This window comes from Pelodiscus sinensis, chromosome 18 (genome assembly GCF_052426305.1).
Source record: "Pelodiscus sinensis isolate ZL-2025 chromosome 18, ASM5242630v1, whole genome shotgun sequence".
Lineage (NCBI taxonomy): Eukaryota > Metazoa > Chordata > Testudines > Trionychidae > Pelodiscus > Pelodiscus sinensis.
The window spans coordinates 34539927-34673434 of NC_143069.1; the positions used below are offsets into that span (position 1 = coordinate 34539927).

At 70.6% G+C, this 133508-nt stretch overlaps 7 protein-coding genes across 17 annotated transcripts; 3 read left to right on the top strand and 4 right to left on the bottom strand.

Annotated features, from left to right (window-relative positions):
- The first annotated feature begins 202 nt into the window (after positions 1-202).
- GNL3L (G protein nucleolar 3 like) lies at positions 203-10803 on the top strand. Of its 2 annotated transcripts, XM_075918456.2 has the most exons (16): positions 203-337; positions 1017-1062; positions 1139-1173; positions 1462-1566; positions 2106-2222; positions 2318-2401; positions 3997-4132; positions 6234-6337; positions 6422-6566; positions 7199-7286; positions 7354-7531; positions 9140-9282; positions 9358-9494; positions 9654-9784; positions 9957-10128; positions 10437-10803. In XM_075918456.2, exons 2-16 carry the CDS (start codon positions 1050-1052, stop codon positions 10502-10504), a joined length of 1656 nt encoding a protein of 551 aa, XP_075774571.2. In that variant the 5' UTR covers positions 203-337; positions 1017-1049; the 3' UTR covers positions 10505-10803. The 2 variants fall into 2 exon arrangements, with proteins under 2 accessions (XP_075774571.2, XP_089626345.1); XM_089770219.1 differs by lacking the exon at positions 1462-1566 and having other exon boundaries at positions 204-337.
- LOC142826075 (uncharacterized) lies at positions 10728-22957 on the bottom strand. Its single transcript, XM_089770220.1, has 9 exons — positions 22696-22957; positions 19085-19258; positions 16756-16913; positions 14360-14558; positions 14152-14248; positions 12573-12744; positions 12213-12320; positions 11061-11194; positions 10728-10976 (listed from the first exon to the last, which is right to left on the bottom strand). The coding sequence occupies exons 1-9, from the start codon at positions 22941-22943 to the stop codon at positions 10923-10925; spliced, it is 1344 nt and encodes a 447-aa protein (XP_089626346.1). The 5' UTR covers positions 22944-22957; the 3' UTR covers positions 10728-10922.
- Positions 22958-24038: 1081 nt separating this feature from the next.
- ITIH6 (inter-alpha-trypsin inhibitor heavy chain family member 6) lies at positions 24039-74996 on the bottom strand. The gene is made up of 14 exons (XM_075918466.2): positions 74764-74996; positions 72704-72858; positions 70133-70243; positions 69459-69706; positions 67869-68038; positions 64352-64468; positions 56791-56962; positions 52583-53992; positions 51521-51547; positions 50862-50891; positions 50703-50753; positions 50509-50622; positions 25572-25952; positions 24039-25483 (listed from the first exon to the last, which is right to left on the bottom strand). The coding sequence occupies exons 1-14, from the start codon at positions 74854-74856 to the stop codon at positions 25254-25256; spliced, it is 3309 nt and encodes a 1102-aa protein (XP_075774581.2). The 5' UTR covers positions 74857-74996; the 3' UTR covers positions 24039-25253.
- Positions 74997-86301: 11305 nt separating this feature from the next.
- On the top strand, positions 86302-99181 carry LOC102459787 (non-structural maintenance of chromosomes element 3 homolog). 2 transcript variants are annotated; one of them, XM_089770229.1, is made up of 11 exons: positions 86302-86414; positions 88998-89061; positions 89235-89348; positions 89436-89499; positions 90337-90416; positions 91736-91830; positions 92276-92355; positions 92435-92477; positions 92568-92630; positions 93247-93361; positions 98955-99181. In XM_089770229.1, the coding sequence occupies exons 2-11, from the start codon at positions 89020-89022 to the stop codon at positions 99018-99020; spliced, it is 762 nt and encodes a 253-aa protein (XP_089626355.1). In that variant the 5' UTR covers positions 86302-86414; positions 88998-89019; the 3' UTR covers positions 99021-99181. The 2 variants fall into 2 exon arrangements, with proteins under 2 accessions (XP_089626355.1, XP_089626354.1); XM_089770228.1 differs by lacking the exon at positions 98955-99181 and adding an exon at positions 93506-93875 and having other exon boundaries at positions 86312-86414.
- Positions 94245-108011, bottom strand: PFKFB1 (6-phosphofructo-2-kinase/fructose-2,6-biphosphatase 1). 5 transcript variants are annotated; one of them, XM_075918472.2, is made up of 15 exons: positions 107799-108011; positions 106797-106922; positions 106517-106613; positions 106024-106090; positions 105870-105944; positions 100894-100950; positions 100057-100178; positions 99725-99932; positions 99390-99536; positions 99175-99279; positions 98687-98816; positions 95257-95319; positions 95015-95079; positions 94666-94809; positions 94245-94342 (listed from the first exon to the last, which is right to left on the bottom strand). In XM_075918472.2, the coding sequence occupies exons 1-15, from the start codon at positions 107971-107973 to the stop codon at positions 94283-94285; spliced, it is 1641 nt and encodes a 546-aa protein (XP_075774587.2). In that variant the 5' UTR covers positions 107974-108011; the 3' UTR covers positions 94245-94282. The 5 variants fall into 5 exon arrangements, with proteins under 5 accessions (XP_075774587.2, XP_075774588.1, XP_075774589.2 ...); XM_075918473.2 differs by lacking the exon at positions 107799-108011 and adding an exon at positions 107080-107235; XM_075918474.2 differs by lacking the exon at positions 94666-94809 and having other exon boundaries at positions 107799-108008.
- WDR45 (WD repeat domain 45) lies at positions 105933-114617 on the top strand. 5 transcript variants are annotated; one of them, XM_075918478.2, is made up of 11 exons: positions 108501-108632; positions 109375-109475; positions 110374-110448; positions 110672-110776; positions 110859-110964; positions 111523-111617; positions 111695-111774; positions 111937-112145; positions 113763-113864; positions 113967-114112; positions 114192-114617. In XM_075918478.2, the coding sequence occupies exons 2-11, from the start codon at positions 109427-109429 to the stop codon at positions 114299-114301; spliced, it is 1077 nt and encodes a 358-aa protein (XP_075774593.1). In that variant the 5' UTR covers positions 108501-108632; positions 109375-109426; the 3' UTR covers positions 114302-114617. The 5 variants fall into 5 exon arrangements, with proteins under 5 accessions (XP_089626351.1, XP_075774592.1, XP_075774591.1 ...); XM_089770225.1 differs by lacking the exons at positions 108501-108632; positions 109375-109475 and adding an exon at positions 105933-106050; XM_075918476.2 differs by lacking the exon at positions 109375-109475 and having other exon boundaries at positions 108281-108632.
- Positions 114618-115027: 410 nt separating this feature from the next.
- Positions 115028-133462, bottom strand: HDAC6 (histone deacetylase 6). Its single transcript, XM_089770454.1, is given in 27 exon segments — positions 115028-115674; positions 117065-117193; positions 118041-118187; positions 118741-118827; positions 118965-119197; positions 119270-119444; positions 119756-119905; positions 122010-122202; positions 123173-123241; positions 123321-123454; positions 123764-123932; positions 124024-124152; positions 124690-124834; positions 124943-125010; positions 125086-125192; positions 125968-126057; positions 126839-127136; positions 127421-127489; positions 127576-127680; positions 128138-128235; positions 128485-128581; positions 128702-128742; positions 128858-128942; positions 131721-131809; positions 131943-132068; positions 133303-133330; positions 133437-133462. Coding segments are annotated over 27 exon segments (3156 nt in total). The 3' UTR covers positions 115028-115605.
- Between the last annotated feature and the right edge of the window lie 46 nt (positions 133463-133508).

Sequence of the window (133508 nt, forward strand, 5' to 3'; positions counted from 1 at the left end):
TGGAGAGCGGCGTCTAGCGGGGTTCACTCCCGGGGGCGGGGGCCCCTGCGCAGCTCAGCCGGGTCCCCGGGGCTCGGCCCCGCCACGCCGGCCGGATTCGCAGCCGGCCCGTTTGCACGCCCCGCACACCAGGGCTGCAGGGGCCGGGCACGCCGTGTGCACGAGGAACGCGTGTGAGTTCACCAGGGCCGCGCGGGGGCTGCCTGGCTGCAGGACTCGCCCGGCCTGGCCCCGCCCCCTGCGCGCGCGCCCGGGGAGCGCCCAGTGTCGGGAGCGCGCCACGTGGGTTACAGCTGGTGCCCTGGAAGTGAAACTGCGAGAGCCGGGCCGAGGAGAGGTGGGATGCAGGGGCCGGAGCTGGGGGGTGCAGAGTGGGGAGGGGCCGGAGCTGGGGGGTGCAGAGTGGGGAGGGGCCGGAGCTGGGGGGTGCAAGGGGGGAGGGGCCGGTGCTGGGGGGTGCAAGGGGGGCAGGGGCCGGAGCTGGGGGGTGCAGAGTGGGGAGGGGCCGGTGCTGGGGGGTGCAGGGGGGAGGGGCCGGGGCTGGGGGGTGCAGAGTGGGGAGGGGCCGGGGCTGGGGGGTGCAGGGGGGGAGGGGCCGGAGCTGGGGGGTGCAGAGTGGGGAGGGGCCGGAGCTGGGGGGTGCAAGGGGGGAGGGGCCGGTGCTGGGGGGTGCAAGGGGGGCAGGGGCCGGAGCTGGGGGGTGCAGAGTGGGGAGGGGCCGGAGCTGGGGGGTGCAGAGTGGGGAGGGGCCGGGGCTGGGGGATGCAGGGGGGAGGGGCCGGGGCTGGGGGGTGCAGGGGGGAGGGGCCGGTGCTGGGGGGTGCAGGGGGGGAGGGGCCGGGGCTGGGGGGTGCAGAGTGGGGAGGGGCCGGTGCTGGGGGGTGCAGGGGGGGAGGGGCCGGTGCTGGGGGGCGGGGGTAGGATTTCGGGGTGGCGTGGGAGGGCAGGCGGTGTGGGGTGATCGCTCCAGCCCCCCAGCTGCTCTCACACGGGGTCTAACGGCCATTTCTTCCCAGGCGCAGAGAGGCCCCGCAGCCCCCCTGGGAACCATGACACGGCCCAGTAAGTCTTGGGCCCCGGCGCCAGCCCCGAGCCCCCTTGCTGTGACCCCCCCTTAACTCTGTCCCCTTCTCCGCAGAGCACGCGCCCGCCGCAAAGAAACAGGCCCACAAGGTGAGCACAGGACCCTGGGCTCCTGCCCAGCCTTCGGGGGGGGGACCGGGCCTAGTGGTTAGAGAAGGGGGGAGGCTGGAAGGAAGGGCCCTGGGTTCCTGCCCAGAGCTGGGGGGGAGAGGAGAAGGGCCTAGTGGTTGGAGTGGGGGAGGCTGGAAGGAAGGACCCAGGGCTCCTGCCCAGCGCTGGGGGAGCGGGGGCTAGTGGTTAGGGCGGGGACGGGGAGGCAGGAGAAGGGGGAGCAGGTGGCTGCCCGTTGGGAGGCTCCTAGCAGACTCTCCCTTGCAGAGGAAGGATGCAAAGGCTCATGGGAGAAAGGCCCGGGGCCGGGGGCTGCCTCAGCTGCTGCACGTCAAGGAATATGCCAAGAAGGAAGAATTAAAGAAAAAAAGGGTGGGGGAGCCTGGATACCCGGTGGGGGGAGCCCAGGCGCCTGAGTTCCCAGCTCGGGGGAGGGGTGGGGTGGGGGTGCCCAGGAGCCCTGCAGGGGGGAGGGGAGCCCTGGGGGTGCCCAGGAGCCCGTGGGGGGGGGGGAGGGGAGGGATGGAAGCCCAGCGGGGGAGGGGAGGAGCGCCCGCCATGGGGAGGGGGGGCACCCAGGAGCCCAGCGGGGGGGGAGGGATGGGGATGCCCAAGAGCCCCGTTGGGGGGGAGGGGAGGGATGGAAGCCCAGTGGGGGAGGGGAGGGGCGCCCGCCGAGGGGAGGGGGGCACCCAGGAGCCCGGCGGGGGGGAGAGATGGGGGTGCCCAGGAGCACCGTGGGGGGGGAGAGGAGGGATGGAAGCCCAGCGGGGGAGGGGAGGGGCGCCTGCCGAGGGGAGGGGGGCACCCAGGAGCCCGGCGGGGGAGGGGAGGGGCGCCCGCCGAGGGGGAGGGAGGGGAGGGGGGGCGCCCGGGAGCCTGGCGGGGGCTCACCCTGGCTGTGCCCGCAGGTGGCAGAGCTGAGGGCCCAGCAGCAGGAGGCCCGGGCCAAGGCGATGGGGCAGCGCCGCAGCCTGGAGGCCCTGCAGCAGGAGGCCCTGTGCAAGCAGCAGGCTTTCGAGCAGAAGGTACCGGCCCCGCGGTCTGGCCCGAGGGGGGCGGGGGCCCGAGGGCCCAGCAGGGCTGGGGGGGGTCCATGCTCTTCCCTCTCCTCTCTCCACAGGAGGCCGGGCTGCAGCAGCTGCCGGAGCCCCCGCGGCTGGAGAAGGAGGGCTCCCGCCGGGCCTACTCCCGGGAGTTCTGGAAGGTGGGTGAGAGCCATGGGGAAGGGCGCCCCAACCCCCCCCCCCCCCCGGGCAGCGCTCAGTGGGCCGGGCCAGGCTGCAGAGGGGGCGTCCCCAACCCCCCCCCCGGGCAGCGCTCAGTGGGCCGGGCCAGGCTGCAGAGGGGGCGCCCCAACCCCCCCCCCGGGCAGCGCTCAGTGGGCCGGGCCAGGCTGCAGAGGGGGCGCCCCAACCCCCCCCCCGGGCAGCGCTCAGTGGGCCGGGCCAGGCTGCAGAGGGGGCGCCCCAACCCCCCCCCCGGGCAGCGCTCAGTGGGCCGGTCCAGGCTGCAGAGGGGGCGTCCCAACCCCCCCCGGGCAGCGCTCAGTGGGCCGGGCCGGGCTGCAGAGGGGGCGTCCCAACCCCCCCCCGGGCAGCGCTCAGTGGGCCGGGCCGGGCTGCAGAGGGGGCGTCCCAACCCCCCCCCCCCGGGCAGCGCTCAGTGGGCCGGGCCGGGCTGCAGAGGGGGCGTCCCAACCCCCCTCCCCGGGCAGCGCTCAGTGGGCCGGGCCGGGCTGCAGAGGGGGCGTCCCAACCCCCCCCCGGGCAGCGCTCAGTGGGCCGGGCCGGGCTGCAGAGGGGGCGTCCCAACCCCCCCCCCCCGGGCAGCGCTCAGTGGGCCGGGCCGGGCTGCAGAGGGGGCGTCCCAACCCCCCCCCCCCGGGCAGCGCTCAGTGGGCCGGGCCGGGCTGCAGAGGGGGCGTCCCAACCCCCCCCCGGGCAGCGCTCAGTGGGCCGGGCCGGGCTGCAGAGGGGGCGTCCCAACCCCCCCCCGGGCAGCGCTCAGTGGGCCGGGCCGGGCTGCAGAGGGGGCTCCCCAACCCCCCCCCGGGCAGCGCTCAGTGGGCCGGGCCGGGCTGCAGAGGGGGCGCCCCAACCCCCCCCCCCCGGGCAGCGCTCAGTGGGCCGGGCCGGGCTGCAGAGGGGGCGTCCCAACCCCCCCCCCGGGCAGCGCTCAGTGGGCCGGGCCGGGCTGCAGAGGGGGCTCCCCAACCCCCCCCCGGGCAGCGCTCAGTGGGCCGGGCCGGGCTGCAGAGGGGGCGTCCCAACCCCCCCCCCGGGCAGCGCTCAGTGGGCCGGGCCGGGCTGCAGAGGGGGCGTCCCAACCCCCCCCCCGGGCAGCGCTCAGTGGGCCGGGCCGGGCTGCAGAGGGGGCGTCCCAACCCCCCCCCCGGGCAGCGCTCAGTGGGCCGGGCCGGGCTGCAGAGGGGGCGTCCCAACCCCCCCCCCGGGCAGCGCTCAGTGGGCCGGGCCGGGCTGCAGAGGGGGCGCCCCAACCCCCCCCCGGGCAGCGCTCAGTGGGCCGGGCCGGGCTGCAGAGGGGGCGTCCCAACCCCCCCCGGGCAGCGCTCAGTGGGCCGGGCCGGGCTGCAGAGGGGGCGCCCCAACCCCCCCCCGGGCAGCGCTCAGTGGGCCGGGCCGGGCTGCAGAGGGGGCGTCCCAACCCCCCCCCGGGCAGCGCTCAGTGGGCCGGGCCGGGCTGCAGAGGGGGCGTCCCAACCCCCCCCCGGGCAGCGCTCAGTGGGCCGGGCCGGGCTGCAGAGGGGGCGTCCCACTCACCCCGTCTCTGCCCCCCCAGGTGATCCAGGCGGCCGACGTTGTGCTCGAGGTGCTGGACGCCCGAGACCCCCTGGGCTGCCGCTGCCCCCTGGTGGAGGAGGCCGTGCTGCAGGCCGGGGGCAGCAAGAAGCTGGTGCTGGTATTGAACAAAATCGGTGGGTGCGTGGCAGGGGCCAGACTCCCCCCCGGGGGGCGGCGCTGGTGGGGTGGAGCGGGGGGCCCGGACTCCCCCGGGGGGGCGGCGCTGGTGGGGTGGAGCGGGGGGCCCGGACTCCCCCCCGGGGGCGGCGCTGGTGGGGTGGAGCGGGGGCCCGGACTCCCCCCGGGGGGGGGGCGCCATGGTAACCCCTGTGCTCCTGCCCCAGACCTGGCCCCGGGGGGGGGGGGCGCCACGGTAACCCCTGTGCTCCTGCCCCCAGACCTGGCCCCGGGGGGGGGGGCGCCCTGGTAACCCCTGTGCTCCTGCCCTCAGACCTGGCCCTGGGCGGGGGGGCGCCACGGTAACCCCTGTGCTCCTGCCCCAGACGTGGCCCGGGGGGGGCGGGCGCCACGGTAACCCCTGTGCTCCTGCCCCACACCTGGCCCCGGGGGGGGGGGCCACGGTAACCCCTGTGCTCCTGCCCCCAGACCTGGCCCCGGGGGGGGGGCCACGGTAACCCCTGTGCTCCTGCCCCCAGACCTGGCCCCGGGGGGGGGGGCCACGGTAACCCCTGTGCTCCTGCCCCCAGACCTGGCCCCGGGGGGGGGGCCACGGTAACCCCTGTGCTCCTGCCCCCAGACCTGGCCCTGGGGGGGGGGGCGCCCTGGTAACCCCTGTGCTCCTGCCCCCAGACCTGGCCCCGGGGGGGGGGCCACGGTAACCCCTGTGCTCCTGCCCCCAGACCTGGCCCCGGGGGGGGGGGGGCCACGGTAACCCCTGTGCTCCTGCCCCCAGACCTGGCCCCGGGGGGGGCGCCACGGTAACCCCTGTGCTCCTGCCCCCAGACCTGGCCCGGGGGGGGGGGCGCCACGGTAACCCCTGTGCTCCTGCCCCAGACCTGGCCCGGGGGGGGGGGCGCCACGGTAACCCCTGTGCTCCTGCCCCCAGACCTGGCCCCGGGGGGGGGGGGGGCGCCATGGTAACCCCTGTGCTCCTGCCCCCAGACCTGGCCCGGGGGGGGGGGGCGCCACGGTAACCCCTGTGCTCCTGCCCCCAGACCTGGCCCGGGGGGGGGGCGCCACGGTAACCCCTGTGCTCCTGCCCCCAGACCTGGCCCCGGGGGGGGGGGCGCCATGGTAACCCCTGTGCTCCTGCCCCCAGACCTGGCCCCGGGGGGGGGCGCCACGGTAACCCCTGTGCTCCTGCCCCCAGACCTGGCCACGGGGGGGGGGCGTCACGGTAACCCCTGTGCTCCTGCCCCAGACCTGGCCCCGGGGAGGGGGGGGGGCGCCACGGTAACCCCTGTGCTCCTGCCCCCAGACCTGGCCCGGGGGGGGGGGGGGGCGCCCTGGTAACCCCTGTGCTCCTGCCCCAGACCTGGCCCCGGGGGGGGGGGCGCCACGGTAACCCCTGTGCTCCTGCCCCCAGACCTGGCCCGGGGGGGGGGGGCGCCCTGGTAACCCCTGTGCTCCTGCCCCAGACCTGGCCCCGGGGGGGGGGGGGGGCGCCCTGGTAACCCCTGTGCTCCTGCCCCAGACCTGGCCCCGGGGGGGGGGGGGCGCCCTGGTAACCCCTGTGCTCCTGCCCCAGACCTGGCCCCGGGGGGGGGGGGGGGCGCCACGGTAACCCCTGTGCTCCTGCCCCAGACCTGGCCCCGGGGGGGGGGGGGTGCCACGGTAACCCCTGTGCTCCTGCCCCAGACCTGGCCCGGGGGGGGGGGCGCCCTGGTAACCCCTGTGCTCCTGCCCCAGACCTGGCCCGGGGGGGGGGGGCGCCCTGGTAACCCCTGTGCTCCTGCCCCAGACCTGGCCCGGGGGGGGGGGGCGCCCTGGTAACCCCTGTGCTCCTGCCCCAGACCTGGCCCCGGGGAGGGGGGGGGCGCCACGGTAACCCCTGTGCTCCTGCCCCCAGACCTGGCCACGGGGGGGGGCGCCACGGTAACCCCTGTGCTCCTGCCCCCAGACCTGGCCACGGGGGGGGGGGCGCCACGGTAACCCCTGTGCTCCTGCCCCCAGACCTGGCCACGGGGGGGGCGCCACGGTAACCCCTGTGCTCCTGCCCCAGACCTGGCCCCGGGGGGGGGGGGCGCCCTGGTAACCCCTGTGCTCCTGCCCCAGACCTGGTGCCCCGGGAGGTGGTGGCCGGGTGGCTGAAGTACCTGAGGAATGAGCTGCCGGCCGTGGCCTTCAAAGCCTGCACCCAGCAGCAGAGCCAGCACCTGGTAAGGGGGCCGGCGGGGGTGGGGCCGGGCCCGGGGTGGGGGGGGCACTGCCCTGCCTCCTGCTGCAGCCGCTCTCTCCCCCAGCAACAGAGCAAGGTGCCTGCGGCCACGGCCCCCAGCGAGCTGCTGAGCAGCGGGGCCTGCGTGGGAGCCGCCTGCCTGCTCACCGTGCTGGCCAACTACAGCCGCAGCCAGGACCTCAAGATGGCCATCAGTGTGGGGGTGGTAGGTAAGAGAGGGGGTCCTCCCCCTGGCTCTGGGGGAAAGTGGGGGCTAGTGGTTAGAGCAGGGGGGTGTGGGGATGGGAGCTTGGCCTCTCTCCAGCTGGCTCTGGGGGGAGTGGGGACTAGTGGTTAGAGTGGGGTGGGGGTGGGAGCCCGGCCGCCTGGCCTCTCTCCAGCTGGCTCTGGGGGGAGTGGGGGCTAGTGGTTAGAGTGGGGGGGGGAGCGCGGCCGCCTGGCTTCTCTCCAGCTGGCTCGGGGGGGGGGGGGAGTGTGGGCTAGTGGTTAGAGTGGGGGGGAGCGTGGGAGCCCGGCTGCCTGGCTTCTCTCCAGCTGGCTCTGGGGGGAGTGGGGGCTAGTGGTTAGAGTGGGGGGGGGAGCCCAGCCGCCTGGCTTCTCTCCAGCTGGCTCTGGGGGGAGCGGGGGCTAGTGGTTAGAGTGGGGGGGGAGCCCGGACGCCTGGCTTCTCTCCAGCTGGCTCTGGGGGGAGCGGGGGCTAGTGGTTAGAGTGGGGGGGGGAGCCCAGCCGCCTGGCTTCTCTCCAGCTGGCTCTGGGGGGGAGCGGGGGCTAGTGGTTAGAGTGGGGGGGGAGCCCGGCCGCCTGGCCTCTCTCCAGCTGGCTCCCTTTGCCCCGTTCCAGGCTACCCCAACGTGGGCAAGAGCAGCCTGATCAACAGCCTGAAGCGGAGCCGGGCCTGCGGGGTGGGGGCCACACCCGGCGTGACCAGGTGAGGTCCTGCCCGGGGGCGGGGGGGATGGGCCAGGGCTGCCCCGCTGACCCCCCCCCCCCCCCAGGTGCCTGCAGGAGGTGCAGCTGGACCGGCACATCAAGCTCCTGGACTGCCCCGGCCTTGTGCTGGCGCCCGCGGCCTCCGACGCTGCCCTGGTGCTGCGCAGCTGCCTCAAGGTGGAGCAGGTGGCCGACCCGGTGGCGCCCGTGGATGCCATCCTGCGCCGCTGCGCCAAGGAGCAGGTGGGTAGGGACGGGGGGGTCACTGGGGCGGGGCAGCCGTGGGGTGGGGGGGCAGTCGCGGCGCGTGGGGTGGGGGGGCAGTCGCGGCGCGTGAGGTGGGGGGAGCCGCGGCGCGTGGGGGGGGGGAGCCGCGGTGGCATGGCCCTGTTGCTGGCCTCTCTCGCGGAGCTGGGGGGGGAGCCGCGGTGGCATGGCCCTGTTGCTGGCCTCTCTCGCGGGGCGGGGGGGGGAGCCGCGGTGGCATGGCCCTGTTGCTGGCCTCTCTCGCGGGGCGGGGGGGGAGCCGCGGTGGCATGGCCCTGTTGCTGGCCTCTCTCGCGGGGCGGGGGGGGGGAGCCGCGGTGGCTTGGCCCTGTTGCTGGCCTCTCTCGCGGGGCGGGGGGGGGAGCCGCGGTGGCTTGGCCCTGTTGCTGGCCTCTCTCGCGGGGCGGGGTGGGGAGCCGCGGTGGCATGGCCCTGTTGCTGGCCTCTCGCGGGGCGGGGGGGGAGCCGCGGTGGCATGGCCCTGTTGCTGGCCTCTCGCGGGGCGGGGGGGGGAGCCGCGGTGGCATGGCCCTGTTGCTGGCCTCTCTCGCGGGGCGGGGGGGGAGCCGCGGTGGCTTGGCCCTGTTGCTGGCCTCTCTCGCGGGGCGGGGGGGGGAGCCGCGGTGGCTTGGCCCTGTTGCTGGCCTCTCTCGCGGGGCGGGGGGGGGAGCCGCGGTGGCTTGGCCCTGTTGCTGGCCTCTCGCGGGGCGGGGGGGGGAGCCGCGGTGGCTTGGCCCTGTTGCTGGCCTCTCGCGGAGCTGGGGGGGGAGCCGCGGTGGCTTGGCCCTGTTGCTGGCCTCTCTCGCGGGGCGGGGGGGGGAGCCGCGGTGGCTTGGCCCTGTTGCTGGCCTCTCTCGCGGGGCGGGGGGGGAGCTGTGGCGGCATGGCCCTGTTGCTGGCCTCTCTCGCGGGGCGGGGGGGGGAGCCGCGGTGGCTTGGCCCTGTTGCTGGCCTCTCTCGCGGAGCTGGGGGGGGAGCCGCGGTGGCTTGGCCCTGTTGCTGGCCTCTCGCGGAGCTGGGGGGGGAGCCGCGGTGGCTTGGCCCTGTTGCTGGCCTCTCTCGCGGGGCGAGGGCGCCTGTGACGGCAGCTCCCCTGGGTCCCGCCGTGGCCCCGCGCTAAGGGCGACCGTCCCCGGACCACGTCCACGCCTAGCCCGGCCGGCGCTCCCCAGGGCATCTGCCCGGCCCAAGCCGAGAGCTCTGGGGCAGCTGGCAAGGCTGGGGGGGGGGCGCCCTGCTGGCCCCTGGCCTGGGCTTCCGCACTCACCTCCTTGCGGGGTCCCGCGCCCCCGGTCTCCCCTCCGCGCACGGGGCGGCCAGTTCCTAGGGACACTCCGGCTCTGGGGCTCGGCGCTGCGCGGCGGCAGGAGCGGTGCCCGTGGGGCCGGGCTGTCCCCGCCTTGGTCCCTAGCATTGGCGCCGCCCCACAGCCTCTGGCCAGAGGACCGCTGCCGCCGAGTGCCGGGGGGCTGGCCTGCCGCTGGCAATCTGGGCCTAGACTCGCCCCTCGGCTCTGAGGCCAGGCTGGGGGGAGGGAGGAGGCGGGTGCAGGCTGACGGGCGTGTCCGGCCGCTCCCGCCCCAGCTCATGCAGCACTACGGCGTGCCGGCCTACCGGGACGTGGCGGAGTTCCTAGCGCACCTCGCCCGGAGAACGGGGAAACTGAGGAAGGGGGGCGTGCCCGACCACGAGAAGGCGGCCAGAGCGGTGCTGAGCGACTGGATGAGGTGGGTGGGGCGCGGGACGGGTTCCTGGGGGGTGGCGGGGGGAGCTGGTAAGAGCCCCTTTCCTGTCCTCCCCAGCGGGAAGATCAGCTACTTCACGCACCCCCCCGAGAGCCACACGCTGCCGACCCACCTCAGCGCCCAGATCGTCTCGCAGATGGGCCAGGCCTTCGACTTCGAGGCGCTGGAGCAGGGCAACCAGGAGACTTTGGCCAGTGAGTAGTGAACGTGGCTGGGAACCGGCCAGGCCCCCTCCCCCAGCTCTAACCGCTAGGCCTCACTCCCCGGAGCCAGGGCACAGAGGATATCGCTTTCTCGGGGGCGCGGCAGAGCATCGGCTCACGGGGCTCTCCCTGTGCCCACTCCCTGCCCAGGCCTCTCGTCGCTTCCCGCGGGCACCGGCCTCGCGCCCACCGGCCTGGCTGGCGGGGCAGGCACAGAGATGGAGGAAGAGGCGGCGGCAGGCCAGGAAGAAAGCGCCATGGAGGAAGACCGAGATCTGGAGGTATGGAAAGGGCGGGGGGAGGAGCATGTCCCATAAGCCCCACCCCCTGCACAGGCTCCGCCCACACATTCCCTAGAGGTGGAGGCTTTGGCCCCCTCACCCAGCCCCCCGTTCTTGGTGCCCACGGGAGAGTCGATATCCTGGCCCCCCCTCAGGCCTCCCTCTCCCCCAGCTCGGGCCTGTGACCGTGGCACTGAAGGCTAAGACCAGAGCGGCTCCGGCGGCGGAGAGGCCTGGCCCCCGCGCCCCCTGCCTGGAGGAGGTGGCCGCCCTGGACCCCCTGCACCAAGGGCAGGGCCTGCGGGCAGCCAGCAAGCGGCGGAAGAAGCGGCAGAAGAGAGCAGGTTGGTGGAGGGCGGAGCGGGGCAGCAGGGGGGAACTGAGGCACAGAGCAGTGGCTTGGCTGAGGTCCCTGGTGGCTCCCAGGCCTCCCCCACCCAAGCCTGACCCGCCGGGGCCGGGAGAGAACCCTGGAGGCCTGTGGCAGGAGCCAGGGCGGGGGAGCGCTCACTCTGCACGGCCGGCTCCCGCGCCCACGGCTCTGCTGGCCGGAGGGCTCGCGGGGGGGGGGTGTCATATGCCAGCGGGGGGGGTGCACAGCTTGCTGGGGGGGGTCGCTGGGCGGATCTCACGGCTCACTTGCCTCCTGCAGAGAAAATCGCCAGCAAGCTCTCCGCCACGCTGACAGCTGCCATGAACTTCGGCGCCGCAGGCGACTAGGCGCCACGCCGGCCGCCCGGGGACCCCGCTCCCCCGGAGCCCTGCCCGCCAGCCTGGGGACCCCGCCCCCCCGGAGCCCTGCCCGCCAGCCTGGGGACTCTGCCCGCCCAGGGACCCCGCTCCCCCGGAGCCCTGCCCGTCAGCCTGGGGACCCTGCCCCCCTGGAGCTCTGCCCGCCCGGGGACCCCGCCTGCCCGCGACAAGCACAGAGCCACCTCTCCGGAAACGTCAGGCTCCCTTTATTACAAGCTAAAAAGCTGGGGCATGGGCAGCCCCCAATAAAACACCATGTGCTGCTCCCCCCGTCCCCTTGGTCTCATTCACTGCAGGCTGGGGAGGGAACCCAGCCCCCCCCCCCCCACGCTGCTGCAGGAGCCGGGGGAGAAGCCAGGGGCTGGGCCGGGCATCCCAGGCGGGCTCAGCGGGGCGGCAGCTGGAGGGAGGGCCGGCGACGGAGGTCGTAGCGGCAGAGCTGGAGGAGACACGTTCAGAGCAGTCAAAGGCCTGGCCCTGGGAGGGGAGTGGGGTCCAGTGGTTAGAGCAGGGCTCGGCTCACCCTGTCCCACGGTGGGGGGTTGTCGTGTGGCTCCGAGTCCCGGCGGCTGGGGCGTCTCTGCAGCCGGGCGCGCTGGCGGGCCGGGGAGCCGCTCCTGGGCTTGGGGCTGCTGGTCCTGCCTTCCGCCCCTGGCCCTACGCAGAGAGGGCTGGGTTAGCGGGGAGCTCCCTCCGGCACCGCCCAGACCCCCCCGGCGTCCTGCCCTCCTTCCGCCTGCTCTGCCCACTAGACCCCGCTCCCCTCCCAGAGCCTGCAGAGAACCCAGGCCTCCTGCCCCCCTTCCGCTCTACCCACTAGACCCCGCTCCCCTACCCACTAGACCCCACTCCCCTCCCCCCTTCCACCTGCTCTGCCCACTAGACCCCGCTCCCCTCCCCCCTTCCGCCTGCTCTGCCCACTAGACCCCGCTCCCCTCCCCCCTTCCGCCTGCTCTGCCCACTAGACCCCGCTCCCCTCCCCCCTTCCGCCTGCTCTGCCCACTAGACCCCGCTCCCCTCCCCCCTTCCGCCTGCTCTGCCCACTAGACCCCGCTCCCCTCCCAGAGCCTGCAGAGAACCCAGGCCTCCTGCCCCCCTTCCGCTCTACCCACTAGACCCCGCTCCCCTACCCACTAGACCCCACTCCCCTCCCCCCTTCCACCTGCTCTGCCCACTAGACCCCGCTCCCCTCCCCCCTTCCGCCTGCTCTGCCCACTAGACCCCGCTCCCCTCCCCCCTTCCGCCTGCTCTGTCCACTAGACCCTGCTCCCCTGCCCCCTTCTCTACCCACTAGACCCCACTCCCCTCCCCCTTCCGCCTGCTCTACCCACTAGACCCTGCTCCCCTCCCCCCTTCCGCCTGCTCTACCCACTAGACCCCGCTCCCCTCCCAGAGCCTGCAGAGAACCCAGGCCTCCTGCCCCCCTTCCGCTCTACCCACTAGACCCTGCTCCCCTACCCACTAGACCCCACTCCCCTCCCCCCTTCCACCTGCTCTGCCCACTAGACCCCGCTCCCCTCCCCCCTTCCGCCTGCTCTGCCCACTAGACCCTGCTCCCCTGCCCCCTTCTCTACCCACTAGACCCCACTCCCCTCCCCCTTCCGCCTGCTCTACCCACTAGACCCCGCTCCCCCTCCCTGACCCAGGGGAGACCCTGGCGTGGGGGGCCGCTCACCCCAGGGCGCCCCTCGCTCTGGCTGGGAGAGGGGCTCCGGGAAGCCCGAATCCACAAACTCCATGCTGTCCTGGCTGGGCTTCTGGCCCCGCTGAGCCAGCAGGCGCTCTGAGTGGGGGAGGGGAGAGGGGTTAGCCCGCCCACATGACCCCACCTCTTCCTAGCCCCGCCCAGACAGAGATGCTCCACCCTCTTATCCCCTCCCCCTGAGGTTTAGCTCCACCCATTCTGTGATGCCCTGACCATAATCCCCGCTAGCTCCGCCCCAGCCATGCCCATGCAAATGATCAGTCCACTAGCCCCTCCCCCTGCCTTGACCCAGGACCTCCCCCCCCCCCCCCGCCCGGCCCTGCCCCCTACCGGTCTCCTGCAGGATGTCCTGCATCTGGGCCCGGGTCTCCTGCAGCCCCCGCAGCAGCTCCCGGCTCTGCTGGGCCACGTCGCGGTAGGTGAGGGTGCAGTAGGCCAGGACGGCCAGCCCGGCGCCCGCGCACAGCCTGCGGCACAGCCCCACCCAGCGGGCCAGGGCCTCCTGAGAGAGGGCACCGTCAGGGCAAGGACCCCCACGGCCCGCCCGGCACCCAGCCCTGCCCCCGCCCCCACCTGGGTCAGATCAAGGGTCTATCTTGGCCAGCGCCAGGTGCCCCAGAGGGGGTGGACCGAAGACAACGATCAAGCGATTTGTCTCCTGCCATCCCTCACCAGCCTCTGACAAACAGAGGCCAAGGACACCATTTCTACCCCCTGGCTAGTAGCCTTTTATGGACCTAACCTCCATGAAATTATCTAGCTTCTCTTTAAACTCTGTTCTAGTCCTGCCTTCACAGCCTCCTCTGGCAAGGAGTTCCACAGGTTGACTACACGCTGTGTGAAGAACTTTTTAGTTTTAAACCTGCTCCCCATTAACTTCATTTGGTGTCCTCTAATCCTCCTATTATGGGAACTAATAAATAACTTTTCTTTATCGGCCCTCTCCACACCACCCAGGATTTTCTAGACCTCTATCATATCCCCCTCAGTCTCCTCTTTTCTAAACTGAAAAGTCCCAGTCGCTTTAACCTCTCCTCATATGGGACCTGTTCCAAACCCCTAATCATTTTAGTTGCCCTTTTCTGACCCCATTCCAAGGCCAAAATATCTTCTTTGAGGTGAGGATGGGGGGGGGCGCAGTATTCAAGATGTGCGTGTACTATAGTTTTATACAGGGGCAGTAAGATATTCTGGGTCTTATTTTCTATCCCTTTCCTAATAATTCCTAGCATCCTATTTGCCTTTTTGACCGCCGCTGCACACTGTGTGGGAGTTTTCAGAGAACTGTCCACGATAACTCCAAGATCTTTCCTGATTTGTCGTAGCCAGATTAGCCCCCATCATACTGTACGTATAGTTGGGGTTATTTTTCCCGATGTGCATTACTTTACACTTAGCCACATTAAATTTCATTTGCCATTTTGTTGCCCAATCACTCAATTTGGTGAGATCTTTTTGGAGTCCCTCACAGTCTGCTTCTGTCTTGACTATCCTAAACAGTTTGGTATCATCTGCAAACTTTACCACCTCACTGCTTACCCCTTTCTCCAGATCATTTATGAATAAGTTGAAAAGGACTCGTCCCAGGACTGACCCTTGGGGGACACCTCTAGTTACCCCTCTCCAGTCTGAACATTTACCATCTATTCCTACCCTTTGTTTCCTGTCTTTTAACCTCAGCCCGCTCTAACCACTACACCCCACTCCTCTGAGCCACAGAGCACCCAGGAGGCCTGGTCCTGCACACCCCCAATCTCAGATGCCCAAGGAGCAAAAATGCAAGTTCCCCCACCCTGGCTGGACCCAGTGTCTGCTGACCTGAGAGGGGAACGGGGGGGGGGGGGGGGGGGATGAAGGGAATGCCCTGGGGGGGAATGCAGGGCAGGGGGCTCCGGGGACTGGTCAGTACCGTCGGGTCAGAACTGGCCTCAGCGTTTTCCAGGACCAGGCCGCTGAGCGTGCGCTCCAGGTAGACATTGACGGCCACCAGGGCCAGCAGGATCAGCCTGGGACAAAAGAGAAAGGGGCCCGTGGGCAGGGAAAGGGGGGTCCTGACCCACGCCCTGCCCCCTGGGCCAGCGCGGGTCCGGCCCTGGGCAGGGTGCAGGCGGCCCTACCTGGCCCCAGCGGTGCGCGGGCTGGAGGTGAGCAGCAGGGCGGCGCTGCCGGTCAGCAGGTGGTAGAAGACGGAGCCCAGAGCCTGCGACTCCCCCACCAGGAAGTGGTGCAGGTAGCTGAGGCGGTTCACGATCTCGGCGAAGGCCAGGCGCTGCCGGCCGGCCACCTCCTGCATCTCCCGGAAAGCCTCCCGCACGCCTGCCGGGAGCCGGGTCAGCAGTCACGCCCCCCCCCGGCGCTACCCACTAGCCCCCACTGCCCTGCCAGAGCCAGGCAGAGAGCCCAGGAGTCCTGGCCCCCACCCTCCACCCACCCCGCGCTACCCAGTAGTCCCCACTGCCCTCCCAGAGCCAGGCAGAGAGTCCAGGACGCCTGGCCCCCACCCTCCACCCACCCCGTGCTACCCACTAGCCCCCACTGCCCTGCCAGAGCCAGGCAGAGAGCCCAGGAGTCCTGGCCCCCACCCTCCACCCACCCCGCGCTACCCACTAGCCCCCACTGCCCTCCCAGAGCCAGGCAGAGAGCCCAGGAGTCCTGGCCCCCACCCTCCACCCACCCCGCGCTACCCACTAGCCCCCACTGCCCTCCCAGAGCCAGGCAGAGAGCCCAGGAGTCCTGGCTCCCATCCTCCACCCACCCCGCGCTACCCACTAGCCCTCACTGCCCTGCCAGAGCCAGGCAGAGAGCCCAGGAGTCCTGGCCCCCACCCTCCACCCACCCCGCGCTACCCACTAGCCCCCACTGCCCTGCCAGAGCCAGGCAGAGAGCCCAGGAGTCCTGGCCCCCACCCTCCACCCACCCCGCGCTACCCACTAGCCCCCACTGCCCTCCCAGAGCCAGGCAGAGAGCCCAGGAGTCCTGGCCCCCACCCTCCACCCACCCCGCGCTACCCACTAGCCCCCACTGCCCTCCCAGAGCCAGGCAGAGAGCCCAGGAGTCCTGGCTCCCATCCTCCACCCACCCCGCGCTACCCACTAGCCCTCACTGCCCTGCCAGAGCCAGGCAGAGAGCCCAGGAGTCCTGGCCCCCACCCTCCACCCACCCCGCGCTACCCACTAGCCCCCACTGCCCTGCCAGAGCCAGGCAGAGAGCCCAGGAGTCCTGGCCCCCACCCTCCACCCACCCCGCGCTACCCACTAGCCCCCACTGCCCTGCCAGAGCCAGGCAGAGAGCCCAGGAGTCCTGGCCCCCACCCTCCACCCACCCCGCGCTACCCACTAGCCCCCACTGCCCTGCCAGAGCCAGGCAGAGAGCCCAGGAGTCCTGGCCCCCACCCTCCACCCACCCTGCGCTACCCACTAGCCCCCACTGCCCTCCCAGAGCCAGGCAGAGCGCCCAGGAGTCCTGGCCCCCACCCTCCACCCACCCCGCGCTACCCACTAGCCCCCACTGCCCTGCCAGAGCCAGGCAGAGAGCCCAGGAGTCCTGGCCCCCACCCTCCACCCACCCCGCGCTACCCACTAGCCCCCACTGCCCTCCCAGAGCCAGGCAGAGAGCCCAGGACTCCTGGCCCCGACCCTCCACCCACCCCGCGCTACCCACTAGCCCCCACTGCTCTGCCAGAGCCAGGCAGAGAGCCCAGGACTCCTGGCCCCCACTCTCCATCCATCCCGCGCTACCCACTAGCCCCCACTGCTCTGCCAGAGCCAGGCAGAGAGCTCAGGACTCCTGGCCCCCACCCTCCACCCACCCCGCGCTACCCACTAGCCCCCACTGCTCTGCCAGAGCCAGGCAGAGAGCTCAGGACTCCTGGCCCCCAATCTCCATCCATCCTGCGCTACCCACTAGCCCCCACTGCTCTGCCAGAGCCAGGCAGAGAGCTCAGGACTCCTGGCCCCCACTCTCCATCCATCCCGCGCTACCCACTAGCCCCCACTGCTCTGCCAGAGCCAGGCAGAGAGCTCAGGACTCCTGGCCCCCACTCTCCATCCATCCCGCGCTACCCACTAGCCCCCACTGCCCTGCCAGAGCCAGGCAGAGAGCTCAGGACTCCTGGCCCCCAATCTCCATCCATCCTGCGCTACCCACTAGCCCCCACTGCTCTGCCAGAGCCAGGCAGAGAGCTCAGGACTCCTGGCCCCCAATCTCCATCCATCCTGCGCTACCCACTAGCCCCCACTGCTCTGCCAGAGCCAGGCAGAGCGCCCAGGACTCCTGGCCCCCACTCTCCATCCATCCTGCGCTACCCACTAGCCCCCACTGCTCTGCCAGAGCCAGGCAGAGAGCTCAGGACTCCTGGCCCCCACTCTCCATCCATCCCGCGCTACCCACTAGCCCCCACTGCTCTGCCAGAGCCAGGCAGAGCGCCCAGGACTCCTGGCCCCCACTCTCCATCCATCCTGCGCTACCCACTAGCCCCCACTGCCCTGCCAGCACAGGAGGACTCAGGCGGTACCCGTGGAGGAGTCCTGCAGCGTCTGTCTGAGCAGCTCCCCGTGGCGGAGAATCTCCTCCTGGGAGCGCAGGGTGGCCTCCTGCGCGCGCGCCGCCTGCTCCGCCAGCCGCTTGGTCTCCTCCAGCCGCGCGGAGACGCCCTCCGAACTGGCCACCAGCCTGGGGGGAGCGCCAGGTAGCGGAGCCGCCGCTCGGACACCCCGGGGGAGGGGCGCCCCACTGCCACCCCCGGCCTGCCACGCACCCCCCCCAGGCCTGCCTCAGGCGTGGCCAGTGCGCCCCCCCCATCCTGCAGGGGCCCCCCGCAGGCCTCCCCCCCGCACCCCGCCAAACCCTGCCCTCTCCCCACAGACCTCCCTCCGCACCCCGCCAAACCCTGCCCTCTCCCCCACAGACCTCCCCCCGCACCCCGCCAAACCCTGCCCTCTCCCCCACAGACCTCCCCCCGCATCCCGCCAAACCCTGCCCTCCCCCCACAGACCTCCCCCCGCACCCCGCCAAACCCTGCCCTCTCCCCCACAGACCTCCCCCCGCATCCCGCCAAACCCTGCCCCCCCCCCCACAGACCTCCCTCCGCACCCCGCCAAACCCTGCCCTCTCCCCCACAGACCTCCCTCCGCACCCCGCCAAACCCTGCCCTCTCCCCCACAGACCTCCCCCCGCATCCCGCCAAACCCTGCCCTCCCCCCACAGACCTCCCCCCGCACCCCGCCAAACCCTGCCCTCCCCCCACAGACCTCCCCCCGCACCCCGCCAAACCCTGCCCTCTCCCCACAGACCTCCCTCCGCACCCCGCCAAACCCTGCCCTCTCCCCCACAGACCTCCCCCCGCACCCCGCCAAACCCTGCCCTCCCCCCCACAGACCTCCCCCCGCACTCCGCCAAACCCTGCCCTCCCCCCACAGACCTCCCCCCGCACTCCGCCAAACCCTGCCCTCCCCCCACAGACCTCCCCCCGCACCCCGCCAAACCCTGCCCTCTCCCCACAGACCTCCCTCCGCACCCCGCCAAACCCTGCCCTCTCCCCCACAGACCTCCCCCCGCACCCCGCCAAACCCTGCCCTCTCCCCACAGACCTCCCCCCCGCACCCCGCCAAACCCTGCCCTCCCCCCCACAGACCTCCCCCCGCACTCCGCCAAACCCTGCCCTCCCCCCCACAGACCTCCCCCCGCACTCCGCCAAACCCTGCCCTCCCCCCCACAGACCTCCCCCCGCACTCCGCCAAACCCTGCCCTCCCCCCACAGACCTCCCCCCGCACTCCGCCAAACCCTGCCCTCCCCCCACAGACCTCCCCCCGCACCCCGCCAAACCCTGCCCTCCCCCCACAGACCTCCCCCCGCACCCCGCCAAACCCTGCCCTCTCCCCACAGACCTCCCTCCGCACCCCGCCAAACCCTGCCCTCTCCCCCACAGACCTCCCCCCGCACCCCGCCAAACCCTGCCCTCTCCCCACAGACCTCCCCCCGCACTCCGCCAAACCCTGCCCTCCCCCCACAGACCTCCCCCCGCACTCCGCCAAACCCTGCCCTCCCCCCCACAGACCTCCCCCCGCACTCCGCCAAACCCTGCCCTCCCCCCACAGACCTCCCCCCGCACTCCGCCAAACCCTGCCCTCCCCCCCACAGACCTCCCCCCGCACTCCGCCAAACCCTGCCCTCTCCCCACAGACCTCCCCCCGCACCCCGCCAAACCCTGCCCTCCCCCCACAGACCTCCCCCCACACTCCGCCAAACCCTGCCCTCTCCCCACAGACCTCCCCCCGCACCCCGCCAAACCCTGCCCTCTCCCCCACAGACCTCCCCCCGCACCTCGCCAAACCCTGCCCTCTCCCCACCCCTCCACAGGTCTCCCCCCCACACCCCAACCCTCTCTCACAGCTACACCCCCATAGCAGCCTGCACCCCCCCCTTGGCCCGTTACACGTTGGCACACACGTAACAATTCATTCCACACAAGGGTGGGGACACGAGAAGGAATCGTGTCAATGGGGGGGGGAAGGCTGGATCCTGGCACCTGCCCCCCACCCAGGCAGCGCTGCCTCCTGGCTCCCCCTCTGTGAGCCACGGGCGCAGGCTGGCAGACGGGCGGGGCGGTTCACACCCTGCGGGCGGTGGCAGGTGGCACCTGTCCCTGCTTCTGTCCCCGAGCGCGAGGGCTCCCCTGGCCGCCTGCACCCGTGAGCCCCCCCGCTCTGGCCTGTGGGGCAGGGACCAGCCCCCAGCCAGCGCTGGCGGGGCTGAGCGCCGACAAACTCGGCTCAGGGGCGGAGCTGCTGCCCCCAGAGCTGGGGGCCTGCCCACGATCCCCTGCCCCCGAACCCCGGCTCACCGGTGCGCGGTGCGTTGGGCTCGCCGCCGCCAGGCCTCGCCGCGCAGGAGGTAGCAGAGGCTGTGGGCGTGGGTGAAGAACTCCGTGTAGACCCCGAAGGCCACCGGGTCCATGTGCTGGGTGCAGGCGCGGACGGAGCTGCCGGCCTCGCAGGGAGGGAAGGGCCGGCCCGACCTGGCCAAGCGACAGCCAGGGGCTCAGCCGGGACCCCCCGCCTGCTCCCCGCCCTAACCCCAGGGGCTGCCTCTCCCCTCCCCCCACGGGGAGTGACCCCGGGTGCCCCCGCCCCACCCACGGGCTGCCCTCTACGGGGAGTGACCCCGCGTGCCCCCGCCCCACCCACGGGCTGCCCTCTACGGGGAGTGACCCCGGGTGCCCCCGCCCCACCCACGGGCTGCCCTCTATGGGGCGTGACCCCGCGTGCCCCCGCCCCACCCACGGGCTGCCCTCTATGGGGAGTGACCCCGGGTGCCCCCGCCCCACCCACGGGCTGCCCTCTATGGGGAGTGACCCCGGGTGCCCCCGCCCCACCCACGGGCTGCCCTCTATGGGGAGTGACCCCGGGTGCCCCCGCCCCACCCACGGGCTGCCCTCTATGGGGAGTGACCCCGGGTGCCCCCGCCCCACCCACGGGCTGCCCTCTATGGGGAGTGACCCCGGGTGCCCCCGCCCCACCCACGGGCTGCCCTCTATGGGGAGTGACCCCGCGTGCCCCCGCCCCACCCACGGGCTGCCCTCTATGGGGAGTGACCCCGGGTGCCCCCGCCCCACCCACGGGCTGCCCTCTACGGGGACCCACCCCGGGTGCCCCCGCCCCACCCACAGGCTGCCCTCTATGGGGAGTGACCCCGGGTGCCCCCGCCCCACCCACGGGCTGCCCTCTATGGGGAGTGACCCCGGGTGCCCCCGCCCCACCCACGGGCTGCCCTCTATGGGGAGTGACCCCGCGTGCCCCCGCCCCACCCACGGGCTGCCCTCTATGGGGAGTGACCCCGCGTGCCCCCGCCCCACCCACGGGCTGCCCTCTATGGGGAGTGACCCCGGGTGCCCCCGCCCCACCCACGGGCTGCCCTCTATGGGGAGTGACCCCGCGTGCCCCCGCCCCACCCACGGGCTGCCCTCTATGGGGCGTGACCCCGCGTGCCCCCGCCCCACCCACGGGCTGCCCTCTATGGGGAGTGACCCCGGGTGCCCCCGCCCCACCCACGGGCTGCCCTCTATGGGGAGTGACCCCGGGTGCCCCCGCCCCACCCACGGGCTGCCCTCTATGGGGAGTGACCCCGGGTGCCCCCGCCCCACCCACGGGCTGCCCTCTACGGGGAGTGACCCCGGGTGCCCCTGCCCCACCCACGGGCTGCCCTCTACGGGGACTGACCCCGCGTGCCCCCGCCCCACCCACGGGCTGCCCTCTATGGGGAGTGACCCCGCGTGCCCCCGCCCCACCCACGGGCTGCCCTCTATGGGGAGTGACCCCGCGTGCCCCCGCCCCACCCACAGGCTGCCCTCTATGGGGAGTGACCCCGCGTGCCCCCGCCCCACCCACGGGCTGCCCTCTATGGGGAGTGACCCCGGGTGCCCCCGCCCCACCCACGGGCTGCCCTCTATGGGGAGTGACCCCGGGTGCCCCCACCCCACCCACGGGCTGCCCTCTACGGGGACCCACCCCGGGTGCCCCCGCCCCACCCACGGGCTGCCCTCTATGGGGAGTGACCCCGCGTGCCCCCGCCCCACCCACGGGCTGCCCTCTATGGGGAGTGACCCCGGGTGCCCCCGCCCCACCCACGGGCTGCCCTCTACGGGGAGTGACCCCGGGTGCCCCCGCCCCACCCACGGGCTGCCCTCTATGGGGAGTGACCCCGGGTGCCCCCGCCCCACCCACGGGCTGCCCTCTATGGGGAGTGACCCCGGGTGCCCCCGCCCCACCCACGGGCTGCCCTCTACGGGGAGTGACCCCGCGTGCTCCCGCCCCACCCACGGGCTGCCCTCTATGGGGAGTGACCCCGGGTGCTCCCGCCCCACCCACGGGCTGCCCTCTACGGGGAGTGACCCCGGGTGCCCCCGCCCCACCCACGGGCTGCCCTCTACGGGGAGTGACCCCGGGTGCCCCCGCCCCACCCACGGGCTGCCCTCTATGGGGAGTGACCCCGGGTGCCCCCGCCCCACCCACGGGCTGCCCTCTACGGGGAGTGACCCCGCGTGCTCCCGCCCCACCCACGGGCTGCCCTCTATGGGGAGTGACCCCGGGTGCTCCCGCCCCACCCACGGGCTGCCCTCTACGGGGAGTGACCCCGGGTGCCCCCGCCCCACCCACGGGCTGCCCTCTACGGGGAGTGACCCCGGGTGCCCCTGCCCCACCCACGGGCTGCCCTCTACGGGGAGTGACCCCGCGTGCCCCCGCCCCACCCACGGGCTGCCCTCTATGGGGACCCACCCCGGGTGCCCCCGCCCCACCCACGGGCTGCCCTCTATGGGGAGTGACCCCGCGTGCCCCCACCCCACCCACGGGCTGCCCTCTACGGGGACCCACCCCGGGTGCCCCCGCCCCACCCATGGGCTGCCCTCTATGGGGAGTGACCCCGCGTGCCCCCGCCCCACCCACGGGCTGCCCTCTATGGGGACCCACCCCGGGTGCCCCCGCCCCACCCACGGGCTGCCCTCTATGGGGAGTGACCCCGGGTGCCCCCGCCCCACCCACAGGCTGCCCTCTACGGGGACCCACCCTGGGTGTCCCCGCCCCACCCACGGGCTGCCCTCTATGGGGAGTGACCCCGGGTGCTCCCGCCCCACCCACGGGCTGCCCTCTACGGGGAGTGACCCCGGGTGCCCCCGCCCCACCCACGGGCTGCCCTCTATGGGGAGTGACCCCGGGTGCCCCCGCCCCACCCACGGGCTGCCCTCTACGGGGAGTGACCCCGGGTGCCCCCGCCCCACCCACGGGCTGCCCTCTACGGGGAGTGACCCCGGGTGCCCCCGCCCCACCCACGGGCTGCCCTCTATGGGGACCCACCCCGCGTGCCCCCGCCCCACCCACGGGCTGCCCTCTATGGGGAGTGACCCCGGGTGCCCCCGCCCCACCCACAGGCTGCCCTCTACGGGGACCCACCCCGGGTGCCCCCGCCCCACCCACGGGCTGCCCTCTACGGGGACCCACCCTGGGTGTCCCCGCCCCACCCACGGGCTGCCCTCTACGGGGACCCACCCTGGGTGTCCCCGCCCCACCCACGGGCTGCCCTCTACGGGGACCCACCCCGGGTGCCCCCACCCCACCCACGGGCTGCCCTCTACGGGGACCCACCCCGGGTGCCCCCGCCCCACCCACGGGCTGCCCTCTACGGGGACCCACCCCGGGTGCCCCCGCCCCACCCACGGGCTGCCCTCTATGGGGGCTGCCCTCTATGGGGAGTGACCCCAGGTGCCCCCGCCCCACCCACGGGCTGCCCTCTATGGGGAGTGACCCCAGGTGCCCCCGCCCCACCCACGGGCTGCCCTCTACGGGGACTGACCCCGGGTGCCCCCGCCCCACCCACGGGCTGCCCTCTACGGGGACTGACCCCGGGTGCCCCCGCCCCACCCACGGGCTGCCCTCTCCCGGGCCAGGCCCTGGGCATCACCTCTGCAGGTGGCAGTGGGCGAAGGCCAGGGCAATGCGGCTCTGCTGCTCCTCGCCCAGCTCCTGGCAGCCCACGTCCAGCCTGCCCAGGGCCCCCGCCCAGCAGGCCCCGAGCTGCGGGTGCTGGGCCAGCAGCTGGGCCTCCTGCAGCCGGGCACGGCCCTGGGCCAGCAGCCCCGGGTCCAGGGGGTCCAGGCCCTGGGGCCCAGGGCAGAGCCACAACACAAGCAGAAGAGCCAGGGGGGCCATGGGGGAGTAGGTCAGCAGGGGGCGGGGCCACTGGGGGTTAAATAGCTTATGGGGGCGGGGCCACTGGGGGTTACACCCCTTTGCATTGGGGCGGGGCCACTGGAATCAAGCACCTCCCATCGGGGGCGGGGCCACTGGGGTTATACCATTTCTGGGGTGGGGCGTTATGTCCCTCCCCTTGGGGCGGGGTCACTGGTTGCGCCCTGAGCGTGGGGAGAGGCTGCGGAAGGGAGTTCTCTGCTATCCAGCCCCTGGGATGCGCTGAGACACCGACCCCCCTTTCTTAGCGGAGATGGTACGTTCCATCTCCGCTTTTCCCCTTCTCCCGCCGGCCCCGCCCTGCGCGGGAGGCGGGGCGGGAGATCACAAAGCCGATTGGCTCCTATGTCAGCCACGCGCTCGCTGCGTGACCAGTGGCGCTTTAGTGCCACCTGGTGGCAAAGATGCCGCGTTTGCTGCCGAGGCGGGGCCATGAAGCTAAGCAGGGCCAGGCGCGTTCAGGACGTGGAGGGGAGACATATGCCCTCCTCCCTGCCGGGGTGTGGGTGCACTGCCCCACAACAGTACGCGCCTGGACCCACGTGCACAGGGCAGCTACTATCCAGCCTCGCCTGCGTGCAGCAGCCTGGCTGGGGATGGCAAAGAGTCTACATGAGCCAGCTGCATGCTGGGGCCACTGTTGCTCTGGGAGGACAGTCTAGTGGTTAGAGCAGGGAGGCTGGGAGCCATTTCTTTGCTCTCACCTGGACCTTCTAGCTTCATTGAATCTGTCTTCTAGCCTTCCTGGGGCCTCCACCCCAAAGTGCAGGCTGGCCAGCTGCGCCTGCCCTCTGGGGACATACCCCCAGCTGCGTATGAGCTCCCCCTTTGGACGGTGTCACCTTACCTACGGGATCCCATCTCAAATCAGTGTGCTGCCTGCCGGGGGATGGGATCCACCTGAAATCCAAGGTTCTCCTATAACTGCAGGTAGAGCTGGCAAGTGGTCAGGTAGCACTAACTCAGCTACCCCCTGAAGGGGCCAGGGTAAGTTTCCTGCGGGGGGGGGGCGAATCCTTGCTGAACAAATGATTCACACACAAGCACACGGAGAAAAATCCACCTTAAATCAATAACCCGTATCCATTCCACCAAATCGCCAAATTGCACTTGGAAAGGAAATCCCACTTAAATTAAGGACCTGTGGTTTGGAGGGGAGAGGACTTGGGGGAGGTGTGGGGGGGGCGGTTTTCAGGTATCTAAAAGGGTGTTACAAGGAGGAGGGAGAAAAATTGTTCCCCTTGACCTCTGAGCACAGGCCAAGAAGCAAGGGGCTTAAACTGCAGCAAGGGAGGTTTAGGTTGGACCTTAGGAAACACGTCCTGGCCACTGGGTGGTGACACACTGGGATAAGTTGCCTGGGGGGGTTGTGGAATCTCCGTCCCTGGAGATATTGAAGAGCGGGTCAAACAGACCCCTGCCAGGGACGGGCTAGACCAGGGCTAATCAACACACGGCCCGTGGGCCAGATGTGGCCCCCCGGTGGGAGCCAAAACAAAAAAGTGGTCCCTGTAATGGCCTTCTGTTGAGAGGCGTTTTAGAAGGTCCATTCCTGGACTGTCATTGCTCCGGCATTGTCAAGTGCTGTCCTACGGGGCAGGTGGAAATCGGGTCAATGTTGCGTTGTATTAATATCTGCAGAACTGACTTCAATGTTCTGCCAGTTGTCGTCTGGCCTGCACCTTGGCATTCACGCCTGTCAGTGTGAAAGACGCTATTTGCATATAGATTTGCATGAGTTGCGGGCCTCGGCGTGTGCTGTGAGCATCACTGTGGCCCCCGGGGCTTCCAAAGCTGAGTAGCCCTGGTCTAGAAGTGAGGGCAGGGGTGGGCCGGCCACGATGCCTCTCGTGGTTCCTCCCGGTTCTAGTGTGCTACCATTCGAGGATTCTGCATCTGCTCATGGGGGGGGGGGTCTACCTTGATTCAGAACTTGTGTGGCCAGGGGAAAGCGAGTCCGCCTAATTCAGGGTCCCTGCTGGGAAGGAAGAATTCCACTTGAAATCTGGTCTGTGAGGGACCCTGGGGAGGGAGGATTCTGCTTTAAATCCATGATCCCTGGGGAAAGGGAGCGTTCCACCTTAAATCCATGATTGGAAGGGGGAGAGGAACGATTCCACCTTAAATCCAGGCTCTGAGGGCCATTGCACCTGGAATCCGTGAATGGGGAGGGGGATGTGGGCTGCCCCACTGCGGGAATGGGGGGGCCAGTCTCAGGGGCGGGCTACAGGAGCCCCACCCAGCCCAGTGGCTGGGCCACGCCCTCCGGCCTCACATCTCTGGCGGGCTGGGGACCACAAACGCGCCATAGGCCCCGCCCAGCAGGGCCTCCAGGGCGGCGCCCTTCACCAGCCAGCAGGGGCCCTGGTGGGCCGGCAGGGGCGAGTCCTTCAGCAGCCTGGTCACCCGCAGGGCCGGCACCACGGCGCCCCCTCTCTGCAGCCGCGGGGGCTGCTCCCCGCTGCCCGGCCACAGCTGGATGTCAGCGGCCTGGAACTGACCTGCAGGGGCGAGAGGGGGCAGGGGTGACTGGCGGGAACCCCCCTCCAGAGGGCAGCGGGGGAGGGGAGGGGGCCCCGATGCCCTTACCCAGCAGCCCATGGGCCTGGGCCGAGAGCCCGCGGCCGTCCAGCACGTAGAAGCCCAGGTGGTCTCTCTGCAGGGTGCTGGGGTGGCTGTACCGATGGCGCTGGACCACGAACTCCAGCCCGGCGCCCAGCCGCAGGGTCACGCTGGCGCCCGGCCCCACCCGCACGCCCAGCCCCGGGCGGCTGGTCCAGGCCGGGCGGCCGAAGGGCAGATCCAGGGCCCCCTCTCCCCGCAGGGCCATGCCCTGCAGTGTCACGTTGATGGCGTAGCGCAGCCGGGGGGCCCCCGTCAGCACCGTGATGGCGTCCAGGTAGGTGCGGGGCCGGCCCTCCGAGCCCGGCCGGGGGGGGGCGCCAACGAGGTGTCCGTGGACAGCCAGGCCTGGGGGAGAGAGCACAGGTCACGCTGCGTCCACTGCGCTGTCAGGGTATGTCTACACTACCGCCCTAGTTCGAACCAGGAGCAAGGGGCGGGCACGGAGTCCGAACTAGCGGACATTTCAAAATGGCGGCGCCCGGCTATATGCAAATGAAGCCCGGGAAATTCAAATCCCGGGCTTCATTTGCAACTCCGGTTGCCTACATTACCAGCCTAGTTCGAACTAGTGTAGTGTAGACAGACCCCAAGGGACCCCCTCTTTTCCCCATGGTGCACCCCCACCTGGACCTCCCCCCGGACCCCAGAGCCCAGGAGAGACCCCAGGGGACTGGGCCCCCTGCTCTGACCACCAGGCGCCACTCCCCGCCCAGAGCCCAGGAGAGACCCCAGGGGACCGGCCCCCTGCTCTAACCACCAGGCACCACTCCCCACCCAGAGCCCAGGAGAGACCCCAGGGGACCGGGCCCCCTGCTCTGACCACCAGGCCCCACTCCCCACCCAGAGCCCAGGAGAGACCCCAGGGGACCGGCCCCCTGCTCTAACCACCAGGCACCACTCCCCACCCAGAGCCCAGGAGAGACCCCAGGGGACCGGGCCCCCTGCTCTAACCACCAGGCCCCACTCCCCACCCAGAGCCCAGGAGAGACCCCAGGGGACCGGGCCCCCTGCTCTAACCACCAGGCACCACTCCCCACCCAGAGCCCGGGAGAGACCCCAGGGGACCGGCCCCCTGCTCTAACCACCAGGCCCCACTCCCCACCCAGAGCCCAGGAGAGACCCCAGGGGACCGGCCCCCTGCTCTAACCACCAGGCACCACTCCCCACCCAGAGCCCGGGAGAGACCCCAGGGGACCGGCCCCCTGCTCTAACCACCAGGCCCCACTCCCCACCCAGAGCCCGGGAGAGACCCCAGGGGACCGGGCCCCTGCTCTGACCACCAGGCGCCACTCCCCACCCAGAGCCCGGGAGAGACCCCAGGGGACCGGGCCCCCTGCTCTGACCACCAGGCCCCACTCCCCACCCAGAGCCCAGGAGAGACCCCAGGGGACCGGCCCCTGCTCTAACCACCAGGCCCCACTCCCCGCCCAGAGCCCAGGAGAGACCCCAGGGGACCGGGCCCCCTGCTCTGACCACCAGGCCCCACTCCCCACCCAGAGCCCAGGAGAGACCCCAGGGGACCGGCCCCCTGCTCTAACCACCAGGCCCCACTCCCCGCCCAGAGCCCAGGAGAGACCCCAGGGGACCGGGCCCCTGCTCTAACCACCAGGCCCCACTCCCCGCCCAGAGCCCAGGAGAGACCCCAGGGGACCGGCCCCCTGCTCTGACCACCAGGCACCACTCCCCACCCAGAGCCCAGGAGAGACCCCAGGGGACCGGCCCCCTGCTCTAACCACCAGGCCCCACTCCCCACCCAGAGCCCAGGAGAGACCCCAGGGGATCGGGCCCCCTGCTCTGACCACCAGGCCCCACTCCCCGCCCAGAGCCCAGGAGAGACCCCAGGGGATCGGGCCCCCTGCTCTGACCACCAGGCCCCACTCCCCGCCCAGAGCCCAGGAGAGACCCCAGGGGACCGGGCCCCCTGCTCTAACCACCAGGCCCCACTCCCCACCCAGAGCCCAGGAGAGACCCCAGGGGACCGGGCCCCTGCTCTAACCACCAGGCCCCACTCCCCACCCAGAGCCCAGGAGAGACCCCAGGGGACCGGGCCCCTGCTCTAACCACCAGGCGCCACTCCCCACCCAGGGCCCAGGAGAGACCCCAGGGGACCGGCCCCCTGCTCTAACCACCAGGCGCCACTCCCCACCCAGGGCCCAGGAGAGACCCCAGGGGACCGGCCCCCTGCTCTAACCACCAGGCACCACTCCCCACCCAGGGCCCAGGAGAGACCCCAGGGGACCGGCCCCCTGCTCTAACCACCAGGCACCACTCCCCACCCAGAGCCCAGGACAGACCCCAGGGGACCGGGCCCCCTGCTCTAACCACCAGGCCCCACTCCCCACCCAGGGCCCGGGAGAGACCCCAGGGGACCGGGCCCCTGCTCTAACCACCAGGCACCACTCCCCGCCCAGAGCCCAGGAGAGACCCCAGGGGACCGGGCCCCTGCTCTAACCACCAGGCACCACTCCCCACCCAGAGCCCAGGAGAGACCCCAGGGGACCGGGCCCCTGCTCTAACCACCAGGCCCCACTCCCCACCCAGAGCCCGGGAGAGACCCCAGGGGACCGGGCCCCCTGCTCTAACCACCAGGCACCACTCCCCACCCAGAGCCCAGGAGAGACCCCAGGGGACCGGGCCCCTGCTCTAACCACCAGGCGCCACTCCCCACCCAGAGCCCAGGAGAGACCCCAGGGGACCGGGCCCCCTGCTCTAACCACCAGGCCCCACTCCCCACCCAGAGCCCGGGAGAGACCCCAGGGGACCGGGCCCCCTGCTCTAACCACCAGGCCCCACTCCCCGCCCAGAGCCCGGGAGAGACCCCAGGGGACCGGGCCCCCTGCTCTAACCACCAGGCCCCACTCCCCGCCCAGAGCCCGGGAGAGACCCCAGGGGACCGGCCCCCTGCTCTGACCACCAGGCCCCACTCCCCACCCAGAGCCCAGGAGAGACCCCAGGGGACCGGGCCCCCTGCTCTAACCACCAGGCCCCACTCCCCGCCCAGAGCCCAGGAGAGACCCCAGGGGACCGGGCCCCTGCTCTAACCACCAGGCCCCACTCCCCACCCAGAGCCCGGGAGAGACCCCAGGGGACCGGGCCCCTGCTCTAACCACCAGGCCCCACTCCCCGCCCAGAGCCCAGGAGAGACCCCAGGGGACCGGGCCCCTGCTCTAACCACCAGGCCCCACTCCCCGCCCAGAGCCCAGGAGAGACCCCAGGGGACCGGGCCCCTGCTCTAACCACCAGGCACCACTCCCCACCCAGAGCCCAGGAGAGACCCCAGGGGACCGGGCCCCCTGCTCTAACCACCAGGCCCCACTCCCCACCCAGAGCCCAGGAGAGACCCCAGGGGACCGGGCCCCTGCTCTAACCACCAGGCCCCACTCCCCACCCAGAGCCCGGGAGAGACCCCAGGGGACCGGCCCCCTGCTCTAACCACCAGGCACCACTCCCCACCCAGAGCCCAGGAGAGACCCCAGGGGACTGGGCCCCCTGCTCTGACCACCAGGCCCCACTCCCCACCCAGAGCCCGGGAGAGACCCCAGGGGACCGGCCCCCTGCTCTAACCACCAGGCACCACTCCCCACCCAGAGCCCAGGAGAGACCCCAGGGGACTGGGCCCCCTCCTCTGACCACCAGGCCCCACTCCCCACCCAGAGCCCAGGAGAGACCCCAGGGGACTGGGCCCCCTGCTCTAACCACCAGGCACCACTCCCCGCCCAGAGCCCAGGAGAGACCCCAGGGGACCGGGCCCCTGCTCTAACCACCAGGCACCACTCCCCGCCCAGAGCCCAGGAGAGACCCCAGGGGACCGGGCCCCCTGCTCTGACCACCAGGCACCACTCCCCGCCCAGAGCCCAGGAGAGACCCCAGGGGACCGGCCCCCTGCTCTAACCACCAGGCACCACTCCCCGCCCAGAGCTCAGGAGAGACCCCAGGGGACCGGGCCCCCTGCTCTAACCACCAGGCCCCACTCCCCACCCAGAGCCCGGGAGAGACCCCAGGGGACCGGCCCCCTGCTCTAACCACCAGGCCCCACTCCCCGCCCAGAGCCCAGGAGAGACCCCAGGGGACCGGCCCCCTGCTCTAACCACCAGGCACCACTCCCCACCCAGAGCCCAGGAGAGACCCCAGGGGACCGGCCCCCTGCTCTAACCACCAGGCACCACTCCCCGCCCAGAGCCCAGGAGAGACCCCAGGGGACCGGCCCCCTGCTCTAACCACCAGGCCCCACTCCCCGCCCAGAGCCCAGGAGAGACCCCAGGGGACCGGCCCCCTGCTCTAACCACCAGGCCCCACTCCCCACCCAGAGCCCAGGAGAGACCCCAGGGGACCGGCCCCCTGCTCTAACCACCAGGCACCACTCCCCACCCAGAGCCCGGGAGAGACCCCAGGGGACCGGGCCCCCTGCTCTAACCACCAGGCCCCACTCCCCGCCCAGAGCCCAGGAGAGACCCCAGGGGACCGGCCCCCTGCTCTAACCACCAGGCACCACTCCCCGCCCAGAGCCCAGGAGAGACCCCAGGGGACCGGCCCCCTGCTCTAACCACCAGGCACCACTCCCCACCCAGAGCCCGGGAGAGACCCCAGGGGACCGGGCCCCCTGCTCTAACCACCAGGCCCCACTCCCCGCCCAGAGCCCAGGAGAGACCCCAGGGGACCGGCCCCCTGCTCTGACCACCAGGCCCCACTCCCCACCCAGAGCCCAGGAGAGACCCCAGGGGACTGGGCCCCCTGCTCTAACCACCAGGCACCACTCCCCACCCAGAGCCCGGGAGAGACCCCAGGGGACTGGGCCCCCTGCTCTGACCACCAGGCACCACTCCCCACCCAGAGCCCAGGAGAGACCCCAGGGGACCGGCCCCCTGCTCTAACCACCAGGCCCCACTCCCCACCCAGAGCCCGGGAGAGACCCCAGGGGACCGGGCCCCCTGCTCTAACCACCAGGCCCCACTCCCCGCCCAGAGCCCAGGAGAGACCCCAGGGGACCGGGCCCCCTGCTCTGACCACCAGGCACCACTCCCCACCCAGAGCCCAGGAGAGACCCCAGGGGACCGGCCCCCTGCTCTAACCACCAGGCACCACTCCCCACCCAGAGCCCGGGAGAGACCCCAGGGGACCGGGCCCCCTGCTCTGACCACCAGGCCCCACTCCCCGCCCAGAGCCCGGGAGAGACCCCAGGGGACCGGGCCCCCTGCTCTAACCACCAGGCCCCACTCCCCGCCCAGAGCCCGGGAGAGACCCCAGGGGACCGGCCCCCTGCTCTAACCACCAGGCACCACTCCCCGCCCAGAGCCCAGGAGAGACCCCAGGGGACCGGCCCCCTGCTCTAACCACCAGGCCCCACTCCCCGCCCAGAGCCCGGGAGAGACCCCAGGGGACCGGCCCCCTGCTCTAACCACCAGGCACCACTCCCCGCCCAGAGCCCAGGAGAGACCCCAGGGGACCGGCCCCCTGCTCTAACCACCAGGCACCACTCCCCGCCCAGAGCCCAGGAGAGACCCCAGGGGACCGGGCCCCCTGCTCTAACCACCAGGCACCACTCCCCACCCAGAGCCCAGGAGAGACCCCAGGGGACCGGGCCCCCTGCTCTGACCACCAGGCACCACTCCCCACCCAGAGCCCAGGAGAGACCCCAGGGGACCGGGCCCCTGCTCTAACCACCAGGCCCCACTCCCCACCCAGAGCCCGGGAGAGACCCCAGGGGACCGGGCCCCCTGCTCTAACCACCAGGCACCACTCCCCGCCCAGAGCCCAGGAGAGACCCCAGGGGACCGGGCCCCTGCTCTAACCACCAGGCCCCACTCCCCACCCAGAGCCCGGGAGAGACCCCAGGGGACCGGGCCCCCTGCTCTAACCACCAGGCCCCACTCCCCACCCAGAGCCCGGGAGAGACCCCAGGGGACCGGGCCCCTGCTCTAACCACCAGGCACCACTCCCCGCCCAGAGCCCGGGAGAGACCCCAGGGGACCGGGCCCCCTGCTCTAACCACCAGGCACCACTCCCCACCCAGAGCCCAGGAGAGACCCCAGGGGACCGGGCCCCCTGCTCTAACCACCAGGCACCACTCCCCGCCCAGAGCCCGGGAGAGACCCCAGGGGACCGGGCCCCCTGCTCTAACCACCAGGCCCCACTCCCCACCCAGAGCCCGGGAGAGACCCCAGGGGACTGGGCCCCCTGCTCTGACCACCAGGCACCACTCCCCACCCAGAGCGCGGGAGAGACCCCAGGGGACCGGGCCCCCTGCTCTAACCACCAGGCACCACTCCCCACCCAGAGCCCAGGAGAGACCCCAGGGGACCGGGCCCCCTGCTCTGACCACCAGGCACCACTCCCCACCCAGAGCCCAGGAGAGACCCCAGGGGACCGGGCCCCCTGCTCTGACCACCAGGCACCACTCCCCGCCCAGAGCCCGGGAGAGACCCCAGGGGACCGGGCCCCCTGCTCTGACCACCAGGCCCCACTCCCCGCCCAGAGCCCAGGAGAGACCCCAGGGGACCGGGCCCCCTGCTCTAACCACCAGGCACCACTCCCCGCCCAGAGCCCAGGAGAGACCCCAGGGGACCGGGCCCCCTGCTCTAACCACCAGGCCCCACTCCCCACCCAGAGCCCAGGAGAGACCCCAGGGGACCGGGCCCCCTGCTCTAACCACCAGGCCCCACTCCCCACCCAGAGCCCAGGAGAGACCCCAAGGGACCGGGCCCCTGCTCTGACCACCAGGCACCACTCCCCACCCAGAGCCCAGGAGAGACCCCAGGGGACCGGGCCCCCTGCTCTAACCACCAGGCCCCACTCCCCACCCAGAGCCCAGGAGAGACCCCAGGGGACCGGGCCCCCTGCTCTAACCACCAGGCCCCACTCCCCACCCAGGGCCCGGGAGAGACCCCAGGGGATCGGGCCCCTGCTCTGACCACCAGGCCCCACTCCCCGCCCAGAGCCCAGGAGAGACCCCAGGGGACCGGCCCCCTGCTCTAACCACCAGGCCCCACTCCCCACCCAGAGCCCAGGAGAGACCCCAGGGGACCGGCCCCCTGCTCTAACCACCAGGCCCCACTCCCCACCCAGAGCCCAGGAGAGACCCCAGGGGACCGGGCCCCCTGCTCTAACCACCAGGCACCACTCCCCACCCAGAGCCCGGGAGAGACCCCAGGGGACCGGCCCCCTGCTCTAACCACCAGGCCCCACTCCCCGCCCAGAGCCCAGGAGAGACCCCAGGGGACCGGGCCCCCTGCTCTGACCACCAGGCACCACTCCCCACCCAGAGCCCAGGAGAGACCCCAGGGGACCGGGCCCCTGCTCTAACCACCAGGCCCCACTCCCCACCCAGAGCCCGGGAGAGACCCCAGGGGACCGGGCCCCCTGCTCTGACCACCAGGCCCCACTCCCCACCCAGAGCCCAGGAGAGACCCCAGGGGACCGGGCCCCTGCTCTAACCACCAGGCCCCACTCCCCACCCAGAGCCCGGGAGAGACCCCAGGGGACCGGGCCCCCTGCTCTGACCACCAGGCCCCACTCCCCACCCAGAGCCCAGGAGAGACCCCAGGGGACCGGGCCCCTGCTCTAACCACCAGGCACCACTCCCCACCCAGAGCCCAGGAGAGACCCCAGGGGACCGGCCCCCTGCTCTAACCACCAGGCACCACTCCCCACCCAGAGCCCAGGAGAGACCCCAGGGGACCGGCCCCCTGCTCTGACCACCAGGCCCCACTCCCCACCCAGAGCCCAGGAGAGACCCCAGGGGACCGGGCCCCTGCTCTAACCACCAGGCACCACTCCCCACCCAGAGCCCAGGAGAGACCCCAGGGGACCGGCCCCCTGCTCTGACCACCAGGCCCCACTCCCCACCCAGAGCCCAGGAGAGACCCCAGGGGACCGGCCCCCTGCTCTAACCACCAGGCACCACTCCCCACCCAGAGCCCAGGAGAGACCCCAGGGGACCGGCCCCCTGCTCTAACCACCAGGCCCCACTCCCCACCCAGAGCCCAGGAGAGACCCCAGGGGACCGGCCCCCTGCTCTAACCACCAGGCCCCACTCCCCACCCAGAGCCCAGGAGAGACCCCAGGGGACCGGGCCCCCTGCTCTGACCACCAGGCACCACTCCCCGCCCAGAGCCCAGGAGAGACCCCAGGGGACCGGGCCCCCTGCTCTGACCACCAGGCCCCACTCCCCGCCCAGAGCCCAGGAGAGACCCCAGGGGACCGGGCCCCCTGCTCTAACCACCAGGCCCCACTCCCCGCCCAGAGCCCAGGAGAGACCCCAGGGGACCGGGCCCCCTGCTCTAACCACCAGGCCCCACTCCCCACCCAGAGCCCAGGAGAGACCCCAGGGGACCGGCCCCCTGCTCTAACCACCAGGCCCCACTCCCCACCCAGAGCCCAGGAGAGACCCCAGGGGACCGGGGCCCCTGCTCTAACCACCAGGCACCACTCCCCACCCAGAGCCCAGGAGAGACCCCAGGGGACCGGGCCCCCTGCTCTAACCACCAGGCCCCACTCCCCACCCAGAGCCCGGGAGAGACCCCAGGGGACCGGGCCCCCTGCTCTAACCACCAGGCCCCACTCCCCACCCAGAGCCCAGGAGAGACCCCAGGGGACCGGGCCCCCTGCTCTAACCACCAGGCCCCACTCCCCACCCAGAGCCCAGGAGAGACCCCAGGGGACCGGGCCCCTGCTCTGACCACCAGGCCCCACTCCCCACCCAGAGCCCAGGAGAGACCCCAGGGGACCGGGCCCCCTGCTCTGACCACCAGGCCCCACTCCCCGCCCAGAGCCCAGGAGAGACCCCAGGGGACCGGGCCCCCTGCTCTGACCACCAGGCACCACTCCCCACCCAGAGCCCAGGAGAGACCCCAGGGGACCGGGCCCCTGCTCTAACCACCAGGCACCACTCCCCACCCAGAGCCCAGGAGAGACCCCAGGGGACCGGCCCCCTGCTCTAACCACCAGGCACCACTCCCCGCCCAGAGCCCAGGAGAGACCCCAGGGGACCGGCCCCCTGCTCTAACCACCAGGCACCACTCCCCGCCCAGAGCCCAGGAGAGACCCCAGGGGACCGGGCCCCTGCTCTAACCACCAGGCACCACTCCCCACCCAGAGCCCGGGAGAGACCCCAGGGGACCGGGCCCCTGCTCTAACCACCAGGCCCCACTCCCCACCCAGAGCCCAGGAGAGACCCCAGGGGACCGGCCCCCTGCTCTAACCACCAGGCACCACTCCCCACCCAGAGCCCAGGAGAGACCCCAGGGGACCGGGCCCCCTGCTCTAACCACCAGGCACCACTCCCCACCCAGAGCCCAGGAGAGACCCCAGGGGACCGGCCCCCTGCTCTGACCACCAGGCCCCACTCCCCACCCAGAGCCCAGGAGAGACCCCAGGGGACCGGGCCCCTGCTCTGACCACCAGGCGCCACTCCCCACCCAGGGCCCGGGAGAGACCCCAGGGGACCGGGCCCCTGCTCTGACCACCAGGCCCCACTCCCCGCCCAGAGCCCAGGAGAGACCCCAGGGGACCGGGCCCCCTGCTCTAACCACCAGGCACCACTCCCCACCCAGAGCCCGGGAGAGACCCCAGGGGACCGGCCCCCTGCTCTAACCACCAGGCCCCACTCCCCACCCAGAGCCCAGGAGAGACCCCAGGGGACCGGGCCCCCTGCTCTAACCACCAGGCCCCACTCCCCACCCAGAGCCCAGGAGAGACCCCAGGGGACCGGGCCCCTGCTCTGACCACCAGGCACCACTCCCCACCCAGAGCCCAGGAGAGACCCCAGGGGACCGGCCCCCTGCTCTGACCACCAGGCCCCACTCCCCACCCAGAGCCCAGGAGAGACCCCAGGGGACCGGCCCCCTGCTCTGACCACCAGGCCCCACTCCCCACCCAGAGCCCAGGAGAGACCCCAGGGGACCGGGCCCCCTGCTCTAACCACCAGGCACCACTCCCCACCCAGAGCCCAGGAGAGACCCCAGGGGACCGGGCCCCCTGCTCTAACCACCAGGCCCCACTCCCCACCCAGAGCCCAGGAGAGACCCCAGGGGACCGGGCCCCTGCTCTAACCACCAGGCACCACTCCCCACCCAGAGCCCAGGAGAGACCCCAGGGGACCGGGCCCCCTGCTCTGACCACCAGGCCCCACTCCCCGCCCAGAGCCCAGGAGAGACCCCAGGGGACCGGGCCCCTGCTCTAACCACCAGGCCCCACTCCCCACCCAGAGCCCAGGAGAGACCCCAGGGGACCGGGCCCCTGCTCTAACCACCAGGCCCCACTCCCCGCCCAGAGCCCAGGAGAGACCCCAGGGGACCGGGCCCCTGCTCTAACCACCAGGCCCCACTCCCCACCCAGAGCCCAGGAGAGACCCCAGGGGACCGGGCCCCTGCTCTAACCACCAGGCCCCACTCCCCACCCAGAGCCCAGGAGAGACCCCAGGGGACCGGGCCCCTGCTCTAACCACCAGGCCCCACTCCCCACCCAGAGCCCAGGAGAGACCCCAGGGGACCGGGCCCCCTGCTCTGACCACCAGGCCCCACTCCCCGCCCAGAGCCCAGGAGAGACCCCAGGGGACCGGGCCCCCTGCTCTGACCACCAGGCACCACTCCCCACCCAGAGCCCAGGAGAGACCCCAGGGGACCGGGCCCCTGCTCTAACCACCAGGCACCACTCCCCACCCAGAGCCCAGGAGAGACCCCAGGGGACCGGCCCCCTGCTCTAACCACCAGGCACCACTCCCCGCCCAGAGCCCAGGAGAGACCCCAGGGGACCGGCCCCCTGCTCTAACCACCAGGCACCACTCCCCACCCAGAGCCCAGGAGAGACCCCAGGGGACCGGCCCCCTGCTCTGACCACCAGGCCCCACTCCCCACCCAGAGCCCAGGAGAGACCCCAGGGGACCGGGCCCCTGCTCTGACCACCAGGCGCCACTCCCCACCCAGGGCCCGGGAGAGACCCCAGGGGACCGGGCCCCTGCTCTGACCACCAGGCCCCACTCCCCGCCCAGAGCCCAGGAGAGACCCCAGGGGACCGGGCCCCCTGCTCTAACCACCAGGCACCACTCCCCACCCAGAGCCCGGGAGAGACCCCAGGGGACCGGCCCCCTGCTCTAACCACCAGGCCCCACTCCCCACCCAGAGCCCAGGAGAGACCCCAGGGGACCGGGCCCCCTGCTCTAACCACCAGGCCCCACTCCCCACCCAGAGCCCAGGAGAGACCCCAGGGGACCGGGCCCCCTGCTCTAACCACCAGGCCCCACTCCCCGCCCAGAGCCCAGGAGAGACCCCAGGGGACCGGCCCCCTGCTCTAACCACCAGGCCCCACTCCCCACCCAGAGCCCAGGAGAGACCCCAGGGGACCGGGCCCCCTGCTCTAACCACCAGGCCCCACTCCCCACCCAGAGCCCAGGAGAGACCCCAGGGGACCGGGCCCCCTGCTCTAACCACCAGGCACCACTCCCCACCCAGAGCCCGGGAGAGACCCCAGGGGACCGGGCCCCCTGCTCTAACCACCAGGCCCCACTCCCCGCCCAGAGCCCAGGAGAGACCCCAGGGGACCGGCCCCCTGCTCTGACCACCAGGCCCCACTCCCCGCCCAGAGCCCGGGAGAGACCCCAGGGGACCGGGCCCCTGCTCTAACCACCAGGCCCCACTCCCCACCCAGAGCCCAGGAGAGACCCCAGGGGACCGGGCCCCCTGCTCTAACCACCAGGCCCCACTCCCCGCCCAGAGCCCAGGAGAGACCCCAGGGGACCGGGCCCCCTGCTCTAACCACCAGGCCCCACTCCCCACCCAGAGCCCAGGAGAGACCCCAGGGGACCGGCCCCCTGCTCTGACCACCAGGCCCCACTCCCCACCCAGAGCCCAGGAGAGACCCCAGGGGACCGGCCCCCTGCTCTGACCACCAGGCCCCACTCCCCACCCAGAGCCCAGGAGAGACCCCAGGGGACCGGGCCCCCTGCTCTAACCACCAGGCCCCACTCCCCGCCCAGAGCCCAGGAGAGACCCCAGGGGACCGGCCCCCTGCTCTGACCACCAGGCACCACTCCCCGCCCAGAGCCCAGGAGAGACCCCAGGGGACCGGCCCCTGCTCTAACCACCAGGCCCCACTCCCCGCCCAGAGCCCGGGAGAGACCCCAGGGGACCGGCCCCCTGCTCTAACCACCAGGCACCACTCCCCACCCAGAGCCCAGGAGAGACCCCAGGGGACCGGGCCCCCTGCTCTAACCACCAGGCACCACTCCCCGCCCAGAGCCCAGGAGAGACCCCAGGGGACCGGGCCCCCTGCTCTAACCACCAGGCACCACTCCCCACCCAGAGCCCAGGAGAGACCCCAGGGGACCGGCCCCCTGCTCTAACCACCAGGCCCCACTCCCCACCCAGAGCCCAGGAGAGACCCCAGGGGACCGGGCCCCTGCTCTAACCACCAGGCACCACTCCCCACCCAGAGCCCAGGAGAGACCCCAGGGGACCGGGCCCCCTGCTCTGACCACCAGGCACCACTCCCCGCCCAGAGCCCAGGAGAGACCCCAGGGGACCGGGCCCCTGCTCTAACCACCAGGCACCACTCCCCTCCCAGAGCCCAGGAGAGACCCCAGGGGACCGGGCCCTGCTCTGACCACCAGGCCCCACTCCCCACCCAGAGCCCAGGAGAGACCCCAGGGGACCGGGCCCCCTGCTCTGACCACCAGGCACCACTCCCCACCCAGAGCCCAGGAGAGACCCCAGGGGACCGGGCCCCTGCTCTAACCACCAGGCACCACTCCCCACCCAGAGCCCAGGAGAGACCCCAGGGGACCGGGCCCCCTGCTCTGACCACCAGGCCCCACTCCCCACCCAGAGCCCAGGAGAGACCCCAGGGGACCGGGCCCCCTGCTCTAACCACCAGGCCCCACTCCCCACCCAGAGCCCAGGAGAGACCCCAGGGGACCGGGCCCCCTGCTCTGACCACCAGGCCCCACTCCCCACCCAGAGCCCAGGAGAGACCCCAGGGGACCGGCCCCCTGCTCTAACCACCAGGCACCACTCCCCGCCCAGAGCCCAGGAGAGACCCCAGGGGACCGGGCCCCCTGCTCTAACCACCAGGCCCCACTCCCCACCCAGAGCCCAGGAGAGACCCCAGGGGACCGGGCCCCCTGCTCTGACCACCAGGCACCACTCCCCACCCAGAGCCCAGGAGAGACCCCAGGGGACCGGGCCCCTGCTCTAACCACCAGGCCCCACTCCCCACCCAGAGCCCGGGAGAGACCCCAGGGGACCGGCCCCCTGCTCTGACCACCAGGCACCACTCCCCACCCAGAGCCCGGGAGAGACCCCAGGGGACCGGCCCCCTGCTCTAACCACCAGGCCCCACTCCCCGCCCAGAGCCCGGGAGAGACCCCAGGGGACCGGGCCCCCTGCTCTAACCACCAGGCCCCACTCCCCACCCAGAGCCCAGGAGAGACCCCAGGGGACCGGGCCCCCTGCTCTGACCACCAGGCACCACTCCCCGCCCAGAGCCCAGGAGAGACCCCAGGGGACCGGCCCCCTGCTCTAACCACCAGGCCCCACTCCCCACCCAGAGCCCAGGAGAGACCCCAGGGGACCGGGCCCCCTGCTCTGACCACCAGGCACCACTCCCCGCCCAGAGCCCAGGAGAGACCCCAGGGGACCGGGCCCCCTGCTCTAACCACCAGGCCCCACTCCCCACCCAGAGCCCAGGAGAGACCCCAGGGGACCGGGCCCCCTGCTCTAACCACCAGGCACCACTCCCCACCCAGAGCCCAGGAGAGACCCCAGGGGACCGGCCCCCTGCTCTAACCACCAGGCCCCACTCCCCACCCAGAGCCCAGGAGAGACCCCAGGGGACTGGGCCCCCTGCTCTAACCACCAGGCACCACTCCCCACCCAGAGCCCAGGAGAGACCCCAGGGGACCGGCCCCCTGCTCTAACCACCAGGCCCCACTCCCCACCCAGAGCCCAGGAGAGACCCCAGGGGACCGGGCCCCCTGCTCTAACCACCAGGCACCACTCCCCACCCAGAGCCCGGGAGAGACCCCAGGGGACCGGGCCCCCTGCTCTAACCACCAGGCCCCACTCCCCACCCAGAGCCCAGGAGAGACCCCAGGGGACCGGGCCCCCTGCTCTGACCACCAGGCGCCACTCCCCACCCAGAGCCCAGGAGAGACCCCAGGGGACCGGGCCCCCTGCTCTAACCACCAGGCACCACTCCCCACCCAGAGCCCAGGAGAGACCCCAGGGGACCGGCCCCCTGCTCTGACCACCAGGCGCCACTCCCCACCCAGAGCCCAGGAGAGACCCCAGGGGACCGGCCCCCTGCTCTAACCACCAGGCACCACTCCCCACCCAGAGCCCAGGAGAGACCCCAGGGGACCGGCCCCCTGCTCTAACCACCAGGCACCACTCCCCACCCAGAGCCCGGGAGAGACCCCAGGGGACCGGCCCCCTGCTCTAACCACCAGGCCCCACTCCCCGCCCAGAGCCCAGGAGAGACCCCAGGGGACCGGGCCCCCTGCTCTAACCACCAGGCCCCACTCCCCACCCAGAGCCCGGGAGAGACCCCAGGGGACCGGGCCCCCTGCTCTAACCACCAGGCCCCACTCCCCACCCAGAGCCCAGGAGAGACCCCAGGGGACCGGGCCCCCTGCTCTAACCACCAGGCCCCACTCCCCACCCAGAGCCCAGGAGAGACCCCAGGGGACCGGGCCCCCTGCTCTGACCACCAGGCCCCACTCCCCACCCAGAGCCCAGGAGAGACCCCAGGGGATCGGGCCCCCTGCTCTAACCACCAGGCCCCACTCCCCACCCAGAGCCCAGGAGAGACCCCAGGGGACCGGCCCCCTGCTCTGACCACCAGGCCCCACTCCCCACCCAGAGCCCGGGAGAGACCCCAGGGGACCGGCCCCCTGCTCTGACCACCAGGCACCACTCCCCACCCAGAGCCCAGGAGAGACCCCAGGGGACCGGGCCCCCTGCTCTAACCACCAGGCACCACTCCCCACCCAGAGCCCAGGAGAGACCCCAGGGGACCGGGCCCCCTGCTCTGACCACCAGGCCCCACTCCCCACCCAGAGCCCAGGAGAGACCCCAGGGGACCGGGCCCCTGCTCTGACCACCAGGCACCACTCCCCACCCAGAGCCCAGGAGAGACCCCAGGGGACCGGCCCCCTGCTCTGACCACCAGGCCCCACTCCCCACCCAGAGCCCAGGAGAGACCCCAGGGGACCGGCCCCCTGCTCTGACCACCAGGCACCACTCCCCACCCAGAGCCCGGGAGAGACCCCAGGGGACCGGGCCCCCTGCTCTGACCACCAGGCACCACTCCCCACCCAGAGCCCAGGAGAGACCCCAGGGGACTGGGCCCCCTGCTCTAACCACCAGGCCCCACTCCCCACCCAGAGCCCAGGAGAGACCCCAGGGGACTGGGCCCCCTGCTCTAACCACCAGGCACCACTCCCCACCCAGAGCCCAGGAGAGACCCCAGGGGACCGGGCCCCTGCTCTAACCACCAGGCCCCACTCCCCACCCAGAGCCCAGGAGAGACCCCAGGGGACCGGGCCCCCTGCTCTAACCACCAGGCCCCACTCCCCACCCAGAGCCCAGGAGAGACCCCAGGGGACCGGGCCCCCTGCTCTGACCACCAGGCCCCACTCCCCACCCAGAGCCCAGGAGAGACCCCAGGGGACCGGGCCCCCTGCTCTGACCACCAGGCACCACTCCCCGCCCAGAGCCCAGGAGAGACCCCAGGGGACCGGGCCCCTGCTCTAACCACCAGGCCCCACTCCCCGCCCAGAGCCCAGGAGAGACCCCAGGGGACCGGGCCCCTGCTCTAACCACCAGGCCCCACTCCCCGCCCAGAGCCCAGGAGAGACCCCAGGGGACCGGGCCCCCTGCTCTAACCACCAGGCCCCACTCCCCACCCAGAGCCCAGGAGAGACCCCAGGGGACCGGGCCCCCTGCTCTAACCACCAGGCCCCACTCCCCACCCAGAGCCCGGGAGAGACCCCAGGGGACCGGGCCCCCTGCTCTAACCACCAGGCACCACTCCCCACCCAGAGCCCGGGAGAGACCCCAGGGGACCGGGCCCCCTGCTCTGACCACCAGGCCCCACTCCCCACCCAGAGCCCGGGAGAGACCCCAGGGGACCGGGCCCCCTGCTCTAACCACCAGGCCCCACTCCCCACCCAGAGCCCAGGAGAGACCCCAGGGGACCGGGCCCCCTGCTCTAACCACCAGGCACCACTCCCCACCCAGAGCCCGGGAGAGACCCCAGGGGACCGGGCCCCCTGCTCTAACCACCAGGCACCACTCCCCACCCAGAGCCCGGGAGAGACCCCAGGGGACCGGGCCCCTGCTCTGACCACCAGGCACCACTCCCCACCCAGAGCCCAGGAGAGACCCCAGGGGACCGGGCCCCCTGCTCTAACCACCAGGCCCCACTCCCCACCCAGAGCCCAGGAGAGACCCCAGGGGACCGGGCCCCTGCTCTAACCACCAGGCCCCACTCCCCACCCAGAGCCCAGGAGAGACCCCAGGGGACCGGGCCCCTGCTCTAACCACCAGGCACCACTCCCCGCCCAGAGCCCGGGAGAGACCCCAGGGGACCGGGCCCCTGCTCTGACCACCAGGCACCACTCCCCACCCAGAGCCCAGGAGAGACCCCAGGGGACCGGGCCCCCTGCTCTAACCACCAGGCCCCACTCCCCACCCAGAGCCCGGGAGAGACCCCAGGGGACCGGGCCCCCTGCTCTAACCACCAGGCCCCACTCCCCACCCAGAGCCCAGGAGAGACCCCAGGGGACCGGGCCCCCTGCTCTAACCACCAGGCACCACTCCCCACCCAGAGCCCAGGAGAGACCCCAGGGGACCGGGCCCCCTGCTCTAACCACCAGGCCCCACTCCCCACCCAGAGCCCAGGAGAGACCCCAGGGGACCGGGCCCCTGCTCTAACCACCAGGCACCACTCCCCACCCAGAGCCCAGGAGAGACCCCAGGGGACCGGGCCCCCTGCTCTAACCACCAGGCCCCACTCCCCACCCAGAGCCCAGGAGAGACCCCAGGGGACCGGCCCCCTGCTCTGACCACCAGGCCCCACTCCCCACCCAGAGCCCGGGAGAGACCCCAGGGGACCGGGCCCCCTGCTCTAACCACCAGGCACCACTCCCCACCCAGAGCCCAGGAGAGACCCCAGGGGACCGGGCCCCCTGCTCTGACCACCAGGCCCCACTCCCCACCCAGAGCCCGGGAGAGACCCCAGGGGATCGGGCCCCCTGCTCTAACCACCAGGCCCCACTCCCCACCCAGAGCCCAGGAGAGACCCCAGGGGATCGGGCCCCCTGCTCTAACCACCAGGCCCCACTCCCCACCCAGGGCCCGGGAGAGACCCCAGGGGACCGGGCCCCCTGCTCTAACCACCAGGCCCCACTCCCCACCCAGAGCCCAGGAGAGACCCCAAGGGACCGGCCCCCTGCTCTAACCACCAGGCACCACTCCCCACCCAGAGCCCAGGAGAGACCCCAGGGGACCGGGCCCCTGCTCTAACCACCAGGCACCACTCCCCGCCCAGAGCCCGGGAGAGACCCCAGGGGACCGGCCCCCTGCTCTAACCACCAGGCACCACTCCCCGCCCAGAGCCCAGGAGAGACCCCAGGGGACCGGGCCCCCTGCTCTAACCACCAGGCCCCACTCCCCACCCAGAGCCCAGGAGAGACCCCAGGGGACCGGGCCCCCTGCTCTGACCACCAGGCCCCACTCCCCACCCAGAGCCCAGGAGAGACCCCAGGGGACCGGCCCCCTGCTCTGACCACCAGGCCCCACTCCCCACCCAGAGCCCAGGAGAGACCCCAGGGGACCGGGCCCCCTGCTCTAACCACCAGGCCCCACTCCCCGCCCAGAGCCCGGGAGAGACCCCAGGGGACCGGGCCCCCTGCTCTAACCACCAGGCGCCACTCCCCACCCAGAGCCCAGGAGAGACCCCAGGGGACTGGGCCCCCTGCTCTAACCACCAGGCACCACTCCCCACCCAGAGCCCAGGAGAGACCCCAGGGGACCGGGCCCCCTGCTCTAACCACCAGGCCCCACTCCCCACCCAGAGCCCGGGAGAGACCCCAGGGGACCGGGCCCCTGCTCTAACCACCAGGCCCCACTCCCCACCCAGAGCCCAGGAGAGACCCCAGGGGACCGGGCCCCTGCTCTAACCACCAGGCACCACTCCCCACCCAGAGCCCAGGAGAGACCCCAGGGGACCGGGCCCCTGCTCTGACCACCAGGCACCACTCCCCGCCCAGAGCCCAGGAGAGACCCCAGGGGACCGGGCCCCCTGCTCTGACCACCAGGCCCCACTCCCCACCCAGAGCCCGGGAGAGACCCCAGGGGACCGGCCCCCTGCTCTAACCACCAGGCACCACTCCCCACCCAGAGCCCAGGAGAGACCCCAGGGGACCGGCCCCCTGCTCTAACCACCAGGCCCCACTCCCCACCCAGAGCCCAGGAGAGACCCCAGGGGACCGGCCCCCTGCTCTGACCACCAGGCACCACTCCCCGCCCAGAGCCCAGGAGAGACCCCAGGGGACCGGCCCCCTGCTCTGACCACCAGGCACCACTCCCCGCCCAGAGCCCAGGAGAGACCCCAGGGGACCGGCCCCCTGCTCTAACCACCAGGCCCCACTCCCCACCCAGAGCCCAGGAGAGACCCCAGGGGACCGGCCCCCTGCTCTGACCACCAGGCACCACTCCCCACCCAGAGCCCAGGAGAGACCCCAGGGGACTGGGCCCCCTGCTCTAACCACCAGGCACCACTCCCCACCCAGAGCCCAGGAGAGACCCCAGGGGACCGGGCCCCTGCTCTAACCACCAGGCCCCACTCCCCACCCAGAGCCCAGGAGAGACCCCAGGGGACCGGCCCCCTGCTCTAACCACCAGGCCCCACTCCCCGCCCAGAGCCCAGGAGAGACCCCAGGGGACCGGGCCCCCTGCTCTAACCACCAGGCCCCACTCCCCGCCCAGAGCCCGGGAGAGACCCCAGGGGACCGGGCCCCCTGCTCTGACCACCAGGCACCACTCCCCACCCAGAGCCCGGGAGAGACCCCAGGGGACTGGGCCCCCTGCTCTGACCACCAGGCACCACTCCCCGCCCAGAGCCCAGGAGAGACCCCAGGGGACCGGGCCCCCTGCTCTAACCACCAGGCCCCACTCCCCACCCAGAGCCCAGGAGAGACCCCAGGGGACCGGGCCCCCCTGCTCTGACCACCAGGCCCCACTCCCCACCCAGAGCCCAGGAGAGACCCCAGGGGACCGGGCCCCCTGCTCTAACCACCAGGCCCCACTCCCCACCCAGAGCCCAGGAGAGACCCCAGGGGACCGGGCCCCCTGCTCTAACCACCAGGCCCCACTCCCCACCCAGAGCCCGGGAGAGACCCCAGGGGACCGGGCCCCCTGCTCTAACCACCAGGCACCACTCCCCGCCCAGAGCCCAGGAGAGACCCCAGGGGACCGGGCCCCTGCTCTAACCACCAGGCCCCACTCCCCGCCCAGAGCCCAGGAGAGACCCCAGGGGACCGGGCCCCCTGCTCTAACCACCAGGCCCCACTCCCCACCCAGAGCCCAGGAGAGACCCCAGGGGACCGGGCCCCTGCTCTAACCACCAGGCCCCACTCCCCACCCAGAGCCCAGGAGAGACCCCAGGGGACCGGGCCCCTGCTCTAACCACCAGGCCCCACTCCCCACCCAGAGCCCAGGAGAGACCCCAGGGGACCGGCCCCCTGCTCTAACCACCAGGCCCCACTCCCCACCCAGAGCCCAGGAGAGACCCCAGGGGACCGGGCCCCTGCTCTAACCACCAGGCCCCACTCCCCACCCAGAGCCCGGGAGAGACCCCAGGGGACCGGGCCCCCTGCTCTAACCACCAGGCCCCACTCCCCACCCAGAGCCCAGGAGAGACCCCAGGGGACCGGGCCCCTGCTCTAACCACCAGGCCCCACTCCCCACCCAGAGCCCGGGAGAGACCCCAGGGGACCGGGCCCCTGCTCTAACCACCAGGCACCACTCCCCACCCAGAGCCCAGGAGAGACCCCAGGGGACCGGGCCCCCTGCTCTGACCACCAGGCACCACTCCCCACCCAGAGCCCGGGAGAGACCCCAGGGGACCGGGCCCCCTGCTCTAACCACCAGGCCCCACTCCCCACCCAGAGCCCAGGAGAGACCCCAGGGGACCGGGCCCCCTGCTCTGACCACCAGGCCCCACTCCCCGCCCAGAGCCCGGGAGAGACCCCAGGGGACCGGGCCCCCTGCTCTGACCACCAGGCCCCACTCCCCGCCCAGAGCCCAGGAGAGACCCCAGGGGACCGGGCCCCTGCTCTGACCACCAGGCCCCACTCCCCGCCCAGAGCCCAGGAGAGACCCCAGGGGACCGGGCCCCTGCTCTGACCACCAGGCACCACTCCCCGCCCAGAGCCCAGGAGAGACCCCAGGGGACCGGCCCCCTGCTCTAACCACCAGGCCCCACTCCCCGCCCAGAGCCCAGGAGAGACCCCAGGGGACCGGCCCCCTGCTCTAACCACCAGGCCCCACTCCCCACCCAGAGCCCAGGAGAGACCCCAGGGGACCGGGCCCCCTGCTCTGACCACCAGGCCCCACTCCCCGCCCAGAGCCCGGGAGAGACCCCAGGGGACCGGCCCCCTGCTCTGACCACCAGGCACCACTCCCCGCCCAGAGCCCAGGAGAGACCCCAGGGGACCGGGCCCCTGCTCTAACCACCAGGCACCACTCCCCACCCAGAGCCCGGGAGAGACCCCAGGGGACCGGGCCCCCTGCTCTGACCACCAGGCCCCACTCCCCACCCAGAGCCCAGGAGAGACCCCAGGGGACCGGGCCCCCTGCTCTGACCACCAGGCCCCACTCCCCGCCCAGAGCCCAGGAGAGACCCCAGGGGACCGGCCCCCTGCTCTAACCACCAGGCCCCACTCCCCACCCAGAGCCCAGGAGAGACCCCAGGGGACCGGGCCCCCTGCTCTGACCACCAGGCACCACTCCCCACCCAGAGCCCAGGAGAGACCCCAGGGGACCGGCCCCCTGCTCTAACCACCAGGCCCCACTCCCCACCCAGAGCCCGGGAGAGACCCCAGGGGACCGGGCCCCTGCTCTAACCACCAGGCACCACTCCCCGCCCAGAGCCCAGGAGAGACCCCAGGGGACCGGGCCCCTGCTCTAACCACCAGGCCCCACTCCCCACCCAGAGCCCAGGAGAGACCCCAGGGGACCGGCCCCCTGCTCTAACCACCAGGCCCCACTCCCCACCCAGAGCCCAGGAGAGACCCCAGGGGACCGGGCCCCCTGCTCTAACCACCAGGCCCCACTCCCCACCCAGAGCCCAGGAGAGACCCCAGGGGACCGGGCCCCCTGCTCTAACCACCAGGCCCCACTCCCCACCCAGAGCCCAGGAGAGACCCCAGGGGACCGGGCCCCTGCTCTAACCACCAGGCCCCACTCCCCACCCAGAGCCCAGGAGAGACCCCAGGGGACCGGCCCCCTGCTCTGACCACCAGGCACCACTCCCCACCCAGAGCCCAGGAGAGACCCCAGGGGACCGGGCCCCCTGCTCTAACCACCAGGCCCCACTCCCCGCCCAGAGCCCGGGAGAGACCCCAGGGGACCGGCCCCCTGCTCTAACCACCAGGCACCACTCCCCGCCCAGAGCCCAGGAGAGACCCCAGGGGACCGGGCCCCCTGCTCTGACCACCAGGCCCCACTCCCCACCCAGAGCCCGGGAGAGACCCCAGGGGACCGGGCCCCCTGCTCTAACCACCAGGCACCACTCCCCACCCAGAGCCCAGGAGAGACCCCAGGGGACCGGGCCCCCTGCTCTAACCACCAGGCCCCACTCCCCACCCAGAGCCCAGGAGAGACCCCAGGGGACCGGCCCCCTGCTCTGACCACCAGGCACCACTCCCCACCCAGAGCCCAGGAGAGACCCCAGGGGACCGGGCCCCCTGCTCTAACCACCAGGCACCACTCCCCACCCAGAGCCCAGGAGAGACCCCAGGGGACCGGGCCCCCTGCTCTAACCACCAGGCCCCACTCCCCACCCAGAGCCCAGGAGAGACCCCAAGGGACCGGCCCCCTGCTCTAACCACCAGGCACCACTCCCCACCCAGAGCCCGGGAGAGACCCCAGGGGACCGGGCCCCTGCTCTAACCACCAGGCACCACTCCCCACCCAGAGCCCAGGAGAGACCCCAGGGGACCGGGCCCCCTGCTCTAACCACCAGGCCCCACTCCCCACCCAGAGCCCAGGAGAGACCCCAGGGGACCGGGCCCCCTGCTCTAACCACCAGGCACCACTCCCCGCCCAGAGCCCAGGAGAGACCCCAGGGGACCGGCCCCCTGCTCTGACCACCAGGCACCACTCCCCACCCAGAGCCCAGGAGAGACCCCAGGGGACCGGCCCCCTGCTCTAACCACCAGGCCCCACTCCCCACCCAGAGCCCAGGAGAGACCCCAGGGGACCGGGCCCCCTGCTCTGACCACCAGGCCCCACTCCCCGCCCAGAGCCCAGGAGAGACCCCAGGGGACCGGGCCCCCTGCTCTGACCACCAGGCCCCACTCCCCACCCAGAGCCCAGGAGAGACCCCAGGGGACCGGGCCCCCTGCTCTGACCACCAGGCCCCACTCCCCACCCAGAGCCCAGGAGAGACCCCAGGGGATCGGCCCCCTGCTCTGACCACCAGGCACCACTCCCCACCCAGAGCCCAGGAGAGACCCCAGGGGACCGGCCCCCTGCTCTAACCACCAGGCCCCACTCCCCACCCAGAGCCCAGGAGAGACCCCAGGGGACCGGCCCCCTGCTCTAACCACCAGGCCCCACTCCCCACCCAGAGCCCAGGAGAGACCCCAGGGGACCGGGTCCCCTGCTCTGACCACCAGGCCCCACTCCCCACCCAGAGCCCAGGAGAGACCCCAGGGGACCGGGCCCCTGCTCTAACCACCAGGCACCACTCCCCACCCAGAGCCCAGGAGAGACCCCAGGGGACCGGCCCCCTGCTCTGACCACCAGGCCCCACTCCCCACCCAGAGCCCAGGAGAGACCCCAGGGGACCGGCCCCCTGCTCTAACCACCAGGCGCCACTCCCCACCCAGAGCCCAGGAGAGACCCCAGGGGACCGGCCCCCTGCTCTAACCACCAGGCCCCACTCCCCACCCAGAGCCCAGGAGAGACCCCAGGGGACCGGGCCCCCTGCTCTAACCACCAGGCGCCACTCCCCACCCAGAGCCCAGGAGAGACCCCAGGGGACCGGGCCCCCTGCTCTGACCACCAGGCACCACTCCCCACCCAGAGCCCAGGAGAGACCCCAGGGGACCGGGCCCCCTGCTCTGACCACCAGGCCCCACTCCCCACCCAGAGCCCAGGAGAGACCCCAGGGGACCGGCCCCCTGCTCTAACCACCAGGCACCACTCCCCACCCAGAGCCCGGGAGAGACCCCAGGGGACCGGGCCCCTGCTCTGACCACCAGGCACCACTCCCCGCCCAGAGCCCAGGAGAGACCCCAGGGGACCGGCCCCCTGCTCTAACCACCAGGCCCCACTCCCCGCCCAGAGCCCAGGAGAGACCCCAGGGGACCGGCCCCCTGCTCTAACCACCAGGCACCACTCCCCGCCCAGAGCCCAGGAGAGACCCCAGGGGACCGGCCCCCTGCTCTAACCACCAGGCCCCACTCCCCGCCCAGAGCCCAGGAGAGACCCCAGGGGACCGGCCCCCTGCTCTAACCACCAGGCACCACTCCCCACCCAGAGCCCAGGAGAGACCCCAGGGGACCGGGCCCCCTGCTCTAACCACCAGGCCCCACTCCCCGCCCAGAGCCCGGGAGAGACCCCAGGGGACCGGGCCCCCTGCTCTGACCACCAGGCCCCACTCCCCACCCAGAGCCCGGGAGAGACCCCAGGGGACCGGGCCCCTGCTCTAACCACCAGGCCCCACTCCCCACCCAGAGCCCAGGAGAGACCCCAGGGGACCGGGCCCCCTGCTCTGACCACCAGGCCCCACTCCCCACCCAGAGCCCAGGAGAGACCCCAGGGGACCGGGCCCCTGCTCTAACCACCAGGCCCCACTCCCCACCCAGAGCCCAGGAGAGACCCCAGGGGACCGGGCCCCCTGCTCTAACCACCAGGCCCCACTCCCCACCCAGAGCCCAGGAGAGACCCCAGGGGACCGGCCCCCTGCTCTAACCACCAGGCCCCACTCCCCGCCCAGAGCCCGGGAGAGACCCCAGGGGACCGGGCCCCCTGCTCTAACCACCAGGCACCACTCCCCACCCAGAGCCCAGGAGAGACCCCAGGGGACCGGGCCCCCTGCTCTGACCACCAGGCCCCACTCCCCGCCCAGAGCCCAGGAGAGACCCCAGGGGACCGGGCCCCCTGCTCTGACCACCAGGCCCCACTCCCCACCCAGAGCCCAGGAGAGACCCCAGGGGACTGGGCCCCCTGCTCTAACCACCAGGCCCCACTCCCCGCCCAGAGCCCAGGAGAGACCCCAGGGGACCGGGCCCCCTGCTCTAACCACCAGGCCCCACTCCCCACCCAGAGCCCAGGAGAGACCCCAGGGGACCGGCCCCCTGCTCTGACCACCAGGCCCCACTCCCCACCCAGAGCCCAGGAGAGACCCCAGGGGACCGGGCCCCCTGCTCTGACCACCAGGCACCACTCCCCACCCAGAGCCCGGGAGAGACCCCAGGGGACCGGGCCCCCTGCTCTAACCACCAGGCACCACTCCCCACCCAGAGCCCAGGAGAGACCCCAGGGGACCGGGCCCCTGCTCTAACCACCAGGCCCCACTCCCCACCCAGAGCCCGGGAGAGACCCCAGGGGACCGGCCCCCTGCTCTGATCACCAGGCCCCACTCCCCGCCCAGGGCCCTGGAGCCCGGGGGCTCTCACCTCTGGGGGGGTCGGTCACCAGCTGGAGCAGGTCCCCGGGGTGCCCGTCCAGGGTGAAGCACAGCATCTCCGGAGAGCCAGGCAGGCGGGCCACAAAGTGGGGGTCTCCATCCACTGCAAGCAGAGCACGGGGGGGGAGGGGTGAGGGGGAGGAACCAGGCTGGCCCCACCCACCCCCGCCCAGGCAGCCTTACCTGAGGAGGAGAAGGTGAAGAACTTGGCACCCGCCAGGTTTGCCAGGCCCGCTGCGGGGGGAGGAGAGAGGGTCAGAGCCAGTGGGACGGAGCAACCCCCCATCTCTGGCCCCCTCCCCCAGCGGGCCCGGCCTGGCACAGCCCCCCCCGGCCGCTTACCTGTGTCGCCGCCCGGCCCCTCCGGCGAGCCTGGTGGGGAGAGGCAGAGTCAGGGAGGGGGCAGGGGCTGCGTCCGGCTCTCGCTCTCCTGGCTGCGGGGGGAAGACGGGGCCCGAGCGAGCCTGGGCCGGTGCTGGGGGAAGCGGGACGGGGGCGCCCTGCGGCCTGGCTGGAGGGTTCAAGGGGTGACCCGGGGCTGGGGCTGGCTGCGGCGGGTGCGAGGGGAGTCTCGGCGGGCGGCGGAGGCAGGGAGGGGGGCAGGGCCTTGACTCCCCCCCCCCCCCCCCCCCCAGGCTGCTCCTGGCTCCCGTGAGGAGTCGGGGCTACGCTGGGTCCTGGGACCCGACAGCCCTTCTCCTCTACCTGCCGCCGGAGAGTCCCCCTGGCTGGGGCTCTGGGCTCAGCCCCACATGTCCCTGCACCTCGGCCGTGGGTCGCTGCTCCCAGGCACTGGGGGCTGTGGGGAGGGGGCCTTGCTCCTGCAGGCTCTGGTGCAGCGGGGGGTGGAGGGATGGGACCTGCCCTGTCATCTCCTGCCCAACTCTTAGCAGGCCAAGCTGCCAGCCCAGCGGGCCTACAGCTCCCAGGGATCTTGGCCTTCAAGGGGCAGCAGGCTGGGACGACCCCGGCTGCCTTCCACGGGGGGGGGGGGGGGTTACCTGGGTAGTCTTCGTAATCCAGGACACCTGGAGAGAGAAGGAGCCAGAATAAACCCCCAGCACCTGCGGGGACCCCTGCCGTCAGGAGCCAGGTGGCTGGGGAGTGGGGGATGGGGGAAGTGGGGGGAACGAGGCAGGCAGCCGGGGGAGCACAGGCCGAGGGGGGATCCGAGCAGCGGGGGGGGTGGGGGGAGGTGGATGGGAAGCTGGGGGTGGGGGGGATCCCGGCAGCAGGGGGCGCAGGTGGGGGAGGTGGATGGGAAGCTGTGGGTGGGGGGGATCCCGGCATCGGGGGGTGTGGGGGGGAGGTGGATGGGAAGCTGGGGGTGGGGGGGATCCCGGCAGCGGGGGCGTGGGGGGGAGGTGGATGGGAAGCTGGGGGTGGGGGGGATCCCGGCATCGGTGGGTGTGGGGGGGAGGTGGATGGGAAGCTGGGGGTGGGGGGGATCCCGGCATCGGGGGGTGTGGGGGGGAGGTGGATGGGAAGCTGGGGGTGGGGGGGATCCCGGCATCGGGGGGTGTGGGGGGGAGGTGGATGGGAAGCTGGGGGTGGGGGGGATCCCGGCATCGGGGGGTGTGGGGGGGAGGTGGATGGGAAGCTGGGGGTGGGGGGGATCCCGGCATCGGGGGGGTGTGGGGGGAGGTGGATGGGAAGCTGGGGGTGGGGGGGATCCCGGCATCGGGGGGTGTGGGGGGAGGTGGATGGGAAGCTGGGGGTGGGGGGGATCCCGGCATCGGGGGGTGTGGGGGGAGGTGGATGGGAAGCTGGGGGTGGGGGGGATCCCGGCATCGGGGGGTGTGGGGGGGAGGTGGATGGGAAGCTGGGGGTGGGGGGGATCCCGGCATCGGGGGGTTTGGGGGGAGGTGGATGGGAAGCTGGGGGTGGGGGGGATCCCGGCAGCGGGGGTTGTGGGGGGGAGGTGGATGGGAAGCTGGGGGTGGGGGGGATCCCGGCAGCGGCGGGGGGAGCACGGCGAGGGGGATTGAGGAACCCTCCCGGCCCCGGGGAAGGAGGCAGCGGGGGGAGGGCCGTGGGGGGATGGGCAGCGAGAGGACCCCCACCCTTCTCTCCTTTGGCCGCCACGAAGCTGTACACGGCTGGCGGGTCGAGGGACTCCACAAACTCCTCCTCCAGTTCCTCTCCCGACAGGAGCCGTGCTTCGGCCGGCAGCAGCAGCAGCCGGTGGCTGAGATCGGTGGGCACAACGGAGCCCTCGGCGCCACGGGGGCCCTTGGCCTCTGGCCCGGGAGTGGCAGCCGCCGTGGCCCAGGAGAACGGGGCCCTCTCTGTTCGGGGCTGTGGTTGGTGTTTGGTGGCTGGCTGCTGCTGGACCGTGGCCATGCCCTTGGTGGTGGCTGATCCTGGGCTCGGCGGCAGATGAGCCGTGGCCCTGGGCTTCCCAGCTTTGGGTGCTCTTCCGGGCGTGGCTTGGGCTGCTTTGATGACGCCGTGGGCTGTGGGCACCGTGGCTTGGGCTGGTTTGGAGGTGCCCTGGGACGTGGCAGGTGCTCCTGGGACAGGCGTGGCTTGGGCTGGGCTGCAGAGAGGAAGGACCGTGGTAGGGGCCACGGACGTGACTCGGGTGGCATCCTCAGGCAGCAAGCTAGCCGTGGCTCCCGGGCCGGACGTGGCTCTGGCTACTTTGGTGGCCTGGTGGCTGGCCGTGGTGGCCCGCAGCGTGCCAGAGGTCCCCAGCGTGGCCTGCAGCTCGGGACGCTTCTCCTCATCCTCCGGCCTGACCACCACCAGCGAGGTGACGGGCGTGACAAAGTTGTACTTCAGCGAGAGGTTCGTGGCCTTCTCCGTGAGCAGGCGCCGGGCGGCCGTGTCGTTGGAGCGGAACCGGGCCTGCAGCAGATCCCGGATGGTGGAGAACGCCCAGAGGCGCTGCACAAAGCGCCCGATCTGCCCCAGGTCCGGAGAGCAGCCGAAGGGGGAGGCCTCCGTGGCATTGGCCGCGATCTCGTTCTGCAGGCTCAGCTGCCCGGCGTGGCCCTGGCCCACGGCCTGCACCTGCAGCTCGGTGGCTCCCGCGGCCACGCGCCCGGCCACCACCAGCTCGGAGCCGCGGAAGTAGTGGGGGAAGAGGGTGCGGGTGAGGTCGGCGCCCTCGCGGTAGGAGAGGGCCACGTCGGAGAGCAGCGGGCTGGCGATCTCCTCGTAGAAGCCCGTGAGCTGCAGCGTGGCGTCCGCGTCCTCGTAGATGCGCCGGGCCACGCCCTGGTTCTCCAGCGCCAGGCGCCGCAGTAGCCCGTAGTCGGCGTCGTCCCCGAAGGCCAGGCTGAAGAGGGCGACGGAGCCCCCCAGGGCCTGCCGCACGTTGGCCAGGATGCGGGCGCCGGAGGTCACGCCTGCCGTGGGCTCCCCGTCCGTCAGGAAGATGAGCAGGGGGATCCGGCGGGGGGGCGGCTCCAGCGGGCTCTGCGCCAGCAACGAGGCGGCCTCCAGCAGGGCTTTGTTGATGTCGGTCCCTGAGCGAGAGAAAGGAAGGAGGGTCCCGAGTTCAGCCTTTCAAGTCCCCTGAGCATCCTGGCCGCCAGCCCCCGGCTCTACCCACTAGGCCCCACTCCCCTCCCCAAGCAGGAGAGAACCCAGCGTCCTGGCTGCCTGGCCCCGGCTCTACCCACTAGGCCCCACTCCCCTCCCTGATCGGGAGAGAACCCAACGTCCTGGCCGCCTGCCCCGCCTCTACCCACTAGCCCCCACTCCCCTCCCCGAGTAGGAGAGAACCCAGCACCCTGGCTGCCTGCCCCTGGCTCTACCCACTAGCCCCCACTCCCCTCCCCGATTGGGAGAGAACCCAGCGTCCTGGCTGCCTGGCCCCGGCTCTACCCACTAGCCCCCACACCCTCCCCGAGCAGGAGAGAACCCAGCATCCTGGCTGCCTGGCCCCGGCTCTACCCACTAGCCCCCACACCCTCCCCGAGCAGGAGAGAACCCAGCGTCCTGGCCGCCTGCCCCTGGCTCTACCCACTAGCCCCCACTCCCCTCCCTGATCGGGAGAGAACCCAGCGTCCTGGCCGCCTGCCCCTGGCTCTACCCACTAGCCCCCACTCCCCTCCCCGATCGGGAGAGAACCCAGCGTCCTGGCTGTCTGGCCCCGGCTCTACCCACTAGCCCCCACATCCTCCCCGAGCAGGAGAGAACCCAGCGTCCTGGCTGCCTGGCCCCGGCTCTACCCGCTAGCCCCCACACCCTCCCCGAGCAGGAGAGAACCCAGCGTCCTGGCCGCCTGCCCCTGGCTCTACCCACTAGCCCCCACTCCCCTCCCCGATCGGGAGAGAACCCAGCGTCCTGGCTGTCTGGCCCCGGCTCTACCCACTAGCCCCCACATCCTCCCCGAGCAGGAGAGAACCCAGCGTCCTGGCTGCCTGGCCCCGGCTCTACCCACTAGCCCCCACTCCCCTCCCCGATCGGGAGAGAACCCAGCGTCCTGGCCGCCTGCCCCTGGCTCTACCCACTAGCCCCCACTCCCCTCCCTGAGCAGGAGAGAACCCAGCGTCCTGGCCCCCTGCCCCTGGCTCTGCCCACTAGCCCCCACTCCCCTCCCCGAGCAGGAGAGAACCCAGCGTCCTGGCCGCCTGCCCCTGGCTCTACCCACTAGCCCCCACTCCCCTCCCCGAGGGGGAGAGAACCCAGCGTCCTCGCCGCCTGCCCCTGGCTCTACCCACTAGCCCCCACTCCCCTCCCCGAGGGGGAGAGAACCCAGCGTCCTCGCCGCCTGCCCCTGGCTCTACCCACTAGCCCCCACTCCCCTCCCCGAGCGGGAGAGAACCCAGTGTCCTGGCTGCCTGCCCCTGGCTCTACCCACTAGCCCCCACTCCCCTCCCCGAGCGGGAGAGAACCCAGCGTCCTGGCTGCCTGCCCCTGGCTCTACCCACTAGCCCCCACTCCCCTCCCCGATCGGGAGAGAACCCAGCGTCCTGGCCGCCTGCCCCTGGCTCTACCCACTAGCCCCCACTCCCCTCCCCGATCGGGAGAGAACCCAGCGTCCTGGCCCCCTGCCCCTGGCTCTACCCACTAGCCCCCACTCCCCTCCCCGATCGGGAGAGAACCCAGCGTCCTGGCCGCCTGCCCCTGGCTCTACCCACTAGCCCCCACTCCCCTCCCCGAGCAGGAGAGAACCCAGCGTCCTGGCTGCCTGGCCCCGGCTCTACCCGCTAGCCCCCACACCCTCCCCGAGCAGGAGAGAACCCAGCGTCCTGGCCGCCTGCCCCTGGCTCTACCCACTAGCCCCCACTCCCCTCCCCGATCGGGAGAGAACCCAGCATCCTGGCTGTCTGGCCCCGGCTCTACCCACTAGCCCCCACATCCTCCCCGAGCAGGAGAGAACCCAGCGTCCTGGCCGCCTGCCCCTGGCTCTACCCACTAGCCCCCACTCCCCTCCCCGATCGGGAGAGAACCCAGCGTCCTGGCCGCCTGCCCCTGGCTCTACCCACTAGCCCCCACTCCCCTCCCTGAGCAGGAGAGAACCCAGCGTCCTGGCCCCCTGCCCCTGGCTCTGCCCACTAGCCCCCACTCCCCTCCCCGAGCAGGAGAGAACCCAGCGTCCTGGCCGCCTGCCCCTGGCTCTACCCACTAGCCCCCACTCCCCTCCCCGAGCGGGAGAGAACCCAGCGTCCTGGCTGCCTGCCCCTGGCTCTACCCACTAGCCCCCACTCCCCTCCCCGAGCGGGAGAGAACCCAGCGTCCTCGCCGCCTGCCCCTGGCTCTACCCACTAGCCCCCACTCCCCTCCCCGATCGGGAGAGAACCCAGCGTCCTGGCTGCCTGCCCCTGGCTCTACCCACTAGCCCCCACTCCCCTCCCCGATCGGGAGAGAACCCAGCGTCCTGGCCGCCTGCCCCTGGCTCTACCCACTAGCCCCCACTCCCCTCCCCGAGCAGGAGAGAACCCAGCGTCCTGGCTCCCAGTTCCCCCGCATCCCAGTAGTCCGGGGGTAGGGAACCATTTTTGGCGTGGGGGCTGCAGAGCCACAGAAAATCAGTCGGGGCCGCAAGTGAGAAGCCAAAAGAGAAACCCCACTGAGGTGGCTGCCGGCAGAAAGAGCCCCTCCCCTCGCCTAGCAGCGCCCCATGGGGCCCAGGCGAGCAGAGCGCGGGGAGGTGGGGGGCGGCTCTCCCATGGCCGGGCGGGGCCCTGAGTTTCGGGGGCAGATCCAGGCCACCTCAGAATACGCTGGGGGCGCGGCAGGGGCCTGGCTGTGTGGGGCGCCTCGGGGGTGTAGGGGGCAGGGCGGGGCCTGGCTGCGGGGGACCCCCCAGACTCACATCCGTCCGCCTCCAGCCGGTGGACGTGGTCCTTGGCGCTGCGGAGGTTCTGGGCCGTGGCGGGGACGGCGTGGCCCGCCTGCCACACGTGCACGGTGTCCGAGAAGGTGACGATGTTGAAGCCGTCGTCCGGGTGCAGGTCGCTCAGGATGGCGTGCATGGCCTTCCTGGTCTGGGGCACAAAGGCAGCCATGGCCACTCCACCGGGGCAGGGCGGGGCATGCCGCAAGCTTTCCAAAGGGGGCAGGGGGGAGGGTTGCCAGATGGTTGAACCAAAGAATACCCAACACCCCCCAAAAAACGGGAAAAAATTCTGTTGAAGGGGGAAAAGGGGGGGAGACCAAAGTTGTTAAACAAAAAAAAGGGATTCCAAGGACTTATTCAGCCAATAGAAACTGTAAAATGTCAAATAAACCAGCATTAAAAGAGCAGGTCCCCTTTAAGAGTGAGTGCAGGGCTAGGGACGGGGAGCGGTTGAGCACTAAGACCCAGGGGAAGCATGGGGCCTGGGCTTCAGGGGCTGGGGATGTTGGTGGCCAGAGGAGTTGGGGGGGGAGGCCGGGTGCTGAGTGTTTGTAGGGTTGCCAGGTGCCCGGCATTTTCGCCTCCTGGCCGGGAAAAAATTCAGAAAATACCCAACATCTCAGGTGGTATACGCCTCACACATACACCCCGGCACAGCCGCACGGTCAGCCAGAGAGAGGTGTTGGGACCGAGGGATACACCTCACACATACACCCCGGCACAGCCGCACGGTCAGCCAGAGAGAGGTGTTGGGACCGAGGGATACACCTCACACATACACCCCGGCACAGCCGCACGGTCAGCCAGAGAGAGGTGTTGGGACCGAGGGATACACCTCACACATACACCCCGGCACAGCCGCAGGGCCAGCCAGAGAGAGGTGTTGGGACCGAGGGATACACCTCACACATACACCCCGGCACAGCCGCACGGCCAGCCAGAGAGAGGTGTTGGGACCGAGGGATACACCTCACACATACACCCCGGCACAGTCGCAGGGCCAGCCAGAGAGAGGTGTTGTGACCGAGGGATACACCTCACACATACACCCCGGCACAGCCGCACGGCCAGCCAGAGAGAGGTGTTGGGACCGAGGGATACACCTCACACATACACCCCGGCACAGCCGCACGGCCAGCCAGAGAGAGGTGTTGGGACCGAGGGATACACCTCACACATACACCCCGGCACAGCCGCACGGCCAGCCAGAGAGAGGTGTTGGTACCGAGGGATACACCTCACACATACACCCCGGCACAGCCGCACGGCCAGCCAGAGAGAGGTGTTGGGACCGAGGGATACACCTCACACATACACCCCGGCACAGCCGCACGGCCAGCCAGAGAGAGGTGTTGGTACCGAGGGATACACCTCACACATACACCCCGGCACAGCCGCACGGCCAGCCAGAGAGAGGTGTTGGGACCGAGGGATACACCTCACACATACACCCCGGCACAGCTGCAGGGCCAGCCAGAGAGAGGTGTTGGGACCGAGGGATACACCTCACACATACACCCCGGCACAGCCGCAGGGCCAGCCAGAGAGAGGTGTTGGGACCGAGGGATACACCTCCCAGTCACACCTCATCTGCCAGAAGAGGGATATAGGAGCCTTCCACACCCCGTCATTAGCGGCTGCCACCTCTCCCTGCAGGGCGGCCCGGCTCCTCCCTGCTCTGCAGTGTCCTGTGGGGAGTGTCTCTGCCTGCGGATCTCTCTTGCTTTGTGCGAGCGCAGCCGGGAGATTGGCGGGCTCCACGCTTAGCACGTCCAGCTCGGCGCCGGGGCTCTGACTTCAGCACTGCCCCTTGCTGCATTGCGAGGGCCCCACAAGTCTCCCCGTCCCCGGTAGCAGGGGGCAGACAGGGCCGGCTGGCTGTGACATTGCGAGGGCCCCACAAGTCTCCCCGTCCCCGGTAGCAGGGGGCAGACAGGGCCGGGTGGCTGTGACATTGCGAGGGCCCCACAAGTCTCCCCGTCCCCGGTAGCAGGGGGCAGACAGGGCCGGCTGGCTGTGACATTGCGAGGGCCCCACAAGTCTCCCCGTCCCCGGTAGCAGGGGGCAGACAGGGCCGGCTGGCTGTGACATTGCGAGGGCCCCACAAGTCTCCCCGTCCCCGGTAGCAGCGGGCAGACAGGGCCGGGTGGCTGTGACATTGCGAGGGCCCCACAAGTCTCCCCGTCCCCGGTAGCAGGGGGCAGACAGGGCCGGCTGGCTGTGACATTGCGAGGGCCCCACAAGTCTCCCCGTCCCCGGTAGCAGGGGGCAGACAGGGCCGGCTGGCTGTGACATTGCGAGGGCCCCACAAGTCTCCCCGTCCCCGGTAGCAGGGGGCAGACAGGGCCGGCTGGCTGTGACATTGCGAGGGCCCCACAAGTCTCCCCGTCCCCGGTAGCAGGGGGCAGACAGGGCCGGGTGGCTGTGACATTGCGAGGGCACCACAAGTCTCCCCGTCCCCGGTAGCAGGGGGCAGACAGGGCCGGGTGGCTGTGACATTGCGAGGGCCCCACAAGTCTCCCCGTCCCCGGTAGCAGGGGGCAGACAGGGCCGGGTGGCTGTGACATTGCGAGGGCCCCACAAGTCTCCCCGTCCCCGGTAGCAGGGGGCAGACAGGGCCGGCTGGCTGTGACATTGCGAGGGCCCCACAAGTCTCCCCGTCCCCGGTAGCAGGGGGCAGACAGGGCCGGGTGGCTGTGACATTGCGAGGGCCCCACAAGTCTCCCCGTCCCCGGTAGCAGGGGGCAGACAGGGCCGGCTGGCTGTGACATTGCGAGGGCCCCACAAGTCTCCCCGTCCCCGGTAGCAGGGGGCAGACAGGGCCGGGTGGCTGTGACATTGCGAGGGCCCCACAAGTCTCCCCGTCCCCGGTAGCAGGGGGCAGACAGGGCCGGCTGGCTGTGACATTGCGAGGGCACCACAAGTCTCCCCGTCCCCGGTAGCAGGGGGCAGACAGGGCCGGCTGGCTGTGACATTGCGAGGGCCCCACAAGTCTCCCCGTCCCCGGTAGCAGGGGGCAGACAGGGCCGGGTGGCTGTGACATTGCGAGGGCCCCGCAGGTCTCCCCGTCCCCGGTAGCAGGGGGCAGACAGGGCCGGGTGGCTGTGACATTGCGAGGGCCCCACAAGTCTCCCCGTCCCCGGTAGCAGGGGGCAGACAGGGCCGGCTGGCTGTGACATTGCGAGGGCCCCACAAGTCTCCCCGTCCCCGGTAGCAGCGGGCAGACAGGGCCGGGTGGCTGTGACATTGCGAGGGCCCCACAAGTCTCCCCGTCCCCGGTAGCAGGGGGCAGACAGGGCCGGCTGGCTGTGACATTGCGAGGGCCCCACAAGTCTCCCCGTCCCCGGTAGCAGGGGGCAGACAGGGCCGGGTGGCTGTGACATTGCGAGGGCACCACAAGTCTCCCCGTCCCCGGTAGCAGGGGGCAGACAGGGCCGGCTGGCTGTGACATTGCGAGGGCCCCACAAGTCTCCCCGTCCCCGGTAGCAGGGGGCAGACAGGGCCGGGTGGCTGTGACATTGCGAGGGCACCACAAGTCTCCCCGTCCCCGGTAGCAGGGGGCAGACAGGGCCGGCTGGCTGTGACATTGCGAGGGCCCCACAAGTCTCCCCGTCCCCGGTAACAGGGGGCAGACAGGGCCGGCTGGCTGTGACATTGCGAGGGCCCCACAAGTCTCCCCGTCCCCGGTAGCAGGGGGCAGACAGGGCCGGGTGGCTGTGACATTGCGAGGGCACCACAAGTCTCCCCGTCCCCGGTAGCAGGGGGCAGACAGGGCCGGGTGGCTGTGACATTGCGAGGGCCCCACAAGTCTCCCCGTCCCCGGTAGCAGGGGGCAGACAGGGCCGGGTGGCTGTGACATTGCGAGGGCCCCACAAGTCTCCCCGTCCCCGGTAGCAGCGGGCAGACAGGGCCGGCTGGCTGTGACATTGCGAGGGCACCACAAGTCTCCCCGTCCCCGGTAGCAGCGGGCAGACAGGGCCGGCTGGCTGTGACATTGCGAGGGCACCACAAGTCTCCCCGTCCCCGGTAGCAGGGGGCAGACAGGGCCGGCTGGCTGTGACATTGCGAGGGCCCCACAAGTCTCCCCGTCCCCGGTAGCAGCGGGCAGACAGGGCCGGCTGGCTGTGACATTGCGAGGGCACCACAAGTCTCCCCGTCCCCGGTAGCAGCGGGCAGACAGGGCCGGCTGGCTGTGACATTGCGAGGGCACCACAAGTCTCCCCGTCCCCGGTAGCAGGGGGCAGACAGGGCCGGCTGGCTGTGACATTGCGAGGGCCCCACAAGTCTCCCCGTCCCCGGTAGCAGCGGGCAGACAGGGCCGGCTGGCTGTGACATTGCGAGGGCACCACAAGTCTCCCCGTCCCCGGTAGCAGGGGGCAGACAGGGCCGGCTGGCTGTGACATTGCGAGGGCCCCACAAGCCTCTCCGTCCCCGGTAGCAGGGGGCAGACAGGGCCGGCTGGCTGTGACATTGCGAGGGCCCCACAAGTCTCCCCGTCCCCGGTAGCAGGGGGCAGACAGGGCCGGGTGGCTGTGACATTGCGAGGGCCCCACAAGTCTCCCCGTCCCCGGTAGCAGGGGGCAGACAGGGCCGGGTGGCTGTGACATTGCGAGGGCCCCACAAGTCTCCCCGTCCCCGGTAACAGGGGGCAGACAGGGCCGGCTGGCTGTGACATTGCGAGGGCCCCACAAGTCTCCCCGTCCCCGGTAGCAGCGGGCAGACAGGGCCGGGTGGCTGTGACATTGCGAGGGCCCCACAAGTCTCCCCGTCCCCGGTAGCAGGGGGCAGACAGGGCCGGCTGGCTGTGACATTGCGAGGGCCCCACAAGTCTCCCCGTCCCCGGTAGCAGGGGGCAGACAGGGCCGGGTGGCTGTGACATTGCGAGGGCCCCACAAGTCTCCCCGTCCCCGGTAGCAGCGGGCAGACAGGGCCGGCTGGCTGTGACATTGCGAGGGCCCCACAAGTCTCCCCGTCCCCGGTAGCAGGGGGCAGACAGGGCCGGCTGGCTGTGACATTGCGAGGGCCCCACAAGTCTCCCCGTCCCCGGTAGCAGGGGGCAGACAGGGCCGGCTGGCTGTGACATTGCGAGGGCCCCACAAGTCTCCCCGTCCCCGGTAGCAGGGGGCAGACAGGGCCGGGTGGCTGTGACATTGCGAGGGCCCCACAAGTCTCCCCGTCCCCGGTAGCAGGGGGCAGACAGGGCCGGCTGGCTGTGACATTGCGAGGGCACCACAAGTCTCCCCGTCCCCGGTAGCAGGGGGCAGACAGGGCCGGCTGGCTGTGACATTGCGAGGGCCCCACAAGTCTCCCCGTCCCCGGTAGCAGGGGGCAGACAGGGCCGGGTGGCTGTGACATTGCGAGGGCACCACAAGTCTCCCCGTCCCCGGTAGCAGGGGGCAGACAGGGCCGGCTGGCTGTGACATTGCGAGGGCCCCACAAGTCTCCCCGTCCCCGGTAGCAGGGGGCAGACAGGGCCGGGTGGCTGTGACATTGCGAGGGCACCACAAGTCTCCCCGTCCCCGGTAGCAGGGGGCAGACAGGGCCGGCTGGCTGTGACATTGCGAGGGCCCCACAAGTCTCCCCGTCCCCGGTAACAGGGGGCAGACAGGGCCGGCTGGCTGTGACATTGCGAGGGCCCCACAAGTCTCCCCGTCCCCGGTAGCAGGGGGCAGACAGGGCCGGCTGGCTGTGACATTGCGAGGGCCCCACAGGTCTCCCCGTCCCCGGTAGCAGGGGGCAGACAGGGCCGGGTGGCTGTGACATTGCGAGGGCCCCACAAGTCTCCCCGTCCCCGGTAGCAGGGGGCAGACAGGGCCGGCTGGCTGTGACATTGCGAGGGCCCCACAAGTCTCCCCGTCCCCGGTAGCAGGGGGCAGACAGGGCCGGGTGGCTGTGACATTGCGAGGGCCCCGCAGGTCTCCCCGTCCCCGGTAGCAGGGGGCAGACAGGGCCGGCTGGCTGTGACATTGCGAGGGCCCCACAAGTCTCCCCGTCCCCGGTAGCAGGGGGCAGACAGGGCCGGCTGGCTGTGACATTGCGAGGGCCCCACAAGTCTCTCCGTCCCCGGTAGCAGGGGGCAGACAGGGCCGGCTGGCTGTGACATTGCGAGGGCCCCACAAGTCTCCCCGTCCCCGGTAGCAGGGGGCAGACAGGGCCGGGTGGCTGTGACATTGCGAGGGCCCCACAAGTCTCCCCGTCCCCGGTAGCAGGGGGCAGACAGGGCCGGGTGGCTGTGACATTGCGAGGGCCCCACAAGTCTCCCCGTCCCCGGTAGCAGGGGGCAGACAGGGCCGGCTGGCTGTGACATTGCGAGGGCCCCACAAGTCTCCCCGTCCCCGGTAGCAGGGGGCAGACAGGGCCGGGTGGCTGTGACATTGCGAGGGCCCCACAAGTCTCCCCGTCCCCGGTAGCAGGGGGCAGACAGGGCCGGGTGGCTGTGACATTGCGAGGGCCCCGCAGGTCTCCCCGTCCCCGGTAGCAGGGGGCAGACAGGGCCGGCTGGCTGTGACATTGCGAGGGCCCCGCAGGTCTCCCCGTCCCCGGTAGCAGGGGGCAGACAGGGCCGGCTGGCTGTGACATTGCGAGGGCCCCACAAGTCTCCCCGTCCCCGGTAGCAGGGGGCAGACAGGGCCGGGTGGCTGTGACATTGCGAGGGCCCCACAAGTCTCCCCGTCCCCGGTAGCAGGGGGCAGACAGGGCCGGCTGGCTGTGACATTGCGAGTTGACGTTTCTCCGTCACCACAAGGAGACGTCGGATGCTCCGGGGGCTTGTCTGGCCTCCTCGCCGCCGCCGCAACTGGCCAAATTCAGCCGCCTCTCCCGCGAGCTGCCCCACGCCGCCCGGCCCCTCTGCCCCACGCTCCCGTTCCTCCGAGTCCGACCACTCCCGGGCCGCGTGGCGCAGGCCCCGGCGATCCAGCTCCTCCTGGTCTCACGCAGGCCAGAGACCTGCCCCCCGTCCTTCCGGGTACCAAGACTGGCCAGCAAGCGCCGCCCCGGTACAGCGACTCCCTTCCCACCGACACCCGGGCCCGCTCGGGATCAGCCCCGCTCCCCCACCAGGCCTTCTCGCACCCCACACAGCTTGCGCCACACGTGGGGAGGCCCCGGCCCTGCCCGCCCCCAGCCAGGCGTGGGGCTCAGCTGGCGGGAGCACGGGGGGGGGCTGGGGTAGCAGGGACACAGCGGAGAACAGATGCGGCAGCACCGGCACCAGAAGCCACCCCCGAAACCAGAGCCCTGCTCCCCCTGCCCCCCAAAGCAGGGCCTTGCCCTCCTGTCCCCCAAGCCAGGGCCCCCCAAAGCAGGGCCTTGCCCCCCCTGCCTTCCAAGCCAAGGCCCTGCCCCCTCCCTGCCCCCCAAGCCAGCCCAGCTTGGGGCGGGGGGTGCAGCGTGGCATGAGTGGACAGTATCTAACTAGACGATGGCTGCTGCCGCCTCGGGCCTGGGGGAGCTGCTGTTCGCAGGGGCGGGTGCTTCCAAATCCACCCCCCAGCCGCCTCCTCTGCCCTCACCCGCCTGCCCCCCGGCCTCTCACCTGCCTGATCTTGGTGCCGTGCATGGAGCCGCTGACGTCGATGACGAACACCACGTCCTTGGGCACGGGGGGCAGCGCCCGGGGCGCGAAGTAGTGGGCGAAGTAGCCGTTGTAGATCTGCCGGGGGGCGCAGGGCCAAAGGGGTGAGGTGGGAGGGCTGCCCTGGGCGGGGTGGGGGCCGGGAGAGCCCATGGGTGGGACAGTGGGGGGGGTTGCCTGGGCATCCGCCTGTCCCGGCGTGTCGGGGCCCCCGCCCTGCGCCCACCCGCAGCCAGAGGGGACTCTCCACCGGCAGACGGAGCATCGGGTCGACCCAGGGCAGGCAGCCTCATTCCTGGGGGGGAGGGCTCCCGGGCCCCTCCCCCCCCTTCCTCCTAGCCCCGCCCCGACTGACCCCCCCCGTCTGCCCTTTGACCCTGGCCAGGGGTTGGGATCGTGGGGTCGGGCCCAACACCCCTGGGGTGAGTCGCCGGGAACGCCACCTAACCCGTGGCACAGAGCCAAGCCGGCACCCCCGCGACGCCACGCCAGCCCCTCCCTTCTCCCGGCCACCAGCGCCCCTACCTGCACGTCCCCCGCCACGTAACCCGGCCAGCACAGAGCCAAGCCGGCACCCCCGCGACGCCACGCCAGCCCCTCCCGCCTCCCGGCCACCAGCGCCCCTACCTGCACGTCCCCCGCCACCTAACCCGTGGCACAGAGCCAAGCCGGCACCCCCGCGACGCCACGCCAGCCCCTCCCTTCTCCCGGCCACCAGCGCCCCTACCTGCACGTCCCCCGCCACGTAACCCGGCCAGCACAGAGCCAAGCCGGCACCCCCGCGACGCCACGCCAGCCCCTCCCGCCTCCCGGCCACCAGCGCCCCTACCTGCACGTCCCCCGCCACGTAACCCGGCCAGCACAGAGCCAAGCCGGCACCCCCGCGACGCCACGCCAGCCCCTCCCGCCTCCCGGCCACCGCGCCCCTACCTGCACGTCCCCCGCCACGTAACCCGGCCAGCACAGAGCCAAGCCGGCACCCCCGCGACGCCACGCCAGCCCCTCCCTCCTCCCGGCCACCGCGCCCCTACCTGCACGTCCCCCGCCACGTAACCCAGCCAGCACAGAGCCAAGCCGGCACCCCCGCGACGCCACGCCAGCCCCTCCCGCCTCCCGGCCATCAGCGCCCCTACCTGCACGTCCTCCGCCACGTAACCCGGCCAGCACAGAGCCAAGCCGGCACCCCCGCGACGCCACGCCAGCCCCTCCCGCCTCCCGGCCACCAGCGCCCCTACCTGCACATCCCCCACCACGTAACCCGGCCAGCACAGAGCCAAGCCGGCACCCCCGCGACGCCACGCCAGCCCCTCCCGCCTCCCGGCCACCAGCGCCCCTACCTGCACGTCCCCCGCCACGTAACCCGGCCAGCACAGAGCCAAGCCGGCACCCCCGCGACGCCACGCCAGCCCCTCCCTCCTCCCGGCCACCAGCGCCCCTACCTGCACGTCCCCCGCCACGTAACCCGGCCAGCACAGAGCCAAGCCGGCACCCCCGCGACGCCACGCCAGCCCCTCCCGCCTCCCGGCCACCAGCGCCCCTACCTGCACGTCCCCCGCCACGTAACCCGGCCAGCACAGAGCCAAGCCGGCACCCCCGCGACGCCACGCCAGCCCCTCCCTCCTCCCGGCCACCAGCGCCCCTACCTGCACGTCCCCCGCCACGTAACCCGGCCAGCACAGAGCCAAGCCGGCACCCCCGCGACGCCACGCCAGCCCCTCCCTTCTCCCGGCCACCAGCGCCCCTACCTGCACGTCCCCCGCCACGTAACCCGGCCAGCACAGAGCCAAGCCGGCACCCCCGCGACGCCACGCCAGCCCCTCCCGCCTCCCGGCCACCAGCGCCCCTACCTGCACGTCCCCCGCCACGTAACCCGGCCAGCACAGAGCCAAGCCGGCACCCCCGCGACGCCACGCCAGCCCCTCCCGCCTCCCGGCCATCAGCGCCCCTACCTGCACGTCCCCCGCCACGTAACCCGGCCAGCACAGAGCCAAGCCGGCACCCCCGCGACGCCACGCCAGCCCCTCCCTCCTCCCGGCCACCAGCGCCCCTACCTGCACGTCCTCCGCCACGTAACCCGGCCAGCACAGAGCCAAGCCGGCACCCCCGCGACGCCACGCCAGCCCCTCCCGCCTCCCGGCCATCAGCGCCCCTACCTGCACGTCCCCCGCCACGTAACCCGGCCAGCACAGAGCCAAGCCGGCACCCCCGCGACGCCACGCCAGCCCCTCCCTCCTCCCGGCCACCAGCGCCCCTACCTGCACGTCCCCCGCCACGTAACCCGGCCAGCACAGAGCCAAGCCGGCACCCCCGCGACGCCACGCCAGCCCCTCCCGCCTCCCGGCCACCAGCGCCCCTACCTGCACATCCCCCACCACGTAACCCGGCCAGCACAGAGCCAAGCCGGCACCCCCGCGATGCCACGCCAGCCCCTCCCGCCTCCCGGCCACCAGTGCCCCTACCTGCACGTCCCCCGCCACGTAACCCGGCCAGCACAGAGCCAAGCCGGCACCCCCACGACGCCACGCCAGCCCCTCCCGCCTCCCGGCCACCAGCGCCCCTACCTGCACGTCCCCCGCCACGTAACCCGGCCAGCACAGAGCCAAGCCGGCACCCCCGCGACGCCACGCCAGCCCCTCCCGCCTCCCGGCCATCAGCGCCCCTACCTGCACGTCCCCCGCCACGTAACCCGGCCAGCACAGAGCCAAGCCGGCACCCCCGCGACGCCACGCCAGCCCCTCCCCCCTCCCGGCCACCAGCGCCCCTACCTGCACGTCCTCCGCCACGTAACCCGGCCAGCACAGAGCCAAGCCGGCACCCCCGCGACGCCACGCCAGCCCCCCCCCCCTCCCGGCCACCAGCGCCCCTACCTGCACGTCCTCCGCCACGTAACCCGGCCAGCACAGAGCCAAGCCGGCACCCCCGCGACGCCACGCCAGCCCCTCCCGCCTCCCGGCCACCAGCGCCCCTACCTGCACATCCCCCACCACGTAACCCGGCCAGCACAGAGCCAAGCCGGCACCCCCGCGACGCCACGCCAGCCCCTCCCGCCTCCCGGCCACCAGCGCCCCTACCTGCACATCCCCCACCACGTAACCCGGCCAGCACAGAGCCAAGCCGGCACCCCCGCGACGCCACGCCAGCCCCTCCCGCCTCCCGGCCACCAGCGCCCCTACCTGCACGTCCCCCGCCACGTAACCCGGCCAGCACAGAGCCAAGCCGGCACCCCCGCGACGCCACGCCAGCCCCTCCCGCCTCCCGGCCACCGCGCCCCTACCTGCACGTCCCCCGCCACGTAACCCGGCCAGCACAGAGCCAAGCCGGCACCCCCGCGACGCCACGCCAGCCCCTCCCTCCTCCCGGCCACCAGCGCCCCTACCTGCACGTCCCCCGCCACGTAACCCGGCCAGCACAGAGCCAAGCCGGCACCCCCGCGACGCCACGCCAGCCCCTCCCGCCTCCCGGCCACCAGCGCCCCTACCTGCACGTCCCCCGCCACGTCCGGCATGGCCACGTCGTACTGAACCACGAAGTCCCCCAGGATGCCGGAGCTGGAGAACGCCGCCTGCTCCTGCGGGCTCGGGCGGAAGACCACCCAGGCGCAGTGGCTCCCCTTCTCCACCCTGGTGGAGGGCGGCGCGCCGGCAGCCCCTGCAGAGACGCCCCCCCGTCAGGGTACGAGACAGAGCCCTCCCGGCAGACTCCTGCCACCCCCTTTCTCAGCGCCCGGGAAGGAACCCGGGAATCGGCGGCCCGGGGAGCGGGACGGAAGGAAGGAGCCGGGGCGCGGAGCCAGAGGGACCCGACTGAACAGCGTGCGTGGCAGCCTGGCTGCAGGGGGACGGGCATGCGGGGCACCAGCTGGGGCAGCGCCCTACGGCGACTCGGGGCACCCGCTGCCAGGGTAGACGGGAGCCTGAAGAGCTCATGGGACGCGGGGGTGTCACCTGGGCGTCAAGGGGGCTTTCTCCCCGATGGGGCCCGGGCGTGGCGGCCGCCGCTGGCAGCCTGCACCCCACACGGCAGGAGGGCGGCGATGGTTGGGGAGGGCCCGCGAAGAGCCGCGAGAGCCGGCTCAGACCCAGCCTGCGAGCGGAAGCGTCCGGCGGGCCGGCGGCTCACGCCGCAGAGAAGGGCTCCAAGGACAAGGCCCAAACGCTGAGCAGGGGCTCTGGGCCCAGCCGCGGGAGGGTAACCCCAGGGTTGGCAGCTGCCGCTAGGCGGCCCAGAAAGGAGGAACAGGGCTGGGCCAGCGCTGACGCACAGGCGGGCCGAGCAGATGCCCACGGAGACCCCTCCGGCTGACGCTGACTGGGCAGCTTGTGTCCCGGGGGGTGCCTACAGGAAACTCTTGGGAGATGCCGGGTAACAAGGCCCGGCCGCGGGGAGACGCCGGAGTAACAAGTCCCGGCCGCGGGGAGACACCGGAGTAACAAGGCCCGGCCGCGGGGAGACGCCGGAGTAACAAGGCCCGGCCGTGGCGAGACGCCGGAGTAACAAGGCCCGGCTGTGGCGAGACGCCGGAGTAACAAGGCCCGGCCGTGGCGAGACGCCGGAGTAACAAGTCCCGGCCGCGGGGAGACGCCGGAGTAACAAGGCCCGGCCGTGGCGAGACGCCGGAGTAACAAGGCCCGGCCGTGGCGAGACGCCGGAGTAACAAGGCCCGGCCGTGGCGAGACGCCGGAGTAACAAGGCCCGGCCGTGGTGAGACGCCGGAGTAACAAGGCCCGGCCGCGGGGAGACGCCGGAGTAACAAGGCCCGGCCGTGGCGAGACGCCGGAGTAACAAGGCCCGGCCGTGGCGAGACGCCGGAGTAACAAGGCCCGGCCGTGGCGAGACGCCGGAGTAACAAGGCCCGGCCGTGGTGAGACGCCGGAGTAACAAGGCCCGGCCGCGGGGAGACGCCGGAGTAACAAGGCCCGGCCGTGGCGAGACGCCGGAGTAACAAGGCCCGGCCGTGGCGAGACGCCGGAGTAACAAGGCCCGGCCGTGGCGAGACGCCGGAGTAACAAGGCCCGGCCGTGGCGAGACGCCGGAGTAACAAGGCCCAGCCGTGGCGAGGGCCGGGTACCTCGCACGGCGTTGGTGAGCAGGCGGCTGGTGCGGAGCGGCAGCACGTGGAGGTGGTCGATGCCGGTGCGCTCCGAGATGCTCACCACCACGGTGAGGTTCTCCACCACCTGCTGGGGGCGCACGCTCACGGCGTGCTGGTACTTCCCCATGTGCCGCTGCAGCAGCTCCTCGTAGCTCAGCTCGAAGGACACCTGGCTGCCGGCCGCCACGCTGGCAGAGACCCGGAACTTCTCCATCTCCCGGTCCCTGGGGGCACCGCCAGCCATGAACCCGGGGTCCAGCCCCCAGCCCCACGCTCTACCCACTAGCCCCCACTGCCCTCCCAGAGCAGGGATGGAACCCAGGGTCCAGCCCCACGGCCCCTCGCTCTACCCACTAGCCCCCACTGCCCTCCCAGAGCAGGGATGGAACCCAGGGTCCAGCCCCACGGCCCCTCGCTCTACCCACTAGCCCCCACTCCCCTCCCAGAGCAGGGATGGAACCCAGGGTCCAGCCCCCAGCCCCACGCTCTACCCACTAGCCCCCACTCCCCTCCCAGAGCAGGGATGGAACCTGGGGTCCAGCCCCACGGCCCCACGCTCTACCCACTAGCCCCCACTGCCCTCCCAGAACCAGGAGTCCTGGCTCCCAACCCGCCCCCCCCACTCTAACCACTAGGTGCCAGGGTCTCACCTCGTGCCAACGTGAGCCGCTGTCCTGCCCTGTCTCCGGGCCTCATCGTACATCTTCTTGGCTTGCTGCTTCTCTTTCACCTCCGCCACGTAGAGCTGGTTGTTGATGGTTCTAGGGTGGAGGAGAGAGGGGCTGTGGGAGATGGCCCCGCGCCCCTCCCCTGAAAGGAGCAGACACAGTGTGGGGGGGGTCTCCTTGATTAGAGCTGGTTCTGGGGACCCCCCAGTCCCACGCCCCCTCCACCCCCCCGTCCCCACCCGCACACCCTTCCACCCACTGCCCCGTCCCCACCCGCACACCCTTCCACCCACTGCCCCGTCCCCACCCGCACACCCCTTCATCCACCGCCCATCCCCACCCGCACACCCCTTCATCCACCACCCGTCCCCACCCGCACACCCCTTCATCCACCGCCCATCCCCACCCGCACACCCCTTCATCCACCCACCGCCCCATCCCCACCCGCACACCCCTTCATCCACCGCCCATCCCCACCCGCACACCCCTTCACCCACCGCCCCGTCCCCACCCGCACACCCCTTCATCCACCCACCCACCCATCCCCACCCGCACACCCCTTCATCCACCCACCCACCCGTCCCCACCCGCACACCCCTTCATCCACCCACCCACCCGTCCCCACCCGCACACCCCTTCATCCACCCACCCACCCATCCCCACCCGCACACCCCTCCACCCACCCACCCGTCCCCACCCGCACACCCCTTCATCCACCGCCCATCCCCACCCGCACACCCCTTCATCCACCGCCCATCCCCACCCGCACACCCCTTCATCCACCGCCCATCCCCACCCGCACACCCCTTCATCCACCACCCGTCCCCACCCGCACACCCCTCCACCCACCGCCCATCCCCACCCGCACACCCCTTCATCCACCGCCCATCCCCACCCACACACCCCTTCATCCACCACCCGTCCCCACCCGCACACCCCTCCACCCACCGCCCCGTCCCCACCCGCACACCCCTTCATCCACCGCCCATCCCCACCCGCACACCCCTTCATCCACCCACCGCCCCATCCCCACCCGTACACCCCTTCATCCACCGCCCATCCCCACCCGCACACCCCTTCATCCACCGCCCATCCCCACCCGCACACCCCTTCATCCACCCACCGCCCCATCCCCACCCGCACACCCCTTCATCCACCGCCCATCCCCACCCGCACACCCCTTCATCCACCCACCCACCCATCCCCACCCGCACACCCCTTCATCCACCCACCCACCCGTCTCCACCCGCACACCCCTTCATCCACCACCCATCCCCACCCGCACACCCCTTCATCCACCCACCCACCCATCCCCACCCGCACACCCCTTCATCCACCCACCCACCCGTCTCCACCCGCACACCCCTCCACCCACCCACCCGTCCCCACCCGCACACCCCTCCACCCACCGCCCCGTCCCCACCCGCACACCCCTTCATCCACCGCCCATCCCCACCCGCACACCCCTTCATCCACCGCCCATCCCCACCCGCACACCCCTTCATCCACCCACCCACCCATCCCCACCCGCACACCCCTTCATCCACCCACCCACCCATCCCCACCCGCACACCCCTTCATCCACCCACCCCCCCGTCCCCACCCGCACACCCCTCCACCCACCACCCCGTCCCCACCCGCACACCCCTTCATCCACCCACCCACCCATCCCCACCCGCACACCCCTCCACCCACCGCCCCGTCCCCACCCGCACACCCCTCCACCCACCGCCCCGTCCCCACCCGCACACCCCTTCATCCACCCACCCACCCGTCCCCACCCGCACACCCCTCCACCCACCGCCCCGTCCCCACCCGCACACCCCTCCACCCACCGCCCCGTCCCCACCCGCACACCCCTTCATCCACCACCCATCCCCACCCACACACCCCTTCATCCACCCACCCACCCATCCCCACCCGCACACCCCTTCATCCACCCACCCACCCGTCTCCACCCGCACACCCCTCCACCCACCCACCCGTCCCCACCCGCACACCCCTCCACCCACCCACCCGTCCCCACCAGCACACCCCTCCACCCACTGCCCAGCCCCCTCCACCCACCCGTCCCCACCCGCACACCGCTCCATCTACCCACCCATCCCCACCCGCACACCCCTCCATCCACCGCCCAGCCCTCCACCCACACGTCCCCACCCACACACCCCTCCACCCACCTGCCCATCCCTCCACCCACCTGTCCCCACCTGCACACCCCTCCACCCACCCACCCACCCGTCCCCACCCGCACACCCCTCCACCCACCTGCCCATCCCTCCACCCACCTGTCCCCACCTGCACACCCCTCCACCCACCGCCCAGCCCTCCACCCACCCGTCTGCACCCCGACCCACCTGTCCCCACCTGCACACCCCTCCATCTCCCTTCCCACAATCCCACCTGTCCCCCCTTCGTGACTACCTCACCCCCTCTCTCCTGTCCCCATCATCCCTCCCCCAGCGTCCCACACTCTTCAATCTCGCTGGCTCTGGGCCCCCCCGGTCCCCCCGTGCTCCCCCAGGTCCCGGCGCAGGCCCGGCCCGCTCGCACATGCTGAAGTTGGAGATGAAGGCGGCCGCGGGCAGGTCCAGGTCGAAGACGGCCTCCTTGGGCCCGGCATGCGCGTTGCTCAGGACGGCCCGGACGCAGGTGGTGGCGTAGCGGGACACGATGGTGGAGCGCACCGAGAAGCTGCGCATGCTGAGCTGGGGACACAAGCGGGATGTCTGCCCTGCGGCCCCTCCCCCGGCCTGTGGCTCATGGGGGGGCCGGGCCAGAGCCGCCTAGACCCCCGTGTCCCTAGGAGACGGCCCTTCCCGCGCGGATCCCCCTTTCCTAGCGGCTCCCAACCCGCCCAGTCCTCATCCTCCCCTGCCCCGGCCCTGCCTGTGCCTGGAGCCCACTGCGGAGGGGACCCTGTCTCCTGGGAGCCCCGCTCCGTTACAGTGGAGATCCAGCGCCTCTGCCCGTAGTGTCACAGGGGCCAGACCCAGCCCGGCTCCATCGCCCACACCGCCACTGGAGTCAGACCCCAGCCCGGCTCCATCGCCCATAGGGCCACTGGAGTCAGACCCCAGCCCGGCTCCATCGCCCACACCGCCACTGGAGTCAGACCCCAGCCCGGCTCCATCGCCCATAGGGCCACTGGAGTCAGACCCCAGCCCGGCTCCATCGCCCACACCGCCACTGGAGTCAGACCCCAGCCCGGCTCCATCGCCCATAGGGCCACTGGAGTCAGACCCCAGCCCGGCTCCATCGCCCACACCGCCACTGGAGTCAGACCCCAGCCCGGCTCCATCGCCCACACCGCCACTGGAGTCAGACCCCAGCCCGGCTCCATTGCCCACACCGCCACTGGAATCAGACCCCAGCCCGGCTCCATCGCCCACACCGCCACTGGAGTCAGACCCCAGCCCGGCTCCATCGCCCACACCGCCACTGGAGTCAGACCCCAGCCCGGCTCCATCGCCCACACCGCCACTGGACTCAGACCCCAACCCGTCTCCATCACCCATAGGGCCACTGGAGTCAGACCCCAACCCGGCTCCATCGCCCATAGGGCCACTGGAGTCAGTGGGGCCAGACCCCAACCCGGCTCCATCGCCCATAGGGCCACTGGAGTCAGACCCCAGCCCGGCTCCATCGCCCACACCGCCACTGGAGTCAGACCCCAGCCCGGCTCCATCGCCCATAGGGCCACTGGAGTCAGTGGGGCCAGACCCCAGCCCAACTCCATCGCCCTTAACGCCATTGGAATCATAGAATCCTAGAGCACTAGGACTGGAAGGGACCTCGAGAGTCATGGAGTCCAGTCCCCTGCCCCCATGGCAGGACCCAGCACTGTCTAGCCCATCCCTGCTAGACATTTCTCTAACCTGCTCTTCAATGTCTCCGGAGATGGGGATTCCACAACCTCCCCGGGCAATGGATCCCAGTGTTTGGCCCCCCTGACAGGCAGGATGTTTTTCCTAATGTCCAACCTAAACGTCCCTCGCTGCAGTTTAAGCCCCTTGCTCCTTGTCGTGTCCTCAGAGGCCAGGGGAACAAGTTTTCTCCCTCCCTGGAGTCCGTGAGGCCAGACCCCAGCCGGGCTCCAGCGTCCGTAGCGCCACTGGGGTCAGCGGGCGAGCGGCACAGCCCTACACCCCGGTAGAGCAGCGTGGTTTGCGGGTTTCTCTCTGCCCGTGCTCCACAGGCCCAGGAGCAGTGCCGGAGCTCCGGAGGGGTTGAGCAGGGTTAGCTTTGTGCTGCACTGGGTGCCAGACAGACCGGAAGACCTTTCAGCCTAGAGACAGGCCACCCCGGCGACCCAGCCCCACTGGACCCGCAGCTGTTGGCTGGCGAGGAGATGGGATCCCTGTGGTTAGAGGGAAGCAGCGGGGCAGACTCAGCTGCGACCACTCTGTGAGGGGAGCGGGGTCTAGTGGTTAGTGCTGGGAGCTGGGACACCTGGGTCCTCTCCCCAGTTCTGCGGGGGGAGCTGGGAGAGCGAGGGGCCGCTGCAGTCTGGAGGTGGCAAACAGGGCCCAGCCCCCCGGGTGTCACGTCTCCTGCTGCGGCCACGAGCCCCCAGACCGTAGCGAGGGGAGTGGAAAAGCCCTGAGCCTCACCTCCGGAGTCCGGGGCTGCCCGGGGCTGGACAGAGGCCCCAGGCACAGCAGGAGGGCGAAGGAAGGGAGCAGCAGCTGTCTCAGCCGTGGCATGGTGCGTCCCCGCGGCTCTGCCGAGGAGACCCAGCCTGAGAGCCCTTCTTAAAGGTCCCTGGGCTTACCCCGCACCTCTCAATGTAGCATTCATGCGGACACAAGCCCCGATTGTCCGCCCCTCGGCGGCTGGAGGGAGGCCAGGCCTCCGCGCTCCCCTCCGCAAGGCGAAATGCAAACAACGTGCTCAGGAGAGCCCGGCCCCGGGTTGAAAAGGGAAAGACGCAAAGCGGAGGGCGTCTGCCAGCAGGTCAGCAGAGCCCGGGCGCCCACGGGCAGGTCAGTGGGAAAGGAACGCCCCGGCCCCTGGCTGGGTCATCGCCGCGCTCTCAACCCGGCCGGCTCTAGGGCTGCAGGTGCAGTGGCTCCCCGCATCGAGCTGGGTTTCACAGCGGGCGCAGCGCTGGGATCCGCGAGGGGGATCTTCCCACGGGCCGGAAAGCCCTGGTGTGCACAGATCCCGGCCTGGGGCAGGGTGGGCCTGGCTCTTCCAGGGGGATGGGGCACAGATCCCAGCCCCGTCCAGCCCGGGGCAGGGTGAGCCTGGCTCTTCCAGGGGAGTGGGGCACAGATCCAGTCCCCGTCCGGCTCGGGGCAGGGTGAGCCTGGCTCTTCCAGGGGAGTGGGGCACAGATCCCAGCCCCGTCCAGCCCGGGGCAGGGTGGGCCTGGCTCTTCCAGGGGGATGGGGCACAGATCCAGTCCCCGTCCGGCTCGGGGCAGGGTGAGCCTGGCTCTTCCAGGGGGATGGGGCACAGATCCCAGCCCCGTCCAGCCCGGGGCAGGGTGGGCCTGGCTCTTCCAGGGGGATGGGGCACAGATCCAGTCCCCGTCCGGCTCGGGGCAGGGTGAGCCTGGCTCTTCCAGGGGGATGGGGCACAGATCTGGTGGGCCTGGCTCTTCCAGGGGGATGGGGCACAGATCCAGTCCCCGTCCGGCTCGGGGCAGGGTGGGCCTGGCTCTTCCAGGGGGATGGGGCACAGATCCAGTCCCCGTCCGGCTCGGGGCAGGGTGAGCCTGGCTCTTCCAGGGGGATGGGGCACAGATCTGGTGGGCCTGGCTCTTCCAGGGGGATGGGGCACAGATCCAGTCCCCGTCCGGCTCGGGGCAGGGTGAGCCTGGCTCTTCCAGGGGGATGGGGCACAGATCTGGTGGGCCTGGCTCTTCCAGGGGGATGGGGCACAGATCCAGTCCCTGTCTGGCTCGGGGCAGGGTGGGCCTGGCTCTTCCAGGGGGATGGGGCACAGATCTGGTGGGCCTGGCTCTTCCAGGGGGATGGGGCACAGATCCAGTCCCTGTCTGGCTCGGGGCAGGGTGGGCCTGGCTCTTCCAGGGGAATGGGGCACAGATCCAGTCCCCGTCCGGCTCGGGGCAGGGTGGGCCTGGCTCTTCCAGGGGGATGGGGCACAGATCTGGTGGGCCTGGCTCTTCCAGGGGGATGGGGCACAGATCCAGTCCCTGTCTGGCTCGGGGCAGGGTGGGCCTGGCTCTTCCAGGGGGATGGGGCACAGATCCCGGGGCAAGGGGGCAGTTGCCCTGGGGGGCCAGTGATTCCAAGAGGCCCAGAGTGCCCAGCCACCGCTGCAGCAGCGGAGTCCTGGGCCCTTGAAATGGCCACCGGAGCAGGTGAGGGGATGCACGGGCTCCTGGCAGCTGGGAGGGCTGGCTGCCCCGGGCCCGGCCCCTGCAGGGGCGTGGGCCCAGCCCCAGGAGCCTGGCTTGAGGCCCGGAGGCGGCTGGCTCTGTTGGCGCGTGAGGAAACCCGAGCAGCACTATTGCTCCATGTCTGAGGTCAGCAGAGCGCCTCGTGCTGCTTGCCGGGACGCCGGGGACACAGGCTGTCTCTGTCCCATTGCCCGCCTGCTCGGACGCTCCTGGGCCAGAAGAGACCCCAGGATCCCCTAGTCCCGGGCGCTGGCTGGGCTCGCCCTGGGAAGGATTCGGACTAAACTCGAAGGGAACCTTTCGACGAGATCGGCGTCGTGTAGACGTCTCATCCACCAACACGGCACTAGAGACGCTGCTTGGGGCTGGCTCGGCAAATAGCCGCCATGTCGGGGAGCAGCTGTCCCCTTTCTTACAGTGCACCCTGAGCGACCCCAGGACTCCAGTGATCACAGGGGCGTCGGCTGCTCTCCAGCCCTCGGGCCGGGGTCCAACGGGGAGGTATGCTTCTGCCCCGCTCCACAGGCTGGGGGGGTCTACAGCAGGCAGCAAAGCACTGTGCAGGGGCCCTGATCCCGGTTAGGGAGTGTCCGGAGCAACGGGGGTCCAGTCGCAATCTGGGGGTGCCTGGGCAGCACTGCTTGGCACAGTGGGGCCCCAAGCTCCGGTCGGGGGATTGCTGTCACAGCACAAGGACACACACAGATACGCTCTCTACAGAGGAAGGAGGAAAGGAGACTAGCGGGAAGGGCGGAACCACTGGCGTAGGGGCAGGCTGGATTGCCCATCTCTTGATGTCTTGAGATCAGGACTGGGAGCCAAGCGCCATCAGAAGCAATGGATGTGATCCCAGGCCTGGCTCCTGTCACCCAGGCCAGATGCGACCCTCTCTGTGCCTCCTTCCACTGTCGAGACCCTCCCAGCGCTGAGCCGCACTCTCAAGATGGTGGAAGCTAAGAAAGGAAGTAAACCAGTACGGAGCCAGAGCTTCTCTTGGCCGGCAGGATGTTGACAGCAGCCTCTGCCAGAGAGGACAGAGCCAAGGCTCAGTGAAAAGGCTGCTTCTTTCTTTTGGAAAAAGTCAAAACAACAAAACCAAGGATTCAGGAGCCACAAAAAAGGGAACTGGAAAAAAGCTGAAGGAGGCCGGAAGGGACGACCCAGAGCCGTGAAAGACATTAGTCATCGACAGGAAAACGTTTCGCCTGTGCTGGTGTCTTGCTTATTTACCCGACGGTGGGTTTGGAATTCACCCCAGAGCCGTGCAGGCTGAAAATACTTCTCAGTCCCGGCGGCTGGTGACCAAGCATTCTGCATTTCCACACACGAACTCCCGCTGAGACCTGGCACCCTTGTGCCAGGCGTTGCCCAGACCGCGCCCAAGATCGGGGCCCCCGCCATGCACCGACGCCCATCGCCAGCAGGTGCCCCTTGTGCCATGGGCTGAGGTCAAGGCCCTCACTGCATCTAGCGCTCCAGGGGAGGGATGTTAAATATCGGTTAATCGAATAGTCGGTTTACCTCATGAATTCTTATCGGTTACTCAACTAGTCTAGAGTCCCCGGGGTGGGGCCAGCAGCTTGTGTGCTCCGGCCCCACCCCCGGGGAGCGCCCTGCCACTCCATGCTGCTGCTGCTGCTGTATCAGAGGCAGCAGCGTGGGGTGCCAGGCAGGAGCTGGTCTCCGAGGGGAGCCAGTTTAAAAACCAGCTCCCCTTATGGGCCAGCTGCCTGGCGCCCTGCACTGCTGCCTCTACATAAGAACATAAGAATGGCCATACTGGGTCAGACCAAAGGTCCATCTAGCCCAGTAGCCTGTCTGCCGACAGTGTCCAGCACCAGGTGCCCCAGAGGGGGTCGACCAAAGACAATGATCAAGCGATTTGTCTCCTGCCATCCCTCTCCAGCCTCTGACAAACAGAGGCCAGGGACACCATTTCTACCCCCTGGCTAATAGCCTTTTATGGACCTAACCTCCATGAAATTATCTAGCTTCTCTTTAAACTTTGTTATAGTCCTAGCCTTCACAGCCTCCTCTGGCAAGGAGTTCCACAGGTTAACTACGGGCTGTGTGAAGAAGAACTTTCTTTTATTAGTTTTAAACCTGCTCCCCATTAACTTCATTTGGTGTCCTCTAGTCCTTCTATTATGGGAACTAATTCATAACTTTTCTTTATTCACCCTCTCTACACCACTCATGGTTTTATAGACCTCTATCATATCCCTCCTCAGTCTCCTCTTTTCTAAACTGAAAAGTCCCAGTCGCTTTAACCTCTCCTCATATGGGACCCGTTCCAAACCCCGAATCATTTTAGTTGCCCTTTTCTGACCCCTTTCCAAGGCCAAAATATCTTCTTTGAGGTGAGGAGACCACATCTGTACACAGTATTCAAGATGTGGGCGTACCATAGTTTTATACAGGGGCAGTAAGATATTCTGTCTTATTTTCTATTCCTTTCCTAATAATTCCTAGCATCCTATTTGCCTTTTTGACCGCCGCTGCACTCTGTGTGGGAGTTTTCAGAGAACTGTCCACGATAACTCCAAGATCCCTTTCCTGATTTGTCGTAGCCAAATTAGCCCCCATCATACTGTACGTATAGTTGGGGTTGTTTTTTCCACCAGTATAGAAGCAGCAATGCAGGGTGGCAACAGCCTCTGTCTGGGGTGGTGTCTGAGCTCCCGGACACAGCATGAGCCAGACCTGAGCCGGGCTGCCTGCCCGCCTGGCTCCTAATACCCCTAACAAACCCAGGGTCTGCTAACTTAAGTTCTACTAACCCTTGGCTCACTTCGCAAGGTGTTAGGATCCCCAGTGGGGGTAGGTCCCAGACCCGGCACAAACCAGGACTGAGCTGGGCTGCTGGACCAGCCTGCTACAAAATGTACTGGCAAGGAGGGGCGCCGGGGGTGGAGATGGGTTAGGGTTGCCAGGTGTCCAGTTTGGAACCGGACAGTCCAGTATTTGAGCTTTCGGTTCGGGAAACAAATTTAGAAACTAGAACTGTCCGGTATTTTCGAAATAAGACGTACTGTAGATTGCGCTGCCATGGCAAGCGTGTCCGGTATTTTCGAAATAAGACGTACTGTAGATTGCGCTGCCATGGCAAGCGTGTCCGGTATTTTCGAAATAAGACGTACTGTAGATTGTGCTGCCATGGCAAGCGTGTCCGGTATTTTCGAAATAAGACGTACTGTAGATTGCGCTGCCATGGCAAGCGTGTCCGGTATTTTCGAAATAAGACGTACTGTAGATTGTGCTGCCATGGCAAGCGTGTCCGGTATTTTAGAAATAAGACGTACTGTAGATTGCGCTGCCATGGCAAGCGTGTCCGGTATTTTCGAAATAAGACGTACTGTAGATTGCGCTGCCATGGCAAGCGTGTCCGGTATTTTCGAAATAAGACGTACTGTAGATTGCGCTGCCATGGCAAGCGTGTCCGGTATTTTCGAAATAAGACGTACTGTAGATTGCGCTGCCATGGCAAGCGTGTCCGGTATTTTCGAAATAAGACGTACTGTAGATTGCGCTGCCATGGCAAGCGTGTCCGGTATTTTCGAAATAAGACGTACTGTAGATTGTGCTGCCATGGCAAGCGTGTCCGGTATTTTCGAAATAAGACGTACTGTAGATTGCGCTGCCATGGCAAGCGTGTCCGGTATTTTCGAAATAAGACGTACTGTAGATTGCGCTGCCATGGCAAGCGTGTCCGGTATTTTCGAAATAAGACGTACTGTAGATTGCGCTGCCATGGCAAGCGTGTCCGGTATTTTCGAAATAAGACGTACTGTAGATTGCGCTGCCATGGCAAGCGTGTCCGGTATTTTCGAAATAAGACGTACTGTAGATTGCGCTGTCATGGCAAGCGTGTCCGGTATTTTCGAAATAAGACGTACTGTAGATTGTGCTGTCATGGCAAGCGTGTCCGGTATTTTTGTTGAACCCATCGGGCACCTCTAGGTGGGTCTATTTGAAGACACTTTCTAAACGCCCCTCCCCCAGCCTTGCGGGAGGGATGACTGAACCCGTCTCAACTAATTACTGGGGACAGACAATGACAAAAGGGGCAAGGCGTGCAGGCTAAAGGTTTATAACTAGGGAACCGGATGGGGACACCGAGCAGAGAGCCCCGGCCAGCGCCCACTGCTCCTCAAAGCTATGGAAGGAGCCAGCGGACGCCGCCCAGAGGAGCTCTGCCCGGACTCGTGACACGAGGGAAGAGCGGAAATGGGCCCCCCAGTCGCAGAGCCCCCTCGCCCAGCATCCTCCTCCTGGTATCAGAGAGAGCGGTCTCTGCGAGGGCCAGGCGCAGGCTGACGAGGTGTGATGGGGTGTGATCCAGGAAGATGGGAGGGGAGAAGTGCAGCCAGGCCCTCAGGAAGAGGCTCTGGAGGAGCCGGACTAGGGGCTGCAGCCGGCCAGGTTCCCCCTCACCCGCAGAAGGGGCAGGGACACGCCCGGCTCACGCCCGTGGGGGAGCCGCCAGCCCATGTCCCCGAGGGGCCGTGGAATTAGGTCAGAGTAGACGCTGGCCCAGCGGCCCCCCCACGGGGCTTAGATGGGGGGGGCCCGTCACACGGACTGGACTGTGCCATTGCACCCGGCCCAGCGCCTGGCCCGACACGGGGCCCCCCCACGGGGCTTAGATGGGGGGGGCCCGTCACACGGACTGGACTGTGCCATTGCACCCGGCCCAAAGCCTGGCCCGACACGGGGCCCCCCCACGGGGCTTAGATGGGGGGGGCCCGTCACACGGACTGGACTGAGCCATTGCACCCGGCCCAGCGCCTGGCCCGACACGGGGCCCCCCACGGGGCTTAGATGGGGGGGGCCCGTCACACGGACTGGAATGAGCCATTGCACCCGGCCCAGCGCCTGGCCCGACACGGGGCCCCCCCACGGGGCTTAGATGGGGGGGGCCCGTCACACGGACTGGACTGTGCCATTGCACCCGGCCCAGCGCCAGGCCCGACACGGGGCCCCCCCACGGGGCTTAGATGGGGGGGGCCCGTCACACGGACTGGACTGTGCCATTGCACCCGGCCCAGCGCCTGGCCCGACACGGGGCCCCCCCACGGGGCTTAGATGGGGGGGGCCCGTCACACGGACTGGACTGTGCCATTGCACCCGGCCCAGCGCCTGGCCCGACACGGGGCCCCCCCCACGGGGCTTAGATGGGGGGGGCCCGTCACACGGACTGGACTGTGCCATTGCACCCGGCCCAGCGCCTGGCCCGACACGGGGCCCCCCCACGGGGCTTAGATGGGGGGGGCCCGTCACACGGACTGGACTGAGCCATTGCACCCGGCCCAGCGCCTGGCCCGACACGGGGCCCTCCCCACGGGGCTTAGATGGGGGGGGCCCGTCACACGGACTGGACTGTGCCATTGCACCCGGCCCAGCGCCTGGCCCGACACGGGGCCCCCCACGGGGCTTAGATGGGGGGGGCCCGTCACACGGACTGGACTGTGCCATTGCACCCGACCCAGCGCCTGGCCCGACACGGGGCCCCCCCACGGGGCTTAGATGGGGGGGGCCCGTCACACGGACTGGACTGTGCCATTGCACCCGGCCCAGCGCCTGGCCCGACACGGGGCCCCCCACGGGGCTTAGATGGGGGGGTCCCGTCACACGGACTGGACTGTGCCATTGCACCCGGCCCAGCGCCTGGCCCGACACGGGGCCCCCCACGGGGCTTAGATGGGGGGGGCCCGTCACACGGACTGGACTGTGCCATTGCACCCGGCCCACGCCTGGCCCGACACGGGGCCCCCCCACGGGGCTTAGATGGGGGGGGCCCGTCACACGGACTGGACTGTGCCATTGCACCCGGCCCACGCCTGGCCCGACACGGGGCCCCCCACGGGGCTTAGATGGGGGGGGCCCGTCACACGGACTGGACTGAGCCATTGCACCCGGCCCACGCCTGGCCCGACACGGGGCCCCCCACGGGGCTTAGATGGGGGGGGCCCGTCACACGGACTGGACTGTGCCATTGCACCCGGCCCAGCGCCTGGCCCGACACGGGGCTCCCCCCACGGGGCTTAGATGGGGGGGGGCCCGTCACACGGACTGGACTGAGCCATTGCACCCGGCCCACGCCTGGCCCGACACGGGGCCCCCCCACGGGGCTTAGATGGGGGGCCCGTCACACGGACTGGACTGAGCCATTGCACCCGGCCCAGCGCCTGGCCCGACACGGGGCCCCCCCACGGGGCTTAGATGGGGGGGGGCCCGTCACACGGACTGGACTGTGCCATTGCACCTGGCCCAGCGCCTGGCCCGACACGGGGCCCCCCACGGGGCTTAGATGGGGGGGGGCCATCACACGGACTGGACTGAGCCATTGCACCCGGCCCACGCCTGGCCCGACACGGGGCCCCCCCACGGGGCTTAGATGGGGGGGGGGCCCGTCACACGGACTGGACTGTGCCATTGCACCCGGCCCAGCGCCTGGCCCGACACGGGGCCCCCCCACGGGGCTTAGATGGGGGGGGGGCCGTCACACGGACTGGACTGTGCCATTGCACCCGGCCCAGCGCCAGGCCCGACACGGGGCCCCCCCACGGGGCTTAGATGGGGGGGGCCCGTCACACGGACTGGACTGTGCCATTGCACCCGGTCCAGCGCCTGGCCCGACACGGGGCCTCCCCACGGGGCTTAGATGGGGGGGGCCCGTCACACGGACTGGACTGTGCCATTGCACCCGGCCCAGCGCCTGGCCCGACACGGGGCCCCCCACGGGGCTTAGATGGGGGGGGCCCGTCACACGGACTGGACTGAGCCATTGCACCCGGCCCAGCGCCTGGCCCGACACGGGGCCCCCCACGGGGCTTAGATGGGGGGGCCCGTCACACGGACTGGACTGTGCCATTGCACCCGGCCCAGCGCCAGGCCCGACACGGGGCCCCCCACGGGGCTTAGATGGGGGGGGGGGGGCCCCCCCACGGGGGGGGGGGGGCCCGGGGGGGGGGCCCAGCGCCAGGGGGGGGGGGGGGGGGGGCCCGGGGGGGGCACCCGGGCGGGGGGGGGGCTGGTCACACGGACTGGACTGAGCCATTGCACCCGGCCCAGCGCCTGGCCCGACACGGGGCCCCCCACGGGGCTTAGATGGGGGGGGCCCGTCACACGGACTGGACTGTGCCATTGCACCCGGCCCAGCGCCTGGCCCGACACGGGGCCCCCCACGGGGCTTAGATGGGGGGGGCCCGTCACACGGACTGGACTGAGCCATTGCACCCGGCCCAGCGCCTGGCCCGACACGGGGCCCCCCACGGGGCTTAGATGGGGGGGGCCCGTCACACGGACTGGACTGTGCCATTGCACCCGGCCCAGCGCCTGGCCCGACACGGGGCCCCCCACGGGGCTTAGATGGGGGGGGGCCCGTCACACGGACTGGACTGAGCCATTGCACCCGGCCCAGCGCCTGGCCCGACACGGGGCCCCCCACGGGGCTTAGATGGGGGGGGTCTGTCACACGGACTGGACTGTGCCATTGCACCCGACCCAGCGCCAGGCCCGACACGGGGCCCCCCACGGGGCTTAGATGGGGGGGGCCCGTCACACGGACTGGACTGTGCCATTGCACCCGGCCCAGCGCCTGGCCCGACACGGGGCCCCCCCCACGGGGCTTAGATGGGGGGGCCCGTCACACGGACTGGACTGTGCCATTGCACCTGGCCCAGCGCCTGGCCCGACACGGGGCCCCCCACGGGGCTTAGATGGGGGGGGGCCATCACACGGACTGGACTGAGCCATTGCACCCGGCCCACGCCTGGCCCGACACGGGGCCCCCCCACGGGGCTTAGATGGGGGGGGGGCCCGTCACACGGACTGGACTGTGCCATTGCACCCGGCCCAGCGCCTGGCCCGACACGGGGCCCCCCCACGGGGCTTAGATGGGGGGGGGCCGTCACACGGACTGGACTGTGCCATTGCACCCGGCCCAGCGCCAGGCCCGACACGGGGCCCCCCCACGGGGCTTAGATGGGGGGGGCCCGTCACACGGACTGGACTGTGCCATTGCACCCGGTCCAGCGCCTGGCCCGACACGGGGCCTCCCCACGGGGCTTAGATGGGGGGGGCCCGTCACACGGACTGGACTGTGCCATTGCACCCGGCCCAGCGCCTGGCCCGACACGGGGCCCCCCACGGGGCTTAGATGGGGGGGGCCCGTCACACGGACTGGACTGAGCCATTGCACCCGGCCCAGCGCCTGGCCCGACACGGGGCCCCCCACGGGGCTTAGATGGGGGGGGCCCGTCACACGGACTGGACTGTGCCATTGCACCCGGCCCAGCGCCAGGCCCGACACGGGGCCCCCCACGGGGCTTAGATGGGGGGGGCTGGTCACACGGACTGGACTGAGCCATTGCACCCGGCCCAGCGCCTGGCCCGACACGGGGCCCCCCACGGGGCTTAGATGGGGGGGGCCCGTCACACGGACTGGACTGTGCCATTGCACCCGGCCCAGCGCCTGGCCCGACACGGGGCCCCCCACGGGGCTTAGATGGGGGGGGCCCGTCACACGGACTGGACTGTGCCATTGCACCCGGCCCAGCGCCTGGCCCGACACGGGGCCCCCCCACGGGGCTTAGATGGGGGGTCCCGTCACACGGACTGGACTGTGCCATTGCACCCGGCCCAGCGCCTGGCCCGACACGGGGCCCCCCCACGGGGCTTAGATGGGGGGTCCCGTCACACGGACTGGACTGAGCCATTGCACCCGGCCCAGCGCCAGGCCCGACACGGGGCCCCCCCCACGGGGCTTAGATGGGGGGTCCCGTCACACGGACTGGACTGTGCCATTGCACCCGGCCCAGCGCCTGGCCCGACACGGGGCCCCCCACGGGGCTTAGATGGGGGGGGCCCGTCACACGGACTGGACTGTGCCATTGCACCCGGCCCAGCGCCTGGCCCGACACGGGGCCCCCCACGGGGCTTAGATGGGGGGGGCCCGTCACACGGACTGGACTGAGCCATTGCACCCGGCCCAGCGCCAGGCCCGACACGGGGCCCCCCACGGGGCTTAGATGGGGGGGCCCGTCACACGGACTGGACTGAGCCATTGCACCCGGCCCAGCGCCTGGCCCGACACGGGGCCCCCCCACGGGGCTTAGATGGGGGGGGCCCGTCACACGGACTGGACTGAGCCATTGCACCCGGCCCAGCGCCTGGCCCGACACGGGGCCCCCCCACGGGGCTTAGATGGGGGGGGCCCGTCACACGGACTGGACTGAGCCATTGCACCCGGCCCAGCGCCAGGCCCGACACGGGGCCCCCCCACGGGGCTTAGATGGGGGGGGCCCGTCACACGGACTGGACTGTGCCATTGCACCCGGCCCAGCGCCTGGCCCGACACGGCCCCTCCCTGGGGGGGGCAATGCCAAAGGGGCCTTCCCTAGGGCACCAGGCCCCCCCCCAGCGGGCCGGAGTGCGAAGGGCGGGCGATGCCCCGCGCTCCGCCAGCGACAACTGAGCCGCGGGGCGTAGTGGGCGGCACGAGGGGGGGCGGGGCCGGAGGGGCGCGGCTGTTGGCGGCACGAGGGGGGGGCGGGGCCGGTGGGGCGCGGCCGTTGGCGGCACGAGGGGGGGGCGGGGCCGGTGGGGCGCGGCCGTTGGCGGCACGAGGGGGGGGCGGGGCCGGTGGGGCGCGGCCGTTGGCGGCACGAGGGGGGGGCGGGGCCGGTGGGGCGCGGCCGTTGGCGGCACGAGGGGGGCGGGGCCGGAGGGGCGCGGACGTTGGCGGCACGAGGGGGGGGCGGGGCCGGAGGGGCGCGGCCGTTGGCGGCACGAGGGGGGCGGGGCCGGAGGGGCGCGGCCGTTGGCCGCACGAGGAGGGCGGGGCCGGAGGGGCGCGGCCGTTGGCGGCAGGAGGGAGGAGCGCGCGAGCCGGTGGGGAACCGGCGGGGAGCTCTGGAGAGCGTTGGGGGGGCTGGGGGAGTCATGGGGGGCTGGGGAGAGCGCTGAGGGGGCGGCTGGGGGAGTCATGGGGGGCTGGGGAGAGCGCTGGGGGGCGGCTGGGGGAGTCATGGGGGCTGGGGAGAGCGTTGGGGGGGCTGGGGAGAGCGTTGGGGGGGCTGGGGGAGTCATGGGGGGCTGGGGAGAGCGTTGGGGGGGGGGGGGCTGGGGGAGTCATGGGGGGCTGGGGAGAGCGCTGGGGGAGTCATGGGGGGCTGGGGAGTTGGGGGGGCTGGGGGAGTCATGGGGGGCTGGGGAGAGCGCTGGGGGGGCTGGCTGGGGGAGTCATGGGGGGCTGGGGAGAGCGCTGGGGGGCGGCTGGGGGAGTCATGGGGGGCTGGGGAGAGCGCTGGGGGGCGGCTGGGGGAGTCATGGGGGGCTGGGGAGAGCGGGGGGCTGGGGGGGCTGGGGGGGCTGGGGGAGTCATGGGGGCTGGGGAGAGCGTTGGGGGGGCTGGGGGAGTCATGGGGGCTGGGGAGAGCGTTGGGGGGGCTGGGGGAGTCATGGGGGCTGGGGAGAGCGTTGGGGGGGCTGGGGGAGTCATGGGGGGCTGGGGAGAGCGTTGGGGGAGTCATGGGGGGCTGGGGAGAGCGCTGGGGGGCGGCTGGGGGAGTCATGGGGGGCTGGGGAGAGCGCTGGGGGGCGGCTGGGGGAGTCATGGGGGGCTGGGGAGAGCGCTGGGGGAGTCATGGGGGGCTGGGGAGAGCGTTGGGGGGGCTGGGGGAGTCATGGGGGGCTGGGGAGAGTGCTGGGGGAGTCATGGGGGGCTGGGGAGAGCGTTGGGGGGGCTGGGGGAGTCATGGGGGGCTGGGGAGAGCGTTGGGGGGGCTGGGGGAGTCATGGGGGGCTGGGGAGAGCGTTGGGGGGCGGCTGGGGGAGTCATGGGGGCTGGGGGGCGGCTGGGGGAGTCATGGGGGGCTGGGGAGAGCGCTGGGGGGGCGGCTGGGGGAGTCATGGGGGGCTGGGGAGAGCGCTGGGGGGCGGCTGGGGGAGTCATGGGGGCTGGGGAGAGCGTTGGGGGGCGGCTGGGGGAGTCATGGGGGCTGGGGAGAGCGTTGGGGGGGCTGGGGGAGTCATGGGGGGCTGGGGAGAGCGTTGGGGGAGTCATGGGGGGCTGGGGAGAGCGCTGGGGGGCGGCTGGGGGAGTCATGGGGGGCTGGGGAGAGCGCTGGGGGGGCGGCTGGGGGAGTCATGGGGGGCTGGGGAGAGCGCTGGGGGAGTCATGGGGGGCTGGGGAGAGCGCTGGGGGGGTTGCTGGGGGAGTCATGGGGGGCTGGGGAGAGCGTTGGCGGGGCTGGGGGAGTCATGGGGGCTGGGGAGAGCGCTGGGGGGGTGGCTGGGGGAGTCATGGGGGGCTGGGGAGAGCGTTGGGGGGGCTGGGGGAGTCATGGGGGCTGGGGAGAGCGTTGGGGGGGCTGGGGGAGTCATGGGGGGCTGGGGAGAGCGTTGGGGGGGCTGGGGGAGTCATGGGGGCTGGGGAGAGCGTTGGGCGGGCTGGGGGAGTCATGGGGGGCTGGGGAGAGCGCTGGGGGAGTCATGGGGGGCTGGGGAGAGTGCTGGGGGGCGGCTGGGGGAGTCATGGGGGGCTGGGGAGAGTGCTGGGGGAGTCATGGGGGGCTGGGGAGAGTGCTGGGGGGCGGCTGGGGGAGTCATGGGGGGCTGGGGAGAGCGCTGGGGGGGTGGCTGAGGGAGTCATGGGGGGCTGGGGAGAGTGCTGGGGGGCGGCTGGGGGAGTCATGGGGGGTGCGGAGAGCGCTGGGGGGGTGGCTGGGGGAGTCATGGGGGGCTGGGGAGACTGTTGGGGGGTGGCTGGGGGAGTCATGGGGGGCTGGGGAGAGCGCTGGGGGGCGGCTGGGGGAGTCATTGGGGGCTGGGGAGAGCGTTGGGTGGTGGCTGGGGGAGTCATGGGGGGTGGGGAGAGCGCTGGTGGGGCTGGGGGAGTCATTGGGGTTGGGGAGAGCGCTGGGGGGCGGCTGGGGGAGTCATGGGGGGGCTGGGGAGAGCATTGGGGGGCGGCTGGGGAAGTCATGGGGGGCTGGGGAGAGCATTGGGGGGCGGCTGGGGAAGTCATGGGGGGCTGGGGAGAGCGCTGGGGGGGTGGCTGGGGGAGTCATGGGGGGCTGGAGAGACTGTTGGGGGGGCTGGGGGAGTCATGGGGGGCTGGGGAGAGCGTTGGGGGGTCGCTGGGGGAGTCATGGGGGATGGGGAGAGCATTGGGGGGGCTGGGGGAGTCATGGGGGGCTGGGGAGACTGTTGGGGGGTGGCTGGGGGAGTCATGGGGGGTTGGGGGAGCCCCAGGCAGGAATCAGGTTGGGTGGGAGTGATCGGGGGGTGCTCTCCAGGGGAGGGTTGCCCAGGCAGCGCCTGGGGGGCAGCTGAGGCCCTGGAGCCCCTTGGTTGGTGGGGGGCCCAAGGCAGGAGCGGGCCTGGCCACCCCTCCTCTTGGTGCCAGGCTGTGCCGCAGCAGTGAAGGGGCGGCAGAGGCTGCCCCCTTGCCAACAACCCCTCATGCCACAGGGCAGGTGAGCCAGCTAGGACAATGGCCCCAAAGAGGTGCAGCAAGTGGCCTGACCCCTCCCAGGTAGGCAGCTTGCCTTGGGGATTGCCCCTGAACTTTGTTCTCCCTCCCCCACCGTGGGGCCAGCCCCCCCTTTCAGAGGGGAAAGGCCACGTGCCCGATTCCCTTAGCCAGCTCTTCCCCCAGCAGAGATCTTCCAGTGCCCTGGCTCTCTGCTCCTCTTTCCGCTCTGCCAGGAGGAAGGCTTGGCCCAGGAGGAGGAGGAGGAGGAGGACTTTGCGCTGACCCAGCGCAGCAGCCAGGTGCAGCGGAACTTGCAGAGATTATCGGGGGCTCAGGTGGATCAGAAGGTGGGGGCCTTGGTGGGTCACGGGGGCTTAATCTTCCCCTGGGCAGCCACCTTCCCCTGGGTAACACAGCTCATCCTCCCCCTGCAGGTGAGTGAATTGGTGCAATTCCTCCTGGTCAAGGATCAGAAGAAAATCCCCATCAAACGGGCAGGTAGGAGGCCTGCTTCTAGATAGCCCTGGCATTTGGGGGGGGGTTCCATGGCCCCCTTCAGGTTAGCAGAGGGGCTCTCTGGGGCCACTTGGGTTCCCCACTTTGTTTGAACCCAGCTCTGAATCAGTGGAGCCAGCCTTTAGCCAAGGTTCTTTCCCTCTTCTATATGCCTTAATTAGCCTTTCTGTAGTCGCTGCCTTCTCCTCTTTGATCGCCGAGCCCCCAGTAGGGATGTCAGTGTAGTCAGTCAGCTGAATAACAGATAAGCAAAAGTGTATAGGCTAATGCTATTGACTGCACGCATCCCCCCCCCCCCCAACCTCTTGCCAGTAAATTCTTTAGCAGGCTGGCCAGCAGCCTGCCTCAGTCCTGGCTTGCACTGGGTCCTACCCCTGCTGCAGCTCTGCATTTATAGTGTATTAGGAGCCAGTGTATTAGGGCAGGCAGCCCAGCTCCTTTCCGGCTCGTGCTGGGTCTTCCCTGAGGGGCTGCCGGGGGACTATAGAATAGTCGACTAACATACGAATTCATGAGGTTAATAGACTATTCAATTAACCAACGTTTAACGTCTCTAGGCCCCAGTCCCCTCCCAGCAGGGAGGAAATGCAGGAGTCCTGGCTTCCAGCCTGCTCTACCATAACCACGAAATCCCCTCCCTTTGGAAAGCGGGGATGGACCCTTGGATCCCATGCTGGGGAGGGGGATGTCACTGGAACAGTCTCTGAGAAGTTACAATTCCAGATGTCTGGTTCTGCCACTGGAGAGGTTACCACTGGAGGGGACTTTTCCTGCTGGCAGGGGGTGCTAGGAGCCACATCTCCCCGCTTCCCCTTGCAGATATTCTGAAGAACATCATCAAAGACTACAAAGATGTGTACCCGGAGATCATTAACCGAGCCGGCAGGACCCTTCAGCAGGTGACGCCGTCCTGGAGCACTGCCAAGCACTCCCGAGTGCTGCTGTACGAGGGGCCACCTTTCACCCGCGCGAGCTTTAAGCATTGGTCAAAGCGTTCGGTTTGCTTGTCCTGGGCCAGTATTGGTCGTTCTTTCCTCGTTCCTCTTGCCTCTGTCCTCCTAGTGTCAGGGAGAGACCCCAGCCCAGCCTAGGCTTGCTCTAACCCCTAGGCCCCACTCCCTTCCCAATGTCAGAGAGAACATGAGAACGGCCACGCCGGGTCAGACCAAAGGTCCATCCAGCCCAGGGTCCTGTCTGCCGACAGTGGCTGATGCCAGGTGACCAGAACAGGAATTCATCCAGTGATTTGTCCCTGTCGCCTGTTCCCAGCTTCTGGCAGACTGAGGCTAGGGACATCCTCCCTGCACAGCTTGGCTAAAAGCCATTTAAAGAGCAACCCCAGGAGTCCTGGCTCTCTGCACCCCCCCAAGACTCGACATAAGAATGGCCAGACTGGGTCAGACCAAAGGTCCATCTACCCAGTGTCCTGTCTGCCCACAGTGGTCAATGCTAGATGCCCCCAAGGGAAGGATCACAAAGGTAATCCGCATGTGATTCCTCCCCTGTCACCCACCTCCAGAGAACCAGAGGCCAGGGATACCATTCCTACCCAGCCTGGCTAATAGCCATTGATGGGCCTAACCTCCATGAATCCATCTAGCTCTTTTTTGAACCCTGTTAAAGTTCTAGCCTTCACCACATCCTCTGGCGAGGAGTTCCACAGGTTGTGCGCTGAGTGAAGAAAAACTTCCTTTTGTTTTAAATCTGCTGCCTGTTAGTTTCATGTGGTGACCCCTAGTTCTTTCAGTGTGGCTACGTCTACACTGGCCCCTTTTCCGGAAGGGGCATGTTAATTTCAGCTATCGTAGTAGGGAAATCCGCGGGGGATTTAAATATCCCCCGCGGCATTTAAATAAAAATGTCCGCCGTTTTTTTCCGGCTTTTAGAAAAGCCGGAAAAGAGCGTCTACACTGGCCCCCATCCTCCGGAAAAAGCGCCCTTTTCCGGAGGCTCTTATTCCTACTTCAAAGTAGGATTCTACGTTTTTCTTTCACGTGCAGTGCCCCTCCCACTCCAGCACAACCTGTTCTGTCCTTCCGATAGATTGTGTATCCTGGTATGACAGTGACCCATTGATTGTCCTCATTCCACCAAGTTTCCATGATACTTATTATATCCGTATCCTCCTTTCAAACTAGGCACTCCGGTTCACCCATTTTACTATTTAGACTTCCCTACGCCTCATCCTATGCCTCTGAGGTTAGCCTTTTCCCCACAGGTGTTTGGGCTGCGGCTGGTGGAGATCGACACCAAGCATCACGTCTACATCCTGGTCAGTGACCTGGTGCGCCTGGAAGGGGAGAACCTGAAACAGTAAGAAGGGATGGGGCTGGCTGGGTGCGGGGAGGTCTGTGACAGTGCTTTCCCCTCCCCCCCTGCCCCGAGGCTTCCAAGCTCTCAAGGGTTAATCCTTGTCATTAGGCTCTACCCACCCTCTGAAAACTCCCCTGGCTCATCCCTATGTGCCCCCACCTTGCATTGTATTCCCCAGTCCCTTAGTGCAGTCTCTATGCCAGGAGGTCCTGGCTCTGTTTGAGTGAGGGAAGCCGCTCCAAGCCAGGACGCCTGAGCTCTGTCCCAGCTCAGGAAGGGAGTAGGGTCTAGTGGTTAGTGTGGGGCAGGATGTTGGGGTTCTTTTTCCAGCTCAGGAAGGTTTGAGCAGCTCCTTGCTCTGCCATTTAAACTCCTTGCCTCTTTGTCCAGAGCCCCAGGCTCCACGGAGTTCCCCAGGTGAGTGGCACCCCCTTGTGTGTTGCAGGGACCATCTCACAGCCAGGCTGGGCCTCCTCACCGTCATCCTGAGCTTCATCTACATGAGGGGCAATTCTGCTAAGGAATGTAAGGCCTGCCCCCGTCAGTGCTGCCCCCCCTTGCTGGTGGCCGAGCCCCTTGACTGACAGTCTCTCTGCCCTTTCAGCTGATGTGTGGGACATGCTGAAGAGACTGGGAGTTGAACCCAGGTAAGGGTGGGGTGGGATACCGGGCCGTAGGCTGCTCCTGCTTGGGGCACCAGTGCCCCTTTAACATGCGCCCCTCCCCTCCCCTCCCAGAAAGCCACACAAGCTCTTTGGGGATGTCAAGAAGTTGGTGACTGTGGAATTTGTCCAGCAGAAGTAAGTTGGGGCTCAGGGAGGGGAGTAGTTGGCGAGGTGTGGGGGAGCAGGCCTCCGGGAGTCCTGGGATGGGCGTGAGGGCTGGTGGGAGCGGGGGTGACAGACTGGCAGTGAGTCCTAGTGCCCAGAGCCCAGACTCTCACCAGATCTATGCCCATGGGTAGATTTGGGCCCTGCGGGAGGCGCTGGGAGGGCGCTGGGGCGGACACTTAGAATCCCTGTAGCCAGTGGCGCTCACAGCCTGGCCATCCCCGTGCCAGCAGCCTGCCTGGCCCTTAACCCTTCTCCACCAGTTGGGAAGGTCAGGTGAGCATTTTCCCTGGTGGGGGGGCTAGCCCCAAGGGTCTTGGAGAGTGGGTAGCCCCAAGGCCTTTGGAAAAGGGAGGGGGTGTTTGGAGCCTGGCTGAGGAGAAACTGAGGCACAGGGAGAGGAAAGGAGTAGTGGACCAGCTAGAGCCCTGTGTTCAAGTCCTTCTGCACCCACTGTGCCATGCTGGGAGCTGGTTACTGGCTCATGGAGGGGTGAACCCAGAGGAGGGGATGTGCTCAGTCACAGCTTGGGTGGGAATGTGATGAATTGGGTGCGGTTGCTAACGCCCATGCCCCGCCCCCTCAGATACCTGGAGTATAATCGCCTGCCCAGCACAGACCCAGCTGAGTTTGAGTTGCAGTGGGGGCCACGGGCTGCCAAGGAGACCTCCAGGATGCAGATTCTGCAATTTGTGGCCAAGGTCTGTGCCGGTGGGGGCCAAGGGACGGGGTGAGCCTCGGGCTGAGGTCGGGGGTCACTTAGAGGGGCCACGGGGCTATGGATGGGGCACGAGACCCGCGGCCCCCTGGCTATCCCGACCCCTATTCCTGTCTCTGCCTGTCAGATCCAGAGCAAAGACCCCAAAACCTGGAGCGCCCAGTACAGTGAGGCGGCGGCTGAGGTCCTGTCCTGCAGCTCTAGTCCCCCTGGAGACGTGGGTGGGGACAGCCAGGGGCCGCGCAGAAGGAAGCCGTCGGTCTCGAGCAGTTCGCCCCACGGTGCCTTGTGAACCATGCTGGGCCCAGCGCTCCGGGATCCCTGGGACAGCCGCCTTCGCCCTCCTGGCTCCAGAGCCCCTGCCCCTCGGATTTCTCCTCGCCTTTTGGGAGCGGCCTGGCAGCCTCCCGCCAGTGGGCCTAGACAGCTGGGCACGGAGGTGACCTTTGACCCTTGTAATCCACCACATGTTCCTTTCAGATGAAGTATCCCCCCTCCATTTGTGGTGGGAGTCAGTTGTCACAGGCGGGGAGCTGTCTTGGCCAGGGTGCAGTGGGGGGAGGGGGCCCAGCTGAGCCCAGGAGGCTGGGGAGCCCCAGATCGTAGCAGTGCATAGTGGAGCAGGCCTGGTACAGTCCCAGCTGCCAGGTATCTGCAGCACCTCCCTGGTGGTCATGGAGCGTTGCTGGGGGGTTACACTCAGGGCAGGTCCTGCCCCCCCCCCATGGGCTCAGGCTCTCTGCAGTGTTGCTCGGGACAGCTCCTCCCCCGCTCTTGCTATTGGCTAGAAGCTAAGTGAAAGCCGAGCAGCGGTGGCAGTCCTGGGGCCCCCGTCCAGCCCCCCAAAGAACAGCACCGACCCCAGCCACGGCGAAGGGGAGCTGGCTTTACTGGGCGAGAGCAGTTAGTAGTGGGGGGGCACTGTCCCCAGCGCTTCCTCGGGCTCCCGAGTCACTTCGACGTTCTGCAATGAAAGCCGAGAAGCACAAGGTTGCATGCACCTTGCCTGTGGAGCCCTCCCCCGTCCCATGCCTTAGAGTTGTGCCTCAGTTTCCCCTCCCTACTCCGCTCTATTTAAACTGTTCTATGGGGCAGGGAGTGTCTCCTCAGGGCTGTGATACCCAGCATGCCAAGAGCCCTGATCTCAGGCAGGGGTGTCAGATGCACCCCAAGGATGTTAATTGGGGTAGCAGAGGTTACACACGGAGATTTAGTGGGATGGGAAGGGGGTTTAGGAGATGGCAGGAAGGGGACACAGCCTGGTTAGGGGGGGCAAAATGACTTTACCTGCACCCCAAGCTGTGAGGATGCCGCCAGGCCAAGATCTTCCAAGCGGGGCCATTTGTTGGGCTCCGGGCTGGCTAGAGGGTAGGTCCGGTAATGCCGGTAAAGCCGGTAGGGGGGGGCCAGGCTAGCCTTGCGGGGCAGGTGCTGAGTGGCCGAGAGATAAGAGGAAGTTATTATGGGGGCAGGCACATCTACTCCCTGGCTGGATGGGGATTAGAGGGGCAGGGATCCAGGCATGGAGGGTGTCAATGTCACATGGCCTTTTGGGAGTTTTGGGGTGTCCCTGGGCGAGATCAGGCGTGGGAGACTGCACTGGCCTAGCCCCTTGCCTGGGTGAAATGCCACTTACCCGGGGCCGGTCCCGGTGCGTGTTCACAGCCTCCACATTGAGGAAAATGGACTCCACTTGGCAACCTGCCAGCACACCATGAAGAGGGCTCCTAGGTTAGAGCAAAGAGATCCCTGCCCCCCTTCCCTCCCGGAAGTGGGGCATAGAACTGGGCCAAGGCCCCAAGGCGGGTGGGGTGACCTGCCAGTGGGATGTGACTGGGCCCGGGAGGGTCTGGCAGCAGGACCAGCCCATGCACTCACCGTATGCCACGGGGGTCAGTTTCAGCACAGTGTGCAGTGGGCATTTCAGATAGGGCAGCTCCTCTGTGGGGTGAGAAGAGGGCTGTTAGAGGGGGAGCGTGGGGGTACACACAGCCGAGCCCTGTGACACTGCTGTACCCCATGTTTGGACCACCTTTAGATGGTGATTATCAGGGCTCGACAAACCGTGGTGACATCTTGTCAGCCCTGCACCGCACATTTGCCAGACCCACTGCGCATGTGCGCGCCGCTGGTGAACGGGGCAACCGGCTGAAATCTATTTGCCACGGGCAAATAGATACATGGATTTGTCAAGCCCTGGTGATTATAGTGGTGTGGCACAAAAAGCCATAATCTGCCGACTATCATTGTCCTGGCGGGTTGTAACGGTGGGAACACACACAGGCCACTCTCAGGGCCAAAGCTGCCCAGGCTTGCCGGCCAGCGTGAGAGCCGTGACTTGCCCGCTCCCACGTTGGGCAGGAGGGATAGACAAGGGAGCACGCTTGCTGTGAAGAGCGGTTTGCAGTGTGTGCGTGGTGGAACGGCATGGGCCAGCCAGGCCTTCCCAGGGAGGGGTCGTGGTGGAGGGGCATGTCCCTCTCCTTGCCCCCAACCCCACACGCAGCATGAAGGTGGTTTGAAAGACCCATGGGTGACCTAGGAGGTTGGGCCTCGCTGGCTGGCTTGTCTCGCAGCCAGGACTGCCGACCCCCACGGGCTGCGATCCCTCCGGCTGATGGAGCCTGTGTCGCCTGGCGCAGCTGGGGAACGAGGTGGTGCTGTTCTTTCCTTTTCTGGGAACCAGCTTGGGCTGCCCCTCATGTCCCAGCTCTGCGGCCTAGTGGGCCCTGCTTTAGTGTCTGAGCCGAGGGGCTGGGCCAGGTTCCTTGCCCCTTGCTGGAATGATGCACTCGCACCATTCAGGGTGGGCTGGAGGGGTGGGGTGTCAGCCTGTAGCCGTTTGGGGGGGGCCAGGAGCAGGACAGGGTGTGGGCTGTTGAATGACAGGGACCCAGTGGGTCAGGTTGTACCCCGGGCCGTGTCCCTGTGCCAGTCCCAGTCCCTCCCCTGTGCTGGGGGGGGGGGATAACCTGGGGGCACCCGTCACTGGGCCGTACGGTGGAAGGGAAGGGAACAGAGGCCCCAGGAGGCAGATGGCTGCAGTGGCCCCTGCCCCTCTGTGTGCGGACAGGGACTAGAGGAGCAATGGGGGGTGGAAGATGAGTAGTAGGAGGTGGCTGAGGGCTGGCAGAGGGATTGATCGGGCTGTTGAAAGTGGCAGGGATCTGGAAGTGGGGGGGACGCTGGGGAGCTGGAAGAGGAGGGGGGCACGTTAGGGAGCTGGAAGCAGGGGGGAGCTGGAAGCAGAGGGGGGCGCTAGGGAGCTGGAAGCGGGGGGAGCTGGAAGCGGGGGGAGCTGGAAGAGGAGGGGGGCGCTAGGGAGCTGGAAGCAGGGGGGAGCTGGAAGCAGAGGGGGGCACGCTAGGGAGCTGGAAGCGGAGGGGGGCGCTAGGGAGCTGGAGGCAGGGGGGAGCTGGAAGCGGAGGGAGCTGGAAGAGGAGGGGGGGCACGCTAGGGAGCTGGAAGCGGAGAGAGCTGGAAGAGGAGGGGGGGCACGCTAGGGAGCTGGAAGCGGAGGGGGGCGCTAGGGAGCTGGAAGCGGGGGGAGCTGGAAGAGGAGGGGGGCGCTAGGGAGCTGGAAGCGGAGGGGGGCGCTAGGGAGCTGGAAGCGGGGGGAGCTGGAAGAGGAGGGGGGCGCTAGGGAGCTGGAAGCAGGGGGGAGCTGGAAGCAGAGGGGGGCACGCTAGGGAGCTGGAAGCGGAGGGGGGCGCTAGGGAGCTGGAAGCGGAGGGGGCGCTAGGGAGCTGGAGGCAGGGGGGAGCTGGAAGAGGAGGGGGGGCACGCTAGGGAGCTGGAAGCGGAGGGAGCTGGAAGAGGAGGGGGGGCACGCTAGGGAGCTGGAAGCGGAGGGGGGCGCTAGGGAGCTGGAAGCGGAGGGGGGCGCTAGGGAGCTGGAAGCAGGGGGGAGCTGGAAGCGGAGGGGGGCACGCTAGGGAGCTGGAAGCGGAGGGGGGGCGCTAGGGAGCTGGAAGCGGAGGGGGGCGCTAGGGAGCTGGAGGCAGGGGGGAGCTGGAAGTGGAGGGGGGCGCTAGGGAGCTGGAAGCGGAGGGAGCTGGAAGCGGAGGGGGTGCACGCTAGGGAGCTGGAAGCGGAGGGGGGCGCTAGGGAGCTGGAAGCAGGGGGGAGCTGGAAGCGGAGGGGGGCACGCTAGGGAGCTGGAAGCGGAGGGGGGGCGCTAGGGAGCTGGAAGCGGAGGGGGGGCGCTAGGGAGCTGGAGGCAGGGGGGAGCTGGAAGTGGAGGGGGGCGCTAGGGAGCTGGAAGCGGAGGGAGCTGGAAGCGGAGGGGGTGCACGCTAGGGAGCTGGAAGCGGAGGGGGGCGCTAGGGAGCTGGAAGCAGGGGGGAGCTGGAAGCGGAGGGGGGCACGCTAGGGAGCTGGAAGCGGAGGGGGGGCGCTAGGGAGCTGGAAGCGGAGGGGGGGCGCTAGGGAGCTGGAGGCAGGGGGGAGCTGGAAGTGGAGGGGGGCGCTAGGGAGCTGGAAGCGGAGGGAGCTGGAAGAGGAGGGGGGGCACGCTAGGGAGCTGGAAGAGGAGGGGGGCGCTAGGGAGCTGGAAGCGGAGGGAGCTGGAAGAGGAGGGGGGGCACGCTAGGGAGCTGGAAGCGGAGGGGGGCGCTAGGGAGCTGGAAGAGGAGGGGGGCGCTAGGGAGCTGGAAGCGGAGGGGGGCGCTAGGGAGCTGGCCCCACGTCCAGCCTGGACCAGGGGTACCATTGGGCCCACTGCCCTCTCCAGCCTGGGCTGGCTCTCCATGCGCTGTCACGCTCAGCCCCCAGCCAGCGCCCGTGTCCCACGGAGATGGGGACCCCGAGTCTTCCCCGTGTCCTGCCTTGGCTGGGGCTGCTTTGGCCCGGCCAGGCTCCCCCTCGCTGTGGAGGGGGCATGCACCTGCCTCTACCCTGGGCAGAGCGTTTTGGGCAACGGGGCCCAGCTCCGCCTGGCCGGGCTGAGGGGCTCTAGGCGGGAGGCCCGGACGGTCGGCGACCTCCCACGGGAAAAGTGCAGCGCGTGGGCGGCGCCCTGACGCTCACCAGGCTGAGCGCTCTTGGGACTGAGCCGCTGGGCCCAGGCTCCCCAGTTCAGGGCCTGGGCTTTCTCCTTGCTTGACCCCGCCACCCCCCTCTGCCCTCCGCCCGCTTGGCTGAGTCGCAGCGTGTGGCGCTCGTCACTCCTGCGCCCCGCTGCTGCTAGGCCCTCGTGCCCGCCTGGCGTGTCCCCAGGGAGCAGGCTCGGCCGCGCAGAGACCCCCTCGGCGGGTGCCCTGGGCTCAGCGGGGCGCCTGCGCTGGGGAGCTCCGAGTGCAGCGGGTACCTGCGCTCTTGTCCAGGAAGTAGGCCAGCAGGCAGCGCATGACAGCCTGATGGCAGATCACCAGCACATTCTCCTGCCGCTCCAGCTCCATGATGACGGGCTCCAGCCGCTGCACCAGGTCCTCGTAGGACTGGGGATGATTGCGGGGGGCTATCAGACTCTGCCCCCTCCAGCTCGAGGTTAATTCTGGGTCTCAAAAATCTGCTCCTGGCAGCACGGGGCAGGGAGTTTCAGAGGTTAACTGTGTTGCCCAATTCATTCCATTTAGGAATCGCTCCTGGCAAGAGACCCACTGTACTGGGACCGCTCGCTGGCAAGGGGTCCCCAGACTTGAGAGCACTGCCAAATCCATCTCCCTGCTATTACCCAGTGGCAGGGAGTTGCACAGGTTAACCAATGTCATTGTAAGATCATGTGGCAGGGAGTTTCATGGGTTACCAACAAGTGAGTGCCCCCCTTTCCAGTCAGCGTGCTGGGCCCTCCCTTACCTCCCCTTTGGGATACCGGTATCGGTACTTGTCTTGATCTCGCAGGGCAAACTCCTCCGGGTGATGGGCCTGGATCTCCTCGTAGGACATCTCCTCACAGATGCCCTGAAACAGGTCGCGCCATTAGCCGGTGGCCTGATGCCCGGCGTCCACCCCACTGCGGGGCGGAGAGGGGCCCATGCGCGGGAGCTGGGGGCGGGCCCCTGGGCTCTCACCGCGTCGATCTCGTTCAGCGCTTTCCATTGCTCGTAGGGCACGTGCAGGGCCTCGGCCGTCTGGATCGTCCGCTTCATGTGGCTGGTCCACACCTTGAGGTCCCGGATCTTCTGGCTCTCGATGAAGCTGGCCAGGGCGCAGGCAAACTAGGGGGGAGAAGCGGTGACCCCCAGGCAAGCTCCCCTCCCTGCCGCTGCTTCTAAAAGGCCGGAGCCTTGATGCCCCAACCTAGCCCCCCTAAACCTGCTTGTGGCATCCCCCTCCCCATCCCAGCCCCCTCAGTGCTCTCGGTTGCCTCTCCCCGCTCTGGCCAGGCCCGAGGCCCCCAGCCCACCTGCTTGCCGCGGGAGGTGAGCCCCGAGTCGCCCCCGATGCGCCCCTGCAGGTTGAGCTGGCTCTCGCCGTGCCGGCTCAGGTAGATGGCCCGCGGCGTGACGTGGATGTTCATCAGGTAGTACACCGTGCGGCTCTGCACGTGGTCCTGCACCCGGTTCGCCAGGTAACGCAGCCCCACGTTGAAGATCTTGATGTAGGACAGAGAGCTGGAGGGGAAGGGGGGGGTGTCAGGAAATCGGGCCCAGTCTGGGAGGGCAGCGGGGGCTAGTGGTTAGAGCAGGGGGCTGGGAGCCTGGACTCCTGGGTGCTCTGCTTGGGGAGGGGTCTCACCTGTCCAGCTCGTCATCCAGGGGCTGGTAGGTGAGCTGGTAGCACTGGATCCGCTTCAGGAAATCCTCCACCACCTCCTCCCGGTTACAGTCCTTGTAGTCTGGGCTGCTCAGCTTCACTTGCTGCAGGCCAGAGACCAGGGGAGATGGGCCTGTGTGTGCTGGGCCATGGGGGGGGGTAGTGACGGGGGATGTGGCTAAGCAGGGGGTGCATTCCCCTTGGTATGTTGCATGGGAGTTCTGTCCCGCAGTAACCCCGTGTGTGCCTCAGTTTCCCAGGGCACAGCCCCAGGGATGGGGATTGCACTGTGACCCCCCAGACCAGCGCATTGACAGCCCTGAGTCCACAAGGGGGGTGGCCAGGTGACAGCTTTTCCCGGGAAAGAACAAAGGGTACAGGAGGGGCTTGGTTGCTAGGCATGGGGGGGTCAGTCTCGGCTGGCTTGGGGGGCAGGGCCCAGGCATGGCAGGCAGGGAGGGGGTTGGGCTGGGCTGGCTTGGGGGGCTGGGCCCGGGCATGGCAGGCAGGGAGGGGGTTGGGCTGGGCTGGCTTGGGGGGCAGGGCCCGGGCATGGCAGGCAGGGAGGGGGTTGGGCTGGGCTGGCTTGGGGGGCAGGGCCCGGGCATGGCAGGCAGGGAGGGGGTTGGGCTGGGCTGGCTTGGGGGGCAGGGCCCAGGCATGGCTGGCAGGGAGGGGGTTGGGCTGGGCTGGCTTGGGGGGCTGGGCCCGGGCATGGCAGGCAGGGAGGGGGTTGGGCTGGGCTGGCTTGGGGGGCAGGTCCCCAAGGGTGGGGTGACATGGATGGGGGCTGGGCCGCACAGGTCCAGGGGGTCTCACCTTGATGTTCTCCTCGATGATGTCGGGGTCATCGCAGATGGACTCGATGAAAAATACCTGGAGGGGAGGTGGGGTCTGTGTGAGCCAAGACCTCAGTGCTGTGAGCTTCCCCCAGCAGTGCCCCCAACTGACCCCCCAGCGCTGGGCCTTTCCCCCTGGTGCTGTGAGCTTCCCCCAGCAGTGCCCCCAACTGACCCCCCCAGCGCTGGGCCTTTCCCCCCTGGTGCTGTGAGCTTCCCCCAGCAGTGCCCCCAACTGACCCCCCCAGCGCTGGGCCTTTCCCCCCTGGTGCTGTGAGCTTCCCCCAGCAGTGCCCCCAACTGACCCCCCCAGCGCTGGGCCTTTCCCCCCGGTGCTGTGAGCTTCCCCCAGCAGTGCCCCCAACTGACCCCCCCAGCGCTGGGCCTTTCCCCCCTGGTGCTGTGAGCTTCCCCCAGCAGTGCCCCCAACTGACCCCCCAGCACTGGGCCTTTCCCCCTGGTGCTGTGAGCTTCCCCCAGCAGTGCCCCCAACTGACCCCCCAGCACTGGGCCTTTCCCCCGGTGCTGTGAGCTTCCCTCAGCAGTGCCCCCAACTGACCCCCCAGCGCTGGGCCTTTCCCCCTTGGTGCTGTGAGCTTCCCTCAGCAGTGCCCCCAACTGACCCCCCAGCACTGGGCCTTTCCCCCCGGTGCTGTGAGCTTCCCTCAGCAGTGCCCCCAACTGACCCCCCAGCGCTGGGCCTTTCCCCCTGGTGCTGTGAGCTTCCCCCAGCAGTGCCCCCAACTGACCCCCCAGCGCTGGGCCTTTCCCCCTTGGTGCTGTGAGCTTCCCTCAGCAGTGCCCCCAACTGACCCCCCCAGCGCTGGGCCTTTCCCCCCTGGTGCTGTGAGCTTCCCCCAGCAGTGCCCCCAACTGACCCCCCCAGCGCTGGGCCTTTCCCCCTGGTGCTGTGAGCTTCCCCCAGCAGTGCCCCCAACTGACCCCCCCAGCGCTGGGCCTTTCCCCCCTGGTGCTGTGAGCTTCCCCCAGCAGTGCCCCCAACTGACCCCCCAGCGCTGGGCCTTTCCCCCCGGTGCTGTGAGCTTCCCCCAGCAGTGCCCCCAACTGACCCCCCCAGCGCTGGGCCTTTCCCCCCTGGTGCTGTGAGCTTCCCCCAGCAGTGCCCCCAACTGACCCCCCAGCACTGGGCCTTTCCCCCCTGGTGCTGTGAGCTTCCCCCAGCAGTGCCCCCAACTGACCCCCCCAGCGCTGGGCCTTCCCCCGGTGCTGTGAGCTTCCCCCAGCAGTGCCCCCAACTGACCCCCCAGCGCTGGGCCTTTCCCCCCTGGTGCTGTGAGCTTCCCCCAGCAGTGCCCCCAACTGACCCCCCAGCACTGGGCCTTTCCCCCTTGGTGCTGTGAGCTTCCCCCAGCAGTGCCCCCAACTGACCCCCCAGCACTGGGCCTTTCCCCCTGGTGCTGTGAGCTTCCCTCAGCAGTGCCCCCAACTGACCCCCCAGCACTGGGCCTTTCCCCCTTGGTGCTGTGAGCTTCCCCCAGCAGTGCTCCCAACTGACCCCCCAGCACTGGGCCTTTCCCCCCTGGTGCTGTGAGCTTCCCTCAGCAGTGCCCCCAACTGACCCCCCAGCACTGGGCCTTTCCCCCTTGGTGCTGTGAGCTTCCCCCAGCAGTGCCCCCAACTGACACCCCAGCACTGGGCCTTTCCCCCTGGTGCTGTGAGCTTCCCTCAGCAGTGCCCCCAACTGACCCCCCAGCACTGGGCCTTTCCCCCTTGGTGCTGTGAGCTTCCCCCAGCAGTGCCCCCAACTGACCCCCCAGCACTGGGCCTTTCCCCCTGGTGCTGTGAGCTTCCCTCAGCAGTGCCCCCAACTGACCCCCCAGCACTGGGCCTTTCCCCCTTGGTGCTGTGAGCTTCCCCCAGCAGTGCTCCCAACTGACCCCCCAGCACTGGGCCTTTCCCCCTGGTGCTGTGAGCTTCCCTCAGCAGTGCCCCCAACTGACCCCCCAGCACTGGGCCTTTCCCCCTTGGTGCTGTGAGCTTCCCCCAGCAGTGCCCCCAACTGACCCCCCAGCACTGGGCCTTTCCCCCTTGGTGCTGTGAGCTTCCCCCAGCAGTGCCCCCAACTGACCCCCCAGCACTGGGCCTTTCCCCCCTGGTGCTGTGAGCTTCCCTCAGCAGTGCCCCCAACTGACCCCCCAGCACTGGGCCTTTCCCCCCTGGTGCTGTGAGCTTCCCTCAGCAGTGCCCCCAACTGACCCCCCAGCACTGGGCCTTTCCCCCTTGGTGCTGTGAGCTTCCCCCAGCAGTGCTCCCAACTGACCCCCCAGCACTGGGCCTTTCCCCCCTGGTGCTGTGAGCTTCCCTCAGCAGTGCCCCCAACTGACCCCCCAGCACTGGGCCTTTCCCCCTTGGTGCTGTGAGCTTCCCCCAGCAGTGCTCCCAACTGACCCCCCAGCACTGGGCCTTTCCCCCTTGGTGCTGTGAGCTTCCCCCAGCAGTGCCCCCAACTGACACCCCAGCACTGGGCCTTTCCCCCCTGGTGCTGTGAGCTTCCCTCAGCAGTGCCCCCAACTGACCCCCCAGCACTGGGCCTTTCCCCCTTGGTGCTGTGAGCTTCCCCCAGCAGTGCCCCCAACTGACCCCCCAGCACTGGGCCTTTCCCCCCTGGTGCTGTGAGCTTCCCTCAGCAGTGCCCCCAACTGACCCCCCAGCACTGGGCCTTTCCCCCTTGGTGCTGTGAGCTTCCCCCAGCAGTGCTCCCAACTGACCCCCCAGCACTGGGCCTTTCCCCCCTGGTGCTGTGAGCTTCCCTCAGCAGTGCCCCCAACTGACCCCCCAGCACTGGGCCTTTCCCCCTTGGTGCTGTGAGCTTCCCCCAGCAGTGCCCCCAACTGACCCCCCAGCACTGGGCCTTTCCCCCTTGGTGCTGTGAGCTTCCCCCAGCAGTGCCCCCAACTGACCCCCCAGCACTGGGCCTTTCCCCCCTGGTGCTGTGAGCTTCCCTCAGCAGTGCCCCCAACTGACCCCCCAGCACTGGGCCTTTCCCCCTTGGTGCTGTGAGCTTCCCCCAGCAGTGCCCCCAACTGACCCCCCAGCACTGGGCCTTTCCCCCCTGGTGCTGTGAGCTTCCCTCAGCAGTGCCCCCAACTGACCCCCCAGCACTGGGCCTTTCCCCCTGGTGCTGTGAGCTTCCCTCAGCAGTGCCCCCAACTGACCCCCCAGCACTGGGCCTTTCCCCCTTGGCGCTGTGAGCTTCCCCCAGCAGTGCCCCCAACTGACCCCCCAGCACTGGGCCTTTCCCCCTTGGTGCTGTGAGCTTCCCTCAGCAGTGCCCCCAACTGACCCCCCCAGCACTGGGCCTTTCCCCCTTGGTGCTGTGAGCTTCCCCCAGCAGTGCCCCCAACTGACCCCCCAGCGCTGGGCCTTTCTGCCTTGGTGCTGTGAGCTTCCCCCAGCAGTGCCCCCAACTGACCCCCCAGCACTGGGCCTTTCCCCCTTGGTGCTGTGAGCTTCCCTCAGCAGTGCCCCCAACTGACCCCCCCAGCACTGGGCCTTTCCCCCTTGGTGCTGTGAGCTTCCCCCAGCAGTGCCCCCAACTGACCCCCCAGCGCTGGGCCTTTCCGCCTTGGTGCTGTGAGCTTCCCCCAGCAGTGCCCCCAACTGACCCCCCAGCACTGGGCCTTTCCCCCTTGGTGCTGTGAGCTTCCCTCAGCAGTGCCCCCAACTGACCCCCCAGCACTGGGCCTTTCCCCCTTGGTGCTGTGAGCTTCCCCCAGCAGTGCTCCCAACTGACCCCCCAGCACTGGGCCTTTCCCCCCTGGTGCTGTGAGCTTCCCTCAGCAGTGCCCCCAACTGACCCCCCAGCACTGGGCCTTTCCCCCCTGGTGCTGTGAGCTTCCCTCAGCAGTGCCCCCAACTGACCCCCCAGCACTGGGCCTTTCCCCCTTGGTGCTGTGAGCTTCCCCCAGCAGTGCCCCCAACTGACCCCCCAGCACTGGGCCTTTCCCCCTTGGTGCTGTGAGCTTCCCCCAGCAGTGCCCCCAACTGACCCCCCAGCACTGGGCCTTTCCCCCCTGGTGCTGTGAGCTTCCCTCAGCAGTGCCCCCAACTGACCCCCCAGCACTGGGCCTTTCCCCCTTGGTGCTGTGAGCTTCCCCCAGCAGTGCCCCCAACTGACCCCCCAGCACTGGGCCTTTCCCCCCTGGTGCTGTGAGCTTCCCTCAGCAGTGCCCCCAACTGACCCCCCAGCACTGGGCCTTTCCCCCCTGGTGCTGTGAGCTTCCCTCAGCAGTGCCCCCAACTGACCCCCCAGCACTGGGCCTTTCCCCCTTGGCGCTGTGAGCTTCCCCCAGCAGTGCCCCCAACTGACCCCCCAGCACTGGGCCTTTCCCCCTTGGTGTTGTGAGCTTCCCTCAGCAGTGCCCCCAACTGACCCCCCCAGCACTGGGCCTTTCCCCCTTGGTGCTGTGAGCTTCCCCCAGCAGTGCCCCCAACTGACCCCCCAGCGCTGGGCCTTTCCGCCTTGGTGCTGTGAGCTTCCCCCAGCAGTGCCCCCAACTGACCCCCCAGCACTGGGCCTTTCCCCCTTGGTGCTGTGAGCTTCCCTCAGCAGTGCCCCCAACTGACCCCCCCAGCACTGGGCCTTTCCCCCTTGGTGCTGTGAGCTTCCCCCAGCAGTGCCCCCAACTGACCCCCCAGCGCTGGGCCTTTCCGCCTTGGTGCTGTGAGCTTCCCCCAGCAGTGCCCCCAACTGACCCCCCAGCGCTGGGCCTTTCCGCCTTGGTGCTGTGAGCTTCCCCCAGCAGTGCCCCCAACTGACCCCCCAGCACTGGGCCTTTCCCCCTTGGTGCTGTGAGCTTCCCCCAGCAGTGCCCCCAACTGACCCCCCAGCACTGTGAGCTTTCTTGTGGCAATGGTCCCACGCAGCACCCGGGGGGAGCCTGGGAACTCCCCTGCAGCAGTGTCTTGGGACCGTCCCATGGCCCCTGCTCTTACCTTGTAGCCATGTTCTCTAGCGAACTGCAGGACTGTGTCCCTTCGCTCCCGGGTCGTGTTGGTGGCATCGAACACCTAATGCAGAGCAGGCATGAGGCCGGGGCGATGGGCCCAGGGGCTGGCTGGGGGAAGGAGGGGGCAGGGTCCTGCTTACCGCCACCTGTCCCTCCTCACAGCTCAGGTAAGTATGGACGTCTTTCAGCGCGGCCAGAGCACACTGCCTGGGGGAAAAGGGCGCTGAGACCCGTACACAGACCCCCCCCAGGCCTTGCTGTGAGCTTCCCCCAGCAGTGCCCCCAGCCGGGGTCTCTTCCCCAGGTCTGCGAGCTTCCCCCAGCAGTGCCCCCAGCCGGGGTCTCTTCCCCAGGGCTGCGAGCTTCCCCCAGCAGTGCCCCCAGCCGGGGGTCTCTTCCCCAGGGCTGCGAGCTTCCCCCAGTAGTGCCCCCTGCCGGGGTCTCTTCCCCAGGGCTGCAAGCTCCCCCCAGCAGTGCCCCCAGCCGGGGTCTCTTCCCCAGGGCTGCGAGCTCCCCCCAGCAGTGCCCCCAGCCGGGGTCTCTTCCCCAGGGCTGCGAGCTTCCCCCAGCAGTGCCCCCAGCCGGGGTCTCTTCCCCAGGGCTGTGAGCTCCCCCCAGCAGTGCCCCCCTTACCTGCGGATCTCCATGGCCTCGTGGTTATCTGGCCGGAAGAACTCGTAGCTCTTGTAGGTCTGCACGGCCTCGCGGCGATACTGCCCCACGTTGAACACTGTGGGGAGAGTGGGGGGTGGGCAGGGATCCCCACAGCTGCCCGGGAAACCCTCCCCCGACAGACAGCCCCCCGCCCCCACAATCGGAGACCTGCCTCCTTGCCCTTCCCCACAACTCCCTTTCTTTTGCCAGCTCCTTGCAGAGACCCCATCTCCTCTGGAGCCCGGCCTGGCCCCCTCACCCTTGGTGGGGGTCCCGATCCAGTTCAGGTAGCGGGTCAGCTTCTTGGAGATGTAGGTCTTCCCACGGGCTGGCAGCCCCACCATGATCACCATCGTGGGCGAGTTGGTAAACTGAGGCACGGAGGCTGGGGGGGCATGGAATGGACATTGTTAGCCACAGGGATGGGAAGCCAGAGGCCACACCCCCAAGCTGCACCCTCAAATTCCACCACCCCGGGGACAGAGCCCCCTGGAGGGGACAGGCCCCATTCCCTGCCCCGTGTCCCCGCCCGCCCCACTCACACCCCCTGCGCTGGTGCAGCCGGTTGCTGGTGCGGGGGATCCAGACTTTCTGCAACGGCGTCTGGGTGAGCTCCACCGCCTCGGCCGCCATCCTGCCACAGCGGCTGCCCCTTGCCCTGGGGCCGGCCTGCCTGGGGGGCACGGACACTGAGGCCACCGACCCCCAAGCTGTGTACACGGCAGATAACGCGCTCACTGCCGCAGAGCCGGGGGAACCAGCACCCCCGAGAGGGGACAGGCCCTGCCCCGTTCCCTGCCCCCGCCAGCCAGGCCAGCATTCTGACTGGGCCTGGCTGGACAGCAGGTCCCTGGCCCCTCGCAGCCCCGCCAGCGCCAGCCTAGGCCCGGCAGCTGCCCTCTACCCAGGGAGGGCACGGACCAGCCAGGCTGCGGGGGGCTGGGAAGCAGGCAAAGGCAGGCCGGGCACTGGGGGCACCGTGAGCTGGGGCCCTTGCTCCCACACGCTCCTGCCAGTTTGGGGGCGCTGGCCACCCATCCCAGGTGCAGAGCAGGGGGAGGGGCTGGGCAAAGGGGGATGGCGGGGGCACGCAGCCCTGCCCCAAGGAACCCCAACACCAGCCGTGTGGCCCGAGGGAGGAGGCGCTGCCTGCTCTAACCACCAGACGCCACTGCCCGCCCGAGCCAGGCAAGACCCCAGGAGTGCGGGCGCCCAGCCCCCCACATCCCCACCCCGCTTGCTGAGCTCTTTGCTCCCCTACCTGGTATCTTAGTTGGGCTTTGCTCCATGAGCCGAGGGGGCGGGCGGGCGAGGGAGGTGCGGGGGGCTGGGAGCCAGGACCCCTGGGACATGAGCTCAGGGAGGCAGGCGAATCGACCCCACCGTGACTCAGCAGCCGAAGGGAAACACTGGGGAGCTGCTCCAAACAGAGCCATGTGCCCCGATGGAAAGGTCACAGCTAATATTACACCTGGCATGGGAGAAAGGGGGGCTGGCGGGTGACCTGGGAGGGAGAGGGCACTAGTGGTTAGAGCGGGGGGGGGGGCAGGTTCGCTCCGGGAGGGAGAGGGGAGGGGACTAGTGGTTAGAGCGGGGGGGCAGGTTCGCTCCGGGAGGGAGAGGGGACTAGTGGTTAGAGCGGGGGGGCAGGTTCGCTCCGGGAGGGAGAGGGGACTAGTGGTTAGAGCGGGGGGGGCAGGTTCGCTCTGGGAGGGGGAGGGGACTAGTGGTTAGAGCGGGGGGGGGGCCGTAGCTTTGCCCAGATCCTGAGGCCCCTCCCTCTTCTGGGCTGTGATCCCGCATCAGACACGAAGCCCCGCCCCTGGGCAGGTCATTTTATTGGCTCCGCCCCTTCCCAGGGGCGGGGCGACACGCCTAGCGAGGGGCGGGGCCATAGGCAGCTCGTTTCCAGGATCCAAGATGGCCGCCGAAGGGCGCAGCGAAGGGCACCCCCGCCCCGCTGCCCGCTCCCAAGATGGCCGCGGAGGCTTCCCGCACGGCCAGGGCGATCACGTGACGAGCTGTCACGGTCCCATCCCCCTCTGTGACCCGGCAGAGCCAGATCAGCTGCTGTTTGCGCGCCCCCCCCCGCGGGGTGAGCTGGGGCGGGGGGGGCACCAGATCGAAACCTGCTAGCAGGGTGGGGGGGGGGGGCAGGAGCTGGTGGGAGGCCGACGGGTGACGTGGGGCTGGGGGATGTGGGGTGAGATGGGGGTGACGTGGGGTGGGAGACGTGGGGGTGGCGTGGGGCTGCGGATGCGGATGCTGCCTGTGGGGTGGGAGACGTGGGGGTGGCGTGGGGCTGGGGGATGTGGGGTGAGATGGGGTGACGTGGGGTGGGAGACGTGGGGGTGGCGTGGGGCTGGGGGATGTGGGGTGAGATGGGGTGACGTGGGGTGGGAGACGTGGGGCTGGGGGATGTGGGGTGATATGGGGGTGACGTGGGGATGTGGGGTGAGATGGGGTGACGTGGGGTGGGAGACGTGGGGGTGGCGTGGGGCTGGGGGATGTGGGGTGAGATGGGGTGACGTGGGGTGGGAGACGTGGGGGTGGCGTGGGGCTGGGGGATGTGGGGTGAGATGGGGGTGACGTGGGGTGGGAGACGTGGGGGTGGCGTGGGGCTGCGGATGCGGATGCGGATGCTGCCTGTGGGGCGGGGGTCTGGCTGGGCGGAGGCCCTGAGGGGAATGTGGGGGGCCCAGTGCTCCCGGAGCACCAGCGGGGGTGAGGTTCACGGGGACTGGTGTGGGGGTGACGGTGCCAGGCCAGCTGGGGAGCTGAAGGGGGTGTGGAGGGGGGAGCGTAGCCCCCCCCTCACACTCTGCCCCATTCCACAGCTTCCTGGTGCTCAAATCCAGGAGGGGCCCCCGACATCTTCTGCCCCCCAGCATGGCGCAGCAACGCGGGGTGAACAGCCTGAGCTTCAACCAGGACCAGAGTGAGCTGCACCCTTGTAGCCCGCTCTCACCCCTAGGCCCCGCTCCCCTCCCACAGAACCCAGGCCTCAGCTCTGCCCCCCCCCGCTCTCACCCCTAGGCCCCGCTCCCCTCCCACAGAACCCAGGCCTCAGCTCTGCCCCCCCCCCCGCTCTCACCCCTAGGCCCCGCTCCCCTCCCACAGAACCCAGGCCTCAGCTCTGCCCCCCCCCGCTCTCACCCCTAGGCCCCGCTCCCCTCCCACAGAACCCAGGCCTCAGCTCTGCCCCCCCCCCGCTCTCACCCCTAGGCCCCGCTCCCCTCCCACAGAACCCAGGCCTCAGCTCTGCCCCCCCCCCCCGCTCTCACCCCTAGGCCCCGCTCCCCTCCCACAGAACCCAGGCCTCAGCTCTGCCCCCCCCCCGCTCTCACCCCTAGGCCCCGCTCCCCTCCCACAGAACCCAGGCCTCAGCTCTGCCCCCCCCCGCTCTCACCCCTAGGCCCCGCTCCCCTCCCACAGAACCCAGGCCTCAGCTCTGCCCCCCCCCGCTCTCACCCCTAGGCCCCGCCCCCCCCTCCCCTCCCACAGAACCCAGGCCTCAGCTCTGCCCCCCCCCCGCTCTCACCCCTAGGCCCCGCTCCCCTCCCACAGAACCCAGGCCTCAGCTCTGCCCCCCGTGCTCTCACCCCTAGGCCCCGCTCCCCTCCCACAGAACCCAGGCCTCAGCTCTGCCCCCCCCTGCCCCCCCCCGCTCTCACCCCTAGGCCCCGCTCCCCTCCCACAGAACCCAGGCCTCAGCTCTGCCCCCCGTGCTCTCACCACTAGGCCCTGCTCCCCTCCCACAGCTGGGGGAGGACCCAGGCGTCCGGGCAGCCTCTCCCCCCAGGCTGGGTCCAATCCGGTCTCTGTCCTGCTTCCAGGCTGCTTCTGCTGCGCCATGGAGTCCGGGGTGCGGATCTACAACGTGGAGCCGCTCATGGAGAAAGGGCACCTGGGTAAGAGCGGGGGGGGGGGCTCCCACGGGCCCAGGGCTGGGGCTGGCTGGGGGGGGGGGCTCCCACGGGCCCAGGGCAGGGGCTGGCTGGGCGGGGGGGGGCTCCCACGGGCCCAGGGCAGGGGCTGGCTGGGTGGGGGGGGCTCCCACAGGCCCAGGGCAGGGGCTGGCTGGGGGGGGGGGCACGGTGCCATCAGACCCCAGCCTGTTTTCTGCCCCCCCAGATCACGAGCAGGTGGGCAGCATCGCCCTGGTCGAGATGCTGCATCGCTCCAACCTGCTGGCCATTGTGGGGGGCGGAGGGAACCCCAAATTCTCAGAGATTTCAGGTATGGCCCTTTGGGGGGCTGGTGGTTCCGGGGGGCCGGATGCCTGGGCGCCGGGGGGTCACTGGCTGCTCTCCCCCCACAGTGCTCGTTTGGGACGACGCCCGCGAGGGGCCGGGGGGCAAGGACAAGCTGGTTCTGGAGTTCACCTTCACCAAGCCCGTCCTGGCCGTGCGCATGAGACATGACAAGTGAGTATGAGCCGGCCCCGGCTGCCAGGCCCCAGCCGTAACCCCCCCAGGAGGAGGGGACCTGGCCCACAGCTGTAACCCCCCCCGCAGGGAGGGGATCCAGGCGTCCGGCTGTAACCCCCCCCCAACGGGAGGGGACCCAGGCGTCCGGCTGTAACCCCCCAGCGGGAGGGGACCCAGGCGTCCGGCTGTAACCGCCCCCCCTGCAGGGAGGGGACCCAGGCATCCGGCTGTAACCCCCCCAGCAGGAGGGGACCCAGGCGTCCGGCTGTAACCCCCCCGCAGGGAGGGGATCCAGGCGTCCGGCTGTAACCGCCCCCCCAGCAGGAGGGGACCCAGGCATCCGGCTGTAACCCCCCCCAGCAGGAGGGGACCCAGGCGTCCGGCTGTAACCCCCCCAGCAGGAGGGGACCCAGGCGTACGGCTGTAACCCCCCCCCAGCAGGAGGGGACCCAGGCGTACAGCTGTAACCCCCCCCCCAGCAGGAGGGGACCCAAGCATCCGGCTGTAACCCCCCCCAGCAGGAGGGGACCCAGGCGTGGGGCTCGTGTATTTCAGGATCGTCATTGTGCTGCGGAATCGCATTTACGTTTATTCCTTCCCGGAGAATCCCACCAAGCTCTTTGAGTTTGACACGCGGGACAACCCCAAAGGTACGGCCCCTCCCCCGGTGCCCCCCCAGCCAGGAGAGCGCCCCGCCCAGCCCCACGGTGCCCCCTCTCTCCCGCAGGGCTCTGCGATCTCTGCCCCAGTCTGGAGAAACAGCTCCTGGTGTTCCCGGGCCACAAGTGCGGGAGCCTGCAGCTCGTGGTGAGTGGGGCTGGGAGGGGGCAGAGCCATGGGGGGCCCGTGGGGCTGGGAAGGGGCAGAGCCGTGGGGGGCCCGTGGGACTGGGAGGGGCAGGAGGATGTGGGGGTTGCGGGGGGCTGGCAGCCCAGGAAACCACCCATCTCAGCCCTCCCCCGCTGCCAGGACCTGTCGAGCACCCAGCCGGGCACGTCCTCGGCGCCGTTCACCATCAACGCCCACCAGGGCGAGATCGCCTGCGTCTCCCTCAATCAGCCGGGCACCGTGGTGGCCTCGGCCTCCCGGCAGGGCACCCTCATCCGCCTCTTCGACACGCAGAGCAAGGAGAAGCTGGTGGAGCTGCGCCGGGGCACGGACCCTGCCACGCTGTACTGGTGAGATCCCCCCGGCACGGACCCCCTGTACTGGGGAGATCCCCCCCCCGGCACGGACCCTGCCATGCTGTACTGGTGAGATCCCCCCCCGGCACGGACCCCCTGTACTGGGGAGATCCCCCCCCCCCCCGGCACGGACCCTGCCATGCTGTACTGGTGAGATCCCCCCCCGGCACGGACCCCCTGTACTGGGGAGATCCCCCCCCCGGCACGGACCCTGCCATGCTGTACTGGTGAGATCCCCCCCCGGCACGGACCCCCTGTACTGGGGAGATCCCCCCCCCGGCACGGACCCTGCCATGCTGTACTGGTGAGATCCCCCCCGGCACGGACCCCCTGTACTGGGGAGATCCCCCCCCCGGCACGGACCCTGCCATGCTGTACTGGGGAGATCCCCCCCCGGCACGGACCCCCTGTACTGGGGAGATCCCCCCCCCGGCACGGACCCTGCCATGCTGTACTGGGGAGATCCCCCCCCGGCACGGACCCCCCCTGTACTGGGGAGATCCCCCCCCGGCACGGACCCTGCCATGCTGTACTGGTGAGATCCCCCCCGGCACGGACCCCCTGTACTGGGGAGATCCCCCCCCCGGCACGGACCCTGCCATGCTGTACTGGTGAGATCCCCCCCCGGCACAGACCCCCCCTGTACTGGGGAGATCCCCCCCCCCCCCGGCACGGACCCTGCCATGCTGTACTGGTGAGATCCCCCCCGGCACGGACCCCCCCCCCGTACTGGTGAGATCCCCCCCGGCACGGAGCCTGCCACGCTGTACTGGTGAGATCCCCCCCCCCCGGCACGGACCCCCCCCGTACTGGTGAGATCCCCCCCGGCACGGACCCCCCTGTACTGGGGAGATCCCCCCCCGTACTGGTGAGATCCCCCCGGCACGGACCCCCCTCTGTACTGGTGAGATCCCCCCCCAGCACGGACCCCCCCCGTACTGGTGAGATCCCCCGGCATGGACCCCCCCTTGTACTGGTGAGATCCCCCCCCGGCACGGACCCCCCCCGTACTGGTGAGATCCCCCCCCGGCACGGACCCCCCTGCACTGGTGAGATCCCCCCGGCACGGACCCCCCTGTACTGGTGAGATCCCCCCCCGGCACGGACCCCCTCTGTACTGGTGAGCCCCCTCCAGGCCCTGCCATGCTGTACTGGTGAGATCCCCCCCGGCACGGACCCCCCCCCCGTACTGGTGAGATCCCCCCCCGGCACTGACCCCCCCCCTGTACTGGTGAGCCCCCTCCGGGCCCCACCACGGTTTACTGGTGAGATCCCCCCTCCGGCACAGACCCCACGTACTGGTGAGATTCCCCCCCAACATGGACCCCCACCCCTCTGTACTGGTGAGATCCCCCCCCCCCCAGCATGGACCCGCCCCGCTGTACTGGTGAGCCCCCCCAACCCCCACTCCCCCCGGCACAGACCCCACCACGCTGTACTGGTGAGGGAGGCCCCCAGGTACAGCTACCACCTGGGCACACTGTAGTGGTGAGATGCCCCTGTGCATGGACACCTCCCTGGCATGGGGAAGGACCCTGCCGGGGGGGGGGGGGGGGGGGTACTGCAGGGGGAAGCTCGCAGCCCTGGTAACCCCCTTGCCCATCTTTGTAGCATCAACTTCAGCCACGACTCCTCGTTTCTCTGCGCGTCGAGTGACAAGGGGACAGTCCACGTCTTCGCCCTCAAGGACACACGGCTCAACCGCCGCTCCGCGTAGGTGCCACCCGCCAGCCCACAGCCCCCCCCAGCATGGTCCCTTCCTCCCACCCATCACCCCCCTCGGTACCTCCCCCACGGCTGCCGTCTCTCCCGCAGGCTGGCACGCGTGGGCAAGGTGGGCCCAGTCATTGGCCAGTACGTGGACTCGCAGTGGAGCCTGGCCAGCTTCACGGTGCCGGCCGAGTCGGCCTGCGTGTGCGCCTTCGGCCGCAGCTCCGCCAAGACTGTCAACTCCGTCATCGGTCAGTGGGGCGGCGGGTGGGGGCCGGGAGGGGGCGGGGTTCCCTCCCCCGCTCTAACACACGTCCCCTTCCCCCCCAGCGATCTGCGTGGACGGCACCTTCCACAAATACGTCTTCACACCTGACGGCAACTGCAACCGCGAGGCCTTCGACGTCTACCTGGACATCTGCGACGACGACGACTTCTGAGCCCCGCCCACAGGAACAGTCGACTCCAGCTGGAGGGGGGGCTGGGGCCCAGCTGCAGCCACCTCTGAGGCAGGGCGGTGGGAAAACAGCCACACACAACACTGCATGGGAAGGACTCAGCTGCTACTGGTCCAGTTTGAAACAGCTGGGGCAGGGAGAATTGAATCCAAACCTGGTTTCACACCCAGCTGCCTGGAGCGGAATTTACTCTGGCCTGCTGCCACCAGCAAGGTGCACAAAACTACCCCAGCCTCAGCCGCATCGCGACACACTGTAGTCACCGCTTGTGTAGGGTTATAAGATGTTGTGCAACGTTTACCTTGTGGGGTATTATTTGCAAAGCTATAATCTGCTGAACATCATTGTCCGGGTGCAGCGTGCGTGTTGCCGGGGCGATGGAGTTAGGTGAGTGTGTGCTGTGCTGGTTACTTAGGAAACGGGGCACAAATACCCATGATCCCCAGCGGCCATGAGATAGTAAGTGCATGGGGAGGATAAGGAACTGCCAGGAGAGGTGGGGCTTAGACTGCAGGGTCATGCGCTGAGCCATTCGTGGGACAATTCGCGAGTGGGTCTCTGCCTGCACCGTGGAACCGCTAAAGCTCCGTTTCCTAGGCTGCTAACCCCAGGGCCTGGGGAGCCGCCCAAGCAGGAGCTGAACGGGCCGCAGGCTGGGCCGGTGCCTGCCTGTAACTCGCCGAGCAGACGCATGAAATGGGGCCCACACATTATTCACTTTGTATTGCAACAGGCACCCAGAACAGCACAGTCAGCGAGGGCCCGTCCCCCCCCCCCGCTCCAGGCAAGCTGCCCCCCGCTTCCTCACCTCACGGCCACAGGGGGCCCAGTTCACAGGGGGCCTACACTAAGTGGGGTGGGAGGGCCCCATGTTGGCACCAGCAGGCCCCATTCCATGGTCAGGCAGCCCCATGTCCTCTTGTGGGGGGAGAAACAAGCCCCCCCCCAGCCATGGGGATGCTAAAGTGCTGGGCCCAGCGGTTATGGGGTGGGGAGGAAGAGATGAACCCCTTGCATGGTCCAAAAAAGACCCTTTCTGCTTTGGGGGGGGGGGAGGGTGCTGGAGCAGGATTGTCTCATGTGTGGGGGGGGAGAGAATCAGGGGTGTGGATGGGGCAGCAGAGAGTGGGGCAGGTGGCCGGCCCCCCAACAGATACACGAGGGGGTAAGAGTTCCTTGATGCTGCTGGTGAGTTGTTTGGCACGTGTATAGCCCTTTAAGAGAGCAGGCTGGTCCATGGTAGGAGGAGCGGGGGGATCCAAGCCCCCCTTCCCGTGAGGCAGCGCTCAAAGCGGAACAGCTGGGTCCTCACCAAACTTCATGCGGTGAGCCAGGGCCTTGGCTGGCAGCAGGGTCTGGGGCCAGGAAAGAAGGGGGGAGGGTCAGAATGGGACAATGGGGACAATGGAACCACCTTCCCCCTCCACCCCACGGCTTTAATGGAATGTCCCAATCTCATGCATGCACCTCCTCTCTCAGAGAATGGAACAGTCCACATGAATAGGTACAATCTCCCTGCTCCTATAATGGACTAGAATGCCCCAGGAATTACCCCCCCCCCCTCATAGTATATCCCTCCCCTCCCCCAAGGCATGGCACACTGATGGCAGGTCATCCCAAACCCAGGAGTGACACTCTTCCCCCTCCCACTCAGCAGAGAATGGAATGATCCAATAGAAAGTCTGTTTGCACCCCCCACATGCAATAATGGAGTGTCCCATTTCCCCCCCAGGAGAATGCAATGGTCCAGTACAGCTCCCTCCCACTCCCACACCACAATGGATTGTCCCAGCCCTAGACTCATCATTAGATAGAGGGATTGTGCACTCCCCCCATTGCCAGAGAATGGGAGGGTCCACACTGGGTCAGACCACAGGTCCAGGTGACCAGAACCGGCAATCATCCAGTGACCCGTCGCCCGTTCCTGGCTTCTGGCAAACTGAGGCTAGGGCCACCCTCCCTGCCGCGCCTGGCTAGTAGCGATCAATGAACCCATCCTCCTTGAATGGATATAGCCCTGTGGCAGGGAGTTCCACAGGTTAACCACCTTGTGGGAGAACTGCTGCCTCTGCACTGCATTGGGTACGCCCTCGTCCTTATGGCAGAGCAGGGGTGGGGAAACTTTGTGGGAGCAGGGCCTGGTGATGCTCAGAAAAGTCAGTCGGGGCCGCCCATGAGCCAAAAAACAAAACCAAAAACAACCCCCCCCCCCCCCCACACACACCCTGATGGACGTGGCCTCGACCGAGGAGCAGAAACACCCCCCCCCCCATCTCCCTCGCACGCCAGTGCCTTGTGGGGCCCAGGCTAGTAGAGTTGTGCACTCCAGTCCCACAGGGAGGTGATGGGGGGGGGGGGCTGAGGTTCCCCACCCCCGTGGGAGAAGGGGTAAATCTCTTCATTCCCTTTCTGCACGGCCCCCCACCCCATCCCCCTTGGCCCTTCACCGCTGAATGACCCCCCAGGGGTGACATCCGACCAGCCGGGGGGGGGGGGGGGGATTACTCCTGGGACTGGAACATTCCATTACTGCATGGGAGGGGGGTGCTGTTCCATTACAGCAACCTGTTACTCCCAAAGCTGGGACGCTCCATCATGCCAAAGGCTGCAGGGGGAGGAATGTACTAGCCCATTCGGCCCCAGCCAATCAGCAGCCCCCCAGCTACGACACCTGCCCCCACCCCACATCTAGGCAGAGGGGGAACCCTGATGTACCATGTGACCATGGAGGGAGGCGGGGCTTACCGGGTGATGGACATATGATTGACAGGTGTAGCACCAGACAGAGAGGTCCGCGTAACTCAGCACCAGGGGGTGGCCGGAGATGGAGCCATGAGCCAGCATGTGCTGATGGACGTAGCGGCCGCACAGCACCTGGGGGGGCAGCAGTTACAGCCACTGGGCACGGGGGGGGGTGCGCACTGGCAGAGCTGCTGGGGACTGCAGGTGGGGAGTGAGGGGCGCTGGCAGGGCTGGGGCGCTGGGGGCTGGGAGTGGGCAGGGCTGAGGGGCAGGAGTGGGGGGGGCATGGGCTGCGGCTCCGGCGTGAGGGGCACTGGCAGGGCTCGGGGGGGCAGGAGTGGTGGGGGGCGGGGGGGCACGGGCTCTGGCTCCGGAGTGAGGGGCACTGACAGGGCTGGGGGGGGCGGGAGTGGGGGGCGGGGCACGGGCTGTGGCTCCGGAGTGAGGGGGAGTGGCAGGGCTGGGGGGGCGGGAGTGGCGGGGGGGCACGGGCTGTGGCTCCGGCGTGAGGGGCACTGGCAGGGCTGGGGGGCGGGAGTGGCGGGGGGGCGGGGGGGCACGGGCTGTGGCTCCGGCGTGAGGGGCACTGGCAGGGCTGGGGGGGCGGGAGTGGCGGGGGGGCACGGGCTGTGGCTCCGGCGTGAGGGGCACTGGCAGGGCTGGGGGGCGGGAGGAGGGGCGGGGGGGGGGGGCACGGGCTGTGGCTCCAGCATGAGGGGCACTGGCAGGGCTGGGGGGGGGGAGTGGGGGGGGGTGGGGCACGGGCGTGAGGGGCACTGGCAGGGCTAGGGGGGCAGGAGTGGGGGGCGGGGGGGGCGGGGCATGGGCTGCGGCTCCGGCGTGAGGGGCACTGGCAGGGGCTGGGGGGCGGGGGTGGCGGGGGGGCAGGGCCGGGGGGCGGGAGTGGTGGGGGGGCACGGGCTGCGGCTCCGGCGTGGGGGGCACTGGCAGGGCTGGGGGGCAGGGAGGCGCCACTCACCTGGTAGCAGGTCAGGCAGACCCAGTTCTCGCTCTCGCTGCCGCACTCCTCGCACGGGGCCAGCACGTCCAGGCCGGCGGGCGGAAGAGGCCGGACGGAGTCCAGGTGGGGGCACCAGGGCAGAGGGGTCACAGCGTAGAGCGTCCCCTGCAGAGACACCAGGATGGACCCCAGGCGCTCGGGCTCCCAGCCCCGCCCCCCCCCCGGAGAGACCCCCGGCGCTCGCGCTCCCAGCCCCGCCCCCCCCCGGAGAGACCCCAGGCGCTCGGGCTCCCAGCCCCCCCGCCCCCCCCCCGGAGAGACCCCCGGCGCTCGCGCTCCCAGCCCCCCCCCCCCCGGGAGAGACCCCAGGCGCTCGGGCTCCCAGCCCCGCCCCCCCCCCCCCGCCCCGGGGAGAGACCCCAGGCGCTCGCGCTCCCAGCCCCGCCCCCGCCCCAGGCCCCCCCAGCCCCGCCCCCGCCCCGGGAGAGACCCCAGGCATTCGCGCTCCCAGCCCCCCCCCGCCCCCCCCCCCCCGGGAGAGACCCCAGGCGCTCGCGCTCCCAGCCCCGCTCCCCAATCCCCCGGGAGACACCCCAGGTGCTCTGGGTCCCAGCCCCCCGGCGTCAGGCGGTGCAGTCACCGAGTGCTGGGCATGTGAGGCTGGTGAGGGGATGCAGAGGGGAGCAGAGCGCCAGGTGGGGGGGGGGGGGTGTCTCACCGTGTCTGCAAACTCCACCTCCAGGCGGAGGGTGGGGGTGGGGCCGGGGAGCAGGGCAGCCGCTTCGTTCAGGAGAGCGGGGGCATCCTGGGGGGGGGGGGGAAGGGGGAGAGGGATGAGCTGCAAATCCCTCCATGTCCAGGCTGCTCCCCCATAAAAGACCCCCACCCCTGCCCCCTGGATTTCACGCCCCCAGCAACCTCCCCTCCCCCCACTGGCCCTACCTCTGAGGCCTCTGGCACTAGAGGCTCCGCCCCTCCAGGAGACACCCCGCCCACAAGGGCGGAGTCAGGGCTCAGGGGGCGGGTGCCACAGTCAGACTCCGCCTCCTCGCTGAGGCAGAGGGCTCCCAGCTTCAGGGTGTCATCCAGCGAGCCCTCGGAGGCTGGGGGGCTGGGGGACTCCCCGGAGGCCGCGTCGGGGCCCGGCTCTGGCCTGGCGTCCTCCTGGACCGGCACTGCAAGAGACGGAAAGTGTGTCCGGGGGGCCAGGCGGCAGGGGCCACGCGGGCCCTCGGGGCCCCACTCACCGTCCAAGCGCAGGCAACTCCAGTACTCGCGGTGCGCGGCGCTCGCCCGGGCCAGCGACTGGAGGGCGCCGGGGTGGGGGGCTCGCAGGCGGCCCAGCTCCGGCAGGGGGTCCCCCAGCAGGGTGCGGGTGCACATGGTCATGGACTCGGAGATAGACACCAGGTTGTAGCCCCCCTGGGGGGCAGAAGAGAGGTGGAACTTGGGGGCGCCCAGCCCCCCGTGTCGCTGCCCATCTGGCCCCGGCAGCCCGGGGTGGTGCATGAACAACGGGCGCACGTGTCTCGCACGCTCAGTAGTAGTGATCTCGCGTGCACACCCGCCCGAACGCGCCACGCAGGGTTAATCGCAGATCCCGTGCCGGGCGTCGATGACACCCAAGAGCGAGGGACCCGCCCCCCGTGCAGCAGCGCAGGGCGCCAGGCAGCTGGGCCACGAGGGGAGCCCGACGGGGACACCCTGCGCCCTCCACGCCCCGCCCCACCTACCTCGAGGACCAGCACGACCCGGCCCCCCGCCAGCCCCAGCAGGAGGTGGGTCATGTGGGCGTAGCATTCGGGGCTCACCAGACACCCCCCCAGCGGGTCGCCACGGGCGGCGTCGAATCCGGCCGACACCAGCACCAGCTCCGGGTCGAACTAGAGAGAGTGAGAGAGAGAAAGAGTGAGAGCGAGCCCCGCCGGAGAACACAGGCGTCCAGGCACAGCCCCCCCCCCGCCCCCCCCCCACCGGAGAACACAGGCGTCCAGGCACAGCCCCGCCCCCCCCCCCCCCCCCCCCCACCGGAGAACACAGGCATCCAGGCACAGCCCCACCCCCCGCCCCCCCCCACCGGAGAACACAGGCATCCAGGCACAGCCCCACCCCCCGCCCCCCGCCCGCCCCCACCCCCGCCGGAGAACACAGGCGTCCAGGCACAGCCCCACCCCCCCCCCCCCCACCGGAGAACACAGGCATCCAGGCACAGCCCCACCCCCCGCCCCCCGCCCGCCCCCACCCCCGCCGGAGAACACAGGCGTCCAGGCACAGCCCCACCCCCCGCCCCCCCCCACCGGAGAACACAGGCATCCAGGCACAGCCCCGCCCCGCCCGCCCCCACCCCCGCCGGAGAACACAGGCGTCCAGGCGCAGCCCCGCCCCCCGCCCGCCCCCACCCCTGCCCCCACCCCTGCCGGAGAACACAGGCGTCCAGGCACAGCCCCGCCCCCCCCCCCCACCCCCACCGGAGAACACAGGCGTCCAGGCACAGCCCCGCCCCCCGCCCCCCCCCCACCGGAGAACACAGGCGTCCAGGCACAGCCCCGCCCCCCGCCCCCCCCCCACCGGAGAACACAGGCGTCCAGGCACAGCCCCGCCCCGCCCCCCCCCCACCGGAGAACACAGGCGTCCAGGCACAGCCCCGCCCCCCGCCCGCCCCCACCCCCGCCGGAGAACACAGGCGTCCAGGCACAGCCCCACCCCCCGCCCCCCGCCCGCCCCCACCCCCGCCGGAGAACACAGGCGTCCAGGCACAGCCCCACCCCCCGCCCCCCCCCCACCGGAGAACACAGGCATCCAGGCACAGCCCCACCCCCCGCCCCCGCCCGCCCCCACCCCCGCCGGAGAACACAGGCGTCCAGGCACAGCCCCACCCCCCGCCCCCCCCCACCGGAGAACACAGGCATCCAGGCACAGCCCCACCCCCCGCCCCCCCGCCCGCCCCCACCCCCGCCGGAGAACACAGGCGTCCAGGCACAGCCCCACCCCCCGCCCCCCGCCCACCCCCACCCACGCCGGAGAACACAGGCGTCCAGGCACAGCCCCACCCCCCGCCCCCCGCCCGCCCCCACCCCCGCCGGAGAACACAGGCGTCCAGGCACAGCCCCCCCCCCGCCCCCCGCCCCCCGCCGGAGAACACAGGCGTCCAGGCACAGCCCCACCCCCCCCCCCCCACCCCCGCCGGAGAACACAGGCGTCCAGGCACAGCCCCGCCCCCCCCCCCCCCCACCGGAGAACACAGGCGTCCAGGCACAGCCCCGCCCCCCGCCCGCCCCCACCGGAGAACACAGGCGTCCAGGCACAGCCCCGCCCCCCGCCCGCCCCCACCGGAGAACACAGGCGTCCAGGCACAGCCCCGCCCCCCCCGCCCCCCCACCCCCGCCGGAGAACACAGGCGTCCAGGCACAGCCCCCCCCCCCCCCCCCCCCACCGGAGAACACAGGCGTCCAGGCACAGCCCCGCCCCCCGCCCCCCCCACCGGAGAACACAGGCGTCCAGGCACAGCCCCGCCCCCCGCCCCCCCCACCGGAGAACACAGGCGTCCAGGCACAGCCCCGCCCCCCGCCCGCCCCCACCGGAGAACACAGGCGTCCAGGCACAGCCCCGCCCCCCGCCCGCCCCCACCGGAGAACACAGGCGTCCAGGCACAGCCCCACCCCCCGCCCGCCCCCACCCCCGCCGGAGAACACAGGCGTCCAGGCACAGCCCCACCCCCCGCCCGCCCCCACCCCCGCCGGAGAACACAGGCGTCCAGGCACAGCCCCGCCCCCGCCCGCCCCCACCGGAGAACACAGGCATCCAGGCGCAGCCCCGCCCCCCGCCCCGCCCCCACCCCCGCCGGAGAACCCAGGCATCCAGGCACAGCCCCGCCCCCCGCCCGCCCCCACCGGAGAACACAGGCATCCAGGCGCAGCCCCGCCCCCCGCCCGCCCCCACCCCCGCCGGAGAACCCAGGCATCCGGGCTCCGGCCCCGCCGGCGGCACCTGGTAGGCGACGGGCAGCACCAGGCGGTGGAAGGCAGCCAGGTACTCGGGGTCGCCCATGCGGGGGCCGTTCCAGGGCACGTTGAGGGTGAAGCCGCAGCCTGGCCCCCGCCCCACGCGGTCGGCGTCGGCGTCCTCCGAGGAGGGGAAGAAGGAGCCGTGGTCGTACCGGTGCAGGGAGACGTACAGCACGCTGGGGGGGGGCGGGGGGGTCAGTACAGCTCGCGCCCCAGCTGCTCCCGCCCCCCAGCCGCTCCCTTGTCCCCCAGGGCTGCTCCCGCCGCTCCACTGGCCACTGCTCCCTCGTCCTCCATCACTGCGGCTCCCGCCCCTGGTCGCCCCTTACCTCCCAGTGCCACGGCTCCCTGGTCCCCCCACTACTCCCCCGGTTCCCCCTTACCTCCCAGTGCCACGGCTCCCATCCCCCCGGTCCCCCCTTACCTCCCAGTGCCACGGCTCCCTGGTCCCCCCCCCACCCCCCCCGGTTCCCCCTTACCTCCCAGTGCCACGGCTCCCTGGCCCCCCCCCCACTACTCCCACCCCCCCGGCCCTCCCTTACCTCCCAGTGCCACGGCTCCCGCCCCCCCCACTGCTCCCGCCCCCCAGCCGCCCCTTACCTCCCAGTGCCACGGCTCCCTGGTCCCCCCCCACTACTCCCACCCCCTGGTCGCCCCCTTACCTCCCAGTGCCACGGCTCCCTGGTCCCCCCCCCCACTACTCCCACCCCGGTCCCCCTTACCTCCCAGTGCCACGGCTCCCACCCCCGGTCCCCTTACCTCCCAGTGCCACGGCTCCCTGGCCCCCCCCACTACTCCCACCCCCCCTGCCCTCCCCACCTCCCAGTGCCACAGCTCCCACCCCCCGGCCGCCCCCTTTCCTCCCAGCGCCGCAGCTCCCACCCCCTACCCCCCCGGCCCCCCTTACCTCCCAGTGCCGCGTTCCCACCCCCCCCACTGCTCCCGGCCCCCCTTACCTCCCAGTGCCCCGGCTCCCTGGTCCCCCGGCCGCGGCCCCCGCCCCCTGGTCGCCCCCTTACCTCCCAGCGGCATGGCCCCCCGCCCCCCCACTGCTCCCGCCCCCCGGCCGCTCCCTCACCGCACTCATCACTGCTGTTCCCTCGCCCAGTCTGTCGACCCACCACAGCCCCCCCATGGGCATGGTACCTTGGATCTTCCTCAAACATGTGCTGGGTTCCGTTGCCGTGGTGAACATCCCAGTCCAGGATCATGACCCTGACGACGAGAAGATAAGGATGGAACCCAGGCGCCCAGGCCCCGCCCCCCGCCCAGGCCCCGCCCCCAGGCCCCTCACCTCATGGGCCGGCCCGCCAGGCGCTGCGCGAAGCGAGCCGCCAGGGCCACCGAGTTGAAGAAGCAGAAGCCACAGGCCATGTCGGACTCTGCGTGGTGCCCGGGCGGGCGGACGATGGCCACAGCGTTCTGCACCTAGAGCCAGGCAGAGGCACGGGGGGGTGAGAGCACCGAGGGGCAGCCAGCTCTGGGGCGAGGCGGCTGGGGAACAGCTGCACAGAACGCTGCCCGGGGACAACTCGCCCAGCCCTGGGATGCAGCAAGCAAGTTCTGGGGGGGGGGAAGGGGAGAACAGCCTCACGTAACGCTGCATGGGGCTGGGGCTGGATGCGACCAGCTCTGGGGTGAAGCAGCTGGGCAACAGCCACACAGAACGCTACCCAGGGCCAGCTCTGGGGAAGGGAAGCAAGTTTTCATCTCCCGGGGCCTGGCCCCACCCCTCACCTGGCCCTCCAGCACGGCCTGCACGGCGTTGAAGGCGGAGCCGGCCGCCAGCCGGGCGCAGGCGTACGAGCTGCTGCAGATGTAGATGGAGTTGTAGAGCCCGCCCTGGCGATGCAGGTCACGCGGCTTCATGCCGGCCGTGGACTTGAGCGTCTCCACGTAGGCCGGGCTGCGAGGGAGGCAAAGCGGCTAGGAGTGCGCACGGCCGCCCCGCCCCCCACCAGGGAGAGCCCCGTGGCCCGGCCCCTCCGGCCCCTCACCTGTGGCACATGCTCAGCTCCTCCTCCTCGGCGCCGCGGGCTGGGATGCGGCGGCACCGCTCCGTGAGACGCAGCTCCCCGTGGCGCTGGAAGATGCGCGAGACCCGCTCCGGCAGCTCCGGGTGCTGGCTGGGGGCGGGAGGACTTAGCGTGCACACCGGGGCCTCTTCTCTGCTGGGGGGCCCCTCCCCCAGGAACAGGGAGAGAACCCAGAGCCCCCCGCCGCCCTCCCACAGCGAGGAGAAAACCCAGGCGTCCGGGCTTCTAGACCCCCCTCTGCTCTAACCACTAGCCCCCGCTTCCCTCCCAGAGACCCCAGGCCCCTTGCTCTAACCACTAGCCCCGCTCCCCTCCCAGAGACCCCTTGTTCTAACCACTAGCCTCCGCTCCCCTCCCAGAGACCCTCCATCCTTGTTCTAACCACTCTTCCCCGCTCCCCTCCCACAGCCGGGAGAGACCCCAGGCCCCTTGCTCCAACCACTAGCCCCCGCTCCCCTCCCAGAGACCCTCCATCCTTGCTCTAACCACTAGCCCCCGCTCCCGTCCCAGAGACCCCCCCTCTAACCACTAGCCCCCGCCCCCCTCCCAGAGACCCCTCCCTGCTCTAACCACTCTTCCCCGCTCTCCCCCCACAGCCGGGAGAGACCCCAGGCGTCCGGGCGGTACCTGTCCCACATGTTGTAATGCTCCGTCATGCGCTCGTCGTACACCAGGCCGGTACGGGCAGCTGGGAGGGGTCGCTCCACCTCGGGGGGGCCGGTGGGGGTCATGGGGGCCGGCTCCCCTTCTGCATCCTCAGCGGTGTGGGAGGCTGGGAGAGGGGGAGCCAGAGCTGAGGGGCGCGGGGGCAGCTCGCCACGCCCCCAGGGAGGGGGAGCAGGGCCAGGGAGCGCCGGGGGGGCTGCGGGCCAGGACTCACCCTCTCTCCGCAGGCTGTGCCAGTATCTCTCGTGGGCTGCAAGCGTCCCGGCCACAGAGCTCCGGGCGCTGGGGAGGGGAGCAGGCCGGAGTGAGTGGGGTGCCGACGCAGCGCTTGCCCCTCCCCGCCAGAACCCCGCTCACCTGGCACACGGGGCCACGGGCGGCTCCAGCCGGGGACAGGGGTCCCCCAGGAGGGTCCTCAGCGCCGCACAGACCCCCTCGGCCAGGGAGCCCAGGTCGTAGCCACCCTGGGGAGGGGAGAAAACGGGTCAATAGCTCCCCCAGCCCCCTGGCAGCCACCGCTGGGGCGCGGCGCCTGGGAACAGCAGCATGTAACGCCCGGGGCCAGGATGCAGCCCCCGCTGGGCGCGGCGGCTGGGAACAGCAGCATGTAACGCCCGGGAACAGCAGCACGTAATGCCCGGGGCCAGGATGCAGCCACCGCTGGGGCGCGGCGCCTGGGAACAGCAGCACGTAACGCCCGGGGCCAGGATGCAGCCACCGCTGGGGCGCGGCGCCTGGGAACAGCAGCACGTAACGCCCGGGGCCAGGATGCAGCCACCGCTGGGGCGCGGCGCCTGGGAACAGCAGCACGTAACGCCCGGGGCCAGGATGCAGCCACCGCTGGGCGCGGCGGCTGGGAACAGCAGCACGTAACGCCCGGGGCCAGGATGCAGCCACCGCTGGGGCGCGGCGCCTGGGAACAGCAGCACGTAACGCCCGGGGCCAGGATGCAGCCACCGCTGGGGCGCGGCGCCTGGGAACAGCAGCACGTAACGCCCGGGGCCAGGATGCAGCCCCCGCTGGGGCGCGGCGGCTGGGAACAGCAGCACGTAACGCCCGGGGCCAGGATGCAGCCCCCGCTGGGCGCGGCGGCTGGGAACAGCAGCACGTAACGCCCGGGGCCAGGATGCAGCCACCGCTGGGGCGCGGCGCCTGGGAACAGCAGCACGTAACGCCCGGGGCCAGGATGCAGCCCCGCTGGGCGCGGCGGCAGCGAGCTCTGGGAGGGGGCAGACTCACCTCCAAAGACAGCAGCACCTTGCCTCCCGCCAGGGCCAGCAGCAGATGAGTCAGATGGGCGAAGCCCGCGGGGGACACGGCCATCTCGCCCTAGGGGTGCGCACGGCTCCGTTGGCCAGGCTCCCTGCCCCCCAGACCAGCCCTCCCTGGGCCCCTGCCCCCTATCTAGACCCCACGACCCAACACCCCTCTCACCCCCCCACGACCCAACACCCCCTCCCCACCCTGCCCCCCACCGGCCTCACTCCCCCCTGCCCCACGACCCAACACCCCTCTCGCCCTGCCCCCCACCGGCCTCACTCCCTCACCCCCCCACGACCCAACACCCCTCTCACCCTGCCCCCACCGGCCTCACTCCCCCCTGCCCCACGACCCAACACCCCTCTCACCCCCCCCCACGACCCAACACCCCTCTCGCCCTGCCCCCCACCGGCCTCACTCCCTCACCCCCCCCACGACCCAACACCCCTCTCACCCTGCCCCCCACCGGCCTCACTCCCCCCTGCCCCACGACCCAACACCCCTCTCACCCCCCCACGACCCAACACCCCTCTCGCCCCTACCCCCCACCGGCCTCACTCCCCCTGCCCCACGACCCAACACCCCCTCACCCCCACGACCCAACACCCCTCTCACCCTGCCCCCCACCGGCCTCACTCCCCCCTGCCCCACGACCCAACACCCCCCCACGACCCAACACCCCTCTCGCCCTGCCCCCCACCGGCCTCACTCCCCCCCGCCCCACGACCCAACACCCCTCTCGCCCTGCCCCCCACCGGCCTCACTCCCCTCCACAACTGAACACCCCTTTGCCCTGCACCACTGACCTGGCACCCCCATGTCCCCCCTGCAATGGGGGGACCCCTCTTACCTTGGGATCCCCGAGCGCAGCGTCAAACCCAGCAGCCACCAGAACCAGCTGGGGCTGGAACTGAGACCCCTCTCTTCGGGAGCTCGAATGCAGCCACTTCTAGTGTGGGCTGCAGGGGAACAGCCGCACATAACGCTCGGCCCGGCCGCCTCCCGCAGCCTCCGGTCCTACCGCATTCCATGGCACGTTGATGTTGAACCCCTCCCCACGGCCCTGCCCCACGGCGGGGCTGTCGGATGCCGGCAGGTGGGGCCAGAACCTCCCGTCCTCATAGCGATGGATGGAGAAATAGAGCACGCTGCAGAGAGACGGGGCAATGAAGGGCCAGGGCCGGCGCCCCCCGCCCGCAGCCCCCAGCCCCCGCCGGAGCCCCCCACCCGGCGCCCCCAGCCCCCGCCCGCAGCCCCCGCCGGTGCCCCCCGCCGGAGCCCCCCGCCCGCAGCCCCCGCCGGAGCCCCCCGCCCCCGCCGGAGCCCCCAGCCCGCAGCCCCCGCCGGAGCCCCCCAGCCCCCGCCGGAGCCCCCCACCGCCCCCGCCGGTGCCCCCCGCCCTCCGCCCCTGCTCTGAGCAGCGGGGACTGACCTGGGGTCCTGCTCAAAGAGGAACTGTGTCCCCTGCCCATGGTGAACGTCCCAGTCGACAATCAGGACGCTGGAGAGAAGCGAGACTTGTTAGGGGGCTCGGCTCCCGGCCTGCCCCCTGCCCCGCCGTCCGGCTCCCAGCCCCCCATCGCTCACCGGTCCACTCCCAGGTTTTGCCGGGCGTATCTGGCCGCGATGGCCAGGTGGTTGAAGATGCAGTATCCGTCCATCTTATCGTGGTGGGCGTGGTGTCCTGGAGGCCTGAATGGAGACAAACCGGGCTAGCAGAGGGCTCACCTGTCACTAACTTGCGGCCCCCTCTGGGGTGGGGCAGCTGAGGAACAGCCGCATAGAACGCTGCCCGGGAACGACACGGGCGCTGAAACGGGGCTGTTCCCGACTGCCCTGCCCGAGTAAGGGCTGCAGCCCAGCACATGCTGCCTGGGTCGTTTCTCTTGGGAGGAGAAAGACGAAGACGGGGGCCCCGCAGCCCAGCGCCGGCTGGGACAGCTTGAGGGCAGATTTGAGCCCCTGGGGCTGTGCGGATACAGGGGGCCGAGGGGACGGGGCCCAGACTGCCCCTGGGGCGGTGCGGATACAGGGGGCCAAGCAGGATCCAGTCCCACGAGCCCCACGTCCGGCCGCGCAGCCTGGGCCGAGGTCTGGGAAGCAGCCTGGGATCAGCCGCCGCGCGGGGGCCCCACCCAGCCCCTCCTACCGGATCAGCGCCAGCCCGTTGCGCAGCTCCCCCGCCTGCACCTTCTCCAGCAGCCGCAGGAGGCAGCCGCTCGCCAGCCGGGCACCTTGGTACGAACCCTGGGGCAGGAGCAACGGAGAGCGGGGCTTGGACACCGAGCCCCGGGGGGCCCACAGACGGCACAGGGGGACAGCCCGCCAGGACCCCGCGCCGGGGAACCCCGGCCTCCGGCCCCCCCCCCCCCCGCACCGCCAAGACCCCGCGCCGGGGAACCCCGGCCTCCACCCCCCCCCCCCGCCAGCGTCCCCTCGCAGAGCCGGGGAACCCAGGCATCTGGGGGGGTCCCTCGCTGGCTGGCAGGAGCTCACCGGGTGCAGGAAGACGGAGTCGAACGTCCCCGACAGGCCCCTCAGCTCCTCCTCACTCATCTGCTCCGTCGACTTCACCAGCTCCACGTACCCCGGGCTGAGAGACAGAGAGAGAGCGAGCCCCTCGCCCCTGCCTCGCTGGTACCCCCCAGCCCTGCCGTTGCCCCCCTCCTGCCCCGCAGCCCCAGCTGGCCCGCCCCCCGGCTGCAGTCCGTACCTGTGGACCAGCAGAATCTCTTCCTCTGTAGCCGGCCGGGCCTGTGAGGACAGAGGAGGGAAGTGGGGGGCTGCAGCAGAGCGGGGGGAGGGGCAGCTGGTCTTGGGACACCTCCGGGCAAGGGACAGACCCAGGGGTCCCAGCCCCTCCTCTCACCTCGACTGGGACGCAGCGTTCCCACAGGCCGCTCTGCAGCAGCTTCTCCTGCACAGCCACCAGCCGCTCCGGGCGCTCCGGGAAGCTGGGGGCGAAACGACAGAGCGGGAGAAAGTGGCCGGGGCTGGGGGGCTGGGGAGGGAGGGAGGGGCGCCGGGGGGGCAGGGGCTGGGGAGGGAGGGAGGGGCGCCAGGGGGCAGGGGCTGGGGGGCGGGAGTGAGGAGTGGGCGCCGGGGGGCAGGGGCTGGGGGGCGGGAGTGAGGAGTGGGCGCCGGGGGGCAGGGGCTGGGAGGGAGGGAGGGGCGCCGGGGGGCAGGGGCTGGGGGGCGGGAGTGAGGGGTGGGCGCCAGGGGGCAGGGGCTGCAGCAGGGAGTGAGGGATGGGTGCCAGGGGGCAGGGCTGGGGGGTGGGAGGGAGGGGTGGGTGCCGGGGGGCAGGGGCTGGGGGGAGGGGTGGGTGCCGGGGGGCAGGGGCTGGGGGGAGGGGTGGGTGCCGGGGGGCAGGGGCTGGGGGGCGGGAGGGAGGGGTGGGCGCCGGGGGGCAGGGCTGGGGAGGGAGGGAGGGAGGGAGGGAGGGAGGGGCGCCGGCAGGGCCGGGGGGCAGCGATGTGCCCCCCAGAGCGAGGATCCCGGCGCTGGACAGGAGGGGCCCGGGCCCAGATCCCAGATAAGCTAGGGGGCCGGTCGCTGGGGGGGAGGCGGCTCGGGGGCCGTGGTGACTGGCGGGAGGGGTCGCTGGGGGGGAGGCGGCTCGGGGGCCGTGGTGACTGGCGGGAGGGGTCGCTGGGGGGAGGCGGCTCGGGGGCCGTGGTGACTGGCGGGAGGGGTCGCTGGGGGGGAGGCGGCTCGGGGGCCGTGGTGACTGGCGGGAGGGGTCGCTGGGGGGAGGCGGCTCAGGGGCCGTGGTGACTGGCGGGAGGGGTCGCTGGGGGGAGGCGGCTCGGGGGCCGTGGTGACTGGCGGGAGGGGTCGCTGGGGGGGAGGCGGCTCGGGGGCCGTGGTGACTGGCGGGAGGGGTCGCTGGGGGGAGGCGGCTCGGGGGCCGTGGTGACTGGCGGGAGGGGTCGCTGGGGGGGAGGCGGTTCGGGGGCCGTGGTGACTGGCGGGAGGGGTCGCTGGGGGGGAGGCGGCTCGGGGGCCGTGGTGACTGACGGGAGGGGTCGCTGGGGGGAGGCGGCTCGGGGGCCGTGGTGACTGGCGGGAGGGGTCGCTGGGGGGGAGGCGGCTCGGGGGCCGTGGTGACTGGCGGGAGGGGTCGCTGGGGGGAGGCGGCTCGGGGGCCGTGGTGACTGGCGGGAGGGGTCGCTGGGGGGGAGGCGGCTCGGGGGCCGTGGTGACTGGCGGGAGGGGTCACTGGGGGGAGGCGGCTCGGGGGCCGTGGTGACTGGCGGGAGGGGTCGCTGGGGGGAGGCGGTTCGGGGGCCGTGGTGACTGACGGGAGGGGTCGCTGGGGGGAGGCGGTTCGGGGGCCGTGGTGACTGGCGGGAGGGGTCGCTGGGGGGAGGCGGCTCAGGGGCCGTGGTGACTGACGGGAGGGGTCGCTGGGGGGAGGCGGCTCGGGGGCCGTGGTGACTGGCGGGAGGGGTCGCTGGGGGGAGGCGGCTCGGGGGCCGTGGTGACTGGCGGGAGGGGTCACTGGGGGGAGGCGGCTCGGGGGCCGTGGTGACTGGCGGGAGGGGTCGCTGGGGGGAGGCGGCTCGGGGGCCGTGGTGACTGGCGGGAGGGGTCGCTGGGGGGGAGGCGGTTCGGGGGCCGTGGTGACTGGCGGGAGGGGTCGCTGGGGGGGAGGCGGCTCGGGGGCCGTGGTGACTGACGGGAGGGGTCGCTGGGGGGGAGGCGGCTCGGGGGCCGTGGTGACTGGCGGGAGGGGTCGCTGGGGGGGAGGCGGCTCGGGGGCCGTGGTGACTGGCGGGAGGGGTCGCTGGGGGGGAGGCGGCTCGGGGGCCGTGGTGACTGGCGGGAGGGGTCGCTGGGGGGGAGGCGGCTCGGGGGCCGTGGTGACTGGCGGGAGGGGTCACTGGGGGGAGGCGGCTCGGGGGCCGTGGTGACTGGCGGGAGGGGTCGCTGGGGGGAGGCGGTTCGGGGGCCGTGGTGACTGACGGGAGGGGTCGCTGGGGGGAGGCGGTTCGGGGGCCGTGGTGACTGGCGGGAGGGGTCGCTGGGGGGGAGGCGGCTCAGGGGCCGTGGTGACTGACGGGAGGGGTCGCTGGGGGGAGGCGGTTCGGGGGCCGTGGTAACTGGCGGGAGGGGTCGCTGGGGGGAGGCGGCTCGGGGGCCGTGGTGACTGGCGGGAGGGGTCGCTGGGGGGGAGGCGGTTCGGGGGCCGTGGTGACTGGCGGGAGGGGTCGCTGGGGGGAGGCGGCTCGGGGGGCCGTGGTGACTGGCGGGAGGGGTCGCTGGGGGGAGGCGGCTCGGGGGGCCGTGGTGACTGGCGGGAGGGGTCGCTGGGGGGAGGCGGCTCGGGGGGCCGTGGTGACTGGCGGGAGGGGTCGCTGGGGGGAGGCGGCTCGGGGGCCGTGGTGACTGGCGGGAGGGGTCGCTGGGGGGGAGGCGGTTCGGGGGCCGTGGTGACTGGCGGGAGGGGTCACTGGGGGGAGGCGGTTCGGGGGCCGTGGTGACTGGCGGGAGGGGTCGCTGGGGGGGAGGCGGCTCAGGGGCCGTGGTGACTGGCGGGAGGGGTCGCTGGGGGGAGGCGGCTCGGGGGGCCGTGGTGACTGGCGGGAGGGGTCGCTGGGGGGAGGCGGCTCGGGGGCCGTGGTGACTGGCGGGAGGGGTCGCTGGGGGGGAGGCGGTTCGGGGGCCGTGGTGACTGGCGGGAGGGGTCGCTGGGGTGGGGGTCGTGGCTCCCCCCCCCCCCCCCGTACCTGTCATCCCACAGGCAGTGAGACTCTGTGAGCCGCTCGTCAAAGGCCAGGCCCGTCCCCACGGGCACCGTCCCCTCCACGCCCAGGTCCTGGGGGGGACACGACAGTGGAGCCAGGCGCCGGCCCCCCCAGACCCGCTCCCCTTCCCCCCACGGCCAGGGAGCAGGCGCCGCCAGCGGAAAGCCCAGCCCCACGGCCCCCCCCGGCTCTCGCCCCACCTACCAGGCGCCGCAGCCCCGACTCCAGCTCCTCCGTCTCTCTGCTCGCCCGCTGCGCTCGGCCGCGGCGCTTGGTTTCGGGCAGCCCGGGGCTCCGGCGTGGCTGGGGGCCCCTCCGGCCACCTCGCTTCTGGGGGGGAAGCACACGGGGCAGAAGGGGGGGGCTTGGACCTCGCCAGCCCCCCCCAGCCCTTGGCAGGCCCAGGCAGCCTCGCGCCCAGAGCCAAGGGCCCCCCCCCAGGGCCAGACTCACCATGGCCGTGTGCTGGGGGGGCAGGTCCCTTCAGGATCGGGAGGGGGGAGCTGGGTCCTTCCTCTGCCAAAGCTTCTCCGCCCAGGGTGTCGCCATGGCGGGGCAGGGCTGGGGGCAAAGGCCGTTAGAGGGGCCAAACCCCGACCCCCCCGGCCTCCACCCTGGGCCGGCGGGGGCTGCGGGGCAGGAGCAAGGGGCACTGGGGAAGGCAATTTTAGGGGGGGCACGGGGTGCAGGGCTGGGAGGCGAAGGGGTGGCAGGGGGTGAGGGGCACAGAGCTGGGGGTGTACAGATGGGGGAAGGGGCGGGGCTGAGGGCAGCAGGGTAGGGGGGCGCTGGGGGGCAGTGCTGGGGGTGAAGGGCGCTGGGGGGCGGGGCAAAGGGGGCAGGGTGGGGGCGCTGGGGGGACAGTGCTGGGGGGTGAAGGGCGCTGGGGGCGGGGCTGAGGGGGCAGGGTGGAGGTGCTGGGGGGTGGGGCATGGGGGCAGGGGTGGGGGGCACTGGGGGGCAGTGCTGGGGGGTGGGCAGTGCTGGAGGGTGAAGGGCACTGGGGGGGCGGGGTGAGGGGGCAGGGTGGGGGGCGCTGGGGGGCAGTGCTGGGGGGTGGAGGGTGCTGGGGGGCAGTGCTGGGGGGTGAAGGGCGCTGGGGGCCGGGGCATGGGGGCAGGGTGGGGGCGCTGGGGGGCAGTGCTGGGGGTGAAGGGCGCTGGGGGGCGGGGCCGAGGGGGCAGGGTGGGGGCGCTGGGGGGCAGTGCTGGGGGTGAAGGGCGCTGGGGGGCGGGGCCGAGGGGGCAGGGTGGAGGTGCTGGGGGGCGGGGCATGGGGGCAGGGTGGGCGGTGCTGGGGGGCGGGGCCGAGGGGGCAGGGTGGGGGTGCTGGGGGGCGGGGCATGGGGGCAGGGTGGGGGGTGCTGGGGGGCAGTGCTGGGGGGCGGGGCCGAGGGTGCTGGGGGGCGGGGCAGGGGGGGCAGCGGGCGGGGCCGGAGCAGCAGGCTGTGGGCGGGGCTTGGGGGAGCAGGTCCCAGAGCGCTGCCCCCCCCCCCGGCCCGTGCCCGCGGCACCAGCTGCCCGCCCCGGGTGCCCAGCCACGTGCGCGAGCGGGCTGCTCTCACCTGCCGCGCCCCTGCAGATGGTCTCTCCCTGCCGCGCGCAGCCTGATGGTGTCACCCAGCCCCGTCCCGCCCCGCCCCGCCCCGCCGGGAGATTCCATTCGGAGTAGGGCGGGGGGGGGGAAGATGGCAGAGACCATTGACGGAGGAGGGGGCTGGTCATGACCATTCACCCTGACCTTGGGGGAGATCTGGGCGAAACCAATCAC

Bases quoted from the DNA above. Each gene is read 5' to 3' on its own strand.
- GNL3L (XM_075918456.2), top strand. The intron at 1,174-1,461 runs GTGAGCACAGGA...TCTCCCTTGCAG, and splicing joins CAAAGAAACAGGCCCACAAG to AGGAAGGATGCAAAGGCTCA. The intron at 7,532-9,139 runs GTGGGTAGGGAC...CTCCCGCCCCAG, and splicing joins GCCGCTGCGCCAAGGAGCAG to CTCATGCAGCACTACGGCGT.
- LOC142826075 (XM_089770220.1), bottom strand. From the start codon at position 22,943: ATGGCCCCCCTGGCTCTTCTGCTTGTGTTGTGGCTCTGCCCTGGGCCC. The intron at 19,259-22,695 runs GTGATGCCCAGG...TCGCTTGGCCAG, and splicing joins GCCCACTGCCACCTGCAGAG to GTCGGGCCGGCCCTTCCCTC. The intron at 14,559-16,755 runs GTACCGCCTGAG...GGCTCCCGGCAG, and splicing joins GCTGCAGGACTCCTCCACGG to GCGTGCGGGAGGCTTTCCGG.
- ITIH6 (XM_075918466.2), bottom strand. From the start codon at position 74,856: ATGCCACGGCTGAGACAGCTGCTGCTCCCTTCCTTCGCCCTCCTGCTG. The intron at 51,548-52,582 runs GTGGGGGTCCTC...TTCTCTCTCCAG, and splicing joins GGCGGCCAAAGGAGAGAAGG to GTGTCCTGGATTACGAAGAC. The intron at 50,754-50,861 runs GTAAGCGGCCGG...CTCCCCCCGCAG, and splicing joins GGGGCCGGGCGGCGACACAG to CGGGCCTGGCAAACCTGGCG.
- LOC102459787 (XM_089770228.1), top strand. From the start codon at position 89,020: ATGGCCCCAAAGAGGTGCAGCAAGTGGCCTGACCCCTCCCAG. The intron at 92,478-92,567 runs GTAAGGGTGGGG...CTCCCCTCCCAG, and splicing joins AGACTGGGAGTTGAACCCAG to AAAGCCACACAAGCTCTTTG. The intron at 92,631-93,246 runs GTAAGTTGGGGC...CCGCCCCCTCAG, and splicing joins GTGGAATTTGTCCAGCAGAA to ATACCTGGAGTATAATCGCC.
- PFKFB1 (XM_075918472.2), bottom strand. From the start codon at position 107,973: ATGGCTCTGTTTGGAGCAGCTCCCCAGTGTTTCCCTTCGGCTGCTGAG. The intron at 105,945-106,023 runs GTAAGCAGGACC...GCTCTGCATTAG, and splicing joins GTGAGGAGGGACAGGTGGCG to GTGTTCGATGCCACCAACAC. The intron at 99,280-99,389 runs GTGAGAGCCCAG...GACCTGTTTCAG, and splicing joins CGCTGAACGAGATCGACGCG to GGCATCTGTGAGGAGATGTC.
- WDR45 (XM_075918476.2), top strand. From the start codon at position 108,458: ATGGCCGCCGAAGGGCGCAGCGAAGGGCACCCCCGCCCCGCTGCCCGC. The intron at 110,965-111,522 runs GTGAGTATGAGC...CGTGTATTTCAG, and splicing joins GTGCGCATGAGACATGACAA to GATCGTCATTGTGCTGCGGA. The intron at 112,146-113,762 runs GTGAGATCCCCC...CCATCTTTGTAG, and splicing joins GACCCTGCCACGCTGTACTG to CATCAACTTCAGCCACGACT.